Here is a 144,179-nt window from a genome sequence, read left to right as displayed (position 1 = left end):
ATACTCTTGGAAATAGCATTAGAGACTCAGATTGCTGAGGACTCTGCCTTTGCTGTTATCTGAGTGTCTACATACTGAGATTTGCATTTCTGGCTTTAAAATTAAAATCACAGTGTTGTATTTGGTGCAGAGCCTGGAGAAACTTTTCCAAACAATGGCTACACAAGGCATCTGCCTGTCAGTGAAAGGGTACAATTCCAGGAGAATTTCAAATCTCAACAAGCTGAAAATTCTGTTGGCATTCTTCTGGCTTTTTAGTGTGTTTTAAAAGCTGATTTATATTAAAAAAGAACTGTCTCACTGGCATAACACTTTTGTGGTCTCAAGATAGTAGTCAAGGTAAAATATAGATACTATCATGATTATAAAATACACAAACATTCATAGGAAAGCTTGGTTTGGATAACAAAGCATTAGTGAATAACAGAAATAACTCTTGAGGGATTGCTTATGAACTCAAAGAAAAATCAAAATATTTGGAATATGTCATACTTCTTGCATACTTGTCACCTAGTACAAGTCCCATCATGACTGCTGAATCTATCCTGAGCTCTGCTGGTAACAGATCAGATGATCAAAGTAACACAGAATTCTTTCTCATTGTATGGGCAGGCTCTTATAAACTAAATTTTAAGAGTCTGACAGCTGATTTCAAGGCAATTACCCTGGAGACTTCCCTTCACTTCAGGAACTCAGTTCTCTGTGTCATGTAATTGAGGCAAAGCAATGACCCTCTGTCCATTTTCAACAGCCTTGAGAAATGTTTCGTTGGACAGAATAGCTCCAGTGTATCCTAGGAGAAACATCTCTCTTTTTTTTTGCTTCTTTACTAGGGAAGTGAAAACATTTAAACTAGTCGACATTGTCATGTGCAAGATACATGTATAGTTCTGAGCTAGGTTCATTGAAAAATACTAATAATTTAATCAGACACTTTGAACAGTGGCTTTTCTACACTGGTCAGAGGAAAACTTTCATTTACAACTTTCAAATATGTTGCCAAGGAAAATGTGATTTCATAGCCAGGAATAATTTCTTTCCAGCTCTAGTTCTCCAACATTCAAATACCAGAACCAGGCAGTGAACTGAATATGGTCAGTGATGTTCTTATCTGAAAATAAGGGCTCACCAAGAGCATCTCCAGAGTGGGCAGTGGTTCTTTGCTTCACTTTTTTAAAGGTTTTGCTTAATGAGAAACTGGGGCTTCCATCAAGATGTGATTTCTACCTACATTGCAGACTACATATTGAGGAAAGCCTGTGCCTCAACTCACAGCCATTTCATCCAAACTGTTTTCTTTTCCAGTTCAGTAATCTTCCTTCTTATGACTCTGGTTGATACTTCTCTTCCTCCTTTGAAAATCACATTTTACCATCAACGCTCCTGTGTTTGGTACCAAATATTACCCTACTGCTGAATTATTCAGTTTTTTTTGGCATTGATTCCTTCTTTATTCCTACTCCAGCATGCACAAAGCCAATTATTTTGTACCAAGCCTACATCTTCATCAAGATCAGGAGGAAATTCTTAGTTTTCTGTGTTGCCTGGCAGTTGCTTTCCATGGACCTTGCCAGCCTAATAGAGAGAGAAGGCCATGCAGTCTGACACAGCCAGCATAGGCAGTAGCAGTAATTTTGATGCACTTGCACTGAAAACTGAAATGTGCTATTCTGGAGATGCAAAAATATTCATATACTCTTTATTAAAATTCTGACCTCAGTTTTTACTTCAGATAACAGATGCAGCATGATCACGCTGTGTTTTTGCCAAATATATTCTCTATATGATCTTCATTAATACTACAGGTCCTTTCAAGCTTCCATATGAAATTAAGAAGCGCTAGTGAGAAGGAAATATAAAATATGCCTCAGAAATGCTCAGGCATGCCAGCAAACAGTCTATTTATCATTTTAAAGCTAACTTGTTGACCCTTTTTTCAGCCATCGCTTCTTTCAAGCTGTTCAAAATACAGAAGCAATGAAAGCAAATCTCCTGAGACTAAATGAGTGCCATGAAAGAAAGAGTGTAGTAGAAGAAACAGTCCAAGAATACATGCATATATGATGTGACTGCTGCTGCCTTGGGTGAGATGGGCAGAGGTGAAGTGAAATGGGAAGAATTTATAAGAATTTTAAAAGAAGCAATGTACCTGGAATACAAATGCTTCACTGGAATACATGAGCTGTACAATCAGGAATCCATAGCCCAAAGGACTGGTCAGGTTTATAAGGGCACTAGTTGTAAATCATGCATCTCTCATATGCTCTCTCAAATGAAGAGATTGGAAATGTAATCAGAGATGCACTATGGCAGGTCTCAGATTTCTGGCTTCTGTGTATTTTCTTGTCAGTCTACTACACTGAGAAATTTAAGAGTTTTCATGAACATGCTTTCCCATAAATTAATTCCAAGGCTAATTAACTCTCTCTTCACTTGATTAATGGTTTTTTTTGGAAGTGGTAAGAAGGAAAAAAAATAAAAGCAAAATTATGAGAAGCAAGTCACTGTGTCCTCGAGACAGAGACGTCTAGTGACAAACATGTTCTGAGCTTTAGGAACCCACATAACAGGGTAGTCAGAGAGCATCTTTCAAAAGCCATTGCCAAATGTAGGCAATGATAGTGTGAAATGACTGTTTCCAGGAGATGAAACGTAGTTTTCAAGTGGTTCATTTGAGCAGAAAAGCTGTAATGTACCTTATGCTCTGTTAGTAGTTTCTAAAGCAACATATATTTAAATGCATGACCTCAGTGAATGCTGAGAAAAGGGGGCTGGAAGCCATGCAAGATCCTACTGTAATTTTGATTTTCAATCAAAATGTCATTCTGCTCTTTCCAAGCAGCTATGTTTTCCTTTAATGGCTGATAGTATCTAGCTGCAAAGACTTGAGCTATGTCCAGGAATCTTCCCTACTACTCCCCAGCATGCTAAGGAATTTCAGTACTACAACAAACATTTTGAGAAGAGTTCCACAGAATGTTTTTGTTTCAGTGTACAGTTTCTGCCACTGGCAAAGTTTTCGTATCTTTATAAACTGACACAATTTGAGTCAAGTTTTGTCTTAAATAATGACAAGAAATTTCTACTTATTTTCTGAGCTGTTGTCCGTTGACTGCGATTCCTTCTCACTGTGTCCTTCTATAACCACTATCCTCCCAATACTGGTGTCACAGTTTAACATGTTTATAGCAAACAGCATTACTTATGCCCTTTTAAAGTGGTGAATTTGTCAGTGAACTTCTCCATATGAAGTTTCATCTTTAAGCCAGAAAGAATAAAGACATTGGAGCTGCAGTAAGAGGATACTGGGGTTTAAATTTACAGCACATGCAGTCACTCTAACTCGGTCATCATTGCTGAGCAAAGAGCAGTGATTGATTCCCTCTGGGAACTGGCTATGAGATTCCTGTGCAAAATCTCTGGCACCACTCAAGTGTCTTCTGCACTCTGTTTAATGCTATCAAATGTTAAAGAATATAATGAAACAGGAAGAAACTACCAATACCCTGGTTAATGTTGGGAGACAGCTCACTTCCCACCACCAGAGCTCCAGCAGAGCTTCTGCCTGGAGACAGGTTTCACCCCACTAATGCAGCACTGAACATTAGTTCACACTTTTCGTATGAAGATCTCTGTACCCTAAAGTTCCAAAGAAGAGTGCAGGAGCATAAATCCCACACTAAATGTTATATAAAGACCCCTCAGGAAGACTGCCCAGGCTCTTGCGCCTGCCTCCTGAAAGGGATGTGTGAGCAAACAGCCCAGGTGGGAGGGAAAGCTTCATGCCAGGCAGCAGAGATGGAAGCTCCCCACAGGCTGAGCACTGGAAACTTCCAGGGGCAGCCCTGGGGCTCAGGTGGGTGTGCAGGGAGAGGCCATGGGCCAGTGTCAAAGACCAGTGTCACCAAGACCATGGGTGGAAGAGCAGATGCCAACACCTGAGGTCCCTGAGGAAAGGAAAGGGTGTGAGGTGATGCACTGGCATCTCCCTCCAGTTAATTTTGCTGTGCACTCAAATACCAACTTTAATACATAGCAAAAAACCCCAATTTGGAGAATTTGTTTAATCTGGTTCTCACAATTGGTTTTGGGTGTTGTGGGGTTTAGTTTTTGTTGGTTTATTTTTGATTTTTTTTTTCCGCAAGATGATTTCGCAACAAGAAATTAGAACTCCAGAGTAAGAAGTGTTACTGAAACCAGATGAAGTATTTGAGTTCAGTTCAATCACCCAGATATCTATGACCTCTACTCTTTTAACTGTAGTGTTTAGGAAGTCCACAGAGAGTACACAAATTTCAATGAGTCAGAAGATAATTGGAGTATCCAAGTGCTTCATATGTCTTTAGTTACCGGCATAAGCAACACATATCTTGTTCTCCTACAAAATGTAATATCTTGCATGAAAAAACAGCAAGTTTTAAACTTTGATCTCCAGGTTGTTCAGATAACCCAGAAAATTTCTCAGAAGGGTGGCAGGTGCTTGCTATACTGTAATACTAATTGCATCTATGTTCACTGATTCCTGTTTTTTAAAATATTTCCTGAAAAACCAAGCTGCTGTCAGTGAGTAGTGCATGGCCAGCTTAATATAACAGCAGTCGTAAGACAAAAGTTTCTGTGTGCAAAGATTGTTCTGCTATTGTAAAGGGATTAAGTCCAGGAAATGGCAAACTGGGAGGGGTGTGCCATTAGGGAAAATTGAAGATGAGAAAAGGTCTGATCAATTCTTTTTTAGTAATAATTTTGAGCAAGACAAAATACTCTACTGCAGTGCTACTGCAGTGGATATTAACAGTAATAGCAGCCATAGTGGGTAAAGAAAAAAAACATTAAACCAAAAAAAAAAAAAAAAAAAAAAAAAAAAAAAAAAAAAAAACCACCACAACCTGAACAAATAAATCAAACATCCAAAACTTCCAGAAAATAAGTGTTTTGCAGTAAAACAAGCAAAGATGGAAATAAGCAAGCCAAAATCATGTTTTACTATAATATTTGCTTTGTGATATCACTTTTTCAATGTTACAGTGAAGAAGTGAGCTTTCCCCCTGGCCCAATCAAGTTCTTTTTGGCCTTCTTTCCCTGCCTCCATCACTATACCCAAGAGTGACACCCAGTGACCCACCCACTTGGAGCTGTAAAACCAGAGCATCACACTCATTTACCAGATGTGTCATCTCCAACGTTTCCAAGTGGACTCAATCCTCCTACGGGCAAGGCTTTTGGAGTCTATGCTCAGTATGATGCTGCAGTGACTACAGGGAAGCCTCTTCAGAACATATGATGTGTTTGTCCCTGGCAACACAGTGCAGAGCAAAAAACATTGAAATAATAAAAGCTCTGCATTTATGCCACCCAGCTCCAGATTTTCCTCTAATTCCAGCTAACTGAGTATTTAAAACTACATATTAAGATTTACTTTCCTGTCCATCAGAAGTTTCTGAGAGACAGACTATGCCAATTTCAAGGCAGGCTGAACATCAGATCTTCTATCAGGATTTCTTTGTGACACCTGGATGTCTTCATTGGTAAACACTTGAGTTACTGCATGCAATGAAGTCAATTCATGTATATCAACACTGCAGATTACACAGCACATATTACCAATGTTCTTTAATCATCAAGCAATTGAAGCTGTTGCCACAATTCTGGATAGCCAGTAAGAGTTCCGGGGAGATTTAACTCTGCAATTCTATAGTAATCACTGAGTCCATGACCTCTTAGAAGGTATCTTAAAGGTCAAATCTGTCAATTAATAATCTATGTACAGAAGTAGGACTAGTAGTATTCTGATAAATTGAAATCTCCACGGTTTTTACATCTATATGTAATAATGTTCCAATATTTAAAAAAAAAAAAACCTGAAAACCAAAACAACAAAACCCAACCTATTTGTTACCTTAATGTCCTGTTTAAAGTAGTAGATAATGCCACGATTATTTTGTAGATCTCTTCTCTTTTCTGCCTCCCTTTGCTCACAGATGTTAGTATAGAAAAAGATATTCCTTCTGCTAATAATTTCTGTTTGTTTTGTGGATTTTAGAGATATGTCAGGAGTTTCACACAGTTTGCTAAAAATTTCCCTGCAATTTTGCATCTTACATAGCACATAATAAGATAGGTCCAGGAGGAGAATCAGTAAATTTTGTGTTCCATGAGGCTTTTCACGAGAAAGCCCCAATATCTGAAGCAGTTGCAACACCTACAGGTCAATGAGTGATCTTGATTTAACAAGAGCACAGCAAGTCCAGAACTCCTAAGCTTTCTTTTTCCCCCTTATTTTCTTGATAATTCTTTTAAAGTTGGGTGAAGATGTAATCCTGTTATGTTGAGGCAGCTCCATTCTGACACGAGAACAAGAGGATTTATCACCTGCACTGCAGAAGAAGGTTTACCAAGTGCTTGAATAAATGGGAGATGGCAGGAAATGAAGCTGCTCTCGAGTCAATACACATGTTCCAAGGAATGAGGCTGTTACTCACACAGGTATGAATAAGGCATTGCGATGCCTGTGCCGGCCCACATTAGCCCTGGATGTTTCACATGCACTCATGGATATGGAAATAGAAACAGATTGTGAGTCAGAGAAAAAGTTGAGTCAGAATGAATATGTGAAATGAGTAGAAAGGAATGATCAGAGCCATTAAGTCTGCCTGTGGAAGGTAGTAAGGCAAGACCAGTCAAAGAACTGCAGGAAAAGGAGCACCCAAAGGGCAGCTCGGTAAAATTGCCAAGGTGTGTTGACAGCTGAAATGACAGGTATTTCTATTATCCATAGCAGTTACATCTGCATGTTTCAGAAGCTCAGAGGGCAGTTTATATAAATCTTTTGGGTATTTTTGTTGACATTATTTCCCACTGCCCTTGTTTTCATTACCTAAGACCTGTTTGTACTGTGACTAAATAAGGTAAAATACAAATGCTTCCCCATGGTGAGGTAGGAAGTCTATAGGAGTGCTCTCACAGACTGTGTATATGAAGGAGATACAGATACTTGATTTCTGGATATGCGATTTATTTCACAGAGCTTGAAAGAGGTGGAATATTGCAATTTAAAATGCAACAGGGAAAATGTGCCAGAGAAATTTTCTGTAAGAAAATGAGACCAAAGAAAATCAGATTTCCTTATTGAGATATCCATGCTTTTCAGAATTCACAGGTAGCATGAACCTAGTGTATATAGATTATTTTAGTGTTGCAGCTCTGATTTAATTAAGGTTGTGTTCAGAGACAGAGAAATGTTTACAAGATGTCAATTTTATCATATCATACTTCATTCAGTGTCTTGGGTTTCAGTCAATAATTCTGTTAAGAAAACAGTTGTCTACTCAGGATGAACTTGAAAATAATTTCTTGAAATAGAAATCAAATTGACCAAAATAATTTACAAGTCCTAAAGATAAGCTATATTATGCATGCATACTTTTGAGCTTCAATAAGACATTATGACAGGGAAAAAAATTACCCCATCATGATCATATAGAATTCACTCTAGGTTTTTTTGTGTTAAAAATATGTAAGTTTGGAAGACATTATAAAACTCAGATCAGTTCAGATGAATTGGTTAAAGAGGATCTCTTGCTGAAAAGACACAACTTGCAAAGACAGGCAATCTATTAGGCCAATTTACTTCACTGAGAAAACAAACAAGCTTTCAGGCACACAAATACTTGTACATGTCTGAAACAACAGAAACATTTTGCAAAGATAAACAAATATAGAACAACTTTCTGAGTTTAAGTTGACTACTGAGTCGTAAGATATGACAGAAAAGTTGCAGGCAGCAAAGGTAGGAAGTGGTCCTGAAGGCAGATGGTTATTATCTCCTGTAGGTCAGAAAGCAAAAAATTATCACCACCGGCTGAATATGTTTAGCTCATCCTGACAACACTTTACAAGGGAAGGCATTAGCATTGATTTTTTTCAAATATATCCACCATAAGGAGGAAAATGCCATCAAGCTTTAGCACAAAGCCTGGGTTCAGACGGGTTAACTGATCCAGGAAAAATGATGAGTGAATTTCATATTAATTTTTGAACCTGACCACTCAAGATAAAATATTTTCAGCTTATAGTGACATCAGCCCCAGCTCACACCTATGTGTTATTTCATAGTTATGACAATATAGAATAAGGTCTTGCAGATGTGTATATCTCTAAGTATAAGTCTTATTCATCTCACTGGATGAATTATACGTTTAGCATGTGTTGTAGTGTTGCAAATTTTGAAGACTACATAAAAACCAAGAGCATTTTTTTTTACTTCAGCAAATTCAGAAATGTTTGAGAGTTAATTTTAAATCAAAGCAGCACACTAGAAGCTAAAAGGCCATGATTGTCATCAAAATTGTAATAAAAAATTTTCTGTTGATATCACAGATCCTCCCTGCCTGAATTGACAATAATTGAAAAGCTTGTTGACAACACCAGAAGAAACCCATGGACCACATCAACAAGCATCCTCTGTCGGATCTTAAAACAGCTCTTTGGAGTGATTTATGGAAGGTAAGAATGGTGTGGACAAAGCTGAACACCTCCCAGTAAAGACATAGCAAATTCAGACTGGGAATCCTTTTGTGCTCTCTACCACAGGAAATCCAGCAGCCACTCCAAGCCAGGGAGTCTGGCAGAGGTCTGATGCACAAGAGGTTTGGGTCTGGCTGCTCTGAACTGCTGAGTGTGTCCTGATCCACACAGTAATCAGCCCCAGCTGGCTCCCGGTAGAAGCTCTGTAGCAGTCAAAAACAACAATAATCAAACCATGTTAAAATTTTTCAAATGCTAGCCCATTCTACAGTTTATGGTGTTTGCCACAGTATATGAAGCTCCATATGTTGTTTTTTGTACCATCAGCTTTGAATTTGTCACTTCGCCATGCACCAAGTCTCTTTTATTCTGTGTTTGGATTTTGTAGTATCAACCACATCTGAGATTTTCTGTCTGCTGCCCCACTTATTGAACAGTGCTGTGCAACATGAACCTTTGCCCAGCACAGTCCAAGGCTCTAACCATCTTCTCTGAGATCCTTGTAGAGGTGCAATGACTATCGCCAGTAATTTTATTCTGAACCAGGTACATTTTCTTTAATGGTAATTTATAACATTTATATACCAAAAACACCTGTACGTGTTGTCAGAAACAATGCCACTGATACCCCTTTTGGTCCATTTCTCCATTCAGATTGCTTTTTCTTTTCTGTTTTCTGATCCTGGATATTCTTCAGAGAGTCTAAACATCCAGACTTTTATTTCACCCATTTGTTTTTTCTTCTAATAGCACAGCTGCCTGTGGTATGAGAACTCAGCTAATACCATATGACTTTCTTGAGAGCATCTTCAAGATAACTCATCCAAAAACTTATTCTAAAAAATATGCCTTCAGCCTTGTCATAAGTTTGGGGTTGTTGTTTTTGGGGTTTTTTCCTCTCTTGGTCTTACAAAATCTAGTAATAAAGTATTTTTGTATTTTCAGACTTACATGAGTTTTTAGAATATTTTAAAATCCAAGAGAGAAAAAGCTATTAAACAGGAAATCAAGCTTTTCTTTTTCATCAGAAAAAAGAAACAATCTGAGTGTCTTTTGTGTATTATTGTCTAGCAAAATCCAAAGTCTAAAATGAAATTGAACTAAATAGCTTTGCAAAATTATTTAGAAGTAGGATGTTCCTTTGTCATCATCATCCCTAGAGTCTTTGTGAGACTATCAGCTAATTCTGCATATGGTATGTTGTAAATAAAGTATCACACAGATGCTTTTCTTCCTGTGGCAGAACTGAGTGATTAATGCCACTGTGCTGTGCTCTTCACCCTTCACTTTAATGAGTCATGCAGTCTGGATAATGGTGGACCCACATCCTTTTTAGTTAGGGTTATTTGAATACTTGTTCATTTTTCGGGGCAACTACAATCAGGATGTTATATATTAAAGGAGGCATGCAAGATTACAGCTTTTGACACTCTCCCACCTTAAAAATAAATTCAGCAATTATGATAAGATGAAATCACTTCCTGTTTTTCTGAGAAAATGGAGAAAACTTTGTTGTTATTTTTTTAAGGAAAAGAAAACAAACTCGAACTGGTCTCAAAATTACTCCATTAGGAGTTTTCTGACAGAGTAACCAACAGAAGGATTCTACATGCTCCTTCTCAGCCCAGGAGCCAAATGCTCTGGATCTGGGGCAAGAAGGAGCATGCACTGGCAAGCAGGCAACCATTACTGTGCCCTGGGTGCCAAAGCAGCTCCCCCAGTATTTCCACACCCACACTGGAAGCTTTTACAGACGAGGAGTCTCCCTTTCCCTGCCCCTGCCTTAGCGTACATTGGCAAGGGCAACCTCCCCTCGGACTTGACTCACACAGGTACTTGACTGCACTCAGGATTGAGGGTGAGAGGACTGACAAGGACATTTGATATATCACAGTTCTAGAATAAAAAAGAGCCAGAAAACAAAAGCTAATCAGCTACACTGGACCTTTTTAACTTCTGCAAATCCCATCAACTGCTAAACTGAGGTGGTAGCCTGGGGCAAGGCAGGAAGCATCTGTAACCTCGTCCCAAACCTTCACTGAAATTCAGATCCTGGAAGCATAAATATCATGCATTGCTTTCTTTTGTAATCTGTGTACTTAATTAAAATCTGACACCTTCCAAGCACACACTCTCCAAATTCAGATCTAACCACTAACAACAAACAGAATATACCTTTTCCTGTATAGGTCCTCCTTCTGCTTCATGTCAGTAGTGAAAACAGGACCAAACAATGTCTCACTGTGACTTTGCTTGCCATGATTGCCAGGGTTGGTACTTTTCAAATGCAAATGCTCTATCTGCACAACCTGAAGTGTTTCTAGACCACAATGTCATTTACTCTGATTAATATGAATCACACAGAGTATCCACTGCTTGGGGAGGGTTTTCATAAGATCACTAGTCTGAAATGCAGATATCTAGATTGAAACTCACTCAAACAGTCCTTGCCCTACCTCAGGGTTTCCACACAGTTCCATGTCCAAAAATGAGGCTGCTTAGTCAGCCACATCAGTCACAGTCAGTCATAGCATAGCCATCAACAGGCAAACTTAACAAGTTATCCAAATAAACTTCAATCAGAGCTCTGATAGAAATTTGACACCATTTTTTGATACAAATATTAGAGAGGATTAAATGTAAGAGGTCTTACTTGCAAGGAAACTTTTTACAGAGTGAAACACTGTTTTATTTCTTACGGAACTTACCCATTTATAAAGAGACAAATTTTCTTTTTCATGTCTACTGAAACGCTAGCTTATACCACTGTAGAATATGTTTCTGAAACCTATTGCTATTAATTGTTCCTTGAAGGAAACAGAACTATTGTTTGTAAAGAAACTGCACAGACTTGTAAAATTACCATTCTCTTGTTTTCTGTTTCATGGATTGACTATGTGTTTTGAACAATTCTCAGAAGAGGCATTTTCCAGTACACAGATGAGGAGATTTTAACAAACTTTCGATCTAGCTGCAAAGATGGTCAGCACAAATACACACTGAACAAACAAAACATTAATCAGCTACTTCAATTTAGTACATAGATTTTGAGAGCCAAGCAATCAAAAACCTAAAAATATGCCCAGAAAAATTTAAAATGAGTCCATAGCAGTCCAGAGATTGCATGGGCTTCTTATTAGAAAGACCCTACCCTAGCATCCTTTATTCCTGAATTATGATTTTCATCTAAAATGTGAAACTGCTAAATTTTACCAAGAGAGAGACATGGATGGTTTTAATGTCTATCATATATATACACAAAAAATGAAAGGATATATCTACATGCTGTAATAAGGCATAAGAGATAGATTTACCTCAAATTAACATAAACAGAGATAGCTCTGGTAGTGCAGATTGCCCCTGTGTTGTGCTTGAGCTAATCAGCCTTATGGAGAGAGTAGATGTCTTTTCACATGGAGACTATATTTTGGCATCTCTGTATAACACTGTACTGCATGATTTGGATGTAGCTGTTCCCTTCAGTGTGATCCAGGTTTCTCAACTTGACCCTCAACCATGCAGTGAGGACATGTCATGAGCCACCTGCTCCTCCCTTTTCCAGAATCAGAGACTTGCACTTAGCAGAGACCTCTCAAGCCACCATGCTGTCACTAGGATCCAGGTCCTCTGGCATGTTACTGCTTTAACTCTGGCTTCTGCCAGGAATCTTCAAGTTACTGAGTAACATGCTGGATCTGGGGCCAGAACCTGCAGAAAGGACTGGTCCATCAGAAAAATACAGATTGCAGGGATCAAGCACCTCACCTTTTCCCATGCACACACAGAAATTAGCCACAGTGCCTCTGAAGCTGATGTACACAGCTTTGCATTTTCTAATGACCTAAAGTTTTTGAAAATGGAAACAGAAATCCCAATTCTTAAAATAATTCTCTTGCAAAGTACATTCTGAAGAAGTGCTTCATAATACTACCAAAATCCCCTTCTTTGCTTTTAGACCATGATTTTACCTTCCTGTCCAAGTGTAGCCATTTCTGCCTCCTGGTAATGGTGGGCAAATGGCTACATCTGACAAACTTAGAACAAATTCCACCTTGTCCATAATTCAACTGTGTTCAGAATTAATGGAAAAGTGGCAATATAAATTGTAACAGATCACATTTAGCAGACTCGTAGCAGTCCAGATTGCACTTACACGACTCCCTCTGTCTACTACCGTTTCAGAGGAGTGTTTCTTTGGTCTTCCCCTTCTCTAATTCCTGAGATTTACCTGCATGGGAAGAGGGGACCAGATAAAGCACAAGACATCTCTTTCTTTCTTTAGTCTGCACAGAAGTCCACAGGAGGGTCACGAAGATGATCACAGGGCTGGAGCACCTCTCCCATGAGGACAGGCTGAGAGAGCTGGACCTGTTCAGCCTGGAGATGGGAAGGCTCCAGCATAAGCTCATTGTGGCCTTTCAGTGTATAAAGTGGACTTAAAAGAGAGCTAAAAAGAGACTTTTTACCAAGGCCTGTAATGACAGGAGAAGGGGCAATGGTTTAAACTCAAAGAGGGCAGGTTTAGATACAACATTAGGAAGAGACTCTTTACTATGAGGGTGGTGAGACACTGGCACAGGTTGCCCAGAGAAGCACGGATGTCCCATCACTGGAAGTGTTCAAGGCCAGGGTGAATGGGGCCCAGGGTAATCTGGTCCAGTGGAAGATGAGGAACTCGATTAGGTGATCTGTCAACTCATTTCCAGCCCAAATGGTTTGGATGGCCCAAATGTGGTGTTATGACTATGATTTCACAAGTGACATCACAGTCTCCTAAGATGTGTTTTTCATTTCAACGTAGGAAAAAACAAAAACTAAACAAACAAAAAAAAATTACTCTTTTGCCATCTACCATGATAGAAATAATGACCTTGAGCTGATAAAAAGGGAACTTCTGTCATGGAAGAGGTCATCTGTTTTCTTTTAAAGTAAATCTAGCTCTAATTCCAGCAGTTGTCATACATGCTTCTCACTTTCAAAGAATTACTTTGTGTAACTCTGAATTTTCTGCTCAATAAATATCATTTTTTGCCTCTTTTTTGTAGAAAAATAAGTCTATTTAGAAAAGAACATTTTTTCACTCTGAAATCTTTTTTTTTTAAGAACTCCAAACAGCAATCCACTGAAATCTGTATCCATTTAAAAAATACATTTCACTAGTGCACTCTTCCTTCTAGAGACAGCTGTTCAACAAATGTCTTTAAACAGTTCTCATGAAATCTCGATGGGGAGTTATGAGGAAGTAAGTATTGTCTTTACAGTCAGGACAGTTTAATTGTTGGAAAGCTTTAACTATAACACTTATGTTGTCTCCATCAAGAGACAGAAACAGAGGTATCCTACCCTCCCTGTTTCATATGCTCACTAAAACAACACAAAAAGTGTAAAATTTTGTTAGTGGCGGCAGATCTTGTGCAGTATGATAAAGCTCATGCACAGAGCTGAGCTCTTTTTTCTTTCTTTCCCAATTATACTCAGAAGCCATACCCTAATCCTTTAAAATACACAAATTTATAGCTATTAAATACAGTAGTAGCCACTTGCAATGGTAAATCTGCTTCTTTAGCACTCATCTTCTACTTTTTGTGTTAATATGGGACAGTAGGCGTAGTTTTTAAGTGAAGTTCACTAAGATATTACAGGGCTAAATATTAAAAGACAATTTAAAATAATGCTTATTTTGCAGCTTCTGTTCCTGATCTCTTAGTCCTGTACTGCATTCTGAGATCAAAATGCAATGTAAGTACAAGGATTTGCCACAGTCCTTTCCACCTCAATAAAAGATATCTTTCTCTCTCTTTTATTTCCCAGCCATCACCATTTTAGCAGAGTGCCTTTATGAGATAATGAAAAGAAAACATCCCGGAAATTTCTGACATAGCTTCACTATTTTTCTCCCCCATCTCAAACAAGAGCCAGATGCACACTCTGAGACTGAATCATAGTGAGGGGCTTTTTGGTTATTTAATTAGAGTTTTAATTAATGTGAGAAAGCTTAACTGATCCTAAATGGTGGTAGCTGTTGACAAATTACAAGAGCACTCCGTGCCCAAAGAAGAGCTAAAGCTGCAAGGAAAGCACAGGGAATCTACACTAGTTTGTAATCAGTTACATTTCAAAGAAATAGTTTTTCCAAGTGTCTTTGTGCATGTGGGTTTACTATCATCTTTGAAGTTTAAATCATTTTTAAGATCTGGCTAGGGGCAATTAGATAAAAAGGTGACTGTGCAATTAAATTAATATTTTGGAAAGCTCGTAAGGTTACAAGATCCAAGTACTTATCCTGACAAAATGCTGCCAACACTTTAAAGAGGTGTACTGACTTATTTTTTACCTATAAATTTTTTTGCTGACAGATTTGGTAGGTGCATGATTCAGCACTTAGCCACTGGTAACATGATTCATACAAGTTTCTGAGCAGTTGTCCCAGATGAAGGCTGCAGCAAAGATTCAGCTCTGTGAACCCACTTCCACAGCGCTTGGCCACACTCATGAGCACAGCTTGGAGAGACTTGCTGAGCCAAAACTTGGTGCAGTTTCCCAGCTCAGCCTACTGCAGCAGCGGCCAAAAACATCTGCTTGAGGTGGTGCCAGACCCACAGAGTCCCAGGCAGGATCACAAGATTCCTTGCTGTCCTCCCCCTCACAGCCACCACAGGCCTCCAAGGCTGGTGCCTGGGCACGGGGAGCTCACCGCAGCCCGGGGACAGGCACAGGGACAGATGCTCTGGCAGCAGGGGATTCACAATTCACAGCCTCTCCCACGGCACAGGCTTCCCCAGTGTGCCATCCTCAGCACACGCCTTCATCCCCTGATGGAATGCCTGCCCCCTCGCCCAGCCCCGTGCAGGATTCCCTGCTAGGTCTGTCGTGATGGACTGTCAGACCCTGTCTCTGAATCTCCGGTTAGAGCCTGTGGGCTCTGGTTGTCAATCACTGTCACTGGCAAAGAAATCAAATCTCTCCACAGAGCCAAGTGGTTCTGTAAAATATGTTCTGAATCGTATCAACCAGATGCCTTTATAAAGCTGCGTTTGTGACCAAGACTTGACAAAAGAAAGGGAGTTGCAAATTAATGTGTGTTTTAATCTTTAAACCCCATGAAAAGTCAGCTAGCTGTTTGGAGCAACAGTGGGCAGGTGAAAAAATGATGTTATATGAGCTTGTGCACGTAAATCTTCATTTCAGTGAAAAACTTGAACAAAAGGAGTCTCATTTTTTAAGAAAAACAAAACAAACAAACAAACAAAAAGTCATATTCATCTTTGCAAGGAGTCAGCTTTGTGCAAACTCCTTTCACACAGACTTTGGGAGCTGAGCCCCATATGATCAGCAAGTGTTTGATGTGAATCACTGTGATTCACTCACACAAGCAACTAGGAGATGTTAGATACCTGTGGTATTTTTAAAACCTTATTGTGTGATAGATTGCATCTTCAGATGCCTGAATATTTTTAGACGTCTACCCTGATTGACCTGTCATCTGCACACCGTTAAGGTGAGGCATTATCCCATTTTCTATATCTGGAAGTGAAGGTGCAGAGAAGTTGAATCATTTACTCAAGGAAGCTCAAAGGAACAGTCCTACTGGGTTAGAGCAAAAAACCACCTCCTCCAGGAGACTGTCCTGAATGGTGTCAGCAATGGACAATGCGGTAAGTAATGGCCCTTGAGCTGTGTTTTCCTTCTTTTTTTCCTTCACAGCTCCTACTGACCATTAGTGTAGAGACTTTTTGATACGGGGTTGCCTCCAGCAGACTGTGTTCAACACCCATCAACAGTGAGCTATTGGCCCACAGAGGATCAAATCCAAATTCAGCCTCCTGCCTCATGTATTGTATCCTTGAAAAGGTTGTCTGAAGCCTAGAATCAAGTGCACCTTAGGGCTGAAATCTGAAAATGAAAGCATAAAACGACTGTCCCCTGAGAATATGGACACATAACTCAGCCTGGCTTCAGGCACACAAGGTTTTCATGTGAGCTCTCTCACAGAATTTAAATTTTCCATCTGACACCTGGCTCCATCGAGGTGAACAGAAGGGTTGCAAAACCCCAAAGAGCCAGCTGTGCATTTCAGTTTGATATCTGTGAGACTGAGCAACGTGAGTCACTTATCACAATCGTTACATTCAACACATCCCACAAGAGGAACCGCTGAGAGCTCTCAAGAGCACTTCAAGGTTTGCTTTGCAGTGCCTTTTGCAAAGGACTGCATCTCCATTGTAATGTACTGCTTTGGAATTATTCCCAACAAGGAAAAAATGTCTTACACTATCATGTTATCATAATTTTAATAAATATTTTCCTTGTTTCCCTAGTACTCCATGCAAGCAAAGCAAGGAAGGAGTCGCTGCAAGCAACATCAGCTAACACCAGCAACTGAGAGGTTCCATGGATTTACCTGCCGGGCATCACTCACTCATCAGCTTGGCTTTCATTTACCTTAAACACCCACTAGTGATTAGCAGCACTTCACATGCCCACTAAAAACAAAAAAACACACTTCTGAGTAATTGCCTGTGCTGCACCTTATAGGATATTTGTGGCAGAGGGAGGGGTAGCTTTTGCAACTCCTTCCAGGAAAACCGGTGCCTTCACTTAAAGAAGAGAATCAGAAAAGCGCAAGGTGAGAAACAGAGGACAAGTGGGAATGACACTGCAGCAGATCCTTGGAATGTGGATACAGAGACAGGAGCAAGTCAATCCTGCCAAGTGCTAAGAGTCTCCATTTTTGCTGGACTTAATGGACACCCAAATTCCTGATGGAGAAGAAATATTTCTAAATTAAAAACTCTTTTACTCAGCTCTTCCTTTCTGCTGCCGAAAAAAATCACTGAGTTCAAAATCAGTGAAAAGCTGATCCAACAGCTTATGCAAGTGAGTTTCTTGCCAAAGGAAGGAGTGCTGGAACGAATGAATGACTTAAAGAAAAATGGGGATACAGTGGTAACATCTAAAACATTTTAGTTATGTTTTTGAGCCCATTAAAAATAGTGTATTGCTTACTGGAGTATGGAACTGAACCAAGTATTTATATTTCAAAACAAAAAGCAAAAGCTAAATGTCATTTTGGCAATTATTAAGTGGTTAAATTTATTTTAAAAATGAAATTAAATTTAAAGGTTATATTTGTATAGCACAATGCAGTATCATGTAAAAATGCCCTTACACTGAACGATGGAGAAGGGTATTGCCAAGGGAGCAAGGAGACATTTAATGCAAATAAACCTGCTGCTTAGGAAGGACAGTGAACCAAGGCAGAGTCGTGCTGTGAGGGCCAGGCCCCTTCTAGAATCAGAATTAGCTTGCAGACAACTCGTGCCAAAATTTCTGGATGGCAATGTCCTTTGTAATCCTGAAGGAGGCTACATTCACTTAGACACTTCACCTAAACCTCATTCTGGTTTGCAGAGGTTTTCAAGCAGTCTTTTCAGACACTGTGCTTGGTTTTTCCTCTGCCATGATATTCCTCTGTGTACTGGATTCAACACAGAAGAGAGAACAAGTTTGTAAAATACAACTGATGCTTGCTTAAGCTAAAAAATTCAAGGTACTGCAAAAACAAGCAAAAAAAAAAAGAAAAAAAGGATCATGGTTAGGGTTCTTGTGACAATCTGCACTGGTCAAAAAATCCATGTCCCTATGGTAGTATTGGCCAGTAAACTATATTTAAAGCCAAAACACTTTTTTGTCTGTGCAGACCTTCACCTTGACAGATGTCCTTTCACCTCCATCTTCAATATTAATTCTTAGGGGCTGCTAGCACAAACTTGAAAATAGAGACTAAGTGAACTGGCTCTTTCATAAAAACATGAACATCAACACAGGATGGGGATGAGGGGGTTGATTTGAGTGATAACTTTGCAACCCTCCTTGGTAACGAGGCAACCCTGGAGACCAGGGTCTCCATCCCTTGGGGGGGCTGAGCAGGATGTCACATGTGAGTCACACTGTGCTGAGTTCTGCTAGAAATGCTTGGGAGTGAAAGTTTCACATGGAAGACTGTTGACATGAAGGTGCTTTATACAGGGGAAAATACAAGAGGTGGGAACATGTGGATGAGCTAAGGGAGAAAAATGAAAAGGTAAAATTGACATGCATGTGCATACTTTTTAATACAATTTTATAATATTTGAGTGAAAGACAGCCATCATTTTTCAATGTACTCCATAGATCGTCCTTGCAAAGAGATTTGCCCTTTCTGGCTCTTTCTCCAGTTAGTTGTTGCCTCAGTTATCTTCCTCCTGAGAGCCTGAATTGAGCTAACAAGCAAAAATGTTGTTTTCTATAATCTCACTTGTCTCTATTATGCCTCCACTTGCCTCAGCCCCACAAAGTGAAGTCCCAGCACAGCCTGGTTAGAGGCTGGAGAAGAAGCAAAGGTCATGGTACAGCTCAAGACTGATTCTCCCAATGAGACCAATATATTTCCCCACCTTCTGCCCTTAAGGTCTTCTAAAAGTCACCATGCAAATGAAGAAAACCTCTCCAACAAGCTCCATGTGCAATACCTTCTTGCCCCAGGCACAACCACAGGCAAATAGCTAACAACTACCCACAAAGTTTTGCTAGCCTCCAACTTCAAGATATTTGGAAAACAGAGAAAAGCAATTTAGATAGATTTATTTCCCACAATAAAGAAAAAAAAACCCATTTAACTAGAAGTACACGACTTACCTTCTTTACTCTGACTGAAGCCCACATTGTTCAGTCTCCAAAGATTTCGCTTATATTACCTTTGGGAAATGCTGTAGAAGTATTGCTCAGGCACATCTTCAGCATCTTCCTTTTCTCACTTTTCACAGTTAACCTCATTTAAAACTGGAAAAGCTGGTTTCCTCTTCGGAGATGGCATCTAATGTAATTGTTGCAAAAAATAAAAACAACCCTGCAAAGAATGGAACCAAGTCCCAACAGCACTCAAAGTCACAGACATGACAGACAGAAGGGCAGGTCATGTTTTAGAAGCAGAATTTTTTTTTTAAAAAAAAAAAAGGGGGAGAGGGCTTAATTAATTGTGGAAAGCAGATACATACATACCACATGAGGACAGCATGTGATATGGATCAATTACTATCCTCCAACTCTTAATTCCTTTTGTGAACTTTCCTTCTGTTTGTAGCAGTGTGCAGGCTTTACAGGCTACTCGAACACTCTCTTCTTGCATCTTTTTATTTCCACAAGATCATTTCAGCAGAGGCATTTCCACTCTCAGCAAAACCAGACTATTCCTGTTTGCATCAGGCAAAGCAGATGGAGGAAACAAATCATTAATTTATGACTTGGAAGATACATTTGTATGACAGGACTTTGTAACACCCCACGCTTCTTTTTTATTTAATTTTTCATGACATTTATGAACAGATAGGAAAATAAAATTAGAAACAGGAGATTCCTCACAGTGGCAGTACTCTGTCCTTAATCCTCATGCTGCAATTACAGATCCTCTTCTGCCAGGAGCAGTTCCAGGTAAGGCTGCTCCTGCTATCTGCTATTCCCAGCACCCCAACATTGGTGTGTAAGGAATCAGGGTTGTCTGGTGGGGAAGGAGGGGTACAGATGGGATTTTGGGGGAAACACCACCTTTACTCAGCCAAGCAGCAGCAGCAGAGCCTGATGTCTGGCTGTGGTCTTGGCCAGCAGGAATCAGTCTAGTCCAGAGACATCATCTCTTCTTTGGTTCAGGATGGTGCCCAACAGCATTTGGATACACCTGCCATGTCCTGCAGGTGAGTGTTTCCCTCTCTTGCTGGCAGAGGCCTGGGAATGAGCATTTGGAAAGAGTGCCAAGTTCCCTGGGCTGTTGGAGAGATCCAGTTGCCTGTGACAGCTCCACAAGAGTAGGGCTGCTCTCTTGCAAACAGCCTGGCATCTCCCTGTCTCACACTTGCAAGGTTTCCCAGTGACCAAGGGAGGAGAGCAGACAGAAATATTGCTTGTCGTGCTTAAACAAGGCAGAGTCTCTCCGTGCCCACTGCTAAATTATTCCCAGAGCAAAAGAAAGCATTTCTCACTGCTGCTTAACTCCTCTAGCAGCTTCACAAGGCAATTGATCTGTGTGTAGCTGGGTGCTTTGGATAGCCCTTTGGGCTCTTTTATGGGCCTCTGTGCATCACAGCTATCTGTCAACCCTGACAGAGACAAGGTTATGAAAGTATGTATTCTTTGGAAGCTGGATCTGATTATTGAGTTTGTTTATAAAACTGCTCTAATTGTGGGAACTGTGACAGGCTCTAAGAGGGCAATTTAATTTTTTTAAGTTGGATGAAGCGGCTGCTGTTTTTAGTTAATTGCCAACTCTATTTTTCAGTACCAAGCAGAAAACAAATTCTATTCTATTTCCCGTAATGAGCCAATTCCAATTAGGGTAATTACCACGAGATAATTGTAGACTACCTATGGTTAATTACGGCTGCCCTGTGTGTTTACAACACTCCAGAAGCATAAATATTTAATGATAACCACAGCTTCATACATCATTACCACTTAATTTAATATATTACCTCATTATTATTGGGAGAGTTGGAGAGAAAAGAGGCAAAACCTTGAAACATGATCAGAACAGCTGTAATGGTCTCTTTTCCCAGTAGTAAATCACCTTGCCTGATAATGTCATTATGCTGAAAGATTCCCCTTCTTTAGGCCATCTTGTGTTCACTCAGCAGAGAAATAAGTGCACCATCACCAGCTCTGGATCTCTGAGCTTAATGGCAAGCAGAAAAGCAAAGTGAGATGAGAGATGGTGCCCTCAGTCCCCTCCATACAGCCCTGCCTTTCTGGGGCACCATGCTTGTGGGACAGTGGGCACTCACTCTGCATTTTCACCCTGTTGAAAAGCACTTCATGAAGCACAAGTACTCTTATCAAGATTCAAAGGAGAAAAAAATATATGCAAATTTTACTTGGTGTGAAATGCTGTCTGGTCTCCTCGGAAATGTGGGTGTCCTTCATTTAGTCATTATTTCATCATAAATGTGATATCATGAGCAGGAAGAGAAAGTGGAAGCAAACATTTGACTTCAGGACATGGAGAAATGCACAGGAAATTCCATCTGCAATTAGAACTAAGATTGGGAATATAAAGCTCACAGAAAGCCCTCAGTTCTCTAACTGGCCCCTTAAATTTGTCATACATGCAGAAATTATCATTTAATAGAGCACAGAAAGTTCCCCAAAGCATGTCCATGTGTGGGGTGTGAGCAAGTGCAGTTTGCCAGTAGCATAGAGTAACTCTTAATCTGTTCAAGTCTTTCCTTAAACATACAGAAGTCCAGAATCCCCATCCCAGACAACCGGGGAAAATTTTAAAAATCAGTACCTTTTTCTTCATTATAGAAGAAAATACTGATGTCTAATATGGATTTGGTGTAAACATCCATTGCAGCTTCCAGCCCTTGTCAGCACTTCATAATATAGTCTCATTCCTCTGTAAAGAAGTTTAATCAAATTTTCAGTTTATAACCTTTCTCAAAAAACAGCCCTAACAGAGCAGCTGAGTTAATAACTCCTGGTGCCAGTCTCCTTTAGGATAACCTCCCATTCAAGTGACAAACATGACAACTGGTGATTCTTTTTCTCCCTTTGAATTCTATTATCTTAATAATACTACAACTGATACAGAAGCATCTTTCTCAAACATCTCTGTCATTCTTCAAAATGGAAAACCAGGTTTGCAGCACAAGCAGTGAAAGCTTCCTTGTATGAATGCCATGCCAATACTAATGGACATTTCTGCTGCCCATTGTCTTCCATTGATTTCCAGTCAGGACAATAAATTAGATATGTATTATTATTAAATCCCCAAGTATAAGCAGTTATATGAAACTACAGGACTTATAGACATCCATGGGAATGATACTGTTTTATTCACACTCTGCATCCAACCACTGGGCTGTACAAACTATGCTTCACCTGCCCCATTTTCTGCAAAAGCAGGAAAAGGGTGGGAGTGCTGTCAGCAATTTGTATTTCCTCTGGAGCTGGCTGCAGTACTTTTGTTGACCCATAAGTAGGTCAGTGGTTCCTGGTCTCCTGTTTAGACATAGCCTCTGGGCCTATCCCAAACATGAATCACCGTTGGTGAGAAAAAGTCCATTTGTGTTCCCTGCTTTGTTACCACCCTCTTATCCCTCATGAAGAATTATTTCAGATTTATTTCAGATTTATTTCACAATCACTAAATATTGTATAATCATGTTTACAGTTTTGGTGGTAATCAAGAGATCTTCAAACTCACAGAATATTTTAAAGTCATACTGCACGAAGCCTGAATCAGCCTTATTGCCAGCTTCGTAGTACCCAACTCATCTTTGAAACATCAAATTTTGACAATTTACATGCAAACTTTTTGTTATATTCTGGTTGCTGATGGTAATGAAGTTGTAAGAGATTTGGGGGTTTGGTCATTTTCAAAAACCCTCCCATATAAAAAATTTTAGATGCTCTCTAGCCAGCTGCCAAAAACTATCATCCACCTTTGACCCCTTTTTCAACTGAGTTAGGACTGTCTTTGAGGGAATTTAAGAGACACTAAAGATTCAAATTGTGGGGAAGCATTAAAACCCCCTTATATTATGGACTGTACTTAATTTTTAAACTCCTGTATGTATTCAGTATACACAGAATCCCAGAATATGCTGAGTTGGAAGTGCCCCACAAGTCCAGCACTTAGCTCTGCATGGGAACATCCCCAGGAGTCACACCATGTTCTGAGAGCACCCTCCAAATACTTCTTGAACTCTTCAATGTGACAGAACTATTCAAACCACAACAGAGTATTCTCAGTGCGAGGATCAGTATTCTTCTGCTTTGGATTTAATTTAAGAAAAAAAATGCAGTTAATGTTGTTGCCAGATTTCTGTAGCGCTTGCTCCACAGATCGTGCAGGTTATTGCAATCTCATTTGCTTCCAGGACCTGACAGAAGTCCTGCTGAGACACTGGCATTCCTGGGTATTTGGGAAGAGGCAAGGACAAAGAAATAGTTATTTAAGAAGCTTTGCCAAATGTGAACAGGCGTTAACAGTGTGTAAAGGGCTGTCCTTTGTGGAAAAAACACACTGGAGAAAAAGTGTGCACAGGAAGGCAGAGGCTGGGCAGAGGGGAGCATGGCTGAGACACCTCACAAATGGACTGGCAAGGGAGACAAGAGCCCTGCAGACCAGAACCCTTCCATGCCCTCTGTCCTCCCCTGAACATCACCAAAGACTGATGCATTCCAGGAACATGCTGGTCTTCGGTGAAGTCCAGAAGCTCAAGAAGAACCCTGTCCACTTCTTTTTGCTTCTTTGTGGGTTCATGCCATGGACAAAATATGGATCTAAATTTCACATTCTAAAGGCATTACAGTAGGTCACGCAGACTGAGTGAACTCTGCTTTATTTTCAGCACCAAAGACAATGAACAATTAAGCATTAAACATTAAGCATTAAACGCAGCTCCATCTTGAATAAAATTCAGCAACGTTACCTGACAGTCATGTTTTTCATTTCCACTCCTCCACATTAAAACTTCAACATTAATTGTTCACCAAATATAAAGTCTTATTTAAGTATGCAAATGATAAGTGATTTATTTCAAAGCTAAAACTAACAATTCTTACAAGAAAGCCAGAAGCTCATAAAGATATAATGCACCTGGTCTAATCACATTTCCCTTTCTTGAACGCATCCTACATTTTAATAGCTTAAATCACCTCTAAAGGAGAAAAATAATCAATCCATACACATCTCTGGAGAAAAGTAGAATTATTTTTAGATTGCACTTTGTGGCTAAAGCTATAATGTATTGTTCTACTCCAAGAAAGCACTCCATAAATGTGGTACCTCACAGGTCTGCTTCAGTGAATTTACCAGCTGTTCATTCCTGAAAGAGATGGTATAATCACAAGAAATTAAACTCTTGAAGAGTATATTTCCTTTAAAAATTATGTTTATGTCAAAGGTAAAGGTCAATAAGCAACTGAGAAGGTAGCTGAAATCTCAGGAGGATAACTGTTGTACACAGCCAGTCCTCTTAAAAAATCAGGAGGAGGCAGATGATGGAGTAATTTCCATATGGATACACTTTCAAAGAACTTTAAAGAATGCAGGAAAATAACTTCATGAAGGGAATCCTTAGACAAACAAATAAATGTAAAATGGTCAGTTGACTAAAAGGTTGGTTTATAAGCCTTGGGAAGTTACTCTGTAAAAGGGATTCACAGGTAAACACTTACTTAGGAAACATAAAAAGCAAGAGACATAAGAAGAGAAAAAATATGAGCCTGATCCTCTTTTATTTCATCTCTGTGCTCAGAGCAATACTAGAATATAAATGCAGGGGGCAATATGGCTTTAAGGTAGCTTCTACTTCTATTTGAAGTTGACTTTGAAAAGAACAGAAAATTACATACCCTGAGAAAATAGAAATGCAGCAAAATGCCATCCCCAATGTGTGCTCTCCTGGCCCATGAAAGCCAAGCAGGCAGTTGTACCAACCCATCAGCACTCCCCGCCATAAACTAATGATTCACTCATTCCCAAAATCCAATCTGCTCAGCCTGCAGTTCCTTTGGATGTGTCCAGGAGCAGCTGGTTCTTCATGAGAAGTTTCCGTTTCATATCTGACTCTCTTTAGCACTATTTTCAGCCACCCTTAAACCTCTTCCAACCTTTTTCTTAAGAGAAGCCAAGTCTATAAAAAACAGTGGGAGCACAGTACGAGCATAGCAGGGCAAGGCAATTATAGATAAATTGAAACCATGGCCTGTGGTAGACTCTATGTACAAGCTGTGCTGACCCATTTTAATGAAAATGGGAGATAGCTGAAGAATTACATAATCTCTGTACCTCCCACTGCCTGCATGGCTTAACTTGCCAAGCACTTGTAGCTGTTGAACTATTGTTTTCAGGAGAAAGGGTGTGGGTGAGTTTTATATTACTTCATGCCCGGTGAAACATTCTCTTTACTCTCCTCTTCAAGTCATAATGTACTTTAGCTAAACCATCAGATGGACTTAATAACTTTTGTCTTCCAAGGATCCTCCTATTTCTGTGTCTTTCTAAGCTTTGCAAATGCTCTACTGCACTTCAGAGCAGATGCCAGCATGGACCTCCATAAGCATCACTTCATTATTTCTCAATTACACAAACCATACTTCTGAAATGGCTTGGTTAGCTTTATTATATCCATGAATTTTTTAAAGGGTTTTTAATTACATCCCCTGCTGTCTTAAGCACCCAGCCTTTGAACAGGAAACAAATTTCTAAAATTAATTTCACAACAGGCTAAAGCAGCAGTTGTATTTCTCAAAAGCCCAGAAACAATGGGATGTTTTTGTATATACAGTAGGAGATCTTCAAAAGAGAATTGCTAAACATCAACATTTTAAACTGTGACCATGTTAGACACTGCGATCATTCTTTTATTGCAAGAGAAGAAACACTTAAAACAGCTTTTTTTTAAAAAAAGTTTAGTTTCTTGATATTTTGATGACTGCTCTATGGAGTCCAAATACAGAAGAAAAATTTGGCATATGAACATTACTGTAACTGAAATCAGGAAGTATACTCATACAGTCTGAGGAGTTAGTGAAGAAAAAAGGGTTTTCTAAGGCAAAGACTCAGAAGATGCAATTTTCAGGAAAAGTGATCACAGTACTGAGCTGCAGCAGAGCCACAGTAAACTTTAGACTGAACAATTTCACTTAGACCTTATAAAGAGAGAAAAAAATACAATAAATACCCCTTCTATTATCAAGGAAATTGTCAGTGAAGCTGTAAATAATACACCTTAAAAGTAGATGTGAAATTATCTCAAATCTACTTTGCATATACGAGTTTTTAATAATTTGTCACTGATGTACTTTTCTTGGGTGAAAGATCCCCTGTAGCTAATCATGGTGGAGCTGGTAACTAAAACTGCAGAGAAAGGACCTGAATAAACACAAGCCAGGTAACAAAGAGGGTACATAATCCATTTGCACAGAGGAGAGCAGCCAGAGGGATGGTCTGTACTTGGGCCACGCTGAAGATACATGCCATGGAAAAGAATGGCACTAGTTTATTGTAACTATAGGTCATATGGATTTGTTTATGAAGCCACTAAACTCTAAGTACAAAAATAGGGAATGTTGTGCAGCTACAGATGCTGGACTGCATCATGACAAACGTGAACTATTTTCACCCAATTATACAGCATGATGCAGTCAGGAACCCTCAGCTCTGCTCCAAGATGATGGAGTCTTGCAAACTCATCTGAAAAAATGTGGCACTTGGCAATGAGCTGGAAAAATTCCATCTTCAGAGGAGAATCCTCCCAGGATCCTTTAAGAATCATGAGCCTAAAACATGACAATTCAATCTTTTTACCACATATATCACATGGATTCCAATTTGCATGTCATGTCAGCCTCATAGTCTTGTGCCTATACCTCAAATATTTTCATTACTTGCTATGAGTAATGCATACATGCATAGTGATTCAGGAAATCTACTTTCTGTTCAGAAATTATACTATTGATAACTTTAAAACTGAAGTATCACGGAAAATTGCTGAGTAAATATATTTTCATTGTCTGCAAGTGATAGTGCTTTTTTTTAAGAGTGGAAATATCCAATGACAAGGGTTTAAGTGAAGTCAGCAATATTAATTTTCTCCTTCAAGAAAAAATGAGAATGTATTCTAGAAGACAGGAAGTAAATCAGTACCCAAAGAAAAAAGCCAAGCATTGAAAAGAGAAGTCTGCAAAGCTGCACTAAAATCCTGTAGACTTCATTTGTATGTATTCTACAGCACTAGGGTCTATTCTAAAGAAAATATTTGTGTATTGAGAGCCCTCTTATTGAATTTACAGCTTCTAATGTAATGCAACAATATTTTCTTTGTGACAGTGATTACTTTTATTCTATGGTACAGGTATGTATCTGTCTATTTTTATAGACCATTCAGTAGTATATATGACCAACTCAATTAATATAATTTCAATAGTTTGTCCATAAAAAACCAAACCCAAATAAAATTGTAAGGGGGAAATCCTGTTTCCATTAAAGCTAATGAATACTTTGCTATTGTTTCCAGCATGGGTGAGATTTCCCTGTAAATGAGAACACTTACATAAACTCAGTTTGATTACTTTGCAGAGTCACACAATAGAATCAGCATAGCTTTAAGGAGAAGAGAGATCTTCTTGCAGTCATTTTTAAATTTGAACTCGATGTGATACTATTAGAAAGTTTTATGTATTTTACAAGTAACTGGGATATTTTGAAAATAAATCTGTGAAGAAGCCAACTAAGATGTATTAGAAACTCTTGTTCTATTGCATTTCATCTTTGATAATCCAGTGATGTAAAAATAGAGCTATATAGATACAGATATACAACCATAAAAATATTTCACTTCCATCAGTTTGCTAGAAATCCCCTGTTGGAGCGATGATTCTATTGGCAATATACCCAGGTGATTGATCAACTGACAGCTAACAGCTGACAAATTTGGGTTTCATCCAATGGGGGCATAGAAGGCAAATCATAGGATTAGGTTAAAACTATTCTGGTATTCCTATACATCTCAGTATTTGTCAGGTGTATATTTGTGATAGGACAGCTGAGGACAGTCACTTAAATTCATCTTCCACAGTGGGTTTTTTCTGTATTCCTGCAATGAGGAGTGCAGCCCTCTGCTCTGACATGAGACACGTCAGTGTCAGTAGTGGGGGCATGAGATTGCAGAAAGCTCCAGCTTAGTTCCCTGGGCCAGGACAGAACGTGTGGCAGTAATGAGCTGGGCAATCTACCTGAAGGTGACCAGGTGTGGACTTCAGTTGTGCTGCTTCACCTTTTCTGTAGCTCCTGACCCCTGCCCTGCAAAGCAACAAGCTAAACTAGAAGGCAAAACTAAATAAGATGCATCTTAATCCTATCTAAAGCTGTACAGAGAAATCACTGTAGCTACTGTGCAGCTTAGAGTGTCCCACTGAGCTCTGCCATCAAAAACTAAAGGAACATCTGAAACTGACTCCCAGCACTAAAATGCAACTGTAATAGAAGTGTCTGGTGTGTGATAGCTGAAGGGATAAAATGTCTTATGAGAGTGCAAAACCAGGAGGTAGCAAAACAGACAAATATAGTCTGCATGTTGCTCTGCAGGTTGTCAACAGCAGCTCTGCAGGTCTCATGAAGTTGCCATAAAAAAATGTCATTAAATTTTAGGTACCTTGTTGCACAGGTTAACACCACCAATATGAAAAACAGACATATAGAGAGGCTGGCAGTCAAACAGAGGAAAAATAAGCACTAAAAACAAACTTGTGGAGACCATGGAGAGAAACACTCCACACTAGGAAAATAGATATACTAAATGTACATAGAAATATATATATTAAATAGATATACTAAATGTACATAGTATGCTAATATGACATGGAAAATAATATTTAGATTTAATGTAAGTCTAGTTTCTAACAGTCAATTCTGTCATTCTTATAAAGCATTGCCCAAAAAGCATACAAAAGAAACGTTTAAAAACTTCTTAAATCAGACATCTTTTGGTAATCCTGAGAAAAGGTTTGGATCAGAGTTCCATTAACATACAGGTAAAAGTGGTGACACAACAGGATCAGTAATTTCTAATTCATCCAGCTCAACTGTGTATTACCGAAGTAGTATAAAACATCTCGTATTTTCTAGAAGTCTGACATCATCTGATAAATACTACTGGGGAAAAAATGTCAGACCAATTAGCCATCCATAGCTCCTTATTATCTTTTTGTGCTTTTTCAGCTTTTTATAACATGAAAGCCATAAAAATGACAAGAGCCATTTTACAGATATTTATGGGTATATGGTCCCTCAAGAGAAGAAACTGTTCCCTGCCTTTGGGAATAATATGTCCTACATTTAACAAAATCTACAGCTTACATTTGTAATATTCATACAAATGCTAGGCACATAGATTGCATCATCAAGAGTAGGGATTTTTTTTTATAACTGTAATAAAGAAAGTGTATATATTTATATATCTTATATACAAAAGAATGTGATTGTATATATCTATGTGAACATGTGTACACATTTTATTTAATTTCTCCCCAAGAAAGGAACCATTTACAATGTCTGAGACAGAATTCAGCCATTAGATTATTTCTGTGCTTTCTGTAAAATTTATTTCTCAATGGTTATATAAATAAAGTGTCCTGTAATCTGGCTGAGTCATTTTTTAAACAATACTTTACTGCAGACAGTTGATTTGTTCTCTTTATTGTTGTGAATTTGATTTATTAAGGATTAGGGGGCAGGGGAAGAGTTAGGGAACAGTAACCATGTGTTGATCCCAATCAAGCTTTGCTAATTTTGGATTCCTCACACTAAGTTTTTGATGCAAGCAAATGTAAGTTGTTTCATGTGCATTCTGCAATTTGGGTGACTTTCATAAAAATTAATAGAAGATACAAGCAAGGAAAATTAGCTGTTAAAATACAGAGGGAAAGGGGCTGAGTAGCCAAGTCTCCTCCAGACAGATCTCAGTGCAATCCTCAGTGGTTACTGACTCAATCTACAGCAAGAAAAGTAGGTTTTGGGCAGGAAAAACAGTCCTTTTGCCATTTTTCTGCATTTACAGAATAAAAACACAACCCAAGCATTCAGCCAAGCAGCTTTAGTTTGGTTCACTGTGTCTCCCAATTCAATCAAGAATCTATTTATGATTAGTATAACTTTTCAATTAGACTCTCCTATATACATTCTTACTATACACAAGGCACTGGGGAAAACAGCTGAAGAGCCAGGAGAAAAACTGGCTGAAGAAATATCCAAATTAATATTAATAAAATGTAAAACTACAGCAGCATCTGCCTCCTTGAACTGTCTCTCATTTTCTGTCGGAGGTACCTGAGCAGTCCCAAGGGTTTAAATAGGTGGAATTGGCTCTTCTGCCTTCCCTGACAGCTGATTAATTTGCAGTCATTGCAACCATTCATGTTTTTAAAACTGGCAGGTTGTGCTAAAAAAACAGATGGGTATTTTATGCATTCAGTTCTGCTTTCACTACAGTGCAATTCACCAATATTATTTTCCAGACTGGAAATGACGATTTATTGTGGTCAGGGAAAACGAGGAACTGGGAGAAAAGACAACTGAGAGGAGTGGATGTGGAGTGTCCTTCACTGGAGATATTCCAGAGCTGTCTGGACACAATCCTGGTCCAAGTGCTCTGGGACGACCCTGCTTGAGCAGGGAGGTTGGACCAGATGACCCACAGTGGTCCCTTCCAACCTGACCCGTTCTGGGTTTCTGCGGGAGGGTTTCAGAGGCACTGTGGGTTCAGCAACAAAAAGCAACGAGCAGTTTAAATAGATAATAGACAGAAATGGCCATGAAATACCAGTTGCATGTTTGTCATCTCTCAGAGGAAGCCTGATAAGGAAAACTGCTTAGGAAGCACTTTGAAACTCTCCAGTGGCAACACAAACTGTTATTACTATTATAATTCCCTTCCCTCCCGCAGGTTGGATGGGTTAGTCACTGGAGCTTAAAATGACTCATCGAATGGGCATGCTCTTGTGCCTGATTGCAGGCACAGGGAAACCTCCTCTGAAGAGCCCTGAAGGTCCCTGGCTCTAGCAAGGAAACTGAGGAAGAAACTGGTGTGCTAGTCCTGCTGTGCCTGCAGCAGGCACCACAGACCCCTGGAGAAAAGCACAGGAGTTCAAAACCTGCTCTGCCAAAATTCCACGTCTTTGTTTCACAATTACATGCCCCCGAGAGCTGAACCAAAGCACCCAGAAAAGAGGAAACCAAAGCACCAGAAAATAGCCTCTCCCATGAGAGGTCTTCAGGCACTTAGGCTGAGCTCAGCCACTCAGACACAAACAGTCTCATTTTGGGTGCAGCCATTGGACTCAGCCTAGAGAACCCTCAGAGGATGGCTCAGCCAGCCACTGACACATTAGAAATAGGTTCGAATAATCTTTTCTGTGGTTCTCCCAACCCACACATTGTAATTTTTCCTGTGTACAGCCACCCTGTACTCATGTGTATGCACTGCCTTCCCACGGCCAGCTTGGACACAATCCTTGTTTCCCACTGGGAAAAGCAGGTTGGGATGTTCTAGCTAAAGGTCAGGTACATCAGTGACCTGATGGAATTAAGTGACTCGGAGATATTTTGGGAGACAATGAGGGACCTCACGCTGACAGGTAATTCAGGTCCAACATCTGTACCCAGGAAAGCTAATAAAAGAACCTCTCTTTGGCATTTACAAGTGCAACCCTTGGCAGCTGTTAGAGCTGGCCAATACCTTATGCAGATGGAGTAATGAAATATGCCCTGTTATTTCTAGTAACCCTGTCAGGAAGTGATTGTTCTTTAAATGCTGCAATAACATTCATGCATGAGGAGCACAACACTGAGTGCAGGTTTCACTTGTGGCCAAATTTGTCCTTGCTCTGTCTTCCCTGATAAAAGAGGAGATACAGCAGGCATTACTTGTGCCTGGTATGGCCAAGTGCTTTGGACATTATTGCAATTGCTGTCTTTAGCAGAAGGAGGAATGTGACTTATGTAAGAACAAGGGAGCCTATAGCCTCTTCTAACAAGTACATTTTGTGCCGAGACAGAGGCTGCAGGAAGCAGAGGTGACAGGCATAGCTGGGACCTTCAGTGTCCTTGGCCATGCTTCTAACACATCCTTGACCACTTATTTATGTGCCTGTGTAATCTATACAATCCCAAGAAATCTGCAGCTGTCAGGATGAGGGAAGCACATCACCCAAGGAGCAGAGCACAGCCCTGGCAGAGGTGTCCTGTGGGCAGCTTGGGCTGCATCCTGGATCACGTTATGCACCCTCTGCCTGTGTGGACCACTCAGGAATTTGAATACACCCTCTGCAGTGCACGGGGTGCACCACAGGCAAATTCTTCTTCCATCCCTGAAAACAGAGAGACACTGGGGGGGAAAGGAAACATTGAAACTCCTCTGCGGGGTAGGAAGGGAGGATGCACAGTTCCATGGGTGCAAGTGGGCTTTTCTGCAGGATTTCCATATTTTCTGGTAAACTCATGAAAGTGACCATCTTCAGTGCTTCTTCACATGGAGAGCATTAATCCCAACAATGAAGTAAACAGAGGATACCTTACTTTGCATTTTCCAAAGTAAGAGTGACATGCCAAGAATATCCTCATGAATAATTATTCAAGAAAAAAAAAATAGGAAGCTTTGCCAAATGCTACACATCAGGAAGCACTTTAATCCACATGACCATAAAACCTTGCATTCATCTCTGCTTTCATGACAACAGGCTTTCCTATGCCTTAACAGCTAAAATACATTGTTACATCTACAAAAGGATTTGTGGTAGTTGTTTTGCACTGCACTTTGTCTGACAGATCATTTCTCAAAAAGGTGCTTGATCCAGGCATTTACACAGATATGAGATGATAGTAATCCAATATTGCGAAGTGAAAATTTCTTCCCATGATTACCTCTGTCATCTCAAAATTAAATGGATTTGAGGATGGGGATTGTAACTCCCACTGTGCTATGGTTCCTCAAACAAAAAGCTGATGTAAGTCTTCATCAGTTTTCTTTTTAGCAACAAAAGAACATAAAACTGCCACCCAGAAGCAGTCCTTTTTCTCACTTGATCAGCTAGCTGTTGAATGAAATTTGCTATGTAATTTACTTCTGGATCACATTTGTACCAACAAAAATGTTTAACCAAAAGCATTTTTGATCTTCAAAGCCTCATGTTTGACACATTAGTGCTCTCATGAAGATGAGAGGACTTGTAAGAAGGATTACCTGACAGAAACCTATGCCCAGGTGACTCTCAGGCTTTGCAAGCAGAGAAGTGGAGAGAGAGACAGCAGCTGGGACCATTGCCTTGTACCCACCAGGACACAGGTCCTGTAGCCACCAGGACACGGTCACAGCAATAAGGGGTCCCATGTGGTGTCACTGGCCATGCTGTGCCTCAGACTCCCAGATGGGAATGCACAAAGTGCTATTTACTTTTTGATTACCAGGGGCAGAGAATCCTCAGGGATGGTCCATGTGCCACAGTGGGGACCCCATGACTTGAAAGTACGCTTCTGGCAAATGCCATCACCACCATTGCCAACGTGGTGACACCTGGAGAAGAGGCCTGGGAGACCTCCCCTAGTGAAAGGGAGCCTTGGAAGAGACATGAGAGAAGCACTTGTCCCTTTGCTAACTCTTCTGAAATTTCCTTGCAAGGGAATTAAGGTAAAACAGTTTTGAAATTTCCACCCCAGGACATCAGAAGGTTGCAAAAGTATACATACAATGTTACAGGAAGCATTTATATAAGCAACAGTGATTTTGTTCCTTTTTCAGCCTTTACCATTATAATGAAACTACAAAAAATACCTGTCCTCCTTAACAGCTTCTTAAGGTGATTTAGTGTCATTGCATAAGGAAGTGGAGAACTAATTAGAGCTCAAATGCTGGTATACATCTTATATGCCCTCTTCAAGGCCATAATTTACCAAATTAAGAAAATCCTAATGTGGGGGAGGCTTTCCATGACACTGCTGTGACTTTGCAGTGAGTGTGATGGTCCCTAGCTGCAGTTTATTGGCTCCACTGTAGGATGTGATGGGGACAAGGAAGGACTGCCAGCAGTGAATGATGGGAAGCTCTATTCCTGTCACTTGCCAATTTTTCCAAGACTGAGTGCAGCCCTGCCCACAAAGAGCAGTGGAACTTAGCTAGCAAGAGAAGAGGCAGCACAGGAGGGAGCAGGAATTAGTACAGTAAGAAGTGAAGAGCCCCATCCCCTCGGCACAGGCAGGGAGTCAGGTCTGCTGAAGGCAGGGAGCTGGGATGCATTTTACCCGGACTCAAGGAGGAAGTCATGCCAGCCCTGGGCTGGCAGCTCAATGGGCTGACCCTGCTCTCCCTGCACCTGGGAGGCTTTACTGGGCACTAGCAAAAAGGGCAATTTTCTGCTGGTTTTGCTCTGCTGAGCAGGGAACATGCGTGTGTGTTCTCCTGGCTTATGAAATGCTTGGCATTTTATTGCTCCTCAGCTTTAGCACAACTGAATTGCAGCAGTTTTTCTGCTGTCCAGGCCAAGCATGTCTTAGCTTGCATAAAAGGAAATCAGCACCGAGGTTTTGAGCTAAAACCATTTCTATACCAGGGTACAACTAAAGAGTTTTGGTACATTCGGCTAATTTGTGCTGTAATCTAAACAGTGGGAAAGAAATCCATCATGTTAATCCGTGAGCAGCTAATATCCACCAGAGCTCCAATTCCTTCCACCATATTGGGACTCTCTCATTAAAATTTTGCCACTAGCACCAAGATGGGAGGAATCCCTGAGGATTTCAGTCCACATTCATTCATACCCATGAAATGCCTGTGAAGCAGGGACAGGCCCTCAGCTAGGCTGAAACATTCATGAACGGAGAGTCTGGAGGGAGCAGGAAGAACTTCACTCTGTTAAACCACTGCAGTTGGACTGTCTGAACGGTGCTGAGCATTAAACAGCTTTATTTGATTTATTTCTTTCTTTGGGGACGGGCTAATGCAGCTCACCTATGGTAAGAAGTACAGCAGTGAGCTAGCTCCACTAAGCATATCCATCAAGCCTTCAGAGAGTGTAACATCACTGACAGAACATAACCCAAAGGGCAGGCCACATTTTCATCTTTAAGGTATTGATTGTGGCTGTTACTGTTCTTAGAAAAGCAGTGAGATGCCAGTAACAAACCAAACTCTGTTACAGTTTTGCTACTAAAATATCAACATGATTCTAAAAAAAATTAATTATTTACAAATAAACCACCAAAATTTAAAAACCAATGAGCTATTTATTTTGCAACACCACTATATACAAATTTACATCTTTCTGGGGACCACATTTGTACAGCAAGGGAAAGATCACGCAATTATACAATCTGTTCCTGTGGAAATTTATACTAGCTGGAAAAGAAGTTGCAATCATACCTCACTACATGGGATGAGGAAAGACTCTTCGCTGCCTCATGATAGGAAAATAAGCCTGTGCTTTCTGTAAGCCTTCAGGTTTCATCTTGGGTCCAGTACTAGCAGGATTGTAAGTTTTCTGCAAAGCAGGTCTGCATCTTCTCTTGTGGCTTCTGAGGGTTTCAGCTACAAGCCAGAAGCTCACGTTGCCATCACTCTTCTGGGAAAGGAGATGTTTAAACTACAGAGAAAGAGTCAAGAGTTAAAGACCGGATCCTGTGGGCAACCCCTTGAGACAATGTGCTCGTGTGCACAGAGGAGCCTGTCTCTGCCACAGCTACAGAGCTGGAGTTTCCTGAGACACTTTTCCAGTTATTATAATCTGCTAACAGATTAATGTCTTTCCGTTAGGCATGTGTCACCTAAGCTGCTAGCAGTGGAGTTTGTAGTAAGATCCCCACAGCATTCAGACTATGATTGAAAACCAAAAAATACTGAATGCTTAGAGAAAAGTAATTATTCCTACTATCCAATAGAGATGGCATGGTGGTGAGTTAGGGCCTGCTTGAAGCCGAAGAGTGTCTTTCAAATACCCACTCTTCATGGCATTGAAATTCATTCCCAGAGCAGACCAGAGCTACTATTTTGACATGTCTCCACTAAATAAATCTGTGGTGGAAGTGCACACTGGATAATTTGGCTTTAGCGCCTCCAGAAAAAGAGCACAAACCAAACCCACTGGTTTTACTCTGGACTTGCCTCTTTCCAAGTGGTAATAGAAGAGGCTATTCTAGAAGAGCCAAAGGTTGATATCTTTGTTGCAAAACTGGAGATGAAGTTCCTGGAGGCAGAGCACAGCAATTGAGCAGGTTCTAGCCTGGCTTAGGCTGCTCACCAAGAGATTACTTCAAGGCCATTTTCATGTCCTTCATCTACGATTCCTAAGCCAGGACTCAGTCAAAGTGCAGCATTCAACTACTCCAGCAGCACCCCAAGAGCAAAACCCCAACCTCTCCCACACTTCATCAACACTCCTTCCTCAATACAAATGATGTACACAGGGTGTACCTGGAAATTGTTTCTTCTAATGCTTCAAGGTTTGCTTATGATGCTGATCTTCTTTGAGCTACTGGTTCCTTCTACCAGTTCCCTAATTGAGATAGAAAATTATTACCTGTGTGTATCGTGATCAGCTCCTAAAGACCTGTTCATATCCAGGTGAAGTATTCATGGCTTATCTTGGGTTAAGAGTTATCTGAAGTGTTCAAAGCACTTCCTTGTTATTACAACATTCCTAAGTCTGATCCTGTGCACTACTAATTATATTTTAGTTGTACATTCTCTACTAACTATGTGTCATCAAACAATCTCTACCATTAATTTGGTTTTTCACAGAGATTGCACATGACACACAAATATTATCTGTCACAGACTTGGTCAAAAGGCTTTTAGTGCAAGTAACTTCCACCTCACCCCACCAAAGCAGAGAACACTAAAGTGCCATGCTGAATCCTTCAGAGAGGAGGAGATGGTACCCATGAAAGCCACAAGTCTGACATCTGCCAACACTGATCTTCTGTTTTGATAACTGCTCTGCAGTTGCTGAGACTAGTGCTGCCTGGATGAATTAAAACCAGAAAGGAATTACTCCTTCTCCCATATTTAAAAGTTAGAAGCAAACTCAGCTCATAACAGATTTTCAGCAGAATCTAATGCTAGTCATAGATAGAGACCTGAGTACACGAGCGTAATTACTGTGCAGGGCTGTTTCTCTGAGATTATCAAGTGCAAAAGGAAGTCATGCTGCTTGACTCTAAGCTAAACAAAACTGGCAAATACTGCTTAATGATCCTGAATCTGCTGACGTATTTATATTATTTGCTGTGTGATTTTCTATGCACTTTTTAAGCAAAATTGAGAAAAGTGGCCCACACACAGACCTAGAACTAAAAAGGCTTTTAAATTCTACATTTTAAATATAAGGATACCAGGAGAAAAAGAAGAGTTTAAGTCTGTAAGATATTTTGTTGTTGGGTTAGTTTTGAAAGTTGATCTGTGAAACCTTGGCTTCCTGAAGTGAAACTGTCTGGGGCTAGTGGAAGAGCACAAGGGAAGAGCACATCCTTGAGACAAAGCCACAAAGAGGGCTGTGCTGCTTGACTGTGCCAATGCATGCCAAGAGCAGCAAGCACTCTGCAGCCCATACTAACCCCAAAACAAACCTCGGGCCCCTTTGGTCACACTTGACTCAAAGGTGTAGCTTGTGTCAGATCCCTTCCTTTGGCACTTTAGGCCATCTCCATCATGGCTGGAGTCCAAGACTGGCTTCAGGGCAGGTACAGCCAGCAGATACATACCAGGGCCCCAAAACCATCAGCAGCCAACAACTGGCTCCATTCCAGGGTCTGCTCCTCACCAGACCATGGGCACAACTTGTGCTGAGTTGTAACCATTATGCCTTTAATATTAACAGCAATGGCAATATCAGTTACCTTCAGGATGCCACAGGTGCAAGGAGCATCACTCTTGGTAGGCCATAAGCTGCCTCTTAAGATGCCCTTTCTTCACTTGCCCTCCATCTATTAGTGTTAACTGTCTTTATCATCTGCAGCTCATCTGTATGGGTGGTTCTTAAATTCTATTGGTGACCATATATTTTGTGAACTCAACCTGAAACGGAACTCTTGCTTTCCTTGGTATTTATTTTTGTCATTCTCATTTCCTTTTTCTGGGTATGTGACTACAGCACATCCCCGGGTATGAAAATTTTCAAAAGCTGTGGTAGATTCCTCAGGAACTCTGACAAATTTGGTGGGTACTCAAGAGGTGAATTTGGTGGGCACTCAAGCAGAAGTATTTGACTCCTGAAGACCCCAGCTTTTAGGCATTGCAAGATGCAGTTTCCTCACCCACCAAGCTGGCTGGCAGATAGAGTGGTCAGGGCACTTGCGTGACAGCAGCCAGAGCTGTTAAGCAGAACTTTAGTACTTTCAGCAGTACATCCACAAAAAAGATAATTCCCCCAAGAAAAAGAAAAAAACCCCACAGGATTGGGGATTCATTGTCAGCAGTTAGTAACCCTGCAGTGCTATCACATACTTGTTCCCAGTTTTAAAACTAATTTAATAACTTTCACACTATGCAAAATTTCCAGACCTTGGGTTGTGCCATCCTCATTTCGATCATCTTAAGAGGCTTGCTTGAGTCATTGAGATGGCAATCTGAAGGGAAGCTGTCATTTCTCTGAGCCACTGCATCCAATATGAGTGTGTGAATGTGACTCTTTGAGGGCTCTCAGAATGAAAGAGGATAAGCATAATGTTCCAGATATTAAAAAAATACAAAATCAGGGAACCTCTCTAAAATACTTCAAGTACATGCTAAGTAGGAATAGACTGTTGAAACCTGGATCAAGAATATCATAGCATCATGATAAAAAAGCAAAATAAACAGAAATAAAATTCAAAAGACAGAACAAAGAAGACAAAAAAATCTGCTTGCTTGCATACATTAAAAAGAAAAAGCCCTTTTATGAATCATCAATTGCAAAAGTTGGGAATCATTTTTATTTTAAAAATAAGCTGCAAACCTTTCTCCACCACCCTCCCCCTTTCCCTTTTGGGACACTTGCTTATTTTTTTTAACAATAGTGAAACTGGTAAAACTTCCCATACACAGTGACTGGTTTTGATATGTATTATTTACTCTAAGACTATTCTCCTGTCAGTTCAAGAATTGTGTGTGCAGGTTTTTGTGTGTGCAAGATTAAATTCATTCACAAAATGTCTGTGCCGCTCACTGATCAGGAGTTTCTCAAAGAGGTCTGTGCCAAGTTTCTGTTTATTTCCATAGCAACGATGTGCCAAAGAAAAGGTAAGTATTGTCAATGTGTAACACTAGTTAAAAGTTAGAGTCATCATAAAGGACTGCTGGGAGAGGCATTGCCAAAGCCTCCTAGTGAGACAGCTCTTATTTTACCTCAGCATTAAATAGGAGTTTGTGTTTTACTTTGGTTTAGAGGGTTTTTTTCTGTTCATTAATTTTTTAATCAATTTTTTAATCAACGTAAACTTTTAGTACTTCATATATCCCCATGTTTGGGTCCTACAGCTCAGCTGCTGCCTAGTGATTTCCTTGGATGCTTCCTCTTATTTAGAAGAGCAGAATTATCCTTCCTTATTGATCTTCATCCCATATATGATTTTACAGCTCTCTTTCATATTTCCTATGAGTCAACGCTTTTCATATCTAGAGTCTTTCCATGTTTGATTTTTTTTATTGAGGCTTTTTATCCACAGCTTTCCTTGTCATTCAACAGTACTCTTTTATAAATACATACATATATGTGTGTGTGTGTGTATATACACACACACTGATATGAAGGCTAAAAAATGTCCACAGCCTTCAAGATATTGTAGCCTAATATTGTTTTATGCATCATTCTCCTTCCCTTCCCTAGTAATTTGCTTCATACTGGCTGGTATTCAGGACTGTGCTGCTGTTCCTGCATAATTTGCTATTATAACTTCAGAATATCTGTATTAGCTGATAATAGCTCCTTCAGAGTCTGCAACCAAATATATTAAATTAGAATTCCTTTTGTGAGCTCTTTTTAAGTTTTTACACATTCCCTTTCCCCATCCTGCCATGTTACTCAATATCATAAGATGTTAGAGAAGCTCTTCAAACTTTGGTAGCTTTTGTTTTTAACACAAAAAAGAAGAGTTCAGAACAGTCACTGAACTTTGTCACTTCATATTCCATTCATCTGTGAATGTAATGAGGAGCAGGGCTCATCAGACATGTCCCTATGGGACCACACTGTTAAGTTCCCTCTGGTGAGAAAAGTAACTTCTTTTAATTGGTTGCCTATCCATGTCAACACTGTCCATCTCATCCCAGTCTTAATTTCTTTAAGACCCTTTGGTGAATGATCTTGTCAAGTGACTTCCAGGAATCCAAGGAGACTGTATTAGCTGTATCTCCCATATCAGCGTGGCTGTTCACTCCTTCAGAGAACTCTGATAGATTTATGAGAAATTCATTACCTGTTCAGAACCACAAAGAATCGTTCTGAATGTAGCATATTTGCCTACATATCCAGTAATTCTGTTCTTTTATCAATGTCCAAAAACAGTCTGTAACCTTCTAAACATCTCTGAAACTCCATTCAACATCAGGCAACATTGTTTGTTACATTTCCTTTCCTCTGTTATTCAAGTTACTGGTTGTAGATGAGAAGCAAGTGGCTGTACACTAAACTACTAGTTCATTTGCTTCCATTTAGAGCTCTCAGGTGAAAAATATGGTCTTGCAGGTAACTCTCAGCTAACTCTCCATGCAAGGGCCATCTAGGGCAATTTGACTTTTCATGGATTTGCCATTGCCAAGGCTCAATTCTCCAAAACTCCTTCAGGTCAGGATATTTTGAAGTCATTATTTTATTCCAATAAAATTAATTGAAATGAGAGTCATGAAAATAAGAGGAGAAAAAAAAGTCATAGCAATCTGTCACTTAAAGACCATGTCAGAATGCTCAATTTAAAAGCTGGACATTTAAAATCTCCAGATTTAACTTCACATGGCACTTCTTGAAAAGCTTTGAGGATCAGCAGGAGAGAAAAGCAACAGTGTTCACAACTGCCTCTTTTCCTTTTCAGTTGTGTTTGTATTCCTGTCCAGATTCAAGAGGAATGAACAAAAAGATAGATCATGGCTCATAGACATGCTTTTCTCAATTAGGATGAGCCTTCACAAAATGAAAGTTTCTGTAACAAAGGCTTTTAGACACTGGGGCTTTTTATACATTGCTCACATATAATTTAGCAATGAGTAGTTACCAATGGAGTTAGGCAGTTGTGGACCCAATTATGCAATTACTGCAATTGGCGCACAAACAGGGTAATTGTACAGTGAATGCACTCCTGTACTTTGCATTCGTGCTTTTGTGAGCCTGCTGTCACCCTTTCAATGCTGTGCCAGAGTAGGGATGTTTCATCTTGCTTATTAACACCTCTGTCCTTGGGGAAGTTTTAGCATATGGTTTGGGGAGAAAATATTACAGGTTTTCACAAAAGGCAGCTAACGGTGGAATTACCACAAGATACCTCCTGGCAACCAGGAGCCTTAATTTTCTCAAATTCAGATGACATTGAAGTTAAATTTGCTAGCTTCTCTGAGCTTCCCCTTCTCAAAGTTCTTTCTTGTGATAAGATAATTCTATTCCTTGCAGATATTGAAAAGTCATAGCAGCCTCGTCAGCCAGAAATTTGCATGTGACTGAAACAAATCCACAGGAAAAACTGAATTTTTGCCTTTGCCTTAACAGAATATTAGTTTAGTGTATGCCACAAAATACAAACCCAGATCTAGCTCAAAACTAATTTCAGCATTCTTCATGTTATTCCTCTTGACACTTGGGTTTGGCATGAGAAGGGAGAGGTGCATCCATCAAGTCTGTGCCTGTGCAACAGCAGTATAAACAACTAGGCAAATTTTTCTTCAAGACACGAGTTCATGTGGAAAGCTAAGTAATAAGTGGAGGTTGTTTGGGCAGTTGCAAATAGATCAGATCAGAATTGCATTCCAAGTGGAAATGGGGTACATATTCTTCCACAAACTGAAGCAATGCATTTCTCTTCACACTTATATTTCTGACTGTGAATTATTGTGTGGGAAGTCTAATGACTTGGGACAATTACTGAATAAAATGGCACTGCAAGAAAGGAGATACTCTTCGTGGGATGCAGCAAAGGTAAAATCACAGATTGTTCTAAACTGCTTGTATAAAACGTACCTTTATAAGCATAAAATATATGTGTACTTTTCCTCACAGTGTTCATCTTTTCCCCATCAGTCTGCTGGATTCCCACAGCTCCCTTTCATTGGGCCCTTATCCTAAAAAGCAGTTGATCAAAATCCAGACCATGTTTGTCTTGCTGGAGGCAATTAGTTGGGACCAGCTGTCAAAGCCACAGCCGGTTCCTAGCACATGTGTGCAGCCTGTCAGCAGGCACAGTAACAGCATATGCCTTCCAGAAGATAACGACACTGATCTCAAACTGAAATCGGGTTTTGTTGGGTAGAACAACACATGGAGAACCAGATCACACTATAACCAAATACTATGATATTTCAATAAATGATTTAACTTCAGGCCCATTTTCTGTTTTGTAGAGTGTTAGCACAGCAGCTGCTTGTAATATAAGCTCAGTTTATCTACGCCCTCCCAGTACTTAGAGGTTTGAAACTTCTTTTGAATTTACTGCCATCTCTATCTTTAAAAGCTCATTTATCAGATAAACACAGCTGAAAGACCAAGAAACCTCTAGGCTTTGAATGGATGGATTAAAGTGTTGGGCAGAAGAAGTGAAGATTTTTTTCAATTATGCAACTTCCCCTGCACATCAGTGTTTTCAACACTCTGTCATATTTAGAAACTGTTTTGCTGCAATATTATTAGAAACAGTAGTTAAGTGTTACTTATGAAAGAAAAGCAAAATAATGTTACCCATTTGTGAGCCAGAACTGTCTACCTCCTACTGAATGAGAACTATCAAATAATAAAAAGCTCTTTGAAATCTATAAAAATACTCCTGTGCTAATTATGTTTTACATCAAACCTTTGTAATTCCCAACAAATTCATGATGTAAAATTATAAAGAACAAATGAAGATTAAGCTCACAGTAATTACTAAGTACAGGTCAGAGATGGGAATATTCCATTCCAGGAACAATTATCAGTACTGAGAAACTTTGTATCTGGGTTGAGATACTTTTCTGGGGGTGATCTTCACTCCCTTGCATTCTCAAACCTGCGGCATCCCCCTGAGAGGCTGCTACAGCCCCAGAAAGGAATCGCAAAGGCTAGAGGATTTTCTGTGAAAGTGTCTTTAGGAAGAGAAAGTGTTATTAAACCTGACATGACTGAAGCAACTTACTGGGAAACTGAAACAACCATCTGGGAGGGAAGTCCCAACCCAATGCAGTGGTTCTGAAACCGGGAAGTAGAAGAAAAGCAACAACAAACTGCTAAGGCTTTGAGCCACTGGTAACTGCATTACCTTGCAATGAACAGGGACCTAATTAAAAGCAAAAAGGTAATGTCTTGGAAAGCTGCAGAACAAGGAGGACTTTCCCTTTGCCTGAATCACTGGTGTCTCAAGCTGGGTTTGGACATGTGGATGTGTCTTCTGCCTGTGCATCATTTCAACTGTCAATCTTGTTTAAACTAATGCAAAACTCCTGAGCAGCAGAAGAGCTCAGATTTTATTATTTGCTTTTGAATTGCTGAGTTTTAGACTGCAGAGGTGATAGCCTCTTTAATAAAGGCTCTCTCTTTCTTTAGAGAAGGGAAATGGAGCTGGAAACTCCCAAATGGGGTAATTTTGAAACTATCTCCACATTAAATCCTCTAAAATTATTGCAGCAGAAGAAGCAAGATCATAGCAACCTCTCTTTTTTGGATAACCCTCTGTGAAGTGCAAGACAGAGGAGAATATAATCAAGAAAAAAAATAGGAGATAGGAAAGGAAAATTTTGAGCAGATTATGAAAATTATCCACATAATTTCTTAAATGAAAGTAATCCTTGACTATGAGCTGCAGAGGCTGCAAGTGGATGAGACTTTTGGGTAAAGAATTGCTCTCACTGATCAGAAAGAGAAGCTCTGTGCAAACAATCTAAAAGGAGAGTAATAGTATTAGTCACTCCTCATGCTCTGGGATTAACTTCTTTCAAAACACTGATTACAGCTCTAAGTACAGCCCAAAACTGGAATTTATAAATCAGATGAGAAAGTGGCATTTTTAGTAGTTCCTTTTCAGATCTCAGCCATCCTTTCTGCATAACCAAGATCAGCTTTTGTAAGCTTATGAAGTTCTACCGTACATAGTTACTAATGCTACATAGTGAATATTCCCTGTAAGTCACGTTGTGCTTCAGCTGATTTCACAGCTCATTGCCTGGGAGCGGAAGTTGTGTGGGGTATGGCAGCCCAACAACCAGCTCTGGCCACTGCAGACCTCAGTAAAATGTCTTTATTTGGCTTTTAAATCACATCAGGCATCTGCAAACAGAGGCCAGGCTTTAAACAATTTGTGCATGTGTCTCTTTTGCCTCCTTTCCTGTGTTTGCCCTCCCAGCTGACAAAGAACCTATGGGAGGACACAGGGCCAGGTCTTGCATGGAGCACAGGGTGAAGAGGAACAATGAAACCTGATCACCCACTTCACTTGCCACCCTTGAAAACCCTTGGCTCTTGGCCAGGGCAAACCAGTTTTCAGCGCTGAATACTCAAGGTCAGTGATAGCTAAGCACTAAATTATGTCATAAGAAGATGCTGAGCCCCTGGTTAATACACCTGGAGAGAATAACACAGAAGATCCATTTTTGGAAAAATACAGGAGGAATTAAAAAGCAGAAGCAAGGAAGATTGCCTGTCAGTGACCTTCTGTCAGAAGATGCCTAGTCTGATTTTTTTTAAATTACAGCCTGCAAATTTAAGCACATTAAACCTGACATAGAAAAACTCCATGGATTCTTATTTAACAAGCCCATTTTTCTCTGGCTTCTCAAGGAGCTAAGTTGTAAAGTAAGTTCCTGCCTGGTTCATCTCCAGATGTCAGGAGGTTGCACATTGCAGGTGTCCAGAGCCATTCCAGGGTCTTAGGAAGATGAGTTTGTCTCAGAAATATTTCTCCCTTTCTGTCTTTGCCTTTTCTTTCTTGTGCCTGAATATGTGTGATGAATCATGGCATCCCTAGGCACAACTCCAAGAAGGGGCGTATTTGTCCAGCAGAATTCACACAACTTTAAGCTCTTGCCCAAATTAAATGTTTAACTACCACTTTGCTCATACCCTGCCAAATAAAGGCATAAGGACTAAAAACCCCAGTGCTCAATGGTTATGAAACTGTGTGGTCAGACCAACAAAGCATGTGCTCATCCTGTGCTGACTGAAGAAGCAGATTCAGCACAGGAAAATTGGAAAATTGGTTAATGTGGGTGATGCCACTAGAAAAGATCTAAGAAAATTTTAGACTTACATATTAGGAGACCAAAGCTCTTTAATAATTACATTTCATACACAGTCATTCAGAAGATACAGCAGATAGCCAAGGTGAAAGTGAATTTATCTCAGTATGCACACAGACACTGTATCATCCCTATGTTCATTAAAAGCAATACATTCAAAGAACATGTAAATTGCCTAAGCACAGCAAGATGGAAAACAGTGATGTTGAGGTTATGCATCCAGTCTTAAATGAGTCCCTTTCATTGTTTCTTAATTGGCAATAAAACATTTCTATCCATTTCTCTACCTATTCTAGTGCATCAAGTAATTTATTTTATATTGCCACCTAGCTCCAAAGGAGCCATTTTTTCTTTAATTGCTTCTCAAAGCAGTTATTAGTGTGTCAATAGATGCCCAAATATTAATATCGAACAATTTTTTAAAAAAAGTAACAAGCATTATTGCTTCTTTTATATTGTCTCATCTTTCCTCTGTTTAAATTACAACTTTGCTAATTATGGCCCAAATTAAATATTTTTCTTTGAAATACACATGGCTGAATTAGGGTCCAGCTCAGTTCCTATTCAAACCCAATGACACAAATGAAAAGGAAAATGAGACATCTTGGTATTTTTCACTCCCAGATTCAGCTTCCTTTTTTCTCTTCCTTCTTAGATTCACTATACATTTATTTTGGTTTCTGAAGGAGATGAGGATTGTCTGACCACATCATCTGTCTACTCAACTTTACTTTTGAACCCTCTGGCTTAATGTACTTTAACTTGAGAGAGCTCCTGATCTCCAGAAGATTGTATTTCTGTGCATTCTGGGGAAATAGCAGAGAAGAGACAGCCAGATCAGTCATTCCTCTAGGAGAAAGGTGGCAGTGTGAGGTGGGTTGTTACTTCCTCCCCATTTTGCCAGGCTGCAACCCCTCTAAGTGAAGGCAGTACTTGGGAAGCATGGATAGCAATGCTGATAGCTGGCAATTACAGAACACACAGAAGGATGAGTCAGGATGAGTGTGATAGGAGCCTTAGGCAGATCGGATGCCAGACTAGAAATCAAGATTCACAAGTGACAACTCACAAATTGGATGTTGTGTTACTTTTTTTTAAATTATTTTTATTTTTACTTTTTTTGAGGAGGGAGGATCAGTTTGATCATGACTTGCAGTCCTTGTGAATATCTAAGTTCTGAAGAAGAATCCACATGAGTTGGACAAGCATTTGGCTGAGCTAAATCTAAGCAGAAACTTTGGGACTTGGTCCAGATGGCAAATTAGTATTTCGCCAGGGTACCAGATTATCTCACCTAGGTCAGCTGTGAAAGCTCATACCAAGTCCAGCTTCTAAAAGTATCATTTCACCTGGTGTTGGATTTTTCCTTCTTCCCTCAGCAAAAAATTCGGCAAATCTTTCATTTTTGTTTCAGAAATATTAAACACCAAATCCCAGGTCTTAACAAAAGCTGCTACATGTAATGTCTTATAGACATAAAAGTAGGACAAGAGATATGAAAATCAAATCCCATGGCCCACCCAGTTGTGGGAATTTCTTTCATTATAATAACCAGAGGAGCTAACATAACTCAGCTACATCTAAAATTGCACACTTGCCTGTTCCATTTTTCTTCTTCACAGCAGCTTTACTATTAAAAAAAAAAAAAAAATCTAATTTAAAAATATTTTGTCCATATACTGATCCCACAATTACACTGGCCAGCTTCTCCAGCACCTTCAGATAAATCCTACCTAGCCCTATCCCCTGGTATTGCATTCATCCAGCTTCTTTCAGGTGTCTAACTTCTTTGATCTCTCCCCACTGAGGAAGGGCTGTCCCTTTCCAACCCATACCATGCCAGTTCCAAATCAGCTTTTCCTTGTGAATACTGAGGTTAAAAAGTCACTGAATACCTAAGCCTTTTTTACTCCATTGTAACTAGCACTTCTTCTCCACACATTCCTGGGTGCTGAATTAACTTTGAAATTAACATTCCCGAAGTCTATGCTCCTCAGTAGCTTCAGCTCCAGCTGGGCTTTGGCCTTCCTAATTTTGACACTAAGTTTCTAACACTGCTCCATCTATACTGCCTGTCCCTCTTTCTACATCTTCTCCACTTCCTTTTTGTGAGCTAGTTCAATGAGAAGCTCCCCACCTAGCCATTCTCCAGAAGTTCAGTCTTCCCAAATGGGCAGATTCAATTCTGAGCTCTCAATAAGTTACCTTTAGAAACCAGCCAGCTTTCCTGGGCACTTTCCCTTCACAGCAGCTCCATAAAGGGTCATGCCAGGTAAACCCTGAACCAGTCCCTGTTTGCTTCCCTGAAGACCAGGGTCCTCTGCTCACCTTCCAGCCTTCTTCAGTTCCCCAACCTCCAGCATCTTGTCTCACTGCAGTCTGGGCTGCCCTGTGTGACCAGAGCTGCCACCAGCTCTTCCCTGCTTGTGAGGAGCAGGTTCAGTCAATCAGTGGGGTTCTTGCAAACCATCACCCCGAGGAGGAGAGCCTGCCAGCAGCATTGTGCTGCTGGTTTGGAGCCTGTGTCTGTTCCCAAGGAGCAAGCACCTTTCTGCCACGGGTGAGGGCTGTCTGTACTGCCACACTTTGCCAGCCACAGACACTATTAAATTCCCTAAGATTGTTCCATAATAGTTGCCTAGAAGAAGCAACCTAGTCCTCTATTTTTAGATAACTGACAGCTTTTCTGTTTATTACGGTGATCCTCAATACAATGAAAATTATATTTCTTTTAGAATCTGGACTTTGGAACTCCTTTCTGGAAACCACAGGAATATCAGCTCAAATTACTGCTTATCAACTGCTGATGTAATTGTTTCATGTGAAATACAGCTTTCCAGTTTGTCTTTTGTTTTATTTTCTCCCATGACAATCACAGGTCTTACTGTGCTCCAGTCAAAGACTTCTTGTTTTTAAATTTTGATACAACATCTGAATCTTAGAAGGGGATTCTGACAGTTAAAAGAACAAAATAGTATTGTACAGGGATTTTGTTTTTAGAGTTAATTTAAAAAATGACCATGTCTGTACTTCAGCCCTTTATTAAGCACAACGACAATATGTCATCATGAAACCATTGTTTTGTAAAAGCAAATATGCAGTTGAATGCATTGTGAGGGTAGGGAAAAGTTTGCAGCAAATGGAGTCTTATTCCCCCAACAACACTAGCTTGTCTGAAAAATCTTACTCAGGTATAAATATGGTATAATTATGGAGGAAAAAAAGATCTATTGGTTTGCCACTGGCAGATTTGGCCAGGCTGGGTGGCTAAACCAGTACAGTCTGCACCAGTGAGACATGACCTTAATACCATGTTGCATTTCAATAATGTTTTTATAGCATCTGGAATCTTCAGTGTTGAAATTTAGATCCAAAAATGTAAAACATGTTGAAAAAGGGGTTACCTTTGAGACTTCTCATCTGAAAGATTATAAGACTACTTTTTCTACAGGAGAAAAAGATAACAGCTCTGTCAGAGCTCCCGAGTGTGGTACATGTGGTTTAAGCAAGTTTTAGTCTGCAGGGCCAAAAAATAAAGGTGCAGAGTGTTGGTTTAATTGTTGCCATCTATATTCTTCTTTGGCCATTCTTTTTGATCCTTGAGGTTCACACTGCAGATTGTCATTACCTAAAATGAGATCCTTATTCCAGGGGATGAAGAACACACTGAAGATGGATAGAAATGCCAATAATTCTCAGGAATTACTATCACAGAAGTTGAGGAACAGGCAATTTGGCCCATCTCATCCAATATTTCTTATTCCAGTCATATGTATCAGCCAGAGTAAGGTTTTCTTTCAGAGCCCAGAAGTTGTGTGGTTATTTGTTGCATTTGTTGCGGAAGAGTGAAACTCTGCAGTCCTTGAATATTTTAAGGACCATGTAGAAAAGAAAATATTTTTCCCTAATATCTTATTGCTTTGCTTTCAAGGTTCTAGGTTAATAGTGCTTTCTAGGTCATCTCTGTGATGTAATCTCTGTTCACAAGCATTATTTCTTATTCCCTATCTTACCCTAGTTGTCTTTATCTAATCAGGTTTGCATGTTGGCACTCACGCCTAAGTTACTGAATGCTACCAGCAGTAACTTGATTCTAGTATCTACAGGACCATATTATGTTCTAAATAATCACTCACCCTTCCACAAAAAGCCACTCATATTTCAATTTTAATTTAGTTTTATTTTCTTCTGTTATGGGCACTTGCTATATCTGCCCAAGTATAAAGGTTAGAGACTGACCCAGGAGCAATGGACTGGATGGGATTTCCCAGTGTATCAAGTTATACCTGTCTGGTATTATTGGCAAACAATCTGCATCTTCCTTTTTATAAACTGACCAACTTCTGATTTAAAACTATGTAGATTCTGTCGTCCCTAATTTCCACTGTAGTTTCAAAGCAACCAAAACCTTATTGCTCTGATAGTTATAAACCATCCCAGCTTTCAATCTACTTTTATTCAAAGACAATCTATACTCATTAGCTCCTGTGCCAGTATTGTTCTTGAGCACAAGTGGCTCTTTCCCTTCCAGGTGTTTTACCTTTTTAACATTCACAGAGAGTAACCAGGTCCTCTTTCAGCTGCTCTTTTCTAAGCTGAGCAAGCTCTCTAGTCTAAAACATTTTCCATTATTGCCATGAATCCTCTGCACCTGTTCCAGTCTGAATTCCCTCTCCCTCAGTCACTGATGCTCAGAAGTACACACAATACTCCAGATAAGGTTTTGGCAGAGTAACTTACACCTGCATGAATATGACTCTCTTTTTTTTTTTTTTTTCCTTACAATTACATCAATTGACAAATCCAAGCACTGTGCTTCAAGGCAGCTTCTCATTAGTAGCTCATAGTCTGATTCTGATCGTTTATACAGCCCAAACCACTTATCCTCTCTGTTATTCCCACCTGGCATCCTCACAACACTTTCTCCAAGATATTTCTGCAGGAATAGTTTCATTCATACAGTTTCAGCAATTTGAATGTTAGTGGCCAGGCTCATCAAAGTCTCTGTCAAAGGCAATTTAGATTGATACATTCCACTGCAATTCATCCCACCCATCTCAGATAGATTTCTAGTACTAACCTGATGTCTCCACTCAAAGGTCATATAGAGTCTGGGACACATGGACCATATTCCCATGTAAATATTCAGCCCTTGCCTAATACATTGGAGCCATTTTGTCACATGCTGGCCCTAAAAGTTGCATTTCCTTCACCATCTTCCCAGTTCTTTCTGAGCTTACACCATCCCTAGTCAACATAAACATCTAAAAACCAAAGCTCCCACACAGACAATCAGGTTCACCCACTCTGTGTAAATACTGAAACCTTCAGCCATGAATTACCCAACACCAAAGAGAAATGTAAGATATGTTTTCACAGAAACAAGTTGGGATTGAGAAGGATGAACTGGAAGACGCCAGCAGAGCTTGGGAGGGATATTAATAATAGCAAGAAGGCAAGGACTGGACTACCATTCATCTTCCTGTAACAGTTTTATGGACAGACCAAGACCTGAGACAGCTTTAAAGTTTGATGAACCAGAGAGAGCACAGACTATGGGACAGCTCCAGCCATGGCTGCAGGAGGGCTAAGGGGAGCTCCTGAGGTAAACACTTTCTCCTAGATATCAAAGAAACGATTGAAACTCCCTACCATGGCCTTTCTCACTCAGAAACATTAAAGACAAGAATGTGTATTGGCCTTTATGATCTGAACACAGGCCTTTTTTCTGGGATAATTTCTCAGATGATTACTGAGTGTAGCATGGGAAGGCCAATCAGGACCAGAGCAGTGTCTGGGAAACAGCTTTTGACTACACTTGCCAGCTTTTTCTCATTTTTTGAAATGGGCAAAGTCCAAACAGACATGGGACAAGCCTGCACTATCTCTGTAAAAGTTGCTGTTGCTGTCTAAAACAAAATCATGGTTAGAAATTAATTGACTCTTTTTCGTGTATGAAAAACCCAGGAGCCCAGCAGTCATGTCTGATTTGATAGGCAGGCCAATAAGGTAGGACTAGGTCTGTCTGTTCATTCCAAGGCCAGGGAAGCAAGACTTTATCTGAATCTGCTTATCTGAGCAACTCCTGGTTGTTGTGGTCTTAGCTGTCCCTCCAAGTTTTGCTCTCAGGTCCCCTCCCATCCTTTGCCCTGGCCACAACCTTCCTGTTCTTACCTCTACAAGTATTCTGACACTTGGAAATACTAGGAGTCACTTTTTCAATTTCTTTGGTTTTGAGGTTGTGTTGTTGTTTAGCATTTCAGCCTAAGGAGTGAAAGTTGATCAGCGTATTGCTGACCTTCTTAGGTGCAGCCACCAATCTGCTCCTACAGTGAGGGTCAGCTCTCACCTGATGCAGCTTGACCCCTCTTGCATCTGTCAGCTTTGAGGCTGCAGTGAAGTCTGTGCAGACATCCAAGGCTATCTTTAAGATGTGGTGGGCTGGAAGGCAGATGGGCACCTCCTAGCATGGCATCTGACACGAGGCTGAGAGGAGAAAGGACAAGCAACTCCTGCATTCTGGGCAAGAAGAGTTCAAACTCGGGGGCAGAGCTGCATGGGATTACACTAAAGGACTCCCAGCAAGTTCTTATAGTGTCTGGATACTTTTCTTGTACAACACTGATTTTGTGCAAGAGAAGAGACTTCTGCCAGCTATGGTCTCTCACATCTGCACTGCCCTAGCGACAAGGAATCCAGGGTGGTGAGAAGGCCTGTGTGTGAGGAGCAGCCTGAGACACAGGCCTTGCCAGTGCCTGCCCAGGGGCCTGAAAAGCTTGGGAGAGGCTTGTCTATGAGAAAGATCATAAATTGTTGCTCCACTTGAGAAAGTACTGTCTGAGTGCAGAAAGCCTCCTCCAGATACCATGCTGAGCTTGGTTTCAAGTGACTGACATTTTCCCTCATATTTTCAGGTTCATCTTCAGCCACTGACACAATATACAACTACAGGTAAGCTACATGTGTACCATCTTTCTATTGGCATGATTTAAAGACTGTTAGAAGTTAACAGTGCGTGTCTCAATATTACAAAACTGCTAGTGATAACACCCACATTCTACTTTACAACTTACAGATAGTGAAGTTCACTTGCCCTACCATAAAAATGTGCTCTAGATGTGCTAGAAGAACCAACATTTCTCAACCTTAAAAAGCCCTGCTCCTCCATCCTAAAGAAGATTTTGAAACTATGTCATCTCAATGCCTCTGAAAAACAGGGCATTAGATATGTTTCACAAAGCAATACAAATCCATAAAACTGGGATTGCTCTGTATTTTTTATTCTCTCGTAGTCCATGCATCCACCTGGCACTTAATGCATCATAAATGCTATAATAAGCATGTCAATGCAAGCATCTATTTAATTCTGGCAAGTTCCTGATTGCAGTCTTTTGTATGGAGGCAGTTGCAGATAGGAATTGTGACAGACAGAAATCTCACTGACTTTGAATTGGCAACAATAGCTGTAATGAAGATTTGCATTTTTAAAGGCGTGTAATTAACACCAGTATTAGCTTCTTCCTGACTAAAAAGTCAAGCTGAACTACCTTTAGCTGAAGTTGTGTTGGGTTTTGTATTTCTTTTGCTTGCTAACAAGTACAAAGCATGCAGATCAGTTGCTGCCCAGGTACTGGTTTGAATATTGCTGCTACAAAAGGTTAACCTGTGAGAGAGAAAGAGCAGGACAAATGAGTAGATGTGCTGGGAAACAGTGGATCCCAGGGCCTGATCTGAGACATTAACCTTAGAAAACTTGGGCTTTACTCTGTTTTCTATGGCAAAATTACACAATGCATAAGGCAAGAAGAATTTTCTTTCAATAGTTTCTTCACTTTTATTGTATTTCATATCAACATTCACCTAATGCACACAATATTAAACACAGAAATGGCTTTGGTGTCCTTTATGTCCCCTCAGCCTTTAGACTCAGATTGGATACACCCCTATGAAGGCATGACATTCAATCCAGTTATTTAATTTTTTGTAAACATCACCAAATTCATAACAGAATAATATTATGGTAGAAAAAGTACTAATGATAATGGTTTTGAACACCTTAAAACCCACATACAATCAATGTTTGAGTTCTCAGGTTTTGCAATGCTGTTTACTTATCATTTCTATAATTTTTTACTTTCCAGATATTGTTTCTTTAGCTGAAATGTTTTTCACCTTGTTTAACAAGCTCAATAACTGCCAGTAGTAACAAAAAGAATTATTTACTTAAGCTTTCTCTGGGCCAGAATCTGAAGTTTATATCTAAAGTTTATTCAGTTCTTTGTCAAAAAAAACTTCCATGAGATTTGATTGGTCCTTGCCTTTTGAAAGCTATAAGCTGGTTTATAGGGTGCAGAGCAGTTTATGCGAAGAACTCATCAAACTGGATGGAGAATTAAAAGCAAGACTAAGCATGAATCTTGTAGATGCCACTGTGGGATGTGAGATGAAGTTCCTCAGTCTATGACACAGCATGGAAATTTTGGTTCTGTAAATTAAAGTTCTTTACATGTATTTTAAATACATAGTGTTATACCAGAAAGCTGTTTTGAAAACTCCTAAGTTGAAGGATGCTATGCAGCAATCCCCTATGACAGGATGAAGTGTCCCATTTTAAAACAAAAGTTTAAGGGCCAGATTGATTTTTGCTCCTGTAGGATTGAATTACGCTTATGGTTTCAACAGGAAAAGAATTCTATTCCTTGTTTTACTGTGCTAGTACATTACAGAATCATAGAATCACAAAATATTCTCAGTTGGAAGAGATTACCTTCCCATGTACCTCCTATTTAAATTAAATATTGCTTTAGTTTTCAGTTTGTTTATAAGAAAGTAGATTCTACAACTGAAATTAATGTCTAGGGGGAAACTTCTGAAAGAGTGGATTCACCAAGAGGAAAACATGCTTGACCAGTCTGACATCCTTGTATGGCACAACTGGGCAGGTAGATGAGGGAAGAGCAGTGGTTGTTGTCTATTTTGACTTATACTTGGAGGGTGACAAAGCACTGGAATATCTCCTTCTCTGGTGATATTTGAAACTTGCCTGGGCACAATCCTGTGCAGCCAGATCCAGGTGAACATGCTCTAGAGCAGGAGGGTTGGACCAGATGACCCCACTGGGGTTCCTTCCAACTCCAACCATTCTATGATTATGTAATTCTGAGATTCTGTCAGTATTGCTAGTGCTGTTGTTACATCAATTTCGGTAATTCCTTGATTTTCTTCCTACAGAAATGCACACACATGATTAAAAGTGTGACAAATCAAAAAATGATTTGTTGACTCCATGAGAATTTAGAAAGATGTCAGTATGTTTTTCTTCTGCATCCTAAGAAAAGGTTGATAAACCAGCAAGGAGCAGTTCCAACCTGAACTTTAGAAGGAAAAACTAAAAACAAACAAACTAAAGGCAGAAAATTATATTAGATCTGATATGAAATAACTTCTAAGGCTTACAGAAAAATAAAGTGAAACTAATGCAATGCTACTTAAACATCCTGAGGAAAAACACACAAATGAAACAATCTCTGCATTTTTCCTGATCTTTATTTCATGTGTGTGTTATTCCTTGTTTTGAATATATAGAGCCATTCATTGCACTCAGATATACCTTATCTTTTGATTATGGACACAACTCCATTCTGCTTGGGCGAGTCGATGGCATCCCTGAAAATGCAAAGTGGTCAGAAAAGCTAGAGCCCCTTTCATCTTCTGCCAGCAAAGGATCTGACCTCTGGATACATACAGAAGGAGAGCCAAAAAAGTATGCTGTCAAGAAAAGCCTCCATTTGCTGCTATTTTGCTAATCCAAACTAAACTGCAACTTTTCTTCCCTTACAATGTGCATAAAATATGTCATGTAGAAATCAAAAATATTCTTTGTGAGCAGGAACAATTCTGCCCAACCTTGCAGCTACATGGAGAAAACAAAATACACAGACAAAAGAGGGTCCATTTGCACACTCATTTTCCACAAGACATTTTCACTTTAGCTTGCAGAGGTACTTTGGGGCAGGCCAAAATAGGAAGGGAAAATAAAAGCATCTGAGCAGTGGATCTGCAGCAAAACCATCACTTGCTGACACCACTGGTACTGCGTCAGCTGAGGTGAAGGTAGCAATTCAACCATCCCAGACAACCAACAACTAGACCAACACTGTGGCCTGGTACAGCAGGAGAAAACTCTTCAGCAGGAAAGCTCTGCAAAAATCTTATATATTCCCGCTTTCAACAACATCTTCTGTATGATAACAAAGTGCAAAATTATTTCAGTCTTCATTTCCATTTTCCTTCATGAATAAGAGTACCTGTACCTGCTTCAAAGAAAGTAGATATTTAAAGACCCAAACTCATGGCCAAAATAGATGAAATAAGCATAACTACTCACTTCAGACCCAACAAGTGAGTCAGCAGCCAGATTCTATTTCCATGTTGAAGTCAGAAAACAAATTAAGCTGACAGCATGCCTCTAATGGTGATGACATCACTGACAGCAGAGTTATTTTTAGTCTTTATTTTACAGCACCGGTAAAGGAGAAGCATAAAAGTGAGAAAGGGAAACTTAACTTTTTACTCATCCCTACTCCTAATATATTTGCTTTCCACCATCAAGTTAGGTATTTTTTGCTATTGTCATTCTCTGTTTAAAAGAATACATGCATTTTTTAAAAGCTTATAGCCATACAAAACATTTTTTTTCTTTTTTTGGGAAGCACCAAAAAGTAAGATTTATAGCAATTGTAGCCTTGTATGAAATGGGAACAAGTCCTCCAAATACTTTAGAACTGCATCTAAATAAACCAAAGAAGAGTCTAAACATTTGCCAATATGTTCAAAAATTACCTTATATGAAATCTATCAGTCTCCAGCTGCCCAACCTGTGAGCCCTGTGGGCAGCATACAATGTGGCTCTACATCTGCAAAAATACCTCTCTCTCTCTCAACAGTATTGCTCTCTTTAAAAGTGGAGGTGGAAAAGCTTCTGCTTTTTGACAGTACAAAAATTGCGCTTTGAAGAGTTTTGTAACTTGGGAAAAAAATACTTTCTGGGACAGCAGCTGAGAGACACTATTAAGGTGGATACAGGGAGACTCGAGGGGATTTGGGGAAAGGCCTTTCTACATAAGAAGCCTGAAGTACAGAGTGGCATAAAAAATGCATGAGGCTGAGAAGCAGTAGAAAAGAACATGCATGAGTATACAGGCCCATGAACAAGATAAAGAAGAAAATGAACAAATACAAGACAGAGTTCTGCCAAGGTATGAGGTTGAACCTGAGTATGAAGCAGAAAGAAGTGAAAGTGTGGAAGTGTCGAGGGTGATGGGAGCAGGCTGGTTGTGTCAGTGAGTGATGAGATGTGAGGTGATGAGAACGTTGCAGCAACAGGACTGCAACCCCTGGCATTGGCAACAGAGAGGAAGGAAATGCTGAATTGCCAATATACAGTTTCCTGAAAGTACATGATTTAGTGAGAAGCTGATGACTTGACAAGGAGGATTAGAGAGGTTGGTTTCTTGTGCAGCAAGTGGGAAGTTATGGAGAGAAGGGGAAGCAAAGTTTTGGATGCACCACATAAAATACACAGATAATTAAAAAATAATGATGACTGAGCAGGAAAGAGGAGCCACGGTAAGCGAGGAAATAAATGTACATGAGGTGGGTGGGCACCTCAGATCTACTTAATATAATGCAAGGAGAGCAGGCAATCTTCTGCCAAGTGCCTTAAGCCGTGTGAGAAGGATGAAGAATACCTTGAAAGAAACACGAGAATGAAGTTAAGAAAACCGTGTCTGTCTTCAGAAGATAAAACGGAGAAGAAGAAATGTATAAAGGACTAAGAGCACTGAGAAAAAGCAGTCAGAGCTGGCCGGAAGGAAATTGATGACAGATTTCCTGCTTGTCTCCAAGGAAAAAATAAACCTAGTGTGGAATGTCACACTTCAGAAAAGAACATTCATGACATGATATGTCGTGAATGTAAAAGGTGTTTCTGTAGACTAAATTTTGTCATACACAAGTGGTGCTTTAAGGAGCTAATAATCTCTTCATCCTGAGAAACTATTAAACCAAAAAAATCTGTAGCAATGAAATTAATAATTAAGGAAGCCTTGCAACAGACCCAATTCAGCACTCTCCGGAGACAGCCATCTTATTGCAATTTACACTCCCTCTTAACCAACATCATTAGTAGTGGTTCTAGAAAGCCAAAAGGAATGAGGCACTGAAATACTGCAGGAACACTGTCAACACTGATCAAAGCTCTCATCATAGCTTTTGTTCAACTAGGGCAAGCAGCTCATTTGTGCACAGCAGAGCAGCATTCATTCTGATGAAGCAGGCAAAATAACACCATTCTTTCCTGAAAATTGTGATTTTTAAAATAGCTTCTTTTTTTAAAAAAAGTTTCAGTTTTGCTGAAAGTGAACCAGTAGAGGAAGAATATAATCCTGACAACTTCTTTAATCCTTTCTGCTGTCTGTGGTGATGTAATACCAAAGGCTCTATTTATAGGTCCACTCATGAGCTGAAAATTTACTTCTTACTGCAAGCATTAAGCTAAGCCATTGGAAATTTTATCCAGTTGTAACAGATTTAATGAGACACTGAATGGTTATTTCATTAATCTTGTATCAAGTGAGTTTAAAAAAGAAAATACTGACAGGTTTCTACAAATGTTTAGAGCATCTCTCTGGCTTACTACTGTTAACAAAAGAGCCTTTAAGATTTCCTGTGATTCATTAAATATTGGCACAAGTATATATAGATTTAACTGGCTATTCACATCCAAGGCACAAACAGCCGCTCCTTATGCTCTTTAAAACTGTTCTGCACTTTTCCTTGTTTAAAAAGCCATCCTCTATTCTCAGCATTCCCTCTCCATTCTATCCTACATCTTCTATTACCTTCCTTGGCACTTACTGAAGAATGACCAACAAGACAAAAATCTTCCACAATCTCCCCTCCTCCAGTATCTTGCCCATCTAGTAGTAGATAAAGTCCATATCACTCTTTAGTTTAAGCCCAGAACCACCAGCAGGTATCAGCACAGACTTAACAGTTTCTGATTCACCTGTTGCATATGTATCATTTTGCAACACCGAAGCTTTAAATAAGGGACCACATCTTAACACAGTCTTCAGCTGCTCTGCAGTGCCGGATAAATGCTGCTGACTCCTAATCCTTTTGGCAAAGTAGTGACTCTGGAGCAAGGCCTTGAGCATGCCTTTGCCCCATCAAACAGGACAAAATGGGTTAACACAGATGGGGCAGAGCGAGGTATTTATGGGGGGAATAGGGTTCTTTTATCTAACATATTTCTCTTCACTGCTTCCTGATAATGCTTCCAGAGCTGTCTTCCATCACATTCATGCATCCCTTCAGTAAGTGTTGACTTTGGGGGATGGAAATGTGCACTCATTGTGGAACCGTGCCATTGCAATGTGCTGAAATGACTGCTGGGGATGTATAATATCCATACTTATAGCAGGCACCTTTTCACCAGTAAAATCACTCATGGGACACACGGAAGGGTGCCAGTACTCTTTGGAGTTTGATAGCTCCCAGCCAGAACTGAGTGCTGAAACAACACTCCAGGGTCAAGTCAGTCATCAGTGAAGTTCCTTTTTGATGTATCAACAGCACACAGGAGTGTGAATCCATCACTTCACTGAATCACAGAGGAGCCCAGGGCCCATATAAGGAGCTGAGGAAAATACTACTTCTAGGCAGCATCTTGTCAATCATACACAATTACAATCCTTACTGATTTACATCTGATGATCTAACAAGTTTTACTGATCACTAGAGAACATTTTTGGACATAATCACAAACCTGGGCACCCTCTTGCACTGCTTCATTCTCCACAGGTCAAAAGGCAAGGCACAAAGGAGAGATGCTGATGGAAAAGCAAGTGCACTGTCCTGAGACAATACATGTACACTCTCAGTACAGTAGAGGTAACAAACTATTTTTAGGTATGATAACTTCAACAGCACATATTTTGGAAAATATCCCCAGACTACTGGAAATGAGCATCAGGTGTTGTCAGGCAGGATAAAGGACAGCTGTTAGCTCAGTCTGGAGAATCCTGTTCAGTATAATTAAGGGTCAGTAAAGAGAAAGTGAAGCTTTCTAGATTTAAAAAGGATTCTTGGCTAAGAGATGCTGGATAATCTATAAAAGGAAGTGAAGAGTAAGATTGTTAGAGTAGATTTGGCAAGTAGCTTAAAAGAGACCGAGGCACTATTTAATAGGGAGGGCATAAAATCAGGAAATTTAGGTAGTAAGGTTAAATAGCAAAAAAGTGAGATAAACTAGGCTTTGTCAGTAGGCTCTGTAAATCAGACTTAATTTGATAACAATAATAAAAGAGTCTGTGACCCTCAAATTCCTAGATCTGGGGGAGGTAGGGTGCATAAATAATGCTGTGGCCTCCTCTAGATCTCATGTGTTTTATAGCAATGATTTGTAAAGCTGATGAGATTTTATTGCTATGTTGTATAATGTAACATCATATTCTACCTCTGTCACCACTGGTTTTAGTTTTGGATTTTTGTTTTGGTTTTTTTTGTTGTTGTTTTGTTCGTTGGTTGCTTGGTTGCTTTGGTTTTTATTGGGTTGTTTTGTGAACAGCCATCTTGTGTTCTATTTAACCCAAGAGAACTCTGACCCTCAAACACTGATGCTTGCTCATACTCTACCATTTCCTTTTTTGTCTTAGAATACCACAATCTGAAATTCTAATCTGCTTCTCAATGTTCCACTGCAAAGGGGTGACAACTTGCATTCAGTATTTGACAGCAAGTTTCCATGTAAGATTTCAAAGCTCAGCAAGAGATTTCTTACACTCTGTGGTGAACAGGATAAATTTTGTCATTCAGAAGATAAATCTGAGCTATCTATATGTAGAGAAATACTAAAATGAGAACACATGTTGGGGACAGGTATGCTGTAATGAAACCATATTTTATTGAATTCCAGATTTCCACTCAGGATGTAGAAACCACAGGCACAATTATTTCCTGCTAGCAGAGTGACCACAGATAAAACTCGGATAAGTAATTCCATTGAGCTTGATGCATTATGCTTTACCCTTTCAGTGCAATTTTATGTAAACATCCTTATATCCAGAAAAGCTATAGTTTTAAGCAGTGAGTCAGACACTGTACCTCTAACATACATAGGATTTAGAAGCATTCCTATTGTCATTATCACATCTACTACAATTGGCAGGATTAGAACTTCAAAGAAGAGCCTGCCAGAGGAAAATGCAGGAAATGTTTGCATTCCTGTATGATTCCATCATCCAGGGGCCTGTAATGGTGAAAGCACCCTTCAGCAGATGTTGTTTGAAAGGTCAGGTTAAATCGTAATCCACAATAGACATTCATTTCAGTTCTTCCCTTTTTAGTTATTGATTATAACTCTGATTTGTACAGCAAATCCTTCTGGTGTCTCTTCTATGACAACTCACACCAGCTGGAAACTTCTTTCAGCACTTTGTCTCTCTTCCCCTGGTCTTTGTCAGCTTTCCAAACATCACTGAAACCATCCTTCCAATATCCCAGTGAGGTTAAGGAGATGTTCTTTACATCTGCACCTAAAGCAGCGAGCAACCAATTCTAACTAGCACTAAGGCTTCCTGAGTTTATTTTGGCAAGATGTATTTATGGTTCTCTCAATCTTGATTGTAGAAGCATAAATATTTATTTATTTATTTATGCTTCTCCAGTCAAGGCCTCCTCACATTTCTGAAAAGATTGTGAAGACAGACTTAAGTCTCCGTAGTTGAATCTCATTTATGTGAAGTGACTGACTAAATTACACAATTGTCCTTTGTGTTCTGCTAGGAATTACATCTAAGTGTCTTGAGAGTAAAAGACTCTCTTTGTCTATTAGCTATACAAATAAACAGTGTTGATTATTTTTTTAACTCCTTTGAGGTTTTTTCCCATATAAATTTGGACAGTGCCTTCTATATATTTTCCTGTGCATTAAATTCAAATTTTACACCTCAGTGCTATGGTCGTAATACTTGAAACAGAATTCCACACTTTTCACTGTATTACTGTTTCATATTCTAGTCAGAAGATACACCATCATAATTCCCACCTAATGCACTACTAGACCTTCTAGATGAGTGTCGGATTGTGAGGTTTTTATTTGATTTTCTCTCCGCTTTTATGTGTATTTTAAAAATGCAACTTCAGGTTCCCAAATATTATTCTGATAGTAATATTAGTAACTAATTTTGGTTTATACTTACTCTTTTGAGGGGCATGACTATCGTGGTTTACTAACTCTACAGCTTTGCACTAATTGCAAAGAGTAAGTAGGTACTACTTCAAAACTAAGCAAAGCATTCGATACCACCAACCATAAGGAAGTTTCCCGAATTTCTGCCAGATATGTATCAAGAGGCTGCCTGTGGAAAAAGACAGGTAAGTGCTATTAAGCTGATGTCTCCCTTGCAATCGAGTGACATTTTAGAGAGGTTTGTCAGAAACAAAAGGAAAAAAATGGTGCAGCATATGAAGCCCACCTAACTCATATGACAAGTTAATGGGATTTTATACAGCACTGTCATTTCAGTGCCATATGCTACCTTTTTCCTAACAAACATGATCAAATTTTCTGTTGCAATGCATATAAAACATCCATGTGGATGCAGCACGATTGCAACCACTTATGCAAAGGTGAAATCAACGCCCACAAGCGAGTCTGGTGACAATTATGAGCAGTGACTGCAGTCAGGCAGAGATAGCTGTGCCTAGAGCGAAAGAGGGTAAGAGGAGAGGTCTGCTGCCACAGGTGAAAGCACTACCTGACTGGCCTGAGACAAAAGGAATGAAAAATAGAAGCCACTGTCTTGAGGCAAAATATCTTCAGCATCTTATTACCTCTTGCTGGGAGGATGATCCAACTCTGAGCTTAGCAGGATTTGAAAGTCAGAATCCCCCGCATCTCCCAGAGATTAACTGATATGTTTGTCTTCCCTGTGGAGACACTTTACAGATGATTTTCTTGCCCTGAAGTCTGTTCTTGCATAGTAGCTCCTATTAAATCCTGATGTAGCTTTCTCTTTTATAAAATTTAAATGGGTGGTGTGATAATACTGAAACCCCTGAACAATAAAATGTTCTTCTACCTACTCTCTGTACTTCAGTGCCTGAGAAAAGGTCAGATTCCTATTGTTTGCAGCCCTCTTACCTGGTAGTGCAGAAGATCTTTGCCCCTGTTTTATTTTGGATTTGTAAGATGCATACAGGGAAGGACAAAAGAGGATCCATGTAAAAAATTCAGAAGTGATAACAAAACTATGACCTCCCTCCCCTTCTAAAAAGAGTTTAAAATTCAAACAAGATTTGAATTTAGAATTTTTAGAATTTAGATAATTTAGAATATGTTGCCATACCTGTGGCATTTTAAACCTGTGGTTTAAAATTCAAACAAGATTTGAATTTAGAATTTTTAGAATTTAGATAATTTAGAATATGTTGCCATACCTGTGGCAAGAAAGGACTAGACAACTATGAAAGGAAAAGAGATCATGGAGTTTTTTAGTTAGAGGAAGGAAGTATTTTATAAAGAGGGACTTGTTGAACTATGTGAAATGCAAGCTTAGTTTTGGTGCAGTTTTCTTGCTGTGATTGCCACCTTTCAGTTCTCAGGTTCTTCTCCCTAATGGCAGGTCTCAACTGTGTAGTTGATGCAGGTACAAACACACAAGCTTTGATAAAGTCAAATGAAACATCCCTGTGGGCAAATATGAACTTGTATTTCCAGAGGGATGTAAGGTAGCATTTTTTTTTTAACATCATGAATTTTTACATGAACTCAGGTATTTTTTTAAAGCTCTGATTTGTGTGTCAACTACATAATGCATGACTGCTGTAAAAACTTAAGTCTTACGTTCAACATTCCAGCAGCAAGTTTGAGACTGAAGTGACCTGGTGCTGATCAGACTATGAAAAATTATTCCTTGCATTATGATTAATATCATAATGCAAATATTATTATATTAAGCATAACGGCTGCCAAGCACTACAGATTTATCTGTTTTATATTGCCTTGTTCTAAATTTCGTACCATTAACCAGTCAGAGTGCTGCAAATTGACCACATTGGAAGGAAGCAGTCCCAACTCCTCTTCAGCCTTTAATAGGGTGGGTTGGTTGGTGGGGTTTTTTTGAGGACAACAGAAGGTAAAAAGGGTGAGGTAAGTTTTGATGTGGATCTGTTCCCTGGTATAACTCACCGGATGACAGCACAAGCAATTGCACCCCTTCAGAAGAGGGGCCAAGGCAAGGAGGGCACATCTGCTTCTCCTGGCTTCAGGTCATCATTCAGCCACAACCTTTTACTCCAGATATGCAAGTCTCTGTAGGACCAGCTGAAGAGTGATTCATCATGAGCAACTGCCTATCCACTCCTTTGTTCCTCTTTGTAGATAGGTATTTATGCTTACATGAATATGAAGTGGAATCAAAAATGCTACCAAGCAGAAACAGAGGCAGCCTGTGTTCACCACAGCAGTATGTGCGTGCACACACACACACACTTATAATTACCAGCACTCTTGCCATTCCTCCCACTCCAAAAGGCCTTCCAAGTATTTAAAGAATGTTAACTTTTATAAAGGATGGGAAAAAATCATGTGACCTGTCAAAATCTAGAAATGCTCGGGGTCATGGGGGCTGTCGGAAACTAAGCGACCTTCTCAAACAGTTCAGGAAAGTTTGGCTTCAAAGGCAGGAAGCCTGATACCAGCGCTCACCCACCTTCAGCCGCCGGTCTCATGTTTCCAGGATTCTTCAGCATCAGCCAAGCCATCTAATGTTGCAAAACGATGGGTGTTTATGACAGTGCTTAGCATTTTAGGAGAACCATGTAACACCCCACAGGCTGTAGGTCTCGGTTTATATGTTTGCATACCAGGTAGCAGCTGAGAATAAGAAAGTAAAATAAGGGCCGTTTTCGGAACCTGTGGGGGATTTTTTTGACAGCTTTATCTTCACGTCTGTTGGCCTATGGAAGTATGATTTTCCCGCTTCGAGGCAACTCCTACTCACACACTGTCCAACTACTACTTAAACGGTGTTGCTACAAAAACAAATTCCTACACCTTAATTCTCTTCCCTCTTTGCCTAATGATATTCGGCACAACACCCCGTCTCACCCGCTTCTCGACTTCCCCTTCGCGCTTGTTTGTGCAAAACAAACTCTCCGCGTCTCCCATTCCCCGCGGCCCGGGGGGCGGTAGCGGCCCTGGTCCCGGCAGCCCCGGCTCCCGCAGCCCCAGTCCCCCTAGCTCCGGCTCCCTCAGCCCCCGGCTCCCTCAGCCCCGGCCCCCGCAGCCCCGATCCCCTCAGCCCCCGGCTCCCGCAGCCCCGGCCCCCGCAGCCCCGGCTCCCTCAGCCCCCGGCTCCCTCAGCCCCGGCTCCCTCAGCCCCGGCTCCCTCAGCCCCCGGCTCCCTCAGCCCCGGTCCCCTCAGCCCCCGGCTCCCTCAGCCCCCGGTCCCCGCAGCCCCAGTCCCCGCAGCCCCAGTCCCCGCAGCCCCGGCTCCCGCAGCCCTCGGTCCCCGCAGCCCCGGCTCCCGCAGCCCCGGCTCCCGCAGCCCCCGGCTCCCGCAGCCCCGGTCCCCTCAGCCCCGGTCCCCCCAGCCCCGGCCCCCGCAGCCCCGGCTCCCGCAGCCCCTCACGGGCAGGGGCGCACAGAGCGGCGCCGCTGGGGGCTGCCCGGCGCAGGCGCAGGCGCAGACGGTCCCGGGCCGCCGCCATGTCGTGAGCGGAAGCCGGGCCGGGCCGGGGGAGGGCGGCAGCGCGGCCCCGCCCGGCAGCGGGGAGGGCGCGGGGGAGGGACGGGCGCACCGCGGCGGCGGCAGCGGGCAGCAGTCGCCGCAGGAGCCGCCGCCGGAGCCAGCCGGGCTGTCCCGCGCCCTCCGCAAGGCTCGCTGCCTGCCTGGCCGCCCCCGCCGGGTAGCGGGAACGCGGAGCGCGGAGGCTGCGGGAGCCGGACGGAGAAGATGCCCCTGGCGCAGTTGGCAGACCCTTGGCAGAAGATGGCTGTGGAGAGCACGGCCGAGAGCAGCAGCGAGGTACGAGGCGGGCGGGGGAGTGCTGCGGAGAAAGTTGTGAGGAGAGGACGGGAGCGGGAGTCCCGGTGCCGCCGTCGCGCAGGGGATGGGCAGAGTTTCCCCCGGCGAGGTTCGGGGCGGCAGCGGCCCGGGGGAACGCGGCGAGCGCCGGCCCCTGCACGCCGCTTCCTCTCCGGGGCACTGACTCACGGCCGGCACCGGCCGGGACTCCCCCGCCCGCGCCGCGCTCGGGGCGTGTTTCCCGGGACCGGGCTGCTCCCGGCGCGCTTCCCTCCCCTTCCGCCCCGTTCCCGGGAGGGGAGTAACCTGCCTCCGCGGTGGTCGCCGGTTCGGGCGCTTTTGTTCCAGCGCGGTGTCTGGTTACTGTCACGACGAGTTTCCTTTCCGAGGGCGGCCCCGCCGCCGGCGCAGTTCGGGGTGGGCAGGAGGGCCAGGCCTGCCCTCGCCTTGCCCGGTGCCCTCGCTTTGCTGCCGCTCCCCTGCGGCTCCCCGCCCGGTGCCGCTGCCCCTTTATCTCGGCAGGATGGGCTTACCGGCAGTTTCGCAAGCGTTTGGGAAACCGCAGGGACGTGAAGGGTGGAGAGGCATGGGTGAAGCTTTGTGCTCGGCGGCGTTGCCGGGAACATCCCCGGGCTGCCACGCAAGTGTGGGTTTCCCGCTGTGGTAGCGGGGAGTGCGTGTTGTGCCTGTCCTTGTTAGGCAGGACGCGTGTCAGCTTTCCTAAACGGGAATAATGAGAGCGGCTGGAAATTAGAGTCGCTTGCGACCGAGGCCATAGAAGCTTTCAGCTATTTTAATTTTTATTTTTATCCCTACTACTGTTGGTTTGGCTCTATGTAAACACTGCACCTACGCAGTCAGTTGTGCTTGCTCCGTGAGTCCCTAGTAGCCCACAGTGCGTGTGCTACTTTGTGACCAGATTCCGTCTGAAAAGAAAAAGCTGCTCCTGACAGTGCAGCTTCGACCTGACTCGGCTCCAGCTGATTCGCGGCCAGGCTGCTTCAAGTGATGCTGATGTGGAACGGTGTGGACCCAGGCCAGCTCACAACAATTAGTCGCAAGGTTAGGACTCTCTCCTTAGGGAGAGGAGCAAAGAGAGACCAGTGCAGAGTTTCTGCGGTATAAGGATTTCTCCTTTTGATCTTTTTCTTGTCATCCTTCTGCTGAAAGTCACGATATCTCAGGGAGTCAGAAGAACCTACATTTCAGATCTGACAGGCATGTGTATCTTTCAAAGTCTTACCAGATACTGTAGTTACTTTTAAATTCCTGCTGGTTATTCACTGACTTCTAGAGTAGTAATCTTAGATGATTTTAAATTGAGAGTAACTACAATAGTAGTGTAATGCTTGAGGGTGGGGCAGAAGGTGGTAGGGGAAAACACTTAGATTAATCATTTAGAGAAAAGAACTGTTGCTTTAGTCTTTGATACTCATTGCCTGTGGTGTAACTTCAGTAATAGGATATGTACTAGAGAGGTAGAAAAACAGATTGTTATTTGCAATGTGTATACATGCGTGATTATATTTTGTTACTTTTTTTAGGGTATTTCAGATATAATTTGTTTTTAAATTAATGTCATAAACTTCTTGACATTAAACAATTGTATGTTATCACTTCCTTAAAAATAATTAAACTTTTGTAGACATGAATCTAGAGTGGTTTATCACCAAAAAATGTCTAGGACCACTAGTAAAACATGAAACAGCATGAACTGACAGGTTTGCACTCCAAGGCCCTAGTCTAGAATAAACAGTTCTTGAAAAGATCAGGCTGCACCTGCAAAAGCTTCTCAGATGACACACAAGAGGAAAAAGTTACTTAGAAAGCTTGCTTATGTGAAATGACTTTAGGAAAAGATATTTTAGTAAAAAAGAGATAAGTTTAATTAAAATACATAGACAAGTGACCTAAATACATAACTTAGATTTTTGATTTGCATGAGTTATGTTTATCTGTAGCATAGCAATATCCTAATTACAGACCCTATTCTGCAAGAGTATCCTTGGGCAAAAATATTCTTACATTTGCCTGAAACTCATTGTGATTTCACTCATAGTTTGATACTAATAATGTCTTTGGCTGTAGCTCTGAGTGAAGCCATTCTGCTAACCTCTCAGATTTGCTGACACAGTTCTTGTAACGCTGTCTTATCCGCATATGGAATTACAAATTTTTGAGCTCTAAAACTCAGCTCAGATACTTTCCTTGTCTTAACAACTCATGGAGTTTTTAATTGACTTGACTTTTCATTTGTTTCCCGGTGCAGTCCTGTAGTTACAGTGGTACCATCAAGGAGGTGATATGCTGTGATGGGTGAGCAAATTTAGGAAGAGGACTAGAATATCTTTAAATAGCTTTAGTTTGGAAGTGTAGTTAACCACAAACAGCTGCTGTAACTTGGGTGTGCAGAACAGCAGAATGTAGTTTTTCCTAAAAATAAAACAGACAGATTTATTTTTTTTTTAGATAAAATGTGGCTGTAAAATTTTCCACTTTATGGTTTTAATAATTTTCAGGACTTCTGTTTCTACAGGTGCAAATAGGTCAGTGAACCACATTGCATCTCTGACAGTTTTTTCAATGTGTAAAGTTGTTAAACTATTTTTAAAATATTTTTTCTGTGTAATACGTGTAGTTTCAGTTTTATGTTGTAAATCAGAGCACCTTTAAAGCTTGTGGAATGATGCTGTCTCTTATTGACTCAGGGTATACTCAGGTTTCATAACAAGCATAGGTTTGTTTTTCATGGTGAGAATACGCCTGTTATTGCAAGTCATCTGCTTTCGAGCAAATTAAGTATTGATGACTGGAGTTTGCATTTGAATGCCTGAATAACTAGTCTGATCCTTTGATCTGTACTCTCAGCTATGCATATTAATATCAACTGGAGGAGAATGGATACAGTTATGGCAGCCAAATTTTGGACACCAGGATGTTGAAAGAACTGGCCATCATAAGGAGATGGCATTTGTGACACCTATCATTAAGAGTTTTAATTTAGATGCTCTAAATTGGCTGTGGAGAAAGTTAAATTTTTTTCCACTGCTCTTGGCAGGTCACTTGTTCAGGTGTTTAAATGGGTGGTATGAATCTTCCTTCACAAATTTTTATTTTATATTCTGTATCCAGGATTATTTGAACTTTGCATGAGACAAGGGATGCTAGCATTTAACTGTCATGCTGATACTTTAAAAACACTAGTATAATATAAATTTTGCCCTGTAATTACATTCTGAGTGTCAGTGTGACATTCTCTATGCCAATATATACTTCTGGCCTGGAAGCTGAAATTGTCAGATGTCTTGCCACTTGTAGCCTGAGTCTGTGGTTGTGATTGTCTCTTCACATTCTGTACTGTGTAATCAGTGTTGTACTTGTCTTCCATTGGAACAAGGGCTTTATTTACAGTCATTTCTGGTATAGCCAACACAGGTAAATAATTAAAGCCAAAGTGGAATCACCTAAATGGGCTGTGGGGACTTTGAAGACTATCCATTGTCTTTCCATTATAGACAAAATTATGTGCAGCACTTGGCTGTCACTTCTTATGCATAACTGCTATCAGCACGGTACATTCTGAAGTCTGAATTTTTCACTGATTTGTGGGGTGACACTTCCTTGTATGGAATTAAAAATGGGAATTGGAAATTTAATTCTCATCTAAATAAGTAGTATACACTATCTTCCACAAACTGCTGTGATAGGCAGATGACAGATCTTATATATTAAATGCTGTCTTGAGAAACACATCATCTGCATGAAAAGTGTTGGGGAGGAGGGACATGTTCAGGTTTTTCATATCCTTATTGGTACCATTTTACCTGTTTTGTTTTTCAGTTAACACAATCCTAGTCCATGACATAGTAATGAGGTCCTGTGGTCAGCCAAGTGGAGCAGGAGAAGGCAGGAGCTTTACTTCGTTGAATTCAGTGCCTTCATGCACTACTGTGTGCTCTCTGCAGCTCTTGATTTCCTTGCAAAGGTGTTGAGTTTAACTTCTTTGAACGGTTCTGTTGGTTTTCTTATGACATAGGCAGTTCTTTTCTTGTTACTGTTTTGTTTGCTGTAGTGTAGGCAATATTTCTTGTCCCAGCTGGGACATGTAGCACAAAGCAGATGTAAGCAGATTGACACATTTAAAGGCGTGTCTGTTATCTTTAAGTTGGTTGTGGTCTGTCACACTGCCTGTAGTTGTTTGTCATGTGAAATGCTTGACTTAAAGTCACAATGATACATAGACTGAAGTTGGTGTTTAATTATTTCTGCACATCAAAAACACTAGATTTGTGTGTGTTGACTGATCGTGGCAGTTGGCAGATCTACCAGCTTTAAGAACTCATTCAAGATACTGGTTTGGAGTTGTGGGTTTTTTCTGTGTCATTTGGCTGGGGTGGGGAGCGTTTTGCTTTGGGTTTGGGGCTTTTTTTTGTTTGGGTTCTTTTTTTCATCAGATATAATTCATAGCCATATTCCAATAGTGAAACTTTTAAGCAGTTTTTCAGGACAGAGTAAATTCGTATAATTGATTTTAATCTTGGTGACTTTCAAGAGGAGAGCAATTTAATCAGTAAAACTGGAAAAAGTTAGAATCCGTTCAGGGAATTTTAAAGTTTGGACTAAGTGGTTGAGTACCACAGTTGCTGTGCTAAATGCTTGCATACGTGATGCCATGCTACTTATTCTCTCCTTATTCCCTGAAATAAGATTAAATGCCTCACCCATTGGAAACAGAGGGGAGAAAAAATCCCCCTCTGTGTAACAGATGGGAAAATGAGGCTCAGCAGCTTAGTGACCCCATCTAGCATCATTCATGGAGTCTGTTCTAGAACTACTTGAACTGTGATTTCTTGGGACCTACTCTGGCACCTTGACCACAGAGTTACAGCTAGTTCATTCCTATCACTAAGAGTTACCGTTTGTTGCCTTTGATGCGGGAAACCTCTGTGGCATGCTTAATGCTCCACTTAACTATTTTTGGAGGAAATGTGCTACCATTTTTAAAATTATTAATTAATTTATTTATTCAATGAAGCCATTTGATTGTGTATAAGTGAGTATGTATCTTAAATCCATTACTGTGGTCTAGGTCTGTTTCCTGACAGTTTCTAAGTTTGAACTAAAGTAAATGTTAAAAGAATTTAAATAATTTAATCCAAGCATTAATTTATTGAAACATGCTTAGCTATATGCAGATGATTTGAAGAAATAGTATTTTGTGATTTTAAATATCCAACAATACATAGCTCTGAAAAATAAAACCTTTGTCCTGCAAATTTGAGAGGTGGTGGTTTTGGATGCAAATATTATTTGAATTATTTCTCGCATAACATGTTTGCCAAAATTAGTTACTGTTAGAACCTAGACTTACTTGTGAAACAATGCTTTTAGCTTCATGAGGATTCTTTCTCCTCCTGTCTTCTTGTGGCTGACTTAATGTATAATCACTTCAGAAATCCTGAATTTTAGGAAATAGTGAAGTTGTTCCACAGCTTATTCTTTCTTCTTAGCATAATGTATCAAAATAATAAATTATAAAATAAGTGTAAAGAGTAATGCTTTAGTTGACTGCAGTATTAAATTTCACTCTTTAAATTTATCATGCATTCTGAGAAACCAGCTCTCATCCGAAAACCTGTGTGTGCAGCGCAGGGATCTGCCGTGCACGGCCTTGCTGTGCCTGCTGGCTGCCCCTGCTCATAGAGGAGTGCTCTGACACTTCCTCCCTGGGTGCACCCAGTCCTTTGGCAGGAGCCGAGGAAGGCACAGGGCATTTCCCTGGGACTGCAGGGGGCAGGGAAGGTGAGGTGCACCTGCCTTCTCATGCAGATGCAGGCTTAGGAATAAGATTTGTACGCTATCAAGTCCCAGAGTCATTCATAAGATTGTGTGTGCAAGCAGAAGGAATTTCTTCTATTTTCAGGTGTTCAGCAGTGGTTGGGTATGTTGAGGTAGGTAATTTCTAAGGTGTGTATTTCTTCTTCCTCTTTGGAGCAGATGAACGAGGGCTGTGGGGTTTTTTGGTTTTGTTTTACTAAGGCTGCTGAATTGATTTGTTAAGTGTAATAATTTATTACCCATCCACTTGTATAGGTAGGGAAACTAAATGAGACTTTCTCTTCCCTCTCTTTTTCTTATTTTCTTGGGTTGTTGGTAGGGTTTTTTGTGAACGCATAACCACACGTGACTTGGAGCTGGTTTTAGCTATATAGACTGCTTGTCCAAGACAAAGATTTTATAACAGTATATGTACAGCATCTTGAGTAATGTTGTGGCACTTGTTTGACCTCAAGACGAGTTAATTCAGAGAATTGGACTTGCTGAGAGCTGCAAACCTTTTTACTCTTCTTTTCTAATGTGACTTGGCACAGTGCTGGACAAATGCCTTTGCAGGAAAGGAGACTGCTTTTCTGTATTATTAAAGTATAGTCGAGTCATACTAGATAGGAGGAAGGTGGCAAAGTAGATAGAGTTTACAAAATCACATAGTTAAAGTTGCCCAAGTATCCTAACTTAAAGGAGTTTGGCTTTGTACCTAAATGATTTGCAAGTTAATGGCTTTTTGTCTGGGGTTGTCTATGGAGAGGCAAATTTCAACATCCTGTTGTTTCTTTTAATTCTCAGCAAAGGAAGAAGTCTTTAGACAATAAAATTGAGAATAAATTATGTGGAATTCATGGAACTTGAGTTAACAAAGTTTCATATAAAATACTTGTGGGATTTTTTTTTTTTTAATAAGGAGTTTTTAATACTTACATGTACTATTTCTAACAGTATATGCAAAATGTTTTGGATAAGTGCTGTAAGAAAACAGCTAGAGAAGTCGAAGATGATGGCTCACTTCTGCTATTTACATCTAGTAAATTTTAATCAGGTCAGGATTTAGGTAAGTACTTTGGATCTGTGTGGCTTCACAGCTCAGAAGTTAGGGCACAAGTCATTAATTCAGATCCTATTAAAGCCTTATATTTTATTTAAGCACTGGAATAGATTGTGAAAACTCCTGAAGATTTAAGAAGGGCTTAGACATAAATGTCTTGTGAGCAGCATTGTAGGAATAGCTGATCATGCTTTGGTGTGTGGAGATAGATCAGATGACCTCTTAAGGTCCTCTTAGTCTATTTTCAACTATTTTTTTTCAGACCTATGTGGGAGTGGGCGGAGCCCCAGCTGCTTTGCTCTTGAGAGAGCCAAGCTGAGGAGTCAAGGAAGAATTTCGCAACTTCACCCAAAGCCCCTAAGACAAAGACAAACCTCCTAGCCACGGCGACCTGTCCGGAGACTCACAAGCCCCCTCGGGATTTTATGTAGATCTGTTACAATTGATTGGTTCTGTACCCTTTTCCTCCCACCCTGGTGTCCCATAAAAACCCCTGAGTTTCCTCTGGTCGGCAGAGGTTCCTCATCCCTGGAGCCTTTCGCTGGTACCATTCCGATAAAGTACCACCTGCGGAAATTCCATACGAGACCTCTCTCTCTCTCACCACGGCCGGCTAAAAGAGGGGCAACTCACAAGGGCATGAGCTAAGAGCACTGAGCTGAAATCACTGAGAGCTGAAATTACTGAGCTGAAAAATCACTGCTCTGCCCGATGCTGAGAAGCCCCTCTGCCAGCTGAGGAGCCCCTGACCCCCCAAGGAGCTGTTTCTAGCGAGACATCCTTTGGGGTGGCTGTGGCTCTCTGGGTCCCAAGCGGCAGACCCCATCCACCAGCTGGAATAGAACTACAAATTTTTTTTCTTGAGGTAGCTCATTGCTGCTTAGAATAGCAAGTCTGAGCGTGCACAGTTTGAAAGGTTTTTACCGAATGTGGTTCCACACAGTGCCTTGTGTTGCTAACAGCAGATTTGTTATGAGTGTTTCAGTGGGAATTTCTGTGCTGCTTTGAAAGAAGCCAGAAGCATTGTCATAGCTTTACTCTATCCAAGGACCTCACGGTTCTTGAGCTTTGTCCTTTGAGAGTCCCTAGAAAATAGAAGAGAGAAAGAGCTCGGATCTATGTATACCCAGTGTTTCAATGACTAAATAATACTGGTAGTTCTTATGGGTTTAAATCCAATAACTGTAGTTGTTGGGTGAGTCTGGAAGTTTTGATAGTTGACAGCTAGGAGTTACCTGAGAGAAGCTTCATCACTTGTGTCAGTCATTGGCATGTTAAAACATCCACATAATAATTTGTGAAGGCTCTGATTCAGATGTCTTATCTCTTTTTCTTATTTGTGTCCTCAAAGCATCATTCTGCACTGATACACAGTTTAATTCTTGATTTAACTCCTGTTGAGTGTTGATTAATTGCTAAGTCTAAGAATACAACATTTTTTTGTCTTTACTGAGTTTTAAGGTTCTGCTACAAGGCACCAATTACATGGCAAAGCCAATAGCTGCCAAGTCTACTGAACTCTGTTAATGGTATAAGGACTGCTTACTAATTTATATGCTCAGTTCCAGCATTAATAATTAGGAAATGTTGGGTTTAATGGCAGAAAAATTATTCCAAAAGGCACAATTGGTATCAGTTTCATAAGGAGTTTTTAAATAGCTGACAAACGTAGTTGAGGAAAAAAGTGAAAATATTGGCCAGAAAGAGTACTTAAACATCCTGAAATAGTCTAACAATGGTCTAAATGCAAAGGAGAGATATTCTGGGGGTGGAAGAAGGTGACTAATATTGAAGAAGGTCTGGGGACAAACTTAATGCCCTTCAGGAAAAAAATCCTTTTAGACTGTAGAAAAGAACAAAGGTTTGATCAAGGTAGGTCCAAATGAATGGAATTTTGATTTGCAAACAGAATGAGGAATGGAGATGCTAAACTAAATCTAAAAACTTTGAGTGTATGCTATCTATCATATTATTGATGAAATGAAGGGGGAAAGAGAAAAAATGAGTAAGATAGGATACATAATGATTTGCCCACTTAATATTTCAAGTGCTATTTTGGATACATGTTAAAAACAGTGTCATGAGAATGATGGTTACCTGAAATTATTATTAAAACAAGATATCCTGCTCCAGATTGCTACGTCCTAATGGTATTTATGGGTGCTAGGTGCTGTATTGTACCTCCAGGAGGACCCATGTGGATCCAGTGCTAATCAGAAAAGATGTGTAAAGCGTTAGGTTTACTGTGCAGGTGAGTTTTGCCAGACTTCTGAGATTAATTGGATCTCTTGCAGTAAATGTTGGAACCGTAATGAAAAAAAAAGTGGCATTATGACTAGCAGATCAATGTATAACTGTAGTATGTAAAGTGCAGGATATTCAGTGCTTCAAAGGAAGTGGTTAATTGATTGTGGAGGGATGTGGGCTGCATTTCTTGGTGTACTTATTTCTTACAAAGGGTTTGGTATGACTCTGTTTTCTTGATGCCAGTATCTTAACATATGATGCTACTTGTGACCTCGTTGTCCCTGCCATTGTGGGTTTTTATGGGTGTGCATTACTGCTCCAGATTTGAAATAATTTGAATTTTTAAAAAGCTTTCTTTAAACTATCTTTCTGCCAGGAAATTTCTAAGAGTTCTTACATCCTGAGAGTTCAGTGGGTTGAAGCCTGTAATTTTTGATTGTTAGAAATATTGATGATTCATTGACTTTGGTGTCAGATCATGTGGGGGGCCAGCTGCCTGATAAAGATTCCCTGGTGTCTGTCTGCTTTATACCTAGTAGAGAACCTGCAGGATCTCTTTCTGTTCCTGTCCATGTGCCTTCAGGAAAACTGCTGGAACCCAGCTGTGTTTAGGTATTGATTTCTACTAATTTAGTGAGATGGCAACAGGTTTAAAAGCTTTGGGGAAACAAATTTTATACCTTAATTAACATGACTTTTTCCACTGGAAAACAGAATAGGAAGTTGAATCAGAGTGGATTGGAAGGTCATTTTGTAGGTTGCTTTTATAAGGGATGTGCACCCTCCTTTCCCTGGCAGAAATCGATTGTTGATATGTTCAGGTGTAAGTGGAAATTTTCTGTGGACTTTTTCTGTTATTTGTCTTGTACTTCTCTTGTGTTGTCATCTGAAATATGTTTTAATTCTGGAACCAGAGTACTGGGAATAGCCAGATCTTGGATCAATACTGCTTCACTTAGTTGTCCTGCTATGGGACGAGAGAGAGCACCTGAAGAATAATCAAAGTCCAGAGTAGTCTCTGTCTTTTGAATTAGATAAATCTGAGAATGTGAAAGGTATATATTCAGCCTTCTCTTAGTCCATACTCATCAGACTGTTGTATCTGCTCCCAGTCTGTTATGTCATCGAGGCATGCCCTTGGTGCTAGTTAAATACTAGAGGGAGTCTACGCCCAGCAAAACAAAATGTTTTTCATTTGCTCACTTCTTAAGCATGCTGCTGACCTCCTCACTCCACACTGGTTTCAATAGTGCCATTTCCAACAGGAGCCTTTGGGCTTTACATTTTAACTCTCTTAAGAAAGGCTGTGTGCTTTGTAGCTTTTCTGAATACACGGCTGCTTTCCATATAATGGTATATACCAGCAAACCATAAATCATATATACATATTCTTCTTTACCTTACACAGCTCAGACTGTTCTGAGAAAAACTGGTTCTACCATTCAGTGATTCCCTTAGTATAATCATTGCTTGGGTAGACCTGTTTAAAAAGATCTTGCCAATCCAGTGCTCTGGCTCAGACATGACTGACTGCATGGTGCTCATGCTGATACCTTGAGTTTGTTCCTAGTTCCAGGGAGTGTGTTTTGAATGCATTGCTTGAGTTCAGCTGAAAAGAAACTGTGAGGAGTGCAGGATTAAACAGGAAAACCAGATTGTGCAAAACAGTTTATTTGTTTTGCAGAAGTTTGCTGTGGTTTTTCTGGTTGACTGTTAAGAAAGTCAGTGAGGTTGAAGATTAGAGCCTCTTTAAAAACAGAGGTTGATCTCGCCTTTTTCTCTTTGAAGGGAGGTTTGTCTAAAGTTTCTGAGAGTGGGTTTCACTTCCAACTATATTCAGTTGTCTTAAAATAGTAAATGGGAAAACGTAAACTTATTGTATGGTAAAATCTTATTTAACCTGCAGTTAATGTACATTATTATTGAGCAGAATGACTATTGTAGCAGGAATAACTTTTTCTGAAAATCTGCATGTGGAGTGGAGTCAGTGTAGAGCACGTGATTTTCATATACAAATTGCCCTGTTTTAGGCCCCAGAGTTTAGCAATTATTGTTGTTAGGACATTATAGACTCCACTTTTTTTAGGTAAAGTCAATTATTTTGTTTGTTCTACTGATTTTTTTTTCTTTTTTTTTTTTTTTCTCCAATTGGCAAGGTTGAAAGAAGCTATCTTGTAGCATGAACAGAAGGTAGAGATGTGTAGCTAAAATACAAATGTTAATTTGTGTCATAAACTTGATAAAAGGGGGAAGTATGTGACTTGTGGCCTTGATGGTAATGATATATGTATACTCAGTATGTTTCCCTGTAAAGAAGAGTTATTAAAAACATTCATTTCTGTTATTTAGCTAAGGTGGTATTTTTCTGGTCTTCCATTTGGTAATACTGACTTTTTATGTACCTTAAGGAAGGATAGTACAGTACAATATTTGCGGCTGGTACACTATAAGTAATATAGTGGCATGTGGGCTTTTTGGAGAATCATCTTATCAAATTACCATTTGCTGTACAGATAGAAGGTTGTAATGATCATTCTTAACTGAGACAGCTTTTAAAGATTATATTCACTTCTGTAGTAATGTATAGCATATGCCATTGATTTCTTACTGAGTCCTCCAACATGGAAAGATGACTTTTAGAGTAGACCAGAGTCATGCCAGAAATCTCTAGTATCTTCCTGAAGCCAGGAAAGATGAGAAAATAGCACTGCTACCGTGTGCCAGATGCCTGCACTAGAAAGACAATCAAAAAGCTCAGCCTTCTTCCCCTCCCCACCACCTAAACAAAACAACCAAGAAAAACCACCTAAAAAAACCCCAAAAGCCTAAAGAAACACCTCCTCAAAAATCCAACCCACCTGTGTCATAATTGAGAAATCCATGATTCCTATAATGTAGCTTTTTCCAACTTCATCTTCCATGGGGGGAAAAAAAGGCTCAGGAGAAAAGTTGCTTGAGAGCTGGTAAATCATCTGATTGAACATTCAGTGTGCTGGCAATACTTGAAAATCAGAATTCATAAGTGATTAGGATTTAATCTGTCACATATGAAGGACTCTCCTCTAGCCATATGCAAACTAGAAGATTCTATTAATCAGAGGTTGTTACAGAAGAATGCTAGGAAGGTTCTGAAGAAATCTGCTGAAAAGCTGAGTAGTGGGAAGGAAGTTGTGGAATGAAGCTAAAATCTCTGAATTTCTGAGCAGCTTTTATTAAGTTTCTGACATCTAAAAGGTAACTATCTATACATGTATGTGACTTTTAAGACAATTAGGATCTGAAAAAATTGATTGATTAGATTTTGGGTTCTCTAGGGAAACAATGCAAAAATGAACTCAAATTCTGTCTCCAATGGTAATGGAAAATGGTAACCATTTTTAATAGTGTTTCATTTGCCTCTAAAATGATACTGAATTGCTGTTAAACTTAATGAGCAAACTAAGAATTAATGCCTGAGGTGATGCCCTGTACCATAACTTAGGAAATACATACCTTTCCTTACGACTTGCTATTCGTCATGTTTGTTGTGTAAGCAAAGTTATTCCAAGTCTTTCAGGGAAAAATATCTCTTCAAAATTCTCCAAGTATGACTGTATCACTGTCAAGAAAACTAAAGCCTTTGTTGACCAACAAGGTACTTAAGATTTTTTAAAAAATCTTTATGGCTGTATTTCAATTTCAGAAGCCTTTTTCTCTATGGCTTGTTAGAATGGCCCTTGGGAAAGTACAGAAAGTGATAAATGCTGTAAAATTGATAGTGAAATTACAATTGCATTCAATGTTTTTTCTAAGTCTATGCTGTAGTTATAAAGTTTCCTTAAAGTGGAATAAGGGCTTTTTTGCTATTTAAGGTCATGCTTTCTGAAAGAACCCATTTATCTGTTTGCTCTATGTGGCTTTTTGCCATTTGGTCTTCATCAGGTTTAACTGTTTTGCTGAAGTTGTAGTAATGAAAAATAATGTCTAGCTGTGTAGTAGTGAGGCTTCAATTGCCAGGTGGTTTTATATATTTCTTACTGTGACTTCATCCAGGTTGAGAATACATAAGGATCAAAGCAAGAGTGGCATTACATGCCAACAATAGGGATTTTCCATGTTTCCATGTTTACGTCCAATTAACTTCTTTTGTAGAATATGGAGAGGAGAGTACAGTAACATGCTATGAAAGCCTATCTCCAATATATTTATTTCTGTACTTGAAGTCAGTATTTGTTTTCACTTTCTGTATCTTTTTTTACAGAATGGACAGCAAATTGCGGATGAACCTATGGCAGAAGATGATATCAACCAACAAACTGTGAGTAAAAGATGACTGTAATAAAAATAGTAGAATTTTGAAGCACGCTGACATCACTTAATTCATAGGCCATTTGCCACTAGTATTTTGTTGTTTGAGTTTGCTGTCCAAGTTTACTGGACATCGAGTGTACTCTCAGATCTTAATATTTGAGAGAGGGTTTTTTCTCACTGGATCAGGTCTAGTTTGGTGTCCTACTGTTCTCAAAACTCATTCCTCATCTTTTAATAGTGTTTTAAGGAAGGTCAAAGGGTGAGGAACAACTGTGAAAGTATAGTGTCCATTGTGCTTCTTATTGAAAGGCATTCATCAAAGATGTTCTTAACCTGGGCTTCTTAAAAATAGAGATTGTTACTAAAGAGAGGACCAGTGAACCTTCTTGACTGCGATAATTTTTTAAGATTTTCTGTCTTCATGTCAGACTTGCAGTTACAGAATTTCATAGTGTGACAATACCAAGTTCAATCTTTTTGTTGCAATGCCTGTGAATTTTGTCAAACATCAAGTTTACCTGTACTTTTGTGTTAGAGAGTATTAGCTGAATGTTAAGTCTGATGATAAATGGCTTTGCCAATAAAAACAATTTTTGAAACTCCATATTTGGTTGGACTTCAAGGTTCATACGCTGCTGTTTCATATTGTGCGGACTTCAGGTTATGAGTAGATGGTCAAAGCTGTTTCTATCTATATACAGCATGGATATTAATTGCAGCACTGTAGCAGTTTCTCTCTCTGCTGAAATCCTGCAGAGGCAGTTGAGATAGTAAGTTGCTTTTTGCATGTTTGTCTTCAAATGTGCCCATAATAGATGTAGCTTGTAAGCTCCTATGAAAACTAGGTGACTGCAGGCCTGCACAGCATAGCTGTTCTTGCTTCCTCCTCATAGCATCAAGGCTCTGCTGTGTATACCACAGGATGAAGAAATGAGGCAACTGCTGACAGATGACTGAAGTAGTGCAGTGTTAACAGTAAGAAAAGAACAGTATTTGTGCGTTTAGAAGGAAACACTAGGAGATCGTTTGTTCTAATATTGTGCATAATATAGACTACAGTACTCACTTGAATTTTTGTGTATATTAGAATATATCTTTGGGAAAGCATTGGTTTGTTAATTTATTTTGACTTGTGCCGTTGCTTGATCGTTTCCTTGTTTTGAGTCTGTAACTTAACTACTGTATTTGGTTTACAAGGTGAGGTTTTGGTGGGGAGGCTGTGAAAAGAGGTCAGAGGGTTTGCACCACCATGTAGGACAGAGCCAGATTCAACCAGCTCCAAAATGAGTCCAGCCCTGGCCAAAGCTAAGCCCATTAACCATGTAGGTGGAGATCTGTGATATCATGTGTATTGTAAAAATTGCTGCGTTGCATCTGTGAGGGTAAAGAGGGAAAAAAGTGTGAGAGGAATAGCCCTGCAAGACACCAAGATGAGTGAAGGAGGAGGGACAAGGAGGTGCTTTGTGTGCCAGAGCAGAGATTCCCCTGCAGCCCCAAAGAAGACCATGGTGATGGAAGCTGTCCCCTGCAGCCTGTTGGATTACAGTGGGGAAAATCTCCACCCTGCAGGCTGTGGAGAACTCCACACTGGAGCAGGTAGATGTGCCCTGAAGGGAGCTACAGCCTGTGGAGAGCCCATTCTGGAGTAGGCTGGGAGCAGGAACTGCAGCCCAGAGAAGCCCACAGAGGACTAGGTTTTCTGGCAGGACTGTAGCCTGTGTGGGCCTTAGACTGGAGCAGTCTGTTCTTGAAGAACTGGCCTTTGTGGAAAGGATCTGTGCTGGAGGAGGGGAAAGCTGAGGAAGTAGCAGAAAGTGTTAACTGACTGCAATTCCCGTTCCACCTGCGCTGTTTGACAGAGAGGAGGTAGAAGAGTGATATCAGCCTTAAAAGAAGGGGAGGGTGGAGAAAAAGGTGGTTTTAGTTTCATCTTTGTTTCTCAATGTCCTGGGAACAAGTGAAATAAACTTCCCCTAAATCGATACTCTCTGGCCCATGGTGGTAACTGGTGTGTGCTGTCTCTGTTCTTAAGGCAGTGCATGAGCTTTTCTTCTACATGTCCTGCTGAGGAGGGGGGATTGAGAAAGTAACTGAGTGGGTGTCTGGCAGCCAGCTAAAGTGTATCCCTCAAAATTATCAAACTTCTCTTTCAATAGTTGATAACTACAGGATGCTTACAAATGTTTCCCTGTACCTCCTTTGGAAATTTCCAAACTGCTGCTTTTTTGGTGAGCGACTGATTTTAATATAGTATTACCATCAAAAAGTTAAAATGTTTCTTTAGTATTCTTTCTGTCATGCTTGAGCTGCTTGGTTAAGATTGTTTTAGCTTTTTCATGTCTTGGACCAGTATTTTAGGAGTATACTTTGCATTTGTTTCTAGTCTGTAGTGAGTAAAAGGTTGCCAATTGTGGTGTAAATTAATCTAGGGGTTTTTAAACAAGACATTACTACAGCTGCTCAGTCAGTTATAGCTGGAAGCTAGCCAGTGCTGTTAGTCAGGTGATAAAATACTACTGGAACTGGGATGTGAGGGTCTGTTAGTGCTTCATAATCTGTTTTGGTGCAAGATACAGCCATTTAAAATTACCACTGAAACTCATTTAAGTTGTTCTGTTTAACTTTGCACTTGAATGGACTTGAGGCACTTACATAATTGCTAACAATTTAAGAAATTTCTCAGCTGTAACTGAGGACAATAGAATGCCTAGGGTGTACTAGCAAATCAGGTAAGAAGACAAAATACTTCAGTAGGTGTGTAAAATATGCAAGTTCAGGATAGAAAGTTGCCATACGACTTTGGAGATAGAAGGTGAAAACTTAGAATCTGCATCCTTTTGTTGTCTTAAGTAGTTGGATAGAATGCTGATGATGCAAACAAGATAGGAAGTTTAAAATAAATATTAAAACTTAACACAGTTCTGTGTACATAAGGACTCTCTCTAGTATTCTGTGTATCAAAAGAGAAATTGTTTCATTACACCTGTGTTCTTTTGGTCAGAAGTAAAATTAATTAACAGGAAAGCCTGGATTACATGGCTGTGATTGAAACTTGGTGGTAGTTTTAGGAAAAGCAGGAAATATAAAGATACGCATTTCTAAGGAGTCCAAGATGCTGTATGGTTCAAAGTCTTGCTTCTTTTAAAAGGGGAGTCATTCAGTACTCCGGTTTTATTGCAACAAGTGTGCTGATCATATCTGACTTTATAGCTTGTTGCCAACATTTTTATCTGTATCTCATAAATGACCTGGGACCAGCAGGAAATAAATGTAAGAACAGCTGGCTGAAGCTGAACCTAATGTGAAAGCTTAAGTGGACATTATTGAAAGGGGAAGCTATTTAAAGCCTTTTATTTGCTACCTTTCTCACTCTTGTGCTGTCTGCCATTGCTTTTTGTACCTCTGTGTCCATAGAGATTGAGTAAATTAACTGAGCCAATTAATTGTTTTGAGCTGTTGCAATTGTGCTGCATGCTTTATTGCTAGTTAAAGCCAACCAGAAACTGCAGCTAGTCTAGCAGGTGGCTTCCCATTTTGTGTGCATGTGAAGATCATATCATATTTGTGCTGTGTTCTTTATGTTCGGTGATCTGGATTCTGTGTAGCTAATAAAACACTTACTACAGCTGATTTATTACCATTGCATTCTACTAGCTTAAGCCTAATTATTAAACATATGAAAAATATTAGGTTCTAAGAATTTGTAAAAAGTTTTCTTTTCACTAGAAGTGAAGTTTTCATTTGTAAGTTGCAGGAAAATTTCTTTTTGGTAACCTGCAAGGACTAAAGGTTGTTATTTATTCAGTACAAGCAGAAGTGGAACCTATTCAGGCTTAAACTTGTGATGAACCTCTCTTCAATGCAGGTGGGGGGGTCATATTACTACTACCCTTGACTTCTTGCTTTGGCCCTACTGTTAAGCAAGCAGAATTAAAGCATACATAAAATTAAAACTAAATCAAAACAAATCATATTGAAATATGCTGATTGGGGTGATAAAAAATTAAATCTCAGTGGCTGTCATCTTACTAAAAGTATATAACTAAGGTCACAATGATTAGTCAGTGGGTAGTCAAAAGACAGAGTAAGAAATGCTTGCAAAGGAGAAGTCAGTAGTTTAAAAAGCCTTTTTCATTTATTTTTTCCTGGTAGAATTTCAATAACATATCTGTTTGTGATTAGGAGAGGTGAAAATTAAGACCATTGTCTTTCCAATCAGTGTTTTTTATTAAAAGAGTTTATAAGAAAAGCATAATCTTTAAAAAGGCTTTAGAATACATTGGGAAAATAACTTGAAGCATGTGGACGATACAGTCTCACTGTTGAAGAATGATTTGGATTAGTGAGTGCTGAGACTCTGTATTTTACATGCATGTATACCATACAATTTCCACTAAATCTATAAAGCACTGGAGTGGGGATGTCACGATAAGGAGAGGGGGATCATTCATCAGTTACAGCCATGGGCAAAACAGCACCCATTACTCAAGCAGTAATACTAAATCCGGAGTAATCTGGGGTTATCTCATTTGTTATGTCTTCATCTGTGAAAATAATGTGGGATGAGAATGTTATTCGGGAAATTTAGGGAAAAACCATAACTAAACTGATGGATTTTTAGATTTTAAAACATAAAGGCTTTAACTAATTTTTAGATTTACCTCAATTTCTAATATTCTGTGCTGGTGAGAGCTCAATGTTTCAGAAACTTCTGTTTGCTTTTTGGCAAGCTGAAGTACCATTTCAGGAGTGCTCTGAACTTCTGCTGGATATTCCTGCTCTGGCGATCAGTAACAGTTTCCATGTTTAGGAACAGTCGTGTTTGTTTATCATGACAGTGAAGACATTTCTGGTGATTATTTCAATATGTTTGTTTTACTTTTGCTAATACAACCTTAATGTTTTAATTTTCTGTCTGTACTTTTTTGTCAGTTTTTTGATTAAAATTTTTGTCTCTGTGATAGAGGCTTTAAGACATAGCTATAATTTCTTAAACATTAGGGAAATGTTTGGATTCACAAGTGTTCGTAGTCCATAATCCTTCTCATTGTTTACAGACTGATACTTGATTTTACCTGAAACAGCTACTTGTGTAGCTTCTTGTAACAGCTTGGGTTACAAATACTTAACTTTTACTTGAAAGTATTCTGTAATTCTTACATTCCATTTAGTGTATTCTACAAAATATACTTAGATATAGATACTCATGTATTTAACTCTATTTTACAAACAAATAACTAGATTCTCGAACAAATAAGCTTTTTAGGCAAACAATTTACATCTGTAAAACTTAAATCCAGTAATTTCCTTCTCAATGACCAGACTTTGCATTGTAAAAGTCAGAATGCTTTTGTTTGGTTGGTTTGGTTTTTTGTTTTTGTTTGTTGGTTTGTTTTTGTCAAATATGATGAAAGTGGAAATTCATAATCTTCCAAAGCATTCTACTCTGCTGAAACTTGAATGAATTTTGTTACCGATTTAATGACATGGTGCATCTTACCTATCTGAGAATGAACTTGCAGGTCCTCATGTAAGTAAGGAGTTATAGCATCCTTGTAAACTGCAGACCATTTGGTCTGAGATGGTAACTCTTAGATATCAAATTAATGTGGAGAAGGGAAGCCTTGGAATACTTTTTTCCTCCAAGTGTACAGGAAAGGTTGCAGCAAAACTTTCATTGATGTGTTCTACTGGATTTTCTGAGTGACTTATTTTGCATTTAGTGTCTTAGGTACAGAATACTTTCTGGAACTTGGTCAGAAAATTTGAATAATTTGAGAGTGTAAGCAATGTTCAAAGTCAAGCTGCTTACTTTTTACATAGAGAGAAAACAGATGGTAGCCCTGCAAAGACTGTAAACTGACAGATGGAAGCTGCCACACCCCCTGTTTAATAGAATATTGTGGCTTTGGCAATACAAATGTATTTATTATGAAGAAAAGTATATTATTCGGCTTCTGAAAACTTAAAAAATTAGCTCTCTGTTCCTCAACTGTTGACCTTTGTCAACGAAGGGCTTTTCATTCCATATATGTATTGCTTCTTTGTTTTTTGCAAATAGTTGAAAGCAATCCATACTGCAGAGAGTTGCTTTTCTAACACTGTAAAGACTTAATTTGCATTGTTACACTTCTCAAGCTGAGAGTATTGTCAGCTTACCTGATGGACTCCACTTAGATTAAATATTTCAGCATCGAATGAAACTCATGGATTCCCAAATGTTCTGTATTACTTTGAGAGTTCCTCAGCGTCTTTCAATTCTCTCACTGTCTGTAGTGCCTGTGAGCTCTGTTGTCTTCAAAGTCTAGACAGCATTTCTCTTAATTTTTGTAAGCTCAGATCATCTAATTTAAACAATGAGGAGGGGAAGATGGGAGATGAACTGACTTTATATTTCTGTACTGGAGGAGAAGGAAATGCATTGTGCAAGTGGAGTTCTATAATTGACAGAACTGTGACTGACAGGCATACCACATTCCCTTTGTTTTGGAGGCAGTTGTGTTTCCTGATAAACAAGTATAGTACAAATCCTTATCAAAGATTCTAAGGTAGGGAGGCAACTTGCTGGAGCAATTTGTTCTTTTTATCAGACTTTCCTGTTGGGGACTGCTGCCCTCTAACCTGCCTTCTTCATATACGAAGGAAGATTTAAAAGGGCAAGCTCTTTTCTGAGAGACTTTCAAAGTGAGTTGTGCAGCTTATATCTTAATGTTTCTGGTTGGCTGCTGGTGCTCTTTGGGAACCATGCAGGCTGCGTTCTCCCAGAACACAAGAAATTTCTTCCACCTGCCAGACTCACGCCAGTTATAGGAGAGCTATTGTTGTGAAGTAACCCCACTGACCCCTGAGCACTGTGCTTTGTACTTCTCTGGGAGGTCGTATAAAAGGTTTGGGAGAGCAGTAGTCAGTAATTGTACAAATATTTCAGTTGAAATGCCTTATTCATGTCACCCTTAGCAGATACAGCGTATCTGCAGCAAAATGTGCTCTTACCTTTACAGCCAAAAGATAAGAAAATTATTAGTTACCCACAGTATCTTTTCATTTTTAAGGAATATTGTTGTTAGAGCAGCTCTTACCATTTATTCTCCATTTCTGCCTTTAGCTTTTTTTGGTACCACAGAGTTTAATTTAATGACTTGAAGATTCCTGGTCACTCTGCTTTTAATATAATTGTATCTATTCTTGACAAGGTAAAGGCAGAGAGCTTGAATGGTCTCCCATTTATTTATTTAAATTTCTTTTAAGTTTTCCAAGTGTAAATAACTATATTGCTGTTAAACTGCAAAATTAAATTATTGAGGTATTTCAGTTTTGAAGGAGGAAGTAGCTGCAAGTTTGAAACAATTGAAGAGAGGACAGCTTCAAGTAATTTTTATGCTACTTATGAAATATTTGAAATCCTTGTGTTGCAGTAAGCTCCTTGAGTTCAAGAAGCTTTGTTCATCTTGAAACTAATACTTTATAATTCTTCATGGTGTGTTACTGCTGTTGTAGGAAAGACTGCTTCTTCCAAAAAGGCTGTACCACACTAGACTGTAAAAAGCACATTGAGCACATTGGCATTGAGGACTTTTGAGCCCTCAGTTGAGTCACAAAGTCCTCCTTTGTGTAGTAGTAGTTCCTGAAGGCCTGTGTTTATTGTAATTATAATGATGTATATTCGGTACACAGAATTTGAAAGATTGTCCCTGCAGATGTTACACAAATAAAGACCCAGGGGAGTACAAGAGAACACTAAAAGGACACAATTTTGCTTCTGGGATATGGCTAAAGTCAGGTCTTTATTTTACCTCTCCATTTTGACAAGAGGATCTTGGCCCGTGCTGGAGAGATGTGTAATCCCAATTTAAGGGAAAAGCTGGAAACTGATACTGTAGAGAGCCAGGATGTGGGATAGAGATAGCAGCAATGTGTTCTGTCATTTAAATTACTGGCTTTGTCTTCTGAAGAGGAATTAAAATATAGCAAAAAAAGCAGTAATCCAGATATTTGTTAGAACCTGGTCAAGGGAAGCTGTCTGCAGGGTGGGTTTGTTTTCATGTCTTGTGCAAGCCGGACTACTGTATCTTGCTGTATATTTCCTTTGATATATAGTCACTAAACGGAATCACCTGGATATGTTTATAGCTGAATACTTGTATATGCCTTTGACTAAAGGTCTTTACTTGCCTTTGTTTATTACTTGAATAACAGTCTTGGTCCACTAAAGGAGCCTGTATTTGGAATTCATTGTTTTGACAAGTATCAAAAAAGCTAAAGATAGTGTTAATATTCAGGAAAATATCTCCCATACTAAATCTAGAGATCAAATTAAAAACTTCATCTCTTATTCTTTGAAGTAACTAGGTTGAATTCAATTTCCTAAAACATTTGAAGTGTTTGGGGCTTTTTAACATTGAAAGAGGGCTTTTTTTACTTCAAGAAATTCACACTCTACAGAGCAATACAATATTGGTGCACAAGTCAGACATTTGAGCTGGGCAATCCCATTCAAATATTTTTGCAGTTTGCCTTGGCCTAGAGCATATGTGTAGCATTTTCTGTGTGCAGGATTTCAAAGGACTAGGCACAAGGTCATTTTGATCCTCTAACTAAAGTCTAGTGAATAAAAACAGTCTTTGGGCATTGAAGTCTGTAAGGTAGTGATATGTGAGATCTTAAAATATTTTGTAAAGTTAAATTTATAGAAATACAATTATCACATATAGGACTTAGAATACTTGCTATTGTGCTTAATCAGTGAAATGTTGCGTAGTAGTGTGATTTCTGAAAGAGATCCTGGTCTCTTTTGTTCTTTTCTGGGAACCAGGAATCAGTAACATCTGCAACAGCCTGTTGCTATCAGGCAATCTGCTTACATTTCCTGTGCTGATCTCTATAAGTATGAGCAACATGAGTACCACTGCTGCCCAGTCGTTCTTTATCACAGCTCTGTGTGTGTGTGTGTAATCAGTGTCTTTTTTAAAATGTCTTTTCTCTTTTTTTTTTGACCTTTTTTTCCCCCCTTCTCTCTCCCCACCCCCTAGCTGTGTCTGACTTGCCTGACAGGAAATTTTCTAATTGCCGGAACAGCTGGTCACAGCAAAAACGCCAGGGTTGGTCTTCCCTGCTAGACTTATGATCGCTCAGTCAGAAAATCCAAACATCATGGTTTCTCAGTCATGTTTAAGTTTCTGGCTCTGCGTGTTCGCTCTGTTCGGGTGAGCTTAGCTTCTTATTTAAGAGAATAAGGGGGGAAGTTTTTCTTTGATTTAACTTCTAATTTCAGGGCGATTTTAGTCTTTCACTGCTTAGGGATCAGTGTGGTTTGGATACAAAGCGTTTTGTATTTCCTTTAAAAAAAAAAAGTCTGTGGTATGTTTATGTGTTATAGAAGTTTCTAAGATACCTGCTGACAATTTAGCCTTATTAGGAAATTGTTATCTGTAGTAAATAATCTTAACTTATATTTCAGGGGGAGGTGGAGGGGTTATTAAATGTGAGCTTAGCTGTATTTTTTCACTGAGAGTCAAGTTTTATTAAAAACATTTGTATTTTTAATACTCGGTGGTTATTTTAATAGTTACATCTTCATATAGTACTTTAGACTAAAATAGGACTCTGTGTGTGATAGTGAAAATATAGTGATATTACTTATATTTAATAGTGATATAACTTATATTTAATATATTAAATTTACTCCTGAAATGGTATGAAGCATAGTGATGCTTTCATAAAAGTGTTAGGGTTATTTCAACTTTTAAATGATAATTTAGTCATAGCAAATGTTTAATTTATATAATCTGTCTTGTTAGGCATATATTTAAGCATTAAAAGTTTGGTTTAATTTGAGAAAAAATACTAATTAAGCATTGTATGATCCCAAGCACTGTTTCAGAGGTATTTAACATTACATGTAAACATGCAATGGGACAGAACTTTTTTATTGTTGGAAGTCAAATCAGTTTTTACATTTATCCATCTGTAAGTCTGCAGATACTTTCAGTGAGGGGTTAAAAACCCCAAAACCCCATGACCTTCTTGTGTAATGACTTAACATCTTAAGTGAAGATCTATTAACTTGTAAAAGCAGTAGACACCTACTAGTCCATGTGCTGGTTTAAACAATCTGTAATAATTTTTGCAATGCATATTAAAAAATGAAATGGAGTTTTCTGCCATAAGTGAAACACCAGAACAAGACATGAATGTGGAACAATAGAACATAGGTTGCAACATAATTAAGGGGTTTTTTTATGTTAACCTTATAAAATAAATATTTATCAAATTATTGTCCTGAATTATAGTTCTTTTCCACAGGCAGAAATTCCTCAGAAATTTAGTCCAAAAATAACATTGCTTTATCTACTTACAGCAACCTGGTTAGGTTATCATCAACGTTTCTGTTAATTTTAAAATGCTAGGTATTGCAGTCCAAACTAAAGGTTTTCTTCCCATATAGATTTCAGTGTACGTGTAGGAAATTGTGATAATAAACCAGGATTTGTAGTTTTCAAAGATTAGTGCTGAATATAGTCAGAGATTATTTTTCCTTCTAAATAGTTTGTGGCTTTTTAATTTTTAATTAGTCTTTTTTAAAATTGTAATTCTCTGACATGTTAGTGCTTACAAAGGAGGAAAAAAACTTATATCCGAGTTACTGGGAAATGAAAGTTCCACCCAATGAGTATTTTTTTCCAATGCTGACAAGCACATTTCAGTTCATGAGATAATTTTGTGCTGTTTGATCAAAAGAGAACTGCATTGCAAAACTGCTTTTGGTGACACTGACTTTTTAAAAAGCTTACAGGAATTCCTCAGCTTACCTGCCAAACACCCTACTGCTCACACTTCCATTGGGAAGGAAGAGGTAGTGTCCTATTCCTGTCCTGGCCTTTTATATATTCATTCTTAGGAAAGAAAGCATTTTCAGAATTATACTCCCAGCCTGGTGAACCACATTTATCCCTAGGGCCTTACCTGTCCTCTGGCTTGTTTCTCTGGTACAAGATTTGTTCTTCAAACTCCTATCTTCCTTCATCTGTACAACCAAAAGGATGGGAGTTCTGTCTCAGTAACCAGCTCTGCAGTCTTCATTCTGTGAGTTGGCTATGTGGAACAAATACAGACACAGGCATTCTTCTAGATCTCAAAATGGTTGCAGAAAAAGCCAGAAATGAAAATGAGTAGAAAGAGGGTAAGGAATTAGTACATAAATACATTTTTTCTTTGTTATCTCTACAAATTGTTTTTCTTTGAGAGATTTAACAATTCACCAATTTCAAACAAAGACAAGACCTGAAATTAAACATTTACAAGTAGAGTTTTCTTTCAGGAAATCTTTTATCAGGTAAAACAATAGATGCTGTCAGCAACAAGTGATATGATGTTAGTTGAAATTATAAGGTTTTCCATCTTTTTAAGAGAAGCAAAGACATAAATTGGGAAAGCCTGTATTTCTGACTTTAGATATCCACACTTAGAACTTCTGCTCTACTACTCTTGATTTTCTTTGGTAGTAGTGCAAAACAGACAACATACACAGAATATTTATTCTTAGGTCAGCTTGACTCAATTTTATGCATGGTACTGCTTTGCTTTTTGTTGTATTGGAAAAATTGCTACTTCAGAAGCAGGATTTTAATCAGCTTTTTAGAGCAATTGTTTGTGTATGAGCATATAAGTAGTGATTAGTTCTATTAAGTGACTCAAATTGAATGTTAGTCACAGCTATAAAGAATGGCTTTTAGTCCATGATTTAGCTCACTAACACTGCTTACCAAAGCAGTGGGAGATTATGAAGTACTTGCTGGACTGTGAGTTTTATTTTTAAGGTAGTTTTGAATTGGAAGGTAGGAGTATAAAAAGTATAGAATGTATGAATGTGTATAAAAGGTGTCTAAGATATTTTAAAATACCTAGACTGGTGCACTCTTCACATTTTTAATTCCCATTTTTACCTTAATGAAGATTTCTATAAGCTCTAATACCAGAGGTAAAAGTAATTAGTTTTCAGTTTTTGGCTCCTTATTACTTCAAAAAGTATAGCTCAAAAGGAGGTTTCATTTCTGCAGCTAATGATGAAAATCCTATGTTTGTAACAAGTTGGGAAAGTAAAAATGCATCTAGGAGACTTCCTGACTCAAGGGAGGGGAGGAAAAGGAAATTGTGTATATGAGCTGGGGAACTGTGCCAACATTGAGTCATCCTTTTAAAATCACTTGATATCCAATAAGCTGACTGTCCTTACAGGATATAACTGCGTTATGTAACTTCAGCACCAAGGTTTAATATCATAGTCAATACTTCAGAAATGGTTTATTAGATTATGGCCATCAACATTATGATGCCTGTGATAGACAAATATTTTGCCAAACACAGCCAGCAAAATGTCCAGCAAAGCTCTTAGCAGTACAGTGAGGGCTAACAAAGTAATGAAAGGCAACCTATAACCATTGTTGGAGTAGTGTTAAGTAAATTGCTGGGGAATCCATTTTTCTCTTTTCAGCCTTATCTGTGCTTGTAGTGAATGTACATGTGCTTCAGGAAAATGCATTTGTCTGAAGGAAGTAAAACATTCCTGAAAAGAGATTGAGAGGGATGAAAACAAAGCTGCTACTTCCATAATGAAAAATCTGTGTTGCTACATAATCAATATTAACTAATGAAAAATGGTAAAAGCAGTATCTTTGCTACTGCACATTTTTCAAGAGAAAAATAAGATCACAATTAGCTCTTTATTAATTGGATTTGCTTTTTTGAAAATTGTATCATCAACAGCATACACTGATTTTAGGACTGATATACTGATTTAGGTATTATCTTGAAAACGGCTGATGTTTGAGGAAGGTGTTCAACAATATGGGCAGTATGGTTTTGACTTAATTATTATGATTAAAGCTATCAAAAAGATCTTTTTTTTCCTCTGATTCCTGGCTATAGAAGTTGAAGTTCCAGAAATGTGATCATTCCTTATGGTGGTTCTGGCTATTTCTCATGTGTGAATTATCCCCATATAAAATAGATGCAAAAAATATTGCAGTTTATGTTTTTAAACAGAAAACATTCCTTAAATAGTTCCCTAAACAGTTTCTGATGGGATCCCACCAACATTTTCTACTGTATAGTAGGGTCTGTTGAAAAGAAGTAATAAAGTCACAGTATCGGCACAGTTAAATGTGAAATGGTGTATTAAGAAAAACATCTTGCACAGTTTGGGGAGTGACTTGAGTTTGTCAGGCAGTGACTCTTGGAAGGACTCTCAGAACCACTGAACAGCCCCGTGCCTGGTCCCTCAGCAGCTGGGCTCACTGCAGGTCGAGGCAGGAGGATTGATTGTGGCTGGAAGCATGAAGCCCATTGCTCTATGTGCAGTATAAATCAGGGATACAGAGGCTCCCATAATAACATGAACAATCAAGTAGTAAAACTAAAAAAAAATTCAGGGAAGACTTTACCAGAACATGAGCTGGAAAAACACTTTACAGTGACAAATCTGAAATTAAGTAAATTAAGTCATAACTAAGGCTAATGTCAGTAAGTAACTGTATTTCAAAGATGGTTCTGTTTTGTACCTTCTTTACTCTCTTAAGACCAGTACAGAATTAACCAGTAAAGGTGAAACCTGGGTAATGCTGGAACCAGGATAATCAGTATTTGAAATAATTTCTCCAACAGTTGCTTAAGATGGCTTAGCTATTATAAAGGTTTTAATTATTTATTGAGATTAAAATTTGTTAATCTTCTTATCTAATGCTTACCTTAAGTCAAAATCTTAGCCTCATTTTTACAGTTTTTGGTTAGCATATCAACAATGTTTGATATCTGGGAAGAACTTGTATGATTACTTGGACCCATCTAAGGATTTGTTGAATGTGTCAGATTTCCCTCCCACTGTATTTTGATGAACTCGAGTATGTATAGCCACATCTCTCCTAGTCATGTGTGCTTCTTACTGGAAAATGGCAATTTATTTAAAAGTCCTACTGATAGTCAAGTTTTCTGTCAGTTCCAAAAGCAAAGATACTACAGGGGTTTCTTTCTGTCCAAAAATTGTGCTGTAAAATTCAGAGATTTTATTTAAAATGAGTGTGAGGTTAATGTTTTGTCCTTGTTCCTTTTTTATGTCCTTTATTTTATAACTTCCATCTCTGTTAGATGCAGAAGGGATTGGTATGTGGCCTTTTACTTTCTTCAACTATGAAACCTTTAATTCTGATGTTACAGGTTTGATGTTGTATTTCTTGCTATATTTTGTATAGCCAGCAAGTGTGCAGAGGGGAAGTTTTTTGATCAGTATTTAGTCATCTGCCAGCTGAAATTCACTGCACTTCTGAGGAGATTTTCACCTTCATCTGGGTAATGTTCATTTTGTGGGAAAGTGAACATGCAGCCAGTCTTGCTTTTACTCACACAGTTCTTGTGAGTCCCTTCTTGTAACAGCGTGCGGATGTTGTGTGTTATCTTCAATATCCCCTTCCTGATGCAAAGGACTCAAGATAGGATAGTTACTCATCACATGTCTCACATAGTAATGACTTCAGGGGTTTTCTAAATTAACCTTTTGTAAAGAGAACTTTCTTAGAAATGTGTTGCTGAATTTGTTCCAGGTGGAACTTGGGTATGGTGAAGGAGTAATTTATTTTGTTTTAGCTACTGTTACTCCTTTTTTGTCATCAAATAACATCCATTTTCCACAATAATGCGCCTCAGAGTAATCCAAAAAGTAATGTCAATCCTTTCGAATTGTTTCTACATGTTAAAAATAAATAGAATGTTCTTTCAAAATTTAATTTATAGGTACTCATGGCATGTACTGCACACACCTATCTCTGCTCTTGGTATGATAAAGAAATTAAACCCGCCAGATTTTTTGTTATTCTTTGTGTAGTTAATCAGAAAGACTTTTTTTTTTTTTTAAATCTGACACTATTATAATAAAATAAAATATTCCTGGACCCTTCCAACCCCCAATCTTGTCTTTGTTACCTTTGGCTATCTTGCTTGTGGTCAACTGTTTAGTTAAACTTCACTGAAGCTGACAGCAGAGACTGCAGTCAGTCTTTCTGTTCAGGATGTTTTAGAGTCATGTGCTATTGACTTTAATATTTTAACATCTTAAGCTGTAAATGTTTCCTTGTACTTTTTTTATGATTTTACACCCCATAAATGTCATCTGTGAGTTGGAGCAATTTAAGTACACCGGTCTTTTTTTTTTTTTTTTTTTTTTTTTTTTTCACTAAAAAATTCTTCCTTTTTTTTTTTTTTTTTTTTTTTAACATTTTTTAGGTAGTTGCTGCATTCTTCCTTTGGAGTAATTTTTGCATATCATAATTTTAATTTATACTTTCAGTACATTGAAAAGTATATACTCAAATCTTTGTCACTCATCACAAAGTTGTTGAACTAATTGTTCTTTTAATAACTGTTATCTAAAATATGCTTTCATTAAGATTTAAGTGTTTGAAATATTTCTAGTCATACTCCTTTAATTTTGAATATCTAGAAAAGGAGAAATCTGTCTTCCAGAAATACCTTTCCTAAGTAAGCATTCCATACATATCAGCAGTTTATTCTTTGATTTTCTGTTTAAGTTAATTCACATCTAGTTATTACATCTCTTTAAGTAAATTCTTGCTGAATTTCCTATTTCTTTCCTGGTATTTTGAAATTTCTTTGCCAAGCAGTTCACATTTTCACATGTTCACATTTTGCTTGCACATTTTTTTCAGAAAGCTGAGGCTGAGAATTTTAGGTGCAGTGAGACTCCTATGGTGTTTGGATGTGCTAATATTCCTTATTCTGAATGGCTTCCTCTTCCTGCTATGAGTAACAGCACAGATCTGATCCTGTGCTGCCTATTTAGATAATTCAGAGTATTTCCTTGTGAATTATTTTGCCAACATTGCAGCATACACTTAGATTTTTTTTTATTATTTTACTCTTTAGTTAATTGCTTCTCTGTCCTTGTTACATAAAATTTGTGGAGTAAGAATCCCATTTTTTGAGGTGTTATTTAAACACTTAACGAGTGTCACAATGATGTTGTGGGTTTTACTGGTAGTTCTCCTAAATACCAGTTCAGAGTCCAGTTTTGTAGTCCTAGACCAGCTTTTCAGCTGTCCCTGGAACATGCTGCTCAGAAAAAGGTCTGCAGATAACATACAGCTTGTTCTGCACTGATGAGCTTATTCCATCCAGCTCTGCATGGGCCACTTCTTTACACAGCAGTTTTCAGGTCTCCTACTGAAAATTCAGAATTCTGAAGGGTAAATTGCAAAAGAATCTGTGTATAGATAAACTCATGTTTTTCTCTTGCTTTTCTGGGCTTTTTCGTTACAACGGGGAAATATGTACCTAGTAAGACTCTGTTTCTACTTCCTTTAGGGTTTGAAATCTGGTTTTCTTTTAACATATTATCTTATTTTAACAGTTAGTTGTCCCAGTAATAAGATCTCAGAAACAAATACAAGTGTTTTATGTTGCAGCTGAGTTAATTTACTCTTGAATTAAAAAGTGAAGGTAAAGGAAATTCACATGAATTCAATTACTAGAAGCAAAATGAGGGTTTAATGTTCATTAAGTACCTAAAATATTGGGGTTTTTTTCAACAGCATGATTAGGCTATCATTTTTATAGCCTGATAATGATTAAATAGTTTTTCAGTGCTTCCCTAGAAGGTCCTTCTCTTGTTTTACCGGCAAGTGTGTTTCCTATTTCAGTTTTCAGCTGATTACTTAAGATAAAAGTGAGTTGCCCTTGGTGTTGTAGAACCCCTCCTTTTTTTTTTTTTTTTTTTTTTTTTATTTCTTATAAAATTTTCATTCGGATTTTATTTGTCTGTGCCATATGGTCCGTTTGATGTTCTTTCCTATGTGTATGTGTGTGTTCTTGTGCATGGACATATATTGTGAGGTATATTACTATAAGCTTTCTTATATGGAGACATTGCCCAGGATAGTTCTGACTTTTGCAGACTCTATGAGTACAGGAAATTAATCTGGAATATATAGTATTTTAAACTCATACCTAAACTTGTTTGTCACTCACTTCCTTTCCAGGCCAGTGTTGATTTAACACTATTACATGGTTAAAGAAACTCAGCGTAATGTTACACCTTCTGTTTGTTTCCTTGTATTCTGTATTTAGTTTCACTGTAGTGGAAGCCAGTAGCAATCCCGTAAAAGTTGACTCACGTGGTTGTTTTGGGGTTTCTTATTTAAATGGCTTTCTGAGGTAGTGTAACTTTCTAGTGTGAAGAAGGTTTTGACAGAAATGTGTACCTAGAAGAGATCATGTCTTAAGACTTTTATTTTGACCCTACTGCAATATAAGGCTTGAGAAAGGGAACTTTCCAAGCTTAAGAATATCAGAAATAAAGTGTAGGCAGTAGGGTATAGTTGTAACTGGAAGGAAGACCACACCGTTGCAACTGGTGAGTTGACTGTCTGTACTTGTGTAAAAGTTGTCAAGGAATGGAAGAAAGGAGAGGAGGACCCAAGTATTCCAGCATCTCATTTATTTTCGATTCATCACATGGGACAAATGTTTTTGCCAAGTACCAGGGAATAATCAAACAGTTCAGTACCAGATGGAATGGCTGGCTTCTCTTCCAGTTTACTGCAAGATGGCATCTATCATCTGATGTAATTAGTGCAGTTGGTTGAGAATAGAGATCTCTTTCTACAGTGTGTAAGACTTGTATTTTAATTCAGGCAGATAGTGAGGCTTGATTTACCTCTGCATATAATTTGTGTTTCAAAGAAGGCTTAGCTTTTGTATTTTAAACTGCTTTTGCAGAACACTGTTTAGGTTAAAATAACAAACGTTCAGCAGTTATGTCAGAAAAGGAAACTACAAATTTGTGGGCAGCCACTCATCATAAATCTTGCTCCCAAACAAGTGTTACTGACAAACTAAAGTTGGATATCATTTGAGTTCCTTTTCGTTTAAAGCAGAATTCTGTTAGGTTGGCCTTTTATGGACTGAAGAGTAACTGAGCCCTGAGAAAATGCAAAGTCTGGGAATATTCTCTTGGTATCAGGAATGTGAAGTACTGGTTTGGGGTTTGTTTTGTTTTTTAGAGGATGCTCAAAATAACCACTGGAAAGTTGGTTGCATAATAATTGCAATGCATTCAAAAATAATAAATTTTGTTTGTATATAGAGCGCAGGTTAATATATTTTCTTTTATTTTTCTTGTTGAGTTTTGTAATGTGTTTAAAGCAATATAGAATCATAGAAGGGTTTGGGTTGGAAAGGTCAGCTAATTCTATCCCTCTTGCCCTGGGCAGGGACACCTCCCACTAGATCAGATTGCTTGGCCTTAGCCAGCCTTGTTTGAACACTGCCAGAGTTGGGGCATCTACAACCTCCCTGGGCAATCTACTCCAGTGTCTCACCATCCTCACAGTAAAGAATTTCTTCCTAATACCTAACCTGAATTTCTCTCCTTCCCATTTGTACCCATTACTCCCTGCCCCATCACTACAGTTCTTGATGAAGGGTCCCCCATAGCTTCCCTGTTAGCCCCCTTCAGATACTGGAAGGTTGCTGTGGGGTCTCCATGCAAACTTCTCTCCTCTGGGCTGAACAGGCCCAACTTTCTCAGCCTCTCTTCACAGGGGGACATGCTCTAGTCCTCTTACCAACTTCATAGCCCTCCTCTGGACTTGCTCCAACAGGTCCATGTCCTTCTTATGTCCACCTGCTTGCTTTGCATCTGTGAAGGAAATAGATAAAAATATTTGAGAAACTCTTTAACTATTTCACATGTTTTTGACTTTCCCAAGATTGCCAGGGAGCAAATAGATAAAACAGTTAAGCAGAAATGGATCAAAGTATCTGAAGTAATGTGTACTTGGCAGCCTGTTTTGCTGAGCTGTTCTATTCCTCCCTTGGGATTCTCTAAGATTCAGTGGGTGGTTTAAGTAATATGTAATCCAACTGATCACATACTAATTTAAAAGACAAAACTAGAAGTGTCCACCAGCAATTTATTCCTTTGACAAGTAAAGGGAAATATTTCTTTCAGACTCTGTAAAGATTCAGCTGGGAGTTCAGGATGTTAACTGGGATGTTAGCCGGGAGTTATTTTCTCCTGAAAAGAGAGTTCAGGTTATTAGGTGGAATACTCAGCATGCCTGTGTACACACACGTGCAAAATTTTGGCTGTCTTCAAGTGGAAACAAGCACCTAAACTTAGAGCATATCTTGGATTTGTCTTGAGTGTTCTAAAACTATTCTTGAAACTATATTCTTCACATTAAAGTATCTTTTTTCACTTCCTGATTTTAAAAGTTGTCAGCATGCTCTGTGCATTATTCCAAATCATGTGCTGGACACACAGTCTCAGGATTTCTTATGTGCAGCTTGTTTCCAATTTTGTAATCTTTTGAAAGAAAGAATCTTTTGAAGAAGAATCATCAGTCTGGGAGAAGTCTGTGTTGGAATATGCTGACCTGGGTGAACAGTTGCTTTGCGTTTATATACAGTACTGCAATGATCAAATGCAAAAGGATACTTCCAGCACGAATTCGTCACATTTTGCAGGATGATTGAAAAACTTAAAAATCAGCTCTTGAGAAACACAGATTTAGAACTCTGCCTCTACTAACCTATCACTATAACTAATTAGTGCACATTTTGATGCATATAGATGAAGGGAAAGACTGGAACATGGAATACATACTTTTAGAGGAAAATCATAGAATATCCTGAGGTTGAAGGGACTCATCAGGATCATTGAGGTCCAGCTCCTGGTCTTGCACAGCACCATCACCAAGAGTCACAGCATGTGCCCAAGAGCATTGTCCACATGCTAGTTGAACTCTGTCAGGCTTAGTGCTGTGACCACTTCCCTGGGGAGCTCTTCCAGTGCCCAGCCACCCTCTGGATGAAGAACCTTTTCCTGATATTCAACCTTAACCTTCTCTGACACAACTTCAGGCCATTACCTGAGGTCCTGCCACTGTATAGTTAGAGAACACCTAAGCAGAGAGGTTGTACATAAATCTGTGGGCCCTGATGGGATGCACATGAGTGCTGAGGGACCTGGCAGCTGTCATTGTGAGGCCACTCGTGATTATTTTCTAATTATGATAACTGGGAGAGGTGACTGAAAACTGAAGGGAAGCAAATGTCAACTCCTGTCTTCAAAAAGGACAAGAAGGAGGATCCAGGTATCTAGGATACAGGTTGGTCAGCCAGGCCTTAATCCCCAGGAACATAATGGAGAAACTAAGCATTTCTGTATACATGGAGGGGAAAAAAGGTAGCTTGGGGTTATTCAGCGTGGATTCACAATGGTGAAATGATGTTTGACCAGCCTGAAGGGAGAGTTCAAAGAGCTTTTGTTCAGTGCTGCCCAGCATCAGGACCAGAGGCAATGGACAAAAAGGGAAATTCAGGAGTTTCTGACTGAACATCAGGAAACACTTTTTCACTGTCAGGCTGGCTGAGCCCTGGCACAGGCTGTACAGAGAGGTTGTCACCATCCATGGAGATATTCAGGTCCTGGGCAGCTGGCTCTGGGTGGCCGTGCTTGAGCAGAGGGTTTAGGGTTAGACAAGATGATCTCCAAAGGTCCCTTTTCATGTGAACCAGTCTGCAATTCTGTGAAACAGGTCTGAGAGTTCCTCATTAAAAAGGTAAAAAGTATTTTCAGATTATTTTATTTAGTATAGCCCATAGAAGAAATAGAGAATCAACAAGAAGTTAAAACTATAGATAGTATGTTGCTTTCTGTATGTTAACTAAGAGTCAATTGTCTGTTAATTTACAGTAGATTGGATTACAGGAAGTGCCCAGAGAGATCTTCAGATGACATTAACAAGAATGCAGGGGGTTTTTTTACTTGATGCTGATAAGCTCTAAAATTCTTTCCTTGTGTGGCAAGGAGTGTCACTTTTCAGGGGATTTTCAAATTTGGTGCAGAAAACACTGAATTAAGTGCAGAGCACAAGAATGTAAGATTAACTGTTGCTTAGAGCTTTCTGGTGACCAGTTTCTCACAAAGGGGGAAGAGTTGAAGACCAGGCAGCTTTTATAGGATAGACTCTACTTGAGAAGAAAAGCAGAATACTTTCTTCAACGGAAATTTGTCAGTGGCAGGTGGAGCTTGCTGCTGAAGTGTGGGTGAAGAGTGTTCCTTTTGTGGAAATGTCTTGAATCCCACACTGTCTTAAACACTGCAGCATGGTGGTCCTCATTCGAGTGTTAAAAAGGAGGGCTTTCCAAAGACACCTGATCCATTTGCACTCTAGGTGTGCTTTAAGATGACTAAATTCTTAAGAAGATTGGTTTCCATTAATTGGTTGTGAATTTGGAACAAAAATATGAATTCTGTAATATGGACTCAAGAGAAAAAGCTTGGGAATTGCTGACTTCTGTCAACTGTTATTGTCTGGATCCTGAAGCATCTCTAAAAGTTTAAGCTACATTTGTACTGAACTAGTGATGTCTGTCTTAATTGTGCAGATAGGATTGCTGAGTGATTTTTTGGCTATGGTTGGCATTGTCTAGTTCATTGGGTTCAGTGGCACTGGTCTTTTTCGACATATTGTGAATTTGTAAATATTTGTAAACCATTAATCTAAATTTATTCCTCTGTCTTCCTCTGCCAGGAAGAAGGAAGTATCAAAGAAATTGCAATAACTCACCATGTAAAGGAAGGACATGAGAAAGCAGACCCTTCACAGTTTGAACTTCTGAAAGTGCTAGGACAAGGATCCTTTGGAAAGGTTGGTAACTGGGCTCTTGTGGAGCCAATGATTCAGAAATATAGCATTGAATATTGGTTGTGAAATATTTAGAACAGCCACAGTTTTACATTAAGGCAATGTTGCAAGTGAAAACTGCTTTCTAAATTAGTGCTTATTAGGCACTGTAATTGTGGCAGATCTTTTTAAAGCAGTAATTTTTTTTACATGTTAGCATGATATGTGGATTTCAAAGTTCAATAGAAAAAATGGCTTGATATTAAATAATTGGGTATTTACTGTTAAAATGGAATGTCATTCTTCTCTAACTATTCTCTATTTGTGAGGGTAAGGGTTGAAAGTGTTTTTTGATAAGTATTCCTTGTTGCTTGCTAATGGTAGGCCATAACTAGTACAGAAGCTGGTTTTTGTAGCATGTTGCAACTGTAATGAACAAATTTTAGGCAATAATGGCGAATAAAGTAAATGTGATACACCCCAGTCATGTTCATTATCTTTCATAATTTGATTATGGTGCAATGTACCTTGATATTCATCTGAACATCTGTTAATGACTCAATGTTTCTAGCATTTCACGAGTACTGAGATCTCACGAGGCATAAATTTTTTATACTTTTAGTTGTCCAAATCCATCTTGAAAGCGAAATATTAGGTTCACATGGCAAGACAGATCATCATGACTGAATAGAATATGTAAGGCAAGACAGCAGAGCCTTTACATCCATTTTCAGCCTTAATTGCAGTTGTGAATGTGATGTTAAGCTCTGGCATGTAAAAAATCCACCTTAGATATGGGGGAAAATTAGAAAAATAGGTCCAATTCTCTCTTGGTGGTAGTAAGTTACTGTTAGTCACATTAGAGTTCCAGTAAAGTTTGGAAATCTATGTGCTTAGAAACTATATAATTTTGTACTCAACTAGTAAGAATTCACTGGGAAACCTGATTCCAAAGGTTTGATTTAATCCAGAATCATAACCATAAGTTTTTATTTGGAAATCTTCAGATCACGAGAAGTAAGCTGTTCACAGGCAAGGAGAAGTAAGCTAATAAATGAACATTTCAGCAATCATTTTTATTGATAACACTAAATTCAATTTGTTAATGGGAGGCAGAAGCAGGAATGGGAGTTTTAAAAAAGCAAAAGTAATAAACTGTCTAGCTAACTCAAATTTCTGCAGAAATGCCAGTCTTGTCCTCAGTTGTCTTAGCCTTTATGCAAAAATCATTAATATTTTAAAAAAATCTATAAATCATTTTGTTCTAATAATTTGTGAAGATATCACTGTTTCTCACTTAGTTTAAAAAAAGTAAATCTGCATGCTTTTGAAGGTCTCTTGATGATGATCTGGTAATCCCTGGGTAATGCAAGGGATGTTAACATAAGTGAGAATTTGCACAAAACCAGACATCAAACTGGTTTCATAGAACATGTTTAACTTCATGTACCACAACATGTCTCTGTATATGTCCATAGCCAGAAAACCTGCAACAGTTGGGTTTTTGATTTTTTGTTTTCATTTCTAAATCTAAAATTTGTCTCTACTGGAATTAGTTTTGTGTTAAGGGTATTAAAAACAATACCAGTCAAGAAATCCCATGACCCTGAGGAAGGAAATGAAACACCCTTTAATTGAAGCTGGTTGTTCTTTATTGGTACGTGCAACACTAGGATTTTTTTTTTTTTAATTCTTTGGTTATGCAGTGATTTATATAAAAGTTTCTGGATCAAATTTTGTTCACATATTTATTGTCATATCTGAAAATTATTTTATTAATGCATTTGCTGTGCCATCCTATGAATTTCAATAAGATAAAACTAGAGATGAATTTTAAAAGCTGATTTTTGTGTTTCAAAATTGGATGAACTTCTTAGATAATCCTTTTTTTTTTCTTTTTTTTTTTGTTACTCACTGAAATCACTTAAATTAGAGTGAAACTAATTTGGCAGAGTATCTTGAATGAACCTTTTAAATTAAGAAATAAAGGAATAGAAGGAAAAAAAATGAAAGGAGATTTGCATTTGCAGAATCTAAAACTATCAAATAGAGTTTCATTGGAATCATAGTGACTACTTGAATTTCATAGGAAAATACATTAATCTGACTTGCTTTTATTTTCTTTTAAGAATTCTTTCTAATTTTTAATGCAGGTCTTCCTTGTCAAAAAAATCTCAGGATCAGATGCTAGACAGCTTTATGCAATGAAGGTATTGAAAAAGGCCACCTTGAAAGGTAAGCATTGTTTAGAACAAGGGAAGAGAAATAAAAAAAGATAAATCAGGGACATTATGCCAAAACCTATTCTTGACACAGGTGCTGCTCTAAAGCTTGTGTCTTAGAGATTTCTTCTCTGAACCAGGAAATAGCAGAATACACTGCTTTGCCTCATAAAGCTGGGAGGTTATAAGGATTAACAATACCATATTGGTAGTTAGAGAGGACAGCAGGTTCCTTCCCGAGCCGCTCTGCTTAGGTGATGGTGGGTTAATAGAGTGGTTGTGTTACATCTGCCACCTGACTTGTTCCTGATCTGTTATTTGAAACTTAATATCCTTCCGTTTTTCCTTTGCTGTGTGTCACCAAGGATACAGTTAATGCCTTTTGCTCAGTTTATAATTAGGTCATGATGTTTAAAAGCACATTATATCGGCTGTTTTATTCTAGAAGTTCTTAAGCACATGACTTCAAGTCTTTTTTTTGATACAGACAATAGCTCCAAACTCTTGGCATATGATCTCAATGTAGACTGTATTTTATAAAATCTTAAGTTAATCATCTAAGTTACTTGAGGAAAAACAAATTGTGAAGTGATCTGTTTCTTGGCTGGTTTTGATCTTGAATGCTATCACTACTAAAGTCTGAGCCTGAACAATCTCAATTCTGTCTCAGATAATTCTGTAAGAAAAAAAGAAATAAGATATTTTTACCATAGATCAAAATGAAAGTTATCTTTCACACTAATGCCTTAATCAGACTGTATGCTTGTTCTTTATGCCATTGTTTAATAGTTTTGTGTATGTGAAGTTCTTCTAATTTATGACTGTACTGAAACAGAAATAATTTTGGTATGGCTCCAACAGCTTATAGTGCTTTACCTATGTTATTGATTATTATATTGAATTTTAGTTTTAGCGTATTGTTTTATTGCAAAGTATTTATAGAATGATGGAGGGAAAAAAACATTGGGTTATGAACTTTGCTGAAATGTTGAAATTTTTTCACTTAAGATCTAGTGCTGAATGTCACAGATCTTCCACTTAAAACTATTACAGAGGGTGTGTATTTGGACAGTTTCCTATATTTTGATTGCTTTGTGTTTTGTGGCACGTGTCATTCTCATTATTTACTTCCTATTTTTCTGAATTTGATTCCCGCTCATTTAAGGTACGTTAATATCCTCAATAGCCTTTCGTTCCCCAGCCTGTTAATAGCTCAGGACTGGTCAAAGGTCACTCAGCAGTTGCTTTTTTAAGATGTTCGAGGGCTTCTTTTCATCACCTTTTGACTGCACTTTAACCTTGTGTAAAAATTCCAGTCCAAGCTGTGGTTCTAGTTTTGCCTACAAGATGGGAGAGCTGATAAATGCTGAAGTTGGGAGCACGACTTTTAATTGGGGAAGGAGACACTCTGAGGCACTAAGAATTCAAAGATGCAAAAGGGTTGAGCAGAAAGGTGACACCATCAGGAGGATGCCACAGTTCTCCACACTTTGTATCTGGATTATCAGATGCTTTCCATGCACTGCTTGCTTGTGATTCATGTTTTTGGAAGAGCAGAGTTGCAAGCAAATTAAGGTTACTGTTTAAACTTTAATATAGAATTAACTGGAATTAGTTCTGTCTTTTATAATTGCAACTTTTTTATATTTATAATACTATACTTTTAAATAATACAGCTTATTACTTGATTTGTCTGTTTTTTTAGCTCTTTCAAATCCATTTCATAAAGTTATTTTTGTGCTCTATAATGAATGATAAAAAGACCACATTTGAAAACAGTGTACCTGATCCACAAATCAAAATTAGAGAGAATATTTTCATAGAAATGCAGCCAGAACACATTTATGTAACTACATAGTCCAGCTTCTTAATGTTTAGATCAAATCCAAGAACACATACATATAATTTTGTTTACTGCATAGACTAGTTTATTAATACACTCTGATAGAAGGTGTTATCTTTCAGTGCCCCTTTATGATGTGGAGAGAGAAACAGAGCCAAAACATTGCTAGAGCATCTGGAATCAAATCTGTTAAGAAAAATCCATGCTTCCAATAGAATGCATGGAGAAGTTACAGCCAAACAAAAATCAGATGTCAAGTCAAACGATGGCTTATGCTAATGTCTAAAATGAGCTCAGTTCTTTACACTATTTTTGCTTGGAGTTCTGTTAAGTCCATACTTTCCATGTAACTTGCATCGCTGCAGGTGTTTGAAAGTCTTTTACAATTTTTTCTCACCTGAACCTGCCTAAAGAAAAAAAGAATATTCTGAATTTCAATCTTGTAATTCAGATGAACTGCTGAAACAGTTAAACTGCACAACTATCTTGTGACATTTTAATGGCTTTAGATGCAAAGGTCAACATTCAAATGTGATGTTTGCTCTGCATTTGAGCACTTACTTCATGAGCTTCCATTTTTCGAAATGTGTTCTGCAGGCAGGTGGAAACTTCATGGTTATATTCAATCATGAAAACATATCTATATAGCTTTTTTGTAAGTACCTGTATTACTGTAAGTTCTTGTTTCTGGGAAAAGACAGATAAATGCCTAAACACCATTTTGCTTCTAGTTCTATTTTTTTTTCCTGCCTTACATTTTAATATCTGAGAACTCTGGCTTGTTAACCATACAAGGAATGCTGTCAACTTAAACTTTGGATGTGACTTCATTGCTGTGGGTTGCTTCCTTCAGGAAGATACAACTATGAAAGAGACAGTAACAAAATGCAAAGTAAAGGGAAAGAGAAAAATGCAAGACCTTAAACCACTGAAAGCAAACTTTGATAGCTCTCCCCCATGTAGAGTTCTGAATTTTGTCTGTATCCTGGTTGATTCAGAGCTTCAAATGGGAAGCAAGCCCTGACTGGAGCTGGCAGGAGAGCTGGGAAAACAGCTGAAGCAAGTGCTGTGCTCAGCTGACTGCCTTGCCTGTGTTCCTGCATTGCTGGCACGTGGTGCTCACTTGGGTGAAATGTCTGGTGGCATAGGAGCACTTACATGGCCTGTTCAGAGACACCACAGAGAGACAGCACAGGCAGCTTGAGCAGCAACTGCTTCTCATGTCTGATATATTTCTCATGCACGCTTACTCTCAGTAAATGTCCTTAAAATCAAAAATATAATCTGAAGTATATGAAACATTGAATCAATGGCATTTTTATTTTAAGTTCATAATAAAGGAAATTAAAAATAATCCCTCCCAAATTGTAAAGAACTTAGTATTTTATTAGTGTGAGTTATTTAATGAGTTAAACCAATATAAACATCTTTATGATCATATGGTTATATTTATGCTCTGTTTGTTCTCCTATGACTTTAATTCTCTATGCTTTTCACTAGCAGAATGCTTTCTATACATAGCTGTAGCACTTTTGCTGTAATGTTTAAAAGGTTAACTAAGTATAGAGCAGACTGAAGGGGGTGGCTATGTTTTCTCATGTGCTTTTGTTAAATTTATTTGCCTAATGTTAGGTTTTGTCAATAGCAAGAACTTAAATCAAAATGCATGAAGATATTTATCAGAAAAAAATGTGGAATAAATTCTCTCAATTCTCAACTGTGTTCAGTATAAGGACCTGCAGATAATTATGATGTTACAGGACACTGTAATGTGAAATACATCAGGAAACATGTGAGAAATACTGAGTCATAATGTAATTTATATTTTTTTTTTATCTTGCTTGCTCATGTTCTGTTGTAGTTCGAGATCGGGTTCGGACAAAAATGGAACGTGATATCCTAGTAGAAGTTAACCATCCCTTTATTGTCAAGTTACATTATGGTGAGTAGCAGAAAAATTCTATTTTATGGCATAAAAATGTGTGTTCTTCAAGTTAGTTCCTAATATTTGCTTTGTAGTTCAGAAAATCATAGAACTTTAGTGTGTTAAGTCCCAATTGTGCCAAGACTTGCTCTGTAATAATTCTCATGTAAACGAAGCACATGAATGACTCCATGCAGTGTTAAATCTTTATGGGACTAAGAATCTGTAGCCCTTTGTGTGGTAAAAAGCAGTTATCTGTTAATAACTAGGCATTATTTTCCAGAACCTCTAATCTTTTGTTTAACATACACTTTTTAACTTATTTCTTACAGTTGCTTTATTTACTCTGTAGAAAACATATGCAATGGCATTAATTCCACTTTGATCGAAATTGGTGGAAATTAGGCTTTTAATTTAAATGGTATGAGCAACTGTAACAGAATACTTGTGTGTAAGGGGGGAGGATATCAGTACATTTAACATGTGAGAAAAAGGTGGAGTTTCTTGTTTGTTTTGATTTGGGTATTTTTAGTTCATATTTTTCTTTCAGGGTTTGTTTTTCCCTGTAGTTAAATCTCTTGTCTCTGTCACTTTGTGATGTGGCTAAATGATGTATCTTTCACTGTTTCACTTGCTATTCTTTTGCAAACTAGACTAAATGTCCCTGTTAAGCTGAGTTTCTAGAGATTTTTAAAGGTTCATTAGTTTATTCTTTTGAAACTGGGTTCTTAACTTAAAATCTGGAATAAAATGCTGGCTAACCTAAGTAAAGTTTATTTTTTAGGGAATTTTATTGGTGATTTGCTTTACTTTGATACAGTATGGTAATTATTTGGTCCATGGTAGAGTATCAGCTACCTAATCCATTTCAATACATTTTCTCACAAAGGAGAAAGAGAAATAAATTCTAATTATGAAAATAAGGTGAATTATTTGGTATGTTGTTTTCCTGATAATGGATAAAATTAGATGATGTTTAATTTTTTAATTGATCTTTTCAGCTTTTCAAACAGAAGGGAAGCTGTATCTTATTTTGGATTTTCTCAGGGGAGGAGACTTGTTTACACGTTTATCCAAAGAGGTACATTTTTTAAATTTGAAAAATTGTCTGTTGATAGAATTTGACTATAAATTGTCTGTATCAGGAGAGTTTACATTTTAAATTCAGTTTTCATGGAATAAAATTTTAATCTGTTTTTAAGCAGGTACATTTTTTGGGGGGGGTTTTTTGCACAGTTACTTCATGGAAGGGCTGATGTCAATTTAAATTATTTCTGAAACAGTCTTAGGCAAGCAGTCTTTCTGTGCAGCTTTTTATACCTGGCAAAATCTTCTCCTGTTGCTACCATGTTTAAATATAAGACTCAGAACCTGGATTTATATAAAGTAAACTTAAGTCTGGTTTTAATACCCAGAATTTAGGGGCAGATAAGATATTCTCTTCTTTTTACCCATGAATGCAAAATTGCATTATGTGTGAATACTTAAAAAGAGAATTCTATTCCACTTATTTTAGTAATTTTCAAAAAGTGAATGTTCTGCCTCTGTCATGATGGTAATATGTCCGTGTAGATACAGGAAATAACTTTGAAGAGTTTCATTATCTCAATTTTATTTGATTATAATTCCTAAAATAAATGTTAGCATTTAATATATCACCATATATTTTAGTTTTTGTTATCCATTACTCCTGTTCAAAAACTCACAACAAATATCTGTTAGGATTGAGATTATAGCCAATGTGTCTGTAGCCTGAGGTTGCTATTGTAGCTGTTTTCCATTTTCCTTTGCCACAACAGTATCTGGGACAGCTGAGTTACCACTGCAAAGCTAAATTGCTATTAAGGGGAGAATAGGATGGAATTTACTTTGTATATTGATATATGTTACTTCTGTGCTGACCACATAAATTAGTACATTTGTTTTCATGATGCCATCTGTTTCAAGTTCCCCTTTGTTGTTTGTTTTGCCACAGATAACTAATAAGTTATTAGTGCTCTAAAATTGTCTATTATAACTCTTAAAGTTCATGCTTCATTCTTAATTCCCAAAAAAGAATATATATTGGCTTCCTGCTGGTGACTTTTTCATCCTAAGCTACTCATATTTTATAAAACTTAATGTGGTTAGATGAGAAATATTCATTATAGGTCCCTGAATCTGAGCAAACTGTTCATAACTGGTGAGTGAAATGGGCATGCTGGATACTATTCATGTCATCCTCATTCCACTCCATGTGATTTTGAAATAGATCAGATGAACTCAAGTTGTTGCTTTTTTCCTGTTGACTACAAAGGGAAAGGTGATTAATTCAAAGCTAGATGTTTATGCTGCAGATGTTTAAGGTTAGGAAAGATGAGTCCCATGCAATGGTTTTAAAGAATGTAGTGTGGGTGTATTATCCTCCTCCTGGGTTCTTTTATTATTTGAGTTTTTAAATGTTTCTTATAGAGATTTCCTTTCTTGAACATGTCTGCACTAAATATTGGCTCTTTTGTAGAAGTAATATTGAGCTATTGTAAAAGCTTTAGTATTGCTTTCTCTCATGAAACTAGTAAGGGGAAAACATATTCTCCATTCTTAACTCTTGTTTAAAATAATATTCAACTTTGGTCTTTATTGCCATTTTTTTTCTGGGTCTATATGCTTTATCTTAAGGTATTAGTCTTAGATTCTAAAAACAAAGCAAATAATGTAACTGAGTAGTAACTGAAACAGAATCAAATCATGCAGGATCTGTTTTTATTTTTATATTTTTCTACAGTCTCAGACGAGTTGAATTGTAATGTATTCTATCAGGGATCACAACAGTTGGTATATTGGGACAATGTGTTCATTTCAATAAACAGAGGGTAATTTATCTTCCAAATCCAAAAAGTGGGATTGCTACCTGGGCTTCTCCCTGTGCTCTTACACAGTTCACTTTACTCCTTGTTAGCTCCTGTCAGTTTACTCCTTGATCTGCCTCTATATCTCAGGCTGCACCTTGGGGCTTTTACCATTGCTGTAACTTCTTTCCCCAAGTGCCTAGGGACAGTCTTTCCAAAACCAAGATACATACACTTTTCTTGTCTCTTACTTTATGTGTGAAATTCAGACTTTTGGCCTTCTTTAGTCCATTTGTTGTCTGTAAATGAAATGATTCTGTCCAAGAGGTAGTTGCATTCTTTAAGTGCTTCTAAAATATTTCAGTTTCACTACAACATATTTGTTTTCTTGAACAGTCAGAAACAGATAATTTCCCAGTTTGCAGAAAGAGTAATGTATTGCCTCTAAAAGTTCTTTTCAAGTATGTCCAAGTATTTCAAGTACAAAATGGTGTGGGTTATAAAGTCCTAGTTTTTGTGTAACCAAGAAATTTGAATTTTGTAGTATTTTGCGTAGAGATGAATTCAAGTATTGAAAGAAACCTTTCTGAAAAACCACTGTTGTTGTTTAGTTGGTGCTGGTGTAACCTTTTTAAATTTCATATGTGAAATACGTTGTGTTACTTTTTCAGGTGATGTTCACAGAAGATGATGTTAAATTTTATTTGGCAGAATTAGCACTTGCTTTAGACCATCTACATAGTCTTGGAATAATATACCGGGACCTAAAACCAGAAAAGTAAGGCTCTTCTTTAAAAAATGCAGTGTATTAATTTCATTTCTATAACACTTCTTCCTATGCACTTTTTCCTAACTGTCAGATATTGGTAGTTTATTATATAAATTGAACAAAGGTACATGGGAGAGGTTTATGAGCTATTTTTATTTAAAAGGTTGGATTTCACCTGTCTCAAAGAGGAAAAAGGATCTTAGCTAAGAATTTGCAGGAGCTTGTTGAGAGAATTTTAAACTCTATTTGAAGGGGTGTGGGGACCAAGCCAGAGATAAGCCTGGGGGTGGCACACCACTCTTTGAGGGACAGTGTTCTACCAAGGTCCTTTGGTCTGCCATAGCAGTGGAGTTAAGGGATGGAGGTCCTTGCAGCAGCAAGGATGAAAGGAATATCGATATGTTAGAAATCCCAGAAGCAGAAGATAACAAAAAAAAAAAAAAAAAAAAAAAAAAAAAAAAATTTGTACAAATCAGCAGGAAAAGGAGGACCAAGGAGAATCTCCATCCTTTGTTGGATGTGAGGGGAAACATAGTGACAAAGGATGAAGAAAAGGCTGAAGTACTTCATGCCTTTTTTGCCTCAGTCTTTAATTACAAGACCAGTTGTTGTTAAGATACCCAGCCCTCTGAGCTGGAAGACAGGTTGGGAGCAGAATGAAACCCCCATAAAATAGAAGAAGATGGCCAGCAGACTACTATGCAACTTAGAACCCCAGAAGTACAGGACTGGATAGGACTCACCCAAGAGCACTGAGGGAGTTGGTAGAAGAACTCATCGAGCCCCTTTCAGTCATTTATCAGCATTCCAAGTCAACCATGGAGGTCCCAGGTCACTAGAAGCTGACAAATGTGACACCCAACTATAAAGAAGGGTTGGAAGGAGAAACCAGGAAACTACAGGCATTGTCAGCCTGACCTCATTGCCAGGGAAGGTCACGGAGTCATCATCTTGAGTGCCATCTTGTAATGTGTACAGGACAACCAGGGGTTCTGGCCAGGCCAGCCTGGGTTTGTGCAAGGCAGGTCCTGCTTGACCAACCTGATCATCTTCTATGATGAGGTGACCTGCTTAGTGGATGAGGGAAAGGCTCTGGGTATTGTCCACCTAGAGTTTAGTAAAGCCTTTTGTGACATCCAACCCATAAGAGGAAAGGACCACGCAAGATTTATAAATGCTCGTGGTGGAAAGGAACAACAAAAGTCAGAGGGTCTGAAAAAATCACAAGGTTTTATTAGTAAATTATATACCTGGCATGGAAATTGGTATTTTTGTCCCTGACCTACTATAAAAGCACATGCAGTGGGGTTTGGATAAAGGTGTAAGATGAAAAGGAAGAGAGAAAAGGTGAATTAAAGAGGGAGAGAGAGAAGGAGAGAAAAAGAGATCACCAGTCTTGGCTACGGTGTCAGTCCAACTGATGGGATATCCAGAGTCTGGGGGTGCTGGGTGGGCTTGGTGGGGGTATGTTTTTATAGATAGGTTTCCCTGCCAGGAAGGTAAGTTTCTCGTTTTCTATACGAATTAGTTGTTAGGCACAGTCTGCACTTTCAGGTCTTTCTGGAAATGGGTTGGGGGTCTTTGGGAATATTGGGTGGTCTTTTCTTCCCCTACAGTCCATGCCTGCTTCTCAACCTCATTCTTGTGCTTGTGCTATACTGGGCTATGCTTATCTTCAGGAATTAGAACAAGGATGTTTGTCCCGGAAAAGTGCTGCCCTATCTCTGCATGGCCTCCTCTCTGGGCACAATTTGTTCTTTCTCACAGTGTGTAATTACCAGCAATCTTTGCTTATTACTAGCAATTCTTATCTGTTATTGCCAACAATCTGTGGTTGGCCCCACAGCCAAATGGCTTTCAGTGTTTAAGACATACACGTTAGCCCCTTATCTTCTGTGATTCTATGCCTTTTGACACCGTTTCCCACTGCAATCTCCTGGAAAAACTGGCTTCCCATGCTGTGGATGAGTGCATTCTTCACTGGGTGAAAAACTAATTGGTTGACCAGGCCCAGAGAGTGGTGGTGAATGGAATTACATGCAGCCAGAGGCTGGTCACCAGTGGTGTTCCCCAGGAAGCAGTCCTGTTTAGCATCTTCATTGGAGATCAGGGTGAGGGGATTAAGTGCACCCTGAGCAAACCCACAGACAACACCAGGCTGGGTGGAAGTGTTGATCTGTTGGTGAGCAGGAAGGCAGTGTTTGCATGTGGCACTTGAGGACATGCTTTAATGGTTCCTGCCATGCAAACTGCAAAGTGGGCAAGGAAGGGGATGGGGTCTGGGTCATGTCTTACCTAAGGATGAAATGCAGATGGAGAAACTAAATCCACTCTGTAGGGGATGTTACAAAATACAGTTCTTAAATACTTTGCATGCTTTGCAATGCAGTGTTATTCAAAGGTGCCCAAGGACAGTTGGTATCTTTGGGGAAGTGTGGCCTTTCTTGTGATAGAAGTCAAAAAGTGGAAGCCTAAGGTCTGCTCTGAGTATAGGGCCTGTGGGTTCAGCCCTTTGGTACAACATGAGCATATTTATTACTTGATGTTACTTGAAGTGGTCAACAATTTTTGAAATAATAATTAGAAATTAGTACCTGTCATGTATACATATGAAAAGATACGTGGTATAAGAGAAATAGGACTATGCCTCTGTTTTTAACAATTACAATAGTGCTGCATGTGCTGCAGATGTCCAGAACTGTTATTACGGATTGAATTTAATCAAATAGTTGAATAAAACTCCAATAAACTTACCTGTTGTAACCCTGGGATAAAGATTAAGAAAGAAATGTTGCTTTTTATCTTAATCTTTAACAAGAAAGAGTAGAAGGAAAAGAAAATGTGCAATTTGAATGTATCTTCTAATAATCCATTTTCATGCATGTTTAATTCTGCCTGTCTTTGTTTATTCCTGAATGTTGTCAGGATGTTGCCTGAAACAACACTCAATAGATACTTTAATTAGTTATTTACATTCTTGCTATTGTTTTTTAGCATCCTGCTTGATGAGGAAGGACATATAAAATTGACAGGTAAATAAAGGGGTTACAATACTAGGATAATTTCTGTTCACAGTAAAATCTTAGCATTTTCCTTTTGGTAAACCAATGTGATAAAATAAGTAATTGTAACTGATCAGTAATTTAGCTGTGGAAGCAAGTATTGTAATTAGCTTTGAACTAAATGAAATCTGTAAATATTTCTATAAGATACCTGCTTTACAAGTATATCTAATGTTACAGACCTATGATACTGTGGGGAGGGAAGGAGAATCCTGTAATTCCCATATTAGTGTTCAGTTATATATACGAATGATAAAACCATAAGAATGCATATGGTAAAAGTATCAACCATTAACTTTTTTTTTTTTTTAATTACATCTGGAATTTTTTTCCCTTTCAGATTTTGGCTTAAGTAAGGAGTCAATTGATCATGAAAAAAAAGCTTACTCTTTTTGTGGAACAGTGGAATATATGGCACCAGAAGTTGTTAACAGACGAGGCCATACACAGAGTGCAGACTGGTGGTCGTTTGGTGTTTTAATGGTAGGTTTCTGGTAAATGTAAATAATAGCAAAATTGTGATTTGCAAGGTCTGGTGAAACAAATCAAACACTAACCCCTAAGGTGAGCTTTACATGAATTTTAACAAAAGAAGTCTAAACTGTGTGAAATTAATAACACCACAGAGTTTGATCAAGAACACGGACTAGGTGTCCTATCAACACCAATTATATGCCATATTTTTATTATCATTTAATTCAAATACTTTATAGTAGTTTGAATATTTTGGGGACCAAGAGAAATACAGAAGTATACAGAAAAATGCTGTCTATTCCAAAGTGGGGAAGAAATTAATATTCAAATTTTAAATTTGAATTTACAAATTGTAATTTTTAATTAGAGTCTACAGTGTAATTACAAGTTAGTGGAATAATGACAACTGTTGTTCTCACATCAAAATGATCTACATGAGACTGAGCTGATACGGGATATAGTTTCTCAGTTGATTATGGTATTTTGGCAGGGGTAATTACTGTAAAGTTGCAAGGTCAGGGGAAATATTATGTAGCTGGAATATGAATTGGAAAAGAATAATAGATCATGTTTGGTATTTAAGAAATGCTGAAAGACAATATTTAAAGTATTTGTGTGCATTTTTTGACATGGAAATTAAATGATTGTATAAATGTATTCATTTCTTACTGCTTCTACTACATAACTGTAACAGTACAACTAATGTGTGTGCATTATATACAAGAACTCTTGTGTCTGAAACTAGGTCACCCTATTGCTTTATGATGATTAGAATGCTGTTGTGATCTGAAAACTGACTATGTAAAAGTAGCACCTGATAACTGAACTCTGCAGATAAGCACACACACTCCTCACAACTGCACGTATTATCACTAACAACGGTCAATTAAAGATAATTACAACGTAGTTGCAGAATATTTCTTGTTGATAACATAAACATAATTAAACTTCAGCTTTAATTTATAAAGCTGGAAAACATAATTTGGTGTTTATTAAGTGGATATGGTATAATTGAAAATTGCTGTAAGATGTTAGCTGTGACTGGGGTGGCTTTCACAGTCTTAAGTGCTCTGCATGTTAAATACTTTGGCTTCTACTTTCAATACAAAAATAATCAACATATGACCTCAAAAACCAAATTCTATAAAGCAGTATATGAAATACAGTGCAGTTTTTCTAGGACATACTTATATTGCTTGCATTTATAATTTGTAATTTTCATAACCAATTTGTAAGTATCCAATTTCAACTCATTCTTAATTTCTGAGCTGATCAAAAATTCAAGTGATGGTGTGGTGTATAGCACAGAAATGGAGACTTGAAAGGTATTTCAACAAATTTTTCAACAAATTGTTTGGCTTCTTTTCTTGTACTGCTAGACATGAACTGTGCTTAAGGCATTGTTAAGAACTATATTCCAATTTGTCCTTTAAAACAGTGACAGTTTTAAGGGATGCCATACAGGGAAAAACATTCATTTAAAGTTTTCAGAAGCACTGAGGTACTCTCCCCCTGAAATAAAACATAAGTAAGGAGGGCCAATGTTGGCTTATTCTCTTAGTATTATTGGCCTAATAATCTTGGAATATAGTATATGGGAGGCATGACAAAGAATACACGTCTAGCTGTTAATACAGATGTGTTGTGCTTGTGACAAATTAGGAGCTTGCTAAAGAAGCTGTATTTCATGCAAGTATAAGCAGAGCACACCAAATTTACCTTTTTAAAAAGGTTTTATTTTTATAAGAAAGACCTTGTGAAGGTCTTCCTAAACCACAAACAACATTTCTTTTTCTTCTTGTAGTTCTGGCTTATCCCTCTCACATCTTCCTGACAATTTTCTTAAGTGTTAAAGTAGGCTTTTTTGTGTTTGCATTATTATTAAATTTAATTTTTTAATATATTGGTAAAAAATACTATCTAGAGTATAAAGTATCTACCAGTAGTGAAGAGATGGCAGTATGAAATTCAAATTTTATTTTAGTAAAATAGTGCTTTAAAGGATACTGTCAGTTGCATAAATGCAACTTCATGCTCTTATTGTAGATCTACAAATACTACAGTCACACATTATTTATTCAAGTTATCCATGTACATTTATTATGTTTAGGAGGCTGAATGTTTGAGTCTTACCAGAAAAGATGGGACTAGAGGATGCCTTGTATTCAGTATGACTTAAGTTTGTATAAGCTGTTCAGAGGGTTCCTTTATAATTATTTTAATTTTGATGTTGTTGTATGTCATGAAATTGCATTGAACTAAATTATTTTGCAATCTTTATACCAAAAAAAAAAATCAGATTCCTGCCTAAGTGCTGGCTGCCATGACTGCTGCTGGACTGCTTTCACTGCCTCACTTAGATCTGATATCCCTACAGTATACTGCAGTCCAACAGGAGTGCCTTTATATTTATCTATTTTTACTCAGTCACTTTCAGAACAAATCAGTATTTTGGCAGTGTCTGTTGCTTACTGCCAGGCACTGTAGAATGTGCATGCACGTACTGTGTAGCTCTTCCGTGTTCCTTCAGGCTTTATTTCCACTGTATGCATACAGTAACCACTTTTCATCATGCATGTCTTTGTCAATCAGCTAACCTTTTCCCCTTCCCAATGAAGGCCAATTTACAAAATTTTGACCTTTTTAAAAATTTCTGCATGAGGAGAAATCATCACTAACTTTTGAAAGGAAAACCTTTTTCCCTACCCCCTCCCCTTTGTTTAAAACTAAAAATAAGTTGTACAGATCAAGTCTTCCTAGAACAAACTTTTTTAGGCAGAAATGAAACACAGAACGTTATAGTCTAAGCTGTTCAGATAAAAGGATGTAAAGCAAGTTATCAATATAGGAAAATATTTTGCAGCTTTAAAAATGGCAAAGGCTGCTCAGTGTTCTTAGAAATTGAAACTGTACAATGAAGTTGTTTTGTGCAGACTTGATTGTTAACATGCATGAATTTTGGAAGGTTAAGATGCTAAGTAGTTATGTCAAAAATTAGTTTTTGTCCAGGTAATGTAATTGATGAAAGTTTTACTCTATACAGTTTGAAATGCTCACTGGTACTCTACCTTTCCAAGGGAAAGACAGAAAAGAAACCATGACTATGATTCTCAAGTGAGTACACTCTTATTTATATATCTCATCAGGTATTCTACAGGGATGCCCTCCGGGCTGCAATATCTAATTTCTACTCCTCCCTCATTTTCAAAGGTACTGGTAAATCCTCACTCCCTATTCCATATTATTAATTCCCTTTGCTGCCTATCTAATTTGCTTCACTATTCCTCCACCATACCAGGTACAAAGGATTTCATAGCAGCTCTTTAATCTGTAATAATAACTTCTCCAACCATATGATCTCTCCCATCTTATTTCCATAATATTTTTAACTTATTCTTTTTGATAACCTGTGCATTTTTTTTCCTTGTTGGTTTTTTTTTTTCCTTTATTTTAGGTTTTTGGAGTTTTTTTGAGAAAGTATTTTCACTCCTTATTCTTCTTTATCTTACCAGCTCCTCACCCTGCCTCTTTATATTAATGGTGCTGCCAGCAACTTTCCTCCCCAATACTCCTCCTTTCTGTACTCTCCTATGACTCGCCTAAGCTCCAATTTTCCCCTTTGCTATTTTCAGCATAGATTTTGCATTAGCTCTGTTGTGGGAATTGCTTTCCTTCATGCAGTTAATGTTCTTGTTTTTTGCTAATGAAGGTCTGCTCTTTTCCTTGCTAATTCTCCGCATATTCTCTAAACTAATACAACCTATGGCATAACTGCCCCATTTTTGGGACTGTAGCCAAGCACTGTGCAAACAAGTCTATTTCCTCATATCATAGGTTCACTTCTCTGTTTCCATCTATTTTCAACTAATACCATTTTTTTCCGTGGAAGCTCATAAGATTATCTTAGTTTTTTCATTTGTTTTCTGCTTCATTGTTTATCATTGTTCTCAGTCCTGTTAACCACTTGTCTACCCATATATCAAAAGTGGAATTTCTTTTGCACTAACAGCCTGTTTTGAAAAATAAATATATGAAACTCTTTCATCTTTTCTCTAAGTAATTAGAATGTGAAAACCACTAGAAAACACACTCATTATTTTCCTGGCTTTTGCTTCCATAATGCATACATGTTATGTTTTTCTTTGCTCTTGTTTTTCTTCTTCATCTTATTTGCAAATATATTTAGTGATGCTAGTTTCTTCTGCTGCCTCAGCACCATGCCAAATCAAATCTTCATATTGTGATTATTCAATGTCTTCTAACATAAAAGTTCTATCTATTCACAGTAAACAAACTCGTCTAGGCCACCTCCTATTTACAAGAAGCTAGTCTGAGATAGTGATACTGCACCCTCACTTGTTTCTGGAGCCATGCATTTTTTTCTATCTGTCTCTCATGAGTCACATCTTTCTCTTCTTCTCTTTGCCTGCATGTGACTCCACTCTGTTCCTCAACAGTCTTTTCACTGTTGCTATAAATATCTTCTGTATTCAGCTGCCATGTAGAATATCCTTGCATTTCTCCAGGTAATTGATGTTCATAGTGATTCATAGCCCAGAGAGCAGTGCTGAATGGAGTGAAATCCAGCTGATGGCCAGTCACAAGTGGTGTTCCTGGATGAGGGGATTCAGTGTCATTTTGCAGGTGCCTCCAACCTGGATTAGAAGGAATATGGATCTGCTGGAGGGTAGGAAGACTCTACAGAGGGATCTGGACAGGCTGAATCAATGGGATGAGGCCAGTAGGACAAGGTTCGGTGGGGCCAAGTGCCAGGTCCTGCACGTGGGTCACAACAACCTAAAGGAGCATGCCAGGCTTAGGGAGGAGTGGCTGAAAAGTTGCCTGGCAGAAAAGCACCAAGGAGTGTTGGTCAACAGCAGCTGAACATGAGCCAGCTGTACCCAGGTGACCAAGAAGCCAATGACATCCTGGCCTATGTCAGCATTAGTGTGGGCAGCAGGAGCAGGGCAGTGATTGCGCCTGTGCCCAGCACTGACAATGCTGCACCTCAAATCGTGTCTGGTTTTGGGCTTCTCACTGTGAGGACATTGAGGGACTGGAGTGAGTCCAGAGAAGAGCAGTGGAGCCAGTGAAGGGTCTGGAGCATAGATCCTGTGAGCAACAGCTGAGGTTGGTTATTCTGGAGAATGCATAGGGGAGACCTTATCACTCTACAGCTACCTGAAAGGAGGGGGAGCCAGGTGGGGGTCGGTCTCTTCTCCATAGTAAGAAGCAACAGGATGAGAGCAAGTGACCTCAAGTTGCCCTATGGGAGATTTAGATTGGATATTGGGAAAAATTTTTTCATTGAAAGGGTTGTAAAGCATTGGAACAGGCTGCCCAGGGAAGTGGCTGAGTGACCATCCCTGGAGGTTTTTTAAAAAGATGTGGCACATAGGGATATGCTATAGTGGTGGACTGGGTGGCGCTGGCTTAAGGCTTGGACTTGATAATCTTAAAGGTCTTTTTCAACCTAAGCAGTTATAAGTTTCTATGATTCTGTAATTACTTTCAGATTTCATTTGAGAATGTATCTCTTAATGCCCTTTCCAACTTCCTTTTTTCACTTCTAGTCTTTGCAATTGTTAATGGTTTCAAATAGCTGTACAGAAAGTGTGCTATGATGATGTAAAGACATTTTACCCTCTTTTAATGTTTCATATGCTTATGAATATTATCTTGCATAGAAATGGGTTTTTTTGGTCATATAAGCAGCTGAAAACCAGAAGATATTTTAAAGTGTTTTCTGCTAAGTTCACACTTTTTTTCTGGTCTGTTTTATTTTTATTTTCCACATAGGTAGTATATTTTTTCTTGAATTTTTCATAAAACTTTTAAACAGACAGGTGTGTGTATGAACTCTGATTTTCATAGTGTGTATTTATGATACATTGCTTTTCTTACCTACTGTTCCAAAAAGTCCACAGAAAATGCATTCTTCTTTCAACAAATTTTTGGGGGGTTCTTTATTCCTCACAACGTTATCAAGATAAATTTTCATTTATTCTTGTGTGTTTTACCTAAAAGTGGGAAACCCTGCAGTTTGAAGAAATCATAGGTTGCAGCAACAAAGTTAATTTTCTAAACATCTTTCTCCTTTACTTGAGAGGTATGCCTTCATAAAAAATTTTGTCATTGTCCATCAGGAATGTCAGAAAAAAATTGCTGTCACTCATGTAGTTGCATATTATAGGAACTCTGAGGACCTGGCAATTGCCTTTCCTTCTCCTCTGTCATGTGCCTGATACAGGATTTTGTAAAAGGTGGTGGTGCATACCTGCCAGGAAGATTTGGATTCTGCTCATTCCTCCTCTCCATTGGTGGCCTTGATCTGTCTGTAGTATGTTATTGAAGAACCCAAAGCCAAAGTTTCTCATGTTTTCCTCCTCCCTGCCCTAGCTTTTTTTACTGCTGAAAGGAATGGAAAATTTAGTAAATTCTAGTTTTAAAGTAATGAATAATGAATCAGTGGCAACACATATACACTTACTCAAGTGATACAGAGGTGAATATCTACAAATACCTGGAATACAAAAAAAAATCAGGTCTGATTGAAGCACAAAGCTTGTGTCACAGACTGTTACACGAAAATGCAAGCTACAGGTTGAATTAGTGACTGAAAGGAGGGAATTATATCCCTCCTTACCATTATCATAGTTACAAGAAAAAGTAAGCCCTAGTAACAGTGAGAGAATGGAGGCTCAACATTAAATGGAGAGGAAAAAAGTATGACCAGGATTACAAAACAAAATTAAATTAAAGATGTATGAAAACTTCAGTCTAAAAATTCAGCATTGGCAAGTTGTAAAAGTATTATTTGAAATAGATTGGGGAGGGGAGCAAAAAGCAAAAGATGAGTGGGGGGGGTTGGGGTTTTTTTTTTGCCATTTGGTTGGGTTTTTTGTTTTGAGGCTTTTTTGTGGGTTGGTAGGGGTTTTTTGTTTTGAGGGTTTTTGTTGGGGGGGGTGTGTTTTTTGGGTTGGTTTGTTTGTTTTGGGGCTTATTTGTTTGTTGGGTTTTTTTTTTACCAGCTGATCCTGCAAGACCTCTCCTACCTCAATTCCATTTTTGGATTCTAGTTTGTTTTCTGGGTCATCTTGATGTGTGTCTTGATAGTGTGGTACTTTTCGTAGTCCTTCTATTATATCACTATCAGCATGCTTTGTCTGGTGTCATTTGCTGGTAACTGGACCTATAAGTGGATCAAAGCATATTATGAAAATTCACTAGTTTATAAACTGCTATCCTCTAGCTATTCTTCTCTACATGATTTTCCACCCTTTCCTCAACTTAAGTTCCTGAGTCATTAATGAAAATACTATACTGCTGAAAAAAGAAATTTAAAACCCAAACATATTTACATGATTGACAGCACTTTTGCTCTGTATCTGATGTCTGAAGGCAATTTCTCAGTGATGCTACTTCATTTATTATGGACTTGTTGAGTGGCAAAGGACAGGGGAATGCAGAGTTAATTCTTACCTAGCTATGTTTGTATACTATTAATTATTTTTATTCTCCAGGGCAAAACTTGGAATGCCCCAGTTCTTGAGTCTTGAAGCACAGAGTCTTCTGCGAATGCTCTTCAAAAGAAACCCAGCAAACAGATTAGGTAAAGTTTGTAGCAGAATATTTTAAATTTGATCATAATATTCATAACATCAGTGATCATTAAACTGACTAAAATTTTGTTTCCTGTGTAAAGTAGACTTTGAAGTAAAAATGCCATTTGCCCTTCAAGTGATCAGTAAAGTATTAACATTTCTGCTAGTCATACATCTAAAATAAATGCAGAAGGAATAAAAAATAGAATTTTGCTAGCCATTCCTTTGACCAAGAAGAAAATAATTCATAGACATTTTTCTTCCTTATAAAAGGAGCAGGTCCAGATGGAGTAGAAGAAATTAAGAGGCATGCATTCTTCTCCAAAATAGATTGGAATGTGAGTATCTAATTAAAAATCAATCCAGTAAATTTCTTGGTTAAGTGTTTCATGGTATCATGTAACTTTTCCATTTAAAATGTGTCCCTTCTCTTCAGAAATTGTACCGGAGAGAAATTCATCCTCCTTTTAAACCTGCAACTGGCAGACCTGAAGATACATTTTATTTTGATCCTGAGTTTACAGCAAAAACTCCAAAAGGTAAAGAGATAGGAATGAGAGGATTTACCTATTCCAAAGATAGAATTTGAATTTCAATTTTTTTCATTTAAATTTTATCTTTACAAATTCAAGGTGCTACCAAAATTTCAATGCTTAATCTCATATCTACATGTTAAAGACTCTGCTTGTAAGTAGATGATGTATTTTTCAGATTCACCTGGTATTCCACCCAGTGCTAATGCACATCAGCTTTTTCGGGGATTTAGTTTCGTAGCTATTGCATCAGATGATGAAAGCCAAGCAATGCAGACAGTTGGAGTGCATTCAATTGTCCAGGTGAGTACATCCAATTTAAAAAATCAGTGCTGTCCCTTGGTGGATGGATTGTTTCCACATCACAGAATGAAGGCTCATGACAAAATTATTGTCATCTTTTATACAAGGGAAGTAAAGATCAGATTATTTTATCCAAACAAAATCTCTGAAGGTACAAGACCAGTTTAATTACTGAGCAGCTACAGGTCCAAATAGGCTTCAACCTTAAATGAAAGCATTCTACCATCTCTACTGTATTTAGTCTTTAATGTCAAGCCATAACTATAATGTGGAGTGGAATAACAGATACAGATACCTTGACTTATTGGGTGTTTTCCCCATTCATTAAAATGTCATTGACTACTGCAATGCAGTAGTAGGAGGCACTGGAGTATGATTATGAATTGTATCTGAACGTTCTGAAATGTTGTGCATCTTGGAACCCATAACCCAGCACATATTCTGTCCCTGCCAAGCCACTTGAAGTTAATTTGCTAATCTGTATGATTTTGTGACTGATTCCAGTGCATCATACAAGTCAGTGTTAGAGTGCACATTCAAGCTTTGGCTTCCTTGATGTGTTTGAATGACTACAGTAGAGTCTCTTGTATTAATAATAGTCAGGTTGTCACCTGGAAGAGGAGACCTCTGCAAAAATTGTATTTCTACCTCCTCTCTCTGCTTTGAATAATTCTAATTACTGAGTCATGAAAACCAGCTCATGATCTAAATTGTGTTGAAAGCTTCTTAATGTATAGGTAGGAATAAAAAGGTGTGCTGTATGACTGTGTTTATTTGGATTTTTCACTGCAGTGGTGTTTTGCAAATGTCTGAGAAAATTTTAAATACACCACAATTTATACAGAACATGAATAGCCCTTGTATTTCTTTAACACTCTCATGTCTAAGATTGTTGTAACATGCTTTTCTACACATTACTCTTTCATGTGTAATAACATTTTTTAAAAATATAACTTAGATCCTTTTTTATTCTCAATAAGCTTTCTGATTTGATACACACATCAGAATTATTTCTGATCCTGGTATCTTGCTAGAAGTTTCTGCAAGCTTCTCTGTGCTGCTTCATTCCCACACAGCTTTGTAGGTGGCATTATTGCTCTTTGTAGATGGTTTCCTTCTCTTGTAAGGTCTGTTTCTCTGCTGCCTTTCCTCTGTGCCCCTCAACAACTTCCTCACTCCTATTTCCTCTTTTCTGTGCTGCAGGATACCCAGATGGTTTCCTGCAAATGCTTTGCATCCTTTGCACAAACTCCATACACTAGAACACCATTTCCTTCCCTTACAAGAGTGAGCACTTGTCCTCCTTTCAGCTTTTTATTTCTGTGAAAGGATTTGTGACTGCCATTCCATGCAATTCCAGCCAATCTGATTCTATTCAGTATGTCTGAATTTTCCAGCTGGCATTCTGTCTATTCAGATAATAAAAACAGTGATACTTCTTTACCATTGTTGTATCAGTATTTTATCTTAAAGTTTTCCAATTTTCTCTGGTTTGGAGTTTCTAGCTTTAAATTAGTAAAGCAGCAATCAGTAAAAGGTTGTCAGTTTCTAAAATACAGTGTGCATTATTTACAATATGTCTAATATATATTTAATATTATATATACTTATACTAATTTTGAACAGAAGGTAGTGAGGATTTAGACCACTTTGATATGATAGTCATCAGTTTAAAACTAGGCAAATGAATAGGAGTTTTTAAAAAGTTGTTTTATTAAAAGAATCAGTTACATATTAAGAATATTCATCAATTGATAATGTTATTTTGATAGCAGTTGCATAGGAACAGCATTCAGTTTACTGATGGATATGAAGTAAAGGAAGATATTGGAGTTGGCTCTTATTCTGTGTGCAAGAGATGTGTTCATAAAGCTTCAAACATGGAATATGCTGTGAAGGTAATTACTTTGCTATAAACTACACTTTTCAGATTTTAGCATTGGGCATCTTTTATTTGCCATAGAGAAACATAGCAATTAAGAGTAATTTTTGTAATATAAAAATATTTTATATGTAACTGTAAAAGTGAATTCATAAATTCTCAAATGGATAAGGCGTTCATAACAGTCTTCAGTGTGGTATAACTTCCAGAATAAACTTCAACTCTGTTTTGACTTCCTGGTTTTTGGCAAGATTTTTAATGTTATTTTTATATTATTCTATAGGGCTTTCTAGGGCTTCTTTGAAGGCATTAAATTCTCAGTTTAAATCATTAGATTTCCCAGAACTGCAATGATAAGGTTTTTTGTCTTTCTGTGTAATAACCTGAGACCAAATGGTTACTATGAAGGCAAGAGTATGGATTAGCAGACTTTATGAGTGGGGGGAAAAAAGCAATCCTTAAATCCTATACTACGAAGTGTTCTCTTTTTGAATTCTTGAACAGCTTACTACTTAACCCATCTTTGTATTTTACATAATTAAGTATGTAGATTGCCTCCTGGAAACCTTCCAGTTTCAATTTGGTAGTTAAATACTTATTTTTATTCTGGTTTTGGCCAGGAACAGATTTGACTTTTGTGCTTTCAGTTTGAAGTAATTTCTTGAAACTGCAAGAAAGTCCTGGCATAGCTGATAATTCCCTCAGCTATAACATTTGTTGGGAAGATTCACTCACTTTTCTGTTGCCTCTGTTAAGGCAATTTTTTCCTCAAGGAATCTTGAGAAAAAGAATAAGATGATCAAGTGTCTGATGTGTTAGCAGGGGATGGATAGCAGTATGGGCATAAGGATGTGAAGGGGTAATACAACAATGGAAAAGACATAGAAAAATTCTGCTGCTCAGGAGAGGAAAAAAAGTGAGAAGAACAAGAATACATTTAAGTAGGGCAAAACAATATTTTGCTTGTTTCAACAAGGTGAACTTTAGAGCCAGAGATTCAAATGGACTTTCATAAAGAATATGTGTTTGAATTAACTGTGAGAAATTTTTACTTTTTCTATTTTTTTGTACTCTTTCTCTCCTGCTTTCGTTTGCTGAACCAAATATTTGTTTGAGATTAGCATTGTGATAATCAGTTCATTAGCATTATCCAACCGGTATTTCTTGTTAAATTAGGAACTTACTATTTTATTAAATAATGTATCACTGAAGTCTTACCTACTAAATAGCCTTGCATTATTTATCACAGCCAAAGAGATCAGATCACTTATCCCCCCAGATTGTTTTCCAAAGAGATTTTTTCATTTTTTCCAATATATTTTCCTTTGCCTTGGTTTTCCAATTTAACAAACTTGGGTTTGGTTATAATAATCCATGTCTTTTCCAACAATAAATACTGCTTAACTATTGATGTTAATAAGCATACCGAAGCATTACATTAGTTTCACAAAAAGAATTATGCTTATGTCTGCACATGCTCTTACAGATTATTGACAAGAGTAAAAGAGATCCAACAGAAGAGATTGAAATCCTGCTGCGCTATGGACAGCATCCAAATATTATTACTCTGAAAGATGTAAGTAGTATTTTAAAGACATCCTTTAGTGATTAAAGTTGTGAATCACTTTCTAATTTGAGAGATGATAAGCTACATGTTTTAGATTTATGTTCATGTTTTTCAGTATTTAAAAATAAAACAATGTCCCAATGCAATTTATTTAATAGTATCTACTATTACTGGGATGTCAGTGTTTTCTTTTAAAGATGTTTATATTGTGGTACAATGTTATTCTAAGGAGTCAAATAATTCATCCTTCCCAAATCCTAGCACAAGAATAATTTATTTAATGTTGGCTGTCTTTTGAAAGAAATAAGAAAGTCTTTTGATTGCTTAGTTAACTTTGAATCTAGCTTTGCTTACATTAACCAAAAGCAGTTTTACTGTACATTATTATATAACAAAGGACTCCTGTTAGCACAGTACCCAAAGTAGTCTTCATGGACTGTAGCAAGTATTACTCACTAGTAGACATAATCTTTCCATGTCCACGGTTTTCACTATTTTTAACCAGTGTCTTTATCTGTTCTCTGCGTGAATACTATCTATTCTAATAAAAATAAAAATATATTTTTATTGTATTATTTGCTCTGATCATGTGGAAACACTTTGTCCATAAAAGCAGGGAATAACATAAGCTGGGAGGGTTTTCGTAATGAACAGTATATTCTGATGATCTCACTGAAAAAGAAAATTGCCTTTGTCTCCTTGGTTATTCATTAAAGAGGATTAAAAATTAAAAAGGTGTATGCTTAATGACTTTCCTTAGACTGCAGGGAAATATTCTGGTCTCCCAAACCAAACCTCAGGCAAAACAGCAAACCATTTCCAGGAAGCTGAGCTCAGCTGAAAGGAGATTGTCAGACATTTTGAAGTCATTAAAGCAACGACTCATAAATACTGAGGAGATGAGCAGTGTAGAACTCTGCATGAAGTTGGGCACTATAATCTGTCTTCACTTTATTGATATCACAGTTCGGCCCTTTCTTGGACAGTGAAAATAAGGTAGATTTTCAGGGGAGTCCACCAGGGAGATTATCTTACTGTAAGCAAGATACCATAATTACAGTCCCACTTTCTCCAACGTGGTTGGAGAGTAAAGCTACTTGAAAGGAGCTGTGCTGCACAGAACCTGCATCAGCATTCATGGTGCTTTTAGTGCTGCATGCTGGGGCTCATGTGTTACTTTAATTCATAACAGAGCTTATGTTATTTAAGCAGAAAGATGAACATGAGAATGTGAGCACTTACCTGAACTTGAGCATGATGAATTTTTTACACTGAGGACAGAAATCCAGGCAGTCTTAAACTACTGCAATATATGCTGAATTACTTCACTTTGTAATTAATCTTTTATCATCATCAGTCATCTTCCAGCAGGAACCATCTTTCATGCGCAGCAACACCAGTACACAGATAGGAGACTACCAAAAACACCATAAGCCCACAAAGGGAGAAAGGCTGTAATTCTTACTCACTTCTGCTTCACATCAGTTCCCCAAGCAGAAATTATGGAAGGATAGGATGTCCAGTGCAAGAAAATATATATAGGATTCATGTGTAATAGAATCTCGTATAAATGTGTAAGAATTTGACATTAAGTTTTTCTTGTCCTAATACAGACCCATGAGGCAGATTGCATCTGTATTCCACATTATAATGGCGTGCTATTACAGCTTTCAGAGAAGATAAGGAGTGTTTTGCCTTCAGGTCTCAAACTCTAGAGCACCATGTACTATTATAAAAATACTCATTGTTGATATGCTCAATTTTTCATTTAGTTCCACATCAAAACTTAAGTATTTCTAATCTGAAGTGCCAAAATAAAATATTTCAGCATTTAAGTGCCTGCTTTGGAAATTATTATTCTGCAAGAAATAATTTCTTTCTTTCCTTCTATTTGAAGAAGAAATGCAGTATATTTGAATTTTGCTTAAGATGGAAGTTTTCATTCTTGCTCAGCCTTTTTATGTAATTTAATTCTGAAGGTGTTTGGGTTGAAACAATGGATATTCAAGAGACCAAATTCTTTCTGCAGTGCACAGTCCTCTGGGGGTTTTCCTTCTGATTGTTATCAGTGGTCTTTTTCATTTACACAGTATATAAACAAAAGGAGCTATATTGTGCTAAATCAGATGTCCTTCTTATCCAATATCCTGTCTCTGACAGAGGCCCTTAGTGGATGCCTAGGAAACAGTGTAAGAAGGGAGGAAGCACACAGCTTCCAACAAAACATTACCTAGAAACTTCCTGTGCCAGACCATTATAAGTATTTTACCCTTTTTATGTAATAGTTACTGTTCTGTAACAGAACTTTTGTCCTGTTTTGAGGTATTTAAAGCATTGCCTGAAGAATAATTTCAGAAACATTTTAGAAACCTGAATACAAGATATCCAGTCTCCCTGTCCAAGCGTTTATTTGTAATTTCAAAATATCTCATCATATGTCTCTAAAATCTTATTTCCCTTGGCAAAAACCTTGATTTCTTTCTCCATTGCATTATATTTTGGTCATGTGCCTACATCTGTTTCTCACTATAGTTTCTTCCACTTTGTCTTATAGAAAGGACATACTGACTGACCTGTGGCTTGTGCTCAGAGTTAATTTTAAAAAGTAGTGTCACATTTGTGATCTTAGCATGACACTGTGCATCTATGAAGAAAACTTCATCAGTATTTGCTCAAAAACATCTTAAGTTGGTAATACCATTAGAGGAATTAGTGCAAGGAGAATGGTTTATTTAGGGTGAGTTATCTGTTGGGTTTTTTGGCTGGCAGACAGGACTAGCAGATAAAAAGAGTAACCAAATGCAAATTTTGCTTGAATCCTGAGATGTGTATGCTCTATCATGTCAAATGAAATAAGCTGATCTCCTCATGTTATACCAAGATTAGAGGAAGCATGCCTATCAAAAAAAAATATCCAGTTTAGTACCTAGAGTTAGATAATTCTGCTTTTGAATACTGTGTAATGTTTAAAGTCTTAATACAAACACATTCAGATGCTCAAGTCATTTATATTTCATGGAGGGAAAATTCCTGTTAAATGAGAATACAGAAACCCATCATGTCTTCAGCTCCTTAAGATCATAAGCTTTTAAGGCCCAGAGAATTATTTAACATTCTTTTTTTTATTTGGTGAGAAAAGAAATCCTTCTAGTATCATTAGGAGAACAAAAATTTTGATGCTTAGAAATTTATTAGCATGTTTTTCCCAGGTAGCTTAAGACCAGAGAACTGGGATGAAAACTTTTTTGTTATTCTTACTTTCTTTTACTTAGCTGATATTCCTAAATTTATTTTACTAAAATTTTGATAATTGTTTCTACTTAAACACAAGTTAATTTTATTTCACATGTTTTACTGAAAAAAAACAATTGCTACATCACCATAAAAGTAGGTTGAAATTATTAAAGGGAACAGTCTGTAAAAGGTTTCACTAAAGCAGGAATTGTTTCTGGATTAAGTTGGAACTCCCAGGCCAGGTTGGATGGGGCTTTTAGCAACCTGATGTAGTGAAACATACCTCTGCCTATGGAGGAAGGCTGAGACTAAATGATCTTTAGGGGCTCCTTCAATATAAACCATTCAATGATTTGGAAATGAAATGCTGAAGTGCAAGTACCTTAAAATATGCTTTGGTATCCCTCAGTCTGTAGTGCCCTCTGGTGAGAATGTAAAGAATTCTCAAATGCTTCCCTGGATAATAAAAGGGAAGTGCAAAAATTAAGCCATTTTCCATAACTAGAAGTAAGGGATAAAATATGCATATTTTAATACTTTTAGACTTTGGCATAGGCTTTATATGCACAGTAATGTGTAAGTTGTAAGTTTTTTCTCATAGCAACTTTATTCACTATTGACAGAGGCTGTTTGAGATAAACTTAGATTAATTTTTTTCCCTTTTTTTTTTCTTTTTTTTTTTTTTTTTTTTTTTTGGGTCTGACTGTTGGGGCAATCTCTGTTTGTATTTTTAATTTGGTGCAATAATTGCTGCATGAATTAGCTCTGGTTTTGCCTTAATTAGACTAGTTTCCAATTTTTACTACTTAATTTCTCACATATCTAGTTTACTTTGTTTTAGTGAAACTGTGTGGGGGAAAGTATGTGTTATTTATCCTTTTTTATCTTTAAACACTTTCATGCCAGTATTTCTACGTTATTTTGGTATGGTGTTATCTTTTTGTAAAGCTTTTGTGTTCACTTCTGAAGATGAAGAACATTTGGACAGTGTGTGAGTTGTGAAATACAGGGCAAACAATTGAAGAAAACAACTTCTGGACACACCTGCACTATCTCTCTGCATTTCACAAGAAGATAGCAGAGAATAAATATTTTGAATTTTAAATTTTTATGTGCTTTTTGCAGGTGTATGATGATGGAAAATATGTGTATGTAGTAACAGAACTTATGAAAGGAGGAGAACTGCTGGATAAAATTCTTAGGCAAAAATTTTTCTCAGAACGAGAAGCTAGTGCTGTTCTGTTCACAATAACAAAAACGGTTGAATATCTCCACACACAAGGGGTAAGTTTTCATCTCAGACAAAATATTTATAGCTACTGATATTCTTCTCTTTCAGAAGCATAAACTTGTATCTTGTTACATTCTTCTGTGTGGTAATGAAGTAGTTTTCGGTAGACAATTACATTGCAGTAGGAATTTGTGTCGAAATCAAAACTTTCCTTATCAGCTCTGTATGTGTTCAGATAACTGAGATGATGCAACTGTTTCTGTTGTTCTTCATGCAGTCTATCAGCAGTTCTGTGGAATATGCAGATAATTACTAACAGAGAAGATACGAGGGGAAGAAAGTTCAGGAAGAAGTGCTAGGACCAGTGTTGTTGCATAGCTGTGGGACCTAATGTCATTTCAGTCTCATCCTGTGATATACCCTGAAAATTTACTTTCCACCAGTCATACTTGTAATTCCTTTGTAATTAATTTGGAGGCAGGAGAAGTAGTTCAAATATAGAGAAGGACAGTGTGATAATTGCACAGCAAGAAAGACAAGTATTGCTGCATTTTTAAGTAAACAAGAAAAAAGGAAAGGCAAAAAATAATGGTGCCAGGAAAAGGACAAGCTGCTAATACATGATGTTGTTACCCAAGAAAAGATGCTTTAAAACATATAGTACTCCAATTATTTTAAGTAACAAATAATTCAATACACACTGTCATGTCTGGAAGCTGTTATTTCAGAAAAGGTATGATCAAAGTTATCTGGTATCTCATTCAATGATTCATCACTTCAGTCACTTGCTCATGTGTGTGTTTTTATTTGAGCCCATGTGCACAGATGATAGTCCTTGGCGAGCAGCACCATGGGAATTGTGATCAAGCTTTGATACCTTCTGCATGGAAATACAGATCATAGAATAACAAATCATAACTTGGTTCATTCTTGCCACGTGTGGCCCAGTGTCCTTGCATCAAGTTAGGAGGTTTTAAGGTGTTTGTTTTTCACTGTAGATACCTGTAAATATTGGCATTTTAACTTGTATTAGACCATATACACTTTGGAATGTTTGCTTTTGGAAATTTTCAAGTCTTATATTAAGTACACCTCAACAGGAAAGCTGGCCATATATGTAAATAGTGAGCACATCGGTAGTCTAATTCTTTTCTGGAAGTCCCTCATGTCTTCAGTGGATTTTCTTGTTGAAACTCCGTTGGACACTGGAGGAGCTTGTTTGAAGAGTTTCCTCATGGATGTTCATAAAATAGTTTTGAACTGAGAAACTAGCTAAGCAAGGAATGAAATCCGCAGGGTACGCAGTGCTTCCAACACTCACCCAGAGCATTCTAAAAGTACTAGGGCCAGCATACAGTGGTTAAGGATTGACACAAGAGACATCATAAAACAGATAAACAAGAAGTGTCATGTCATCTTGGAGCAGCAGACTTGGGATTGCTGGTAGGTCATTAAGACTGCTGGTCAAAAGCACAATACTGAGAAATAAAGAACTGAAAGTTCCTGCATGTTATTTTGCTTTCTTCTGTTGCTCTACAATAAAATATTATTTCTGTATTAAATACCAACATAGTCTAAACGATTTGGCAATTTTTAAAAAAAAATATTTTCAAGATTTACCTTGGGGAAAAAAGCTTAACATAGGAAGGTGTTTCACTTATTCTTTGACATAAACATTTTGATTGCTTGGGAAGCAGTGTTTTAATTTGAACTAGACTGTTACACTTACTCTTCCTCCTACTTGAGCATTGCTTCTTCTTCCAAAAAAAGCATGCAACTCACGCACACTGTTCTAGAAACTGCCAAATCCCCAGTTCTGTGCTGCTTCCGCTTCTTCCTTTCTACCCCTTTTAGAATCTCTTCTATTAAAAAAAAAAAAAAAAAACACACACACAAAAAAAAAGACCACCACCACCCGAAACATCAACAAGAATAAAATTGGGTCAGGTTTTGGTTTGGGTTTGGTTTGGGTTTTTTGCCTTTTGGAGTAGTAAAGGTTGTTTCACTCATTATTAGGGAAAAAGGTAAGAAAAAGAGCAATCAGGAACTGGTTCTCTCATACATTGCCATCTAAAGCCAGGATGTTCCCCTTAACACCTACTGTTCCAAGTCAAATTCTTTAATATCATTTGTATTATCAGCTTACAAGGTGCTTATTTCCATAATTTTAAGTACTTGATTTGTTAAAACTGAGAATTGCACAGGATTTGCGTGCTGGAGAAGGCTCTACTAAATAGACCTAATGTATTAAGTGGCTTTGCAATGTGCACAACCCTCTGCACTCTTACTCCTTGGTCCTTGCTTTCCTGAAACCCTGCTAGGTTTGGATGAGTGTGTTGAACTTCTGATTTCTGAATCAAAAAGCTTCATTCACTTAGATCCACTCTGCTGTTTTACAGTGGTACATACCCTCTTCTTTACAGAGAGCAAAGTCTCTGGAGGCTGTAGATCAACTTGTCTTGTGAAGAAAATATAGCAGGTCATCTAATTTTGAGGACTATCCTTGTGCATTCCAGGTTTCGTTAAGGCTTGTTATAACATAGCTTCAAATTGTGCCAGAACTTGGGCAGCTTCTCCAGTATTGTCAAGCATTTTACATCTTGAGCCCCTGCAAAGGCAGCCACTTGGGAACGAATACGTGTTTTTATTGATATTTGGAGAATACCTTTTTGATAGTTCATTGCGGTTTTTTTATTATTAAAATTCCTTTTTAATCAGGCTTTAAGTGTTTTTCTGAGATTAATTCGGACTGTCTGAATGAAGAGAATGGAATACAGAGTTACTCTTGCAGTAACTAATCTGAGGTTACATAGCAAGGTGGTACATCAGCAGCTATGGGAGCCCCTGACTCCCAAAAGCTATTAGTAGCCAAAGGTTTTCATTTAAGAAGCCTGGTAGTTGTGTATGTTAAAAACTAAATACATGATTCAGCCATCAGAAAAGACATCTGGAACTGTACAAATAAATAAATTAGGAGGTTGGGGATGTCTGGAGGGGGTTTTAAGTTAGTTTCCAAGTCAGAATTTTCATGTTCCAGACGTCACGGAGCATCAAAACACTGCAGCTGATGGTGGAAGCTGGAACTCTGGAAACTGAGCACACTGATGGGAGTCTTTGAATTAAGTAGCAGAATTGATAATTATAATAAAAAGCTTTTTATGTGTTTAGCTTATTGTATTTAATGGTTTCTTTTTTTTTTTAGGTTGTTCACAGAGACTTGAAGCCTAGCAATATTCTTTATGTTGATGAATCTGGTAATCCAGAATCAATTAGAATTTGTGACTTTGGCTTTGCAAAACAGCTGCGAGCAGAAAATGGTCTTCTGATGACTCCATGTTACACAGCAAATTTTGTTGCACCAGAGGTAAAACAGCAGGACAGTTTATATGCCTTTATACATTTTACTGGGATTTTTTTTGCTAGATAGATTTTTTTTTTTGTTCTTGTGTAACAAGTAGAATCACCATGTAAACAGTAAAAATTTGAAATGTTATCATTTTTATCAAGCATAATCCAAGCATTTCTAAGCATTTTTTTCAGAAAAAAAATATTTGTCTTCCTCAGGTTTTAAAGAGGCAAGGTTATGATGCTGCATGTGACATATGGAGCCTTGGTGTTCTACTTTATACCATGCTTACTGGGTAAGGGTGATTATCATTTCGTTCACTGTAGAATACCAAACCAATACAAACAAAGCCAGTAATAAATGTAGGCCCACTGTTGCAGGTGTTTCTATCAAAGCACCAATTAATCTCAACTTTGGGGTTGAGATAATGCTTTGCCTTAAGTAAAATCCAAGTTTGCAGGGACTGATGTGATAAATTCTTTGCTTCTAACATCTCCTCTATTTTAGGTTTTTTCATGTCTGCTTATTGGTGATTTTGCACTAATAATTCATTGTTTCATGTGAAAATTAAAAGATAGATTAAGCAGCATGTATATTGAGAAAATATATGTTGCAAATACAATTGCAATGCATTAAATCATGTTTGTGTGCAAAATTCAGCCACTGAATATTTGGAATGATGCAGTTAGAATATTATAAATGTAATAAAAGGGCATTTGTATATGCAAAAGAAATGAATCATATAAAAGATAAGTAATTCATTTATAGTACCAGAAGTTCAAAAGAAAATCTATTTAGCAGATGCAATAGCAACTATCTTTTTATGCTAGGTTATTCAGATTGCCACTGGTTAAAGGGTTAACATTATCAAAGATTTTCTTATTTTTAAATAATTAAGTAGCAAATATATTTGGTTTTAAGTATATCTATTTTTTTGGTTGGGGGCATTCTGATAGCAGCAAGAGTGTTATAGTGAAGCAAGGTGGTTTAGGTTTGTTTATCCAAGTCACGGCACCACTTATGTGGTGGTTTTACATTTGCCGAATTTGTTTGCTAACTGAGAGATAGGATTTTGGGAGAAAAAGGCAAAAGCAGGCTCAACTTAGAAGCAGAAACAGATAGATTTTATTAACATGCACTAAGACGAGGGGCAAAAAAAACCCCACCACAAATTAATTTCTAAAACCAACCCTCTCACTACAAATTGTTCATTTTCTACAAAAAATGCAAAGAGGCAAAACTCAGAACTCTAGGTCAGTACCACTTATAAAATAGTCTTTCATTCAGTCTTTGAGAGAGAAAAGTCACTCCTGTTGTTCAGTAACTTCCACACAAAAGCAGCCTGCCCAGAGAATCTGCATTTGTAGAACTTTCCCATATTACGTAGCCTTTTCATGACTACCTATGAGCCATGGATTTCACAAATTGGGGTGGTACCTTTTAAAAATGAGCTGCTTCAAAGGATCTTTTTTCAACTCGAGGAGCAGAGATAATCTTCTCGCTTCTTCCCTGGCAAAAGGGCTTCTTCTCATCTCTCTCTGTTCAACCTTGTGTGGGGACACAAAAATATTCACTCAGTTCATCACAGATACCTTTGCTCAAATCCACAAATCATTTCCCCAATTTATATTGTCCACGATTTGAAGGATTATCCTGTTACCAAAATCCAGAGGAGATTTTTCAGCCTAGAACCAAGGCAACTTGTCATTTCTTATCACTTTAAGAAAGTCACTCTTCCTTTACTGACTTTGAGATTTCTATATCTCTACATGTCTCCAACTTGGCCTTTTCTTTCATCTCCGAGAGGGGTTAGGGTTTAAAGTCTCAATCTGTGCCAGGAAAGAGCTTGTCCAGGCCTGCGGTGCCTTGGCAGTCGCAAATGCTACAAAGCTGAGAGGTGGGGGGGAGGCTGATGGATACCTTGTCTTCCATCCCTCCATCCCATAGCTCCAGCCACTGGCAGCTGCTCTGTAAGGCCCAGCGTAGAGTGGGGGAGGGAGAGATCCTACTGCCCCCCCGACTGCCAGGGGTGCTGGCAGTCAGGACATGGTCCTGCCATGACCAGCCTGGTCCCCGCTGCTGGCCCTGGTGAACTGCAGCCCTGCCTCCTCTGGGGCAGCGGCTCTGGAGTCCTGGACACCCTGCCAGACTGCAGCCCTGCCTCCTCTGGAGCAGCGGCTCTGGAGTCCTGGACACCCTGCCGGACTGCAGCTCTGCCTCCTCTGGGGCAGCGGCTCTGGAGTCCTGGACACCCTGCCGGACTGCAGCCCGGCCTGCCCTGGGACAGCGGCTCTGGAGTCCTGGACACCCTGCCGGACTGCAGCCCGGCCTGCCCTGGGGCAGCGGCTCTGGAGTCCTGGACACCCTGCCGGACTGCAGCCCTGCCTCCTCTGGGGCAGCGGCTCTGGAGTCCTGGACACTCTGCCGGACTGCAGCCCTGCCTCCTCTGGAGCAGCGGCTCTGGAGTCCCGGACACCCTGCCGGACTGCAGCCCAGAGTCCTGGACACCCTGCCGGACTGCAGCCCTGCCTCCTCTGGGACAGCAGCTCTGGAGTCCTGGACACCCTGCCGGACTGCAGCCCTGCCTCCTCTGGGACAGCAGCTCTGGAGTCCTGGACACCCTGCCGGACTGCAGCCCGGCCTCCTCTGGGCCAGCAGCTCTGGAGTCCTGGACACCCTGCCGGACTGCAGCCCGGCCTCCTCTGGGACAGCAGCTCTGGAGTCCTGGACACCCTGCCGGACTGCAGCCCTGCCTCCTCTGGGACAGCAGCTCTGGAGTCCTGGACACCCTGCCGGACTGCAGCCCGGCCTCCTCTGGGACAGCAGCTCTGGAGTCCTGGACACCCTGCCGGACTGCAGCCCTGCCTCCTCTGGGACAGCAGCTCTGGAGTCCTGGACACCCTGCCGGACTGCAGCCCGGCCTCCTCTGGGACAGCAGCTCTGGAGTCCTGGACACCCTGCCGGACTGCAGCCCAGAGTCCTGGACACCCTGCCGGACTGCAGCCCGGCCTCCTCTGGGACAGCAGCTCTGGAGTCCTGGACACCCTGCCAGACTGCAGCCCTGCCTCCTCTGGGGCAGCAGCTCTGGAGTCCTGGCTGGCCCTGGCCGCCCTCAGGGATCTCCTCGGCTGCCCACGTGTTACCTGGACAGGGGAGAAAAAGAGCATCTCCAACTCAGCTTCAGTTTTATATGGGTATTAACAAAAGTTGCCCTCTGTTTTCTTACTGGTCAGAACAACATGTCAATCCAAAACCTGCTCCCCTGTAGGTCCCTGTCATTTCTATAGAATCCCAAGGTCCTAGCAGAGATATACTGTTTCAACCCATAACACAAGGAAAACTGGTGCACCTTTCTTCTTCTGGCATTAAACAAGCATTTATTCCTTCTCAGGCATTTAGATTTACAACAGATTGGATTGTTTAGTACATCACTAGAATATGAAAGCTTAAGGAATACTTTCTGGAATTCAGGAACCGCCAGTACTTGAGCTGCTATAGGAAAAATATGTTTTTCAGACCAGATACAGAGGGAGTACGTGCAATAGGAACAGATCTATAGTCACTGCCATGTGTTTTCACGTGTTTAGAGTAAATTCTTTTTACAGCTGTTTGGCTATTCGTTGCCTATAATTATGTTGAATTCACAATCAGATTTATAATGCTTACTGAGGCCCAAGTCATAGAAGTTACTAACATTGAATTTGTTTGGCTAAATAGCTACACTCCTTTTGCAAATGGTCCTGATGACACTCCAGAGGAGATTTTGGCCCGAATAGGAAGTGGAAAGTTTTCCCTCAGCGGTGGTTATTGGAACAGTGTTTCAGACACAGCTAAGGCAAGTATATTTGCTTTGTCTCTTATGGGATCAGGGATAGATTGCAATGTAACATTTTGATTATAATGTATATGTTATATCACAAATGATTGGGTAAGTTCTACCCATTGTTATATTAAAATACTGATCTAATGCCTTATGTGCCTAAAATTCTGTTTTTTGTTTTTGACCTGTTTATGTTTCAGCAGTCATTTGCATGTAGGAGGAAAGAACAGGTGTGCCTTACACTGTAGTAAACAGCTGTCCTTAGAAATACAGTGTGTTTTATCAGTATTCACACACACCATTGTCCGTGGTGAGAAGTGCTTTGATAGTACGTCATGTGGGAGTATGACATTCAAAAAATCATCAGATAATCTAAATCATGATAATGAAAACCAGTGAAGTATTACACTTTTTTTACTTCATTTTACTGCAAAATAAAAATTTTATACATTTTTGAGAAGCCTGTTTCTAAAAGCAAATAGATTCTGGACCTCAGTGTGCAATATCCTTTATGTCCCTTCTGTATGGATGCTTAAAATGGTAACATTTTCATTGTTTAATTGGATACCTTCCTTTTGTGTTACCAAATGTCTATTAAGTCATATAATTAAAAGATATACTGTTAGCATTGCTGGGTGGCTTTTCATTTGTTTTAAACTGACATTATAAACATATTTTTATACCTCTAGAGTCTTCTTTTACAGTTTTTACTGTAAACTAATAATCTGTTTTAAAGCTGAAGTTCTACTGTTATTGCCATTGACTCTTTGTTGACAGGACCTTGTTTCCAAAATGCTTCATGTTGACCCTCATCAAAGACTGACTGCAGCTCAAGTTCTCAGTCACCCCTGGATAGTTCACTGTGACCGGTTGCCTCAATACCAGCTGAACAGGCAGGATGCTCCCCATTTAGTGAAGGTGAGTAGATACTTGTTCATCTTGCTGTTTAGCCAAAACTAGTGTAAACAAAAGGGGGTTTTGTTTTTAAAGTTAGGGGGTAGCATGTGTCTCCTCGAAGTACTGTGAAAAAGTTATTATGACTGGATGTTGCACTGAGCTATAAAATGAACTACTAATATGTAATAGGATTTAATGAGAAACCACTTACAGAGAATAAATCTAATACATTTGAAAAAGGCTTTCATTTTCTTGTGTTTGAAATCTGTTGGACTTACTTACACTGGAAGGCTTAAGTGCTTTCAGAAACCACATAAATCATTCTTCTCATAGTGAAAAATGTCAGGTGACTATAGGGGAGTTGTAGAATCTTTTGTTAACTTTACAGTTTCAGAGGAAGGTACTTGCCAGTAACTGAAGGAAAACAGAATAGCTTGTGATCACAGTAAAAGCTGAAGAGAAGTCAAAAGGGGAGTGTTAATTACTATGGTATCACACTTCTGCACTCTGTCTGAGACAAGATCTTTTAACCCTGGAACTTTTTCACTTTGAACAAACAGAGGAAAATGAAAAATAATTGAATTCTACTTTGTATTCAACCTTGTTTTCAGTCCTACTTTTAAGAATCTCTTGTGCAACATAAAAGGGATCTCAAGAATATAATTAACACTCTTTCTGAGTCAGCTATTAGAAATTTCTAGCATCTGAAAACACAAGCAGGAAGTGGGGGAGTTCTGATCCTACAGCTCACAACTTTCTATATGTTTTTAAAAATTCATGTGCTGAATATGTGGGTGATTCTTAAATACTTTGTTGGAAACTGAAATGGTTATATAAGTGAGAAGCAGAGATAGTCTACCAGTGGGGTTTCATTCCCCAACTGTCTCACACAATATAGTGAGAGAATTAAATTTGACAATCTAGTTTATGCCTTCTGGGTTTGACTCTTTAAACAATGTATAACTATATATTACCCTAAAGAACACTCGCTCCTAACACTGCTAGGACTTGAGTAATGCAGTAGTATGTTTCTGTTTTGTAAATGAAAATAGACTGAAAGTTAAAACTTGTTCAGAGTTTCTGACATTTAGCACTGCTGTAGTGTGTGCATCAGTCACAACATACTCTTGTTCTTTTCCCCTCTACCCCACAGGGTGCAATGGCAGCGACTTACTCTGCTTTGAATCGTAATCAGTCACCAGTTTTGGAGCCAGTTGGCCGTTCTACTCTTGCTCAGAGGAGAGGTATAAAAAAAATCACCTCAACAGCCCTGTGAAATGACCTCAACCAGACACTTGGTACCATGGCATAAGATGATAGCACAAATCATGGCGACAGGTAGCACATATCTGACAGATACCTGCAAGCACACTCTGTCCCAGCTGGTACCTATAATGCTGCTGCTCCTGCTGCTGCTACTGCTTTCATCTACTCTCGCTTTGAACTGTTGATGGCAAGTTACTGATCTTACTGGAGCTGCAAATGGAGTGACAAGTGGAAACAATGAGAATGATCGTGTTCGCGACTGAGTAAACCAGAAGAATGACAAATGCCACCTCTGTCAAAAATACACTGAATAAAGCACTCTGCACCACATAGCATTATTTTTATAAGGAATATTTTTTTTGTCCCCTAAAATATTCTTTGTTACAGGTCGAGATGGACAGTTTATGTTAAGCACTTAGCTTAAACAATCTGTTTATATTAGCACTATATACATTGTGCCATCCAACATTTTGTATGTTTTTGTAAACAGTTCACAAGCAGTACATTTCTGTGCTGTTTTCTTTAATGTATACATGCCTTGTTTTACTTAGATTATTAATCATTACAAGTAAGTCTGATTATACAGTTCACCTGGATTAATCAGTATTGTTGGACAGCTCTGAAAGAAGCCTGACTGTTAAACAGCTATTGAATGTAATACTATGGATAAGTAGTTTTCCTTGCCTATGTCTTTTCTACATTTCTGTGTTTTTGATGCCATATGTCATGTTATGAAATTTAAACAGTGAATCTCTCACCATACTATATATCCTATAGGTAATATAACCCAGAGAAAAGATAACTTGCTTCATATCTCACTGTCTTTCTTACCCCTCCCCTCCCTTTTAGTCACTTCCATCTAATCTCTGGACTCAGGAATTATTGCTACATACTTTCTGATAAAGGACATCTCTATATGGTTTATTCTTATAATCCATTGTTAATATTTTATCTGTATTCTATGACTTTTGTTTAAGCTGCAAAGGAATTGTTCAATGGATGAACATTGGCATTACAGATGAAAGGCAACATCAGAAGATAAAGCAAAACATGTTTGCCACTAATAAGCAGCAGCCTGCAAAAAGTAGGTTTAAACTGCATTCACTGCAGTTGCAAAACTGATGGACCTAATGTTCTGTCAGTTACTTTCTGAAATTTTTAATTGAATTCAAAAGCAAAACGAGAGGCAAATCTTTATGATTTATGTTTGGTTAGAAAAGGGTCATTCTATTTTACCATGAAAACAGTGTCATCCCAGCCAGGTAAGATGAAGCCATTCAGAGGGAACATTCTCACTTTTCCAGAGATGGAAGTTAGTTGGTAATGAGGGTGGAAGACTCACTTTACATACTGATACAAACTTTTAATACTCTTGGCCTCTTGGCGTCTAAAGTAATTAAAGGTTCATCTTGATGACTGGTCTTGAAAAGATGAAATTGCCCAAATGAGAAGGGGCACTGGAATGTGTTTGAATACAGTGAGTGTTCCATTCCACCAAAATTATAGGCTATGTAAAGTCCTTCTAGACATGAAAATGACTTTTGGGAATTACAGCTTTAGTAAAATATGGATCTGGGTGTAGGGCTGTTGGTGAACAATGCAGTTTTGTGTTTTGCATAAGAAGGTATTTTCTTGGCCTAATGTATGAAATTTCTTTTATGGTGATTAATTGGCTTATTGCCCTGAAATTATCAGCAGTTTGTTGCAAGAATCATCTTTATGACACTCTGCATGAGAGTGTTTCTTCTTCCAGAATTTCTGAGTTCCTTGACGAAGCTTCCTTTGCTCGATTTGCAAAGGATCCCACTTTTACTGTCCTTAAAATTTTGCTAAATATTTAATCTATGATACAATTGTGAAGAAATTGGTTTTATAAACAAGGATTCTTAAATTAGCCTAGCTCTCATAAATCTGAAAACACAGCTCTTCCCAAGCAATCAGTATTTTCCCTTTACTTGGTGCTCTAGGATTGAAGTTCTCTTTAGCTGTACAGATGCATCTACCCCTCCTTCAAGAAACATTTTTAAGTAGAGGCAGAAAAAGGCTATCTTAATTTTTTTTTTTACAATGTCAGCAGTTCTAGAGGAATTAAGTAAAACCTTACCTCTCAAAAAATGTATTTTTCAGCTCTGTGAGCAATTTTAAGTCAGGCTTCTCAAAACCTACAAACTGTACCTTCTGGTGGCTTTAAAGGTGTTAATTAGAAGATAGTCATATCTAGTCAACCAAATTATTTAAATGCTGTTGAAATAAAAGGATGGCAGTACTTGCCAGTGTGTCAGTAATAACATTTCACTTCAGGAAGGTGTTCTTACTCTGTTCAGTGTATGTATATAGGTACCTGGCAAAGAACAGACCAAAAAGAGGGAAGTGTTAAGCAGCCTCACTATTGGCAATATCCACATTAAAATAATATAAAAATACTTCCAGTAGTATTATTGTAGCTGTAGTTTGTGGTCCTCAAGCTCACTGATCATTAGCCAAATAGTGAAGCAAAGTTAACTCCTGCATTTTACATATCTACACTCTCAAGTGAGCTGTTAATTTAGTCTAGACTTCACAGATGTTGCTATGAAGTCATGTATATATATCAGCAGAGGATGAACATTTTAAATTGTAGCAAAACAGGAAAATTTAGCACACCCTAAGCTGAATGTGTTGAAGTCTAAATTCACTATATTTTTAAGTTACTTTCTAAACCAAGGTATAAAGGGCCTGCCTAATCAGGGAGGTGTATTTTACAGGCCAGGCGTGGTTTATGTACCTTACTTCATGGTTTGGATCGATGTTTTTTGTTTTTTGGGTTTATTTTTATGTTTTTATAGCTGCAGTTGTTATAACCTATAAAGAAATCCACATAATGCTTCTCTGAGTCTCAGCACCTTTCTGTTAGAATGTCAGTATATGACACACTGTGTACATTCATTGCTGGACTGCTGCTTGGTCTGCAAAGCATAGCAATTGAGTCAGAGAGAATTAGAAAAAGAGAATGCAGATACAGGTGAATTTTCTGTGTGTTGAACGTGGTTTGTTTTTAATTTTTTTTAGTGTGAAATTGCCATTTACTGTGCTTGAGAGCATGAGGGAACAGAGGGAAGAGTGTAATTGCAATACCCATTAAATGCCATCTATGTCCAGTAAGGACAAAATTCTGTGTTCATCATTACTCTAACATTGAATGAAACGTAAAAGGGGTTTTTCAAGGAAATATTTAAAACTTTTTTCTGAAGAGACAAGGCCATAAGAGAATAGATTTATGTGTCTGGGACTTTTGTGTGTGTGTGTGTGTGTTTTTCTTTTGTAAATGTGGTGTTACCAACTAAAGCTGTGCTTTTCTATTATTGGAAGGAAAGGATTCAAAATGTGCTGGCCCTTACTAAGCAGCAATGGTTAATAGATGAATTTTCACTCATGAAAATGATGTAAATGATTAGCTTTATCTTGATACTCGTGACCTAATCAAAGGGAAGGTGTACTTATGAGGGATGTAATTATTTTGCAACCTAGTTGGGGGGGATGTCTACTTAAACAATTTTTAAAAAATGACAAAATCACAGATAAAATATTTTTCTACGATTCTATACAATCATACTTTATACTAGTTTTCTCAGCATGGCATGTGAGTCTAGGGTACTGTTCCAGGAAATCAGTGGTATTGTACCTTGTCCTAGACCATTACAATAGCATCTGTTAGATGCTTGGCACTGCTGTCATAGAACTGAAATGCTAGTTAAAAAAAATAATTAATTGTACTGAATACTTTAAATGATTGTTTTATTCAGAGTCTGATCTAAGAGATGTTCCAATCATGCTGTTAATGTGTAATTAAAACTGTTCTGGATGTAATTATGAACAGTTTTGGGAAGTTATCATTGCTTGTTTTCCTGTCTAATGGCAGGTTTTGTAGTCTTCAAAAGAAATTGAAATTTCTACTATGAATAAACTTTCAAACATCTTAAAGGGTTGTTTTGTGTAATCATTTGTTCTGACCAGTTACAAAAGTCATTGCTTGTTCAGCACTAACTCTGAACTACCTTCGCAGTACACTGAGTGTGCTTTGCCAACCAGAAAGGGTTTGTAAAAAGCACGTGTCCTGAGAGACACTTTGTTGAGTGTCCTCAACATTGCAGCATGTTGAGGAAGGTAAACATGGAGACAAAGGAAAAACTCGTGTTCAGCTGGTGCTTACAGACCTGCTATAACATACAACAAAACCACAGTGCGAGGATATTGTATTTTAATACCCCCTCAGATTCCAGTCGAGTGCCACTTAATGGGAGGCTGCAAAATAACACTTGCAATGCCTGCATTGCTCTGGACACTGAAAATATGAGCGTGTTCGATCATTAGTGCACTTTGCAAACATTTGAAACATAATATTATATGCAGAAGCACTCCATAAACAACAGGCCCATGTTTTAGCAGCTCATACAACTTGGAAGCTTACAGCTGCGATTCTTTTTAACCTTGCAACCTGGAAAAAGCTGGAATATTTTCAAAGGACGCATAGTCTACAAAAAAAAAAAAAAAAAAAGGCAGTAATTGTGATAGAGGATTTGTGAGGAATGTAACCAAAGGTTTTGCTAAATGTACCAAAAGAAAGGCTTCAGAGAACCTGGAGAGGTTTGGTAATGGATATAGGGCAAGGGTACTGTGATTTCCTCAGGGATCAGAG

At 38.6% G+C, this 144,179-nt stretch overlaps 1 protein-coding gene across 3 annotated transcripts; it reads left to right on the top strand.

Moving 5' to 3' along the window:
• The first annotated feature begins 65,339 nt into the window (after positions 1–65,339).
• RPS6KA3 (ribosomal protein S6 kinase A3) lies at positions 65,340–143,464 on the top strand. Of its 3 annotated transcripts, none has more exons than XM_066313947.1 (22): positions 65,340–65,584; positions 78,952–79,008; positions 100,607–100,723; positions 102,853–102,934; positions 106,626–106,706; positions 107,690–107,769; positions 110,188–110,294; positions 113,280–113,317; positions 113,688–113,830; positions 116,865–116,935; positions 121,345–121,433; positions 121,699–121,763; positions 121,862–121,964; positions 122,137–122,261; positions 124,037–124,159; positions 125,630–125,719; positions 130,070–130,228; positions 133,378–133,539; positions 133,740–133,816; positions 137,239–137,356; positions 138,119–138,259; positions 139,392–143,464. In XM_066313947.1, the coding sequence occupies exons 1-22, from the start codon at positions 65,513–65,515 to the stop codon at positions 139,512–139,514; spliced, it is 2,223 nt and encodes a 740-aa protein (XP_066170044.1). In that variant the 5' UTR covers positions 65,340–65,512; the 3' UTR covers positions 139,515–143,464. The 3 variants fall into 3 exon arrangements, with proteins under 3 accessions (XP_066170044.1, XP_066170043.1, XP_066170045.1); XM_066313946.1 differs by having other exon boundaries at positions 124,034–124,159; XM_066313948.1 differs by lacking the exon at positions 65,340–65,584 and adding an exon at positions 77,683–77,945 and having other exon boundaries at positions 124,034–124,159.
• Positions 143,465–144,179: the final 715 nt, after the last annotated feature.

This window comes from Sylvia atricapilla, chromosome 2 (assembly GCF_009819655.1).
Source record: "Sylvia atricapilla isolate bSylAtr1 chromosome 2, bSylAtr1.pri, whole genome shotgun sequence".
NCBI classification, from domain to species: domain Eukaryota; kingdom Metazoa; phylum Chordata; class Aves; order Passeriformes; family Sylviidae; genus Sylvia; species Sylvia atricapilla.
Note: the sequence above shows the minus strand (reverse complement) of the source record. Positions and strands in the feature narration are given on the sequence as shown.

Bases quoted from the DNA above. Each gene is read 5' to 3' on its own strand.
- RPS6KA3 (XM_066313946.1), top strand. From the start codon at position 65,513: ATGCCCCTGGCGCAGTTGGCAGACCCTTGGCAGAAGATGGCTGTGGAG. The intron at 106,707-107,689 runs GTGAGTAGCAGA...TGATCTTTTCAG, and splicing joins TATTGTCAAGTTACATTATG to CTTTTCAAACAGAAGGGAAG. The intron at 125,720-130,069 runs GTAAGTAGTATT...TGCTTTTTGCAG, and splicing joins ATATTATTACTCTGAAAGAT to GTGTATGATGATGGAAAATA.